This window comes from Lepus europaeus, chromosome 17 (genome assembly GCF_033115175.1).
Source record: "Lepus europaeus isolate LE1 chromosome 17, mLepTim1.pri, whole genome shotgun sequence".
Taxonomy (NCBI): domain Eukaryota; kingdom Metazoa; phylum Chordata; class Mammalia; order Lagomorpha; family Leporidae; genus Lepus; species Lepus europaeus.
Window position 1 is genome coordinate 77,825,454 of NC_084843.1, and position 140,752 is coordinate 77,966,205.

Genomic DNA, 140,752 nt, shown 5'->3' on the forward strand with positions numbered 1-140,752 from the left:
GTGGCTAGCACCACAGCTCACTAGGCTAATCCTCCACCTGCGGCGCCAGCACTCTGGGTTCTAGTCCCGGTCGGGGTGCTGGATTCTGTCCTGATTGCTCCTCTTCTAGTCCAGCTCCCTGCTGTGGCCCGGGAGTGCAGTGGAGGATGGCCCAGGTCCTTGGGCCTTGTACCCACATGGGAGACTAGGAGAAGTACCTGCCTCCTGGTTTTGGATCGGCGCAGTATGCCGGCCGTAGCAGCTGTTGGGGGGTGAACCAATGGAAAAGGAAGACCTTTCTCTCTGTCTCTCTCTCTCACTGTCCACTCTGCCTGTCAAAAACAAAACAAAACAAAACTAACACCACGCAGAGTCACCAGGCCTGAGCGTGGGTCATCGCTTCAATAATGATGATTAAATCTGGGAACACTTCCTATTGAAAGAGACCTATAATGATAAGCTCCATAGATCGTAGGGAAACCTGTCATCAGAAATAAGCTCACACCTGTCTGGTAGGTGACTTCTCACAGGGTTTCAGGATCACTCAATGGAGGAAAGAACAATCTTTTCAGCAAACGGTGCTGGCACAATTGGATGCCTGCACTGAAATGAGAGCCCTGGCATCTCCTCCGCACACGGTATATAAAAATGAACTCAAATAGAAAAGATCTAAAGCCAGGAGCCCAAACTATAAAACTCCTGGAGGAAGTACCGGTGCAAATTCCGAGAGTTGAAGACACCTGTCCGTCTAAAAACTCGTCCCATGAGTATTCGCAGAAACACAATAATACAAAAGCAACCTTCATGTTGATGAATGGCTGAACGGAGTATGGTCTGCTCCTACCATGGAATATTATTTAACCATAAAAGGACTGAGGCTCTGTTCCAAGTCGCTCAAGGATAAACCTTGGACATTTTAGGTGACGTGAAAGAAGCCAGACACCAAAGGCTACATAATGTGTGCGGTATCCAAACAGGCGACTGTAGGGAGACGGGGAGGGGCTTGCAGGGAGGGCAGGAAGGGGGTGAATGCGAGGGGAAGGGGTTTCTCCTTGGGATGGCAAAGCCATTCTGGAATTCCATAGTAGGGTTTGTTATGCAACTTGCTGAATATATTACAAAGCACTGAACTACATACTTTAAAGGCTGAAGTTTATGGTATATAAATTATGTCTTAATTTAAATAATATTTAAGGAACAATTTTTTAAAAGATTGATTTATTTATTTGAGAGTCAGAGTTAGAGAGAGAAGGAGAGGCAGAGAGAGAGGTCTTCCATTCACTGATTTACTCTCCAATTGGCCGCAAATAGTCAGGAGCCAGGAGCTTCCTCCAGCTCTCCCACACAGGTGCAGGGGCCCAAGGACTTGGGCCAGCTTCCACTGCTTTCCCAGGCCCTATCAAAGAGCTGGGAGCTGGATTGGAAGTGGAGCAACCGGGACTCGAACTGGTGCCCACATGGGATGCCGGCACTGTAGGCAGCAGCTTTATCCGCTACACAATGCCAGCCCCAGGAACAATAATATGATAACCGAATTTATAAATGCCTTAGAAATGAACAAAGAAGTGATATGAAATATTTGCCCCCAAACAAACAGCAAACAATCCACAGGTGTTCTTATTTAAATCAGTCAAAAAGGTCACATATTTGCAATTCTGACTTGACATTGTTTTGGAAGTTACAACAAATGCGTGAGACATAAATCAAATGTTATCCACAATGGATGGAAAATTATAGATTTCAGGAAAAGACAACACATTTAACTTTGAAAGCTTGAGTGAGTTAACTAAAATTATTGAAAACTAAGTCATCCAGGTACTGAGATCTAAGACAGAGATCAAAATTTTCTCGTGTATTAGACATGACTGGTTAGGAAATAGCATAGAAAATAATCCACCTACTAGTTAAAAAAATGTTACTGGAAACATTGCAAGAACAGTGAAATATCCAGGTAACTCTTTCAAGGTTGATGATTGTTGAACACTGTTTTGCAGTAGCTTGCCCTGTGTTATCAGTTTTTCAATTGAGGAAATATAGCTTGCAGCCTCGAAAGGCAATAAGGTATTCAATCCAGCACCGGCTCAGTTTGGAGAAACACTGGGTGCCTGCCTCATTCTCTCCTGGGGACCAAGGTCCACTCGGACAGAACCCCTGCTAGTAATTCACTTTTTAATGGTCAGGGACTCAGCTGATTGATGCAAGGCAGTTTAAGTACAAAGCTATCTTGCAGGCGAGTCTCCATGTCTTAAAGACACCAGAAGATGTAAGACGGAGATCCAGAGAGAGAAAACCAGGGCGGGAACTCAGCAGCGAGAAAAGGGGCGGATGACAAACGCAGGACAGAGACCAGGAAGGCGTAGACAGGGCCATCCCAGGAGAGGATGGGGAGGGAGTGAAGGAAGCGGAGGCAAGATGAGGCTTTGGACAAGGGTGAAGCAGAGAGGCAGAGCTGATAAGGTGAACACATCATACATCAGAGCCAGCCTGGGTAGGGAGGGAGGGGGCCCATCGAAGACAGTGGAATCCTGACAGCCTGCCGGCGGGGTACACCAGTCTCCGAGCTGCTCAGAAGTGGATGCTGTATGGGCTGAACTGTGTCCTTTCCAAGCTCGTGCACTTCTAAACGTGACCGTATGTGGAGACAAGGTCTTCTACGAGGTGACACGGCAGGTGTGCGCATGCACGTGGCGGGGGTCCTTGTTCCAATAGAACTGATGTCCTTATAGGAAGAGATTAGGACACACACACACACACACACTTGCACTATGGCAAGGGGCTGAGCCGTAGGAAAGATGGCCAAAGAGGTTCACAACAGTGCACAACGTCTAGACTGCCAAGCCTTGGTAGCAGGAGCCAGAGCCTGTGTGTGTGTGTGTGTGTGCATACACATACGTGTGATCCTTGCTGCTGTGCCCTGGGCCCTGCTGATACCCAGCTTGGGACAGAGCAAAAGTACCCCATGAGAAGGTTCACAAAAGACGCACCAGCCCCAGGAGCTGGCTTGTGTTCTGCTTGGCCCTCCCAAGCACACACCCAGGAACTGGTGTCTTCCATCGTGAGAGGGGAGGGGGAGACGTTGCCACGGTGGTGTTTGGCACACTGGGTCCAGGAGAGTCCCAGAGGAGCCTGTGTTGACTTCAGCCATTGCTGCTGAAACCATTTTAACAACACAGACACAAATATCCAAGTGGGTAGTTTGCTTTACAACTGTAAAACAAAAACACGGTTATAAATTAAATACACAGTCACGACAGCAATGACATGCAAACTAAACGTGTTAATTTTTATGTGTCGGTTGGGTGCAATGTTTGTGAATCCAGGTAGCTTCTTATATGTGTTGGGGAGGAGGGGCCTCAGCCGGTTCTGGGAGGGCTGGGGCCTCCGCAGCATGGGTGGAGAAGTGAGCCAGGGGCTCCAGCAGCGGCAGGGCGCAGGGCTGGAGTCCCCACCCCCACGGGCGGCAAAGTGCCCACCTCGCAGCTCTGACTCAGAGCCCGTTGCTTCTGTAGCAGCCTCAGTACAGACCTGCTCCACGCTGAGCGCCTTCTTGTCTCATTCCCTTCAATGTCCTATTCCCTGATTTCCAAATGATTAGGATCCACAGTGGGAGTGTCCCTATGCCCGAGTCTCCTGCTTAGATTCACGGAAGAGCAGAACTTGATTTCACTGGACCGTCTCCGAGACTGGGAAGAAGCCTCTTCTAATCACTAGCAGCCTGTAGTAGATGAAAATAGAAATTTTTTTTAAAAAAATTTATTGATTTATTTGAGAGGCAGAGTTACAGACACAGAGAGGGAGAGACACAGAGGGAGGTCTTCCATCTGCTGGTTCACTTCCCAAATGGCTGCAACAGCTGGCGCTGAGCCAATCTGAAGCCAGGCGCTTCTTCCGGGTCTCCCACATGGGTGCAGGAGCCCAAGGACTTGGGCCATCCTCTACTGCTTTTCCAGGCGCATCAGCAGGGAGCTGGATCAGAAATGGAGCAGCTGGGACATGAACTGGTGCCCACATGGGATGCCAGCACCACAGGTGGAGGCTTAGCCCACAATACCTTAGTGCCAGCCCAGAAAGATAAAACTTTGTATTAGTACTTACCTGACGCTTGTGACCTAAGTATAAATCAAAGAAAGATCATGCCTTAAAATAATATTTGGAAAACAAACTCTTGTTTTTAAAGCAAACACTTAACAGAAGTTGCAATGTATTTTAACACATTCCCTAGCTCTTGACTTAGCTCCATTGATCCTTCTCATTTTGCTTCTCTCTCTCTCTCCCTGGATCTATGCCTTTTTTTCCCACACCCGTTATATATCAGAGCTGCACTTGTCACTGTTTTTTTCTGAGCCGTTTAAGAGTAATTCGCCACTGGTTCGAGTCCCGGCTGCTCTACTTCCGATCCAGCTTTCTGCTATGGCCTGGGAAAGCAGTGGAAGATGGCCCATAGTCCTTGGGCCCCTGCATCCACATGGGAGACCTGGAGGAAGCTCCTGACTTTGGTCTGGCCCAGCCCTGGCCATTGTGGCCATTTGGGAACTGAACCAGTAGATGGAAGACCTCTCTCTCTGTCTCTCTCTTTCTACCTCTCTCTCTCCATAACTCTACCTTTCAAATAAAAAATAAATATTTTAAAAAAATTCTATGTTAGGTGGCTCCAGGTGCTCCCTCCATTTTTTTCCTTGTTTATTTTATTTTTTAAATGTATTTAAGTTATACAAGTTTCATGTATGTCATATGTACAGATTTTAGGAATATAGTGACACTTCTTCCTATACCATCTCTCTTACTCAAGCTCCAATCCTTCCTCCTCCTCTTTCTCCCATCCTTGCTCTTAATTTTTACAAAAGATCTATTTTCAGTTTACTTAAGGATCGAATCATTAACCCTACAAATAGTATGGAGAAAAAAAAATCACTGGTCCCTAACGAAAGAGACAAGGGCTGTAAACAACCATCAGATCTCAAAATGCCTCTTTCTGATCGCACGGCTGCTGCACCATCTGCAAACAGAACCTCTTCTCCCTCATCCTCTGCCCCAGGAATCACAGCTCAAGGCCCCTCTTATCCGGTGAATCAGGTGACCTCTCTTGATCTCTCCCTTTCGGTGGCAATTCAAGCATGCGGTGACCTGTCTCTAGCCGTAAAATGCCAGTGCACAACACGGAGGAGGAGAGCCTCCAGATCACTCGTGCACGTCCAGGCTGAGCGAAACCCGCTGCTCGCCTTCCAAGGGTGGCGCTGTTCCCTTGCTCTGGGTGCTCCTAGCCTGGGGCTGCATTTGCGGTACGCAAAACCACACCATCCGCTTCCATCTCACACCCAGATTCCAACAGGCAATGCACCGCACCGGGAGAGAGGAAAGCCCCCGTCTTCCAGGGGACCCCAGCAGCTGGGTTTCTGAGGTTCTTTCAGTGCTAACTGGGAGAATCTGGGATGGGCTGAGCACGGGCTCCACGTGGCTTATTGCCCACAACGGCGAGATGGATCAAGCTTGTTCATTTGTTAAAAACAATGTTCACTTGCTCATTTTTATGTGTTTGAAAAGGAGGGAGAGAGAGATGAGAGAGAGAGAGAGAGAGAGAGAGAGAGAGACGTCTCATCTGTTGGCTCACGACTCAAAAGGCTTGCAGGGGTCTGCGAGGCTGTCTGGAGACCCCGCGAGGGGCTTCTCAGAGGGAGCAGAGCTTCCTTTGCAAAGATAATTAGGTCTCATTCTTGTACTTCCATTCCCTGATAGAGCCAGGAGGTGGAGGAAAAAGTCAGCGGGGGATTTCCAAATCCCCTAAATGGATGAAGGGATGGGTTGGCAGCAGGCAGAAGGAAAGATCTGGAAGTTGCCTGCCTGCCGATGTAGCTCAGGACAACTGAAAGACTGGGTCTCACCCAGGTGGTGCTAGCCCCTCGCTCACTGCTGTGGCCGTGCACCTGAGGAGGGGTGAGATACAAACAAAAGAGGCTGACGCAGCCCCCAGTTCTGGAAGTTCAAAGGCATGGTGCCAGCATCTGCTCAGCTCTGGTGCCAGCCTCATGGTTGACAGTGTCACAGCTGGCGTGGGGCTGGGGGCGGGGGCATGCACAGGAAGCCTGAGAGTGGGGGAGGGACCAGGCTTGCTCGCTCGCTCGCTCTCTCTTTCTTTTTTAATAAAGATCCTCTTGGGACCACTCGCCAGAATTCCAGGAGGACTACACGAATCCCTTCTGAGAGCAGTGTCAAGGACCTCCCACCAGCCCACACCTCTGGAAGGTTCCACACCACCTCTCACCAAACCACACTGGGCCACTCAAACCGTGGCCGAATCAGCAGGGGTCCTTGGCTGTGCGCACTCCCCCACCCCACCATGGGGCCAGGTGCAGCTCCCATTCCTTTGTCAACAAGTGAAAGTCTTATCAAGGTGATTGCTGGATTCTCTGGGAAGGGCTGGCAGAGCACACAGCGGGACCCAGCAGAATGACCGTCACACACTGCTGAGTGGCCAGAAACTCCCTCCAGACCCACGTGCCCAGCCAGCGCTGGCTTCGGCACCAAGGAGAACCAGGTCAAGACCAGAGACTGGTGTTTAGGAAGTGGCGATGGGCAGAGCAAGAACCGGTCCCTCCAAGTCAGGGTTTAGCTGGCCACCCCTCACCTGCCACTTCCCAGGCAGGCCCCGGTCCGTGGGCGCCAGGAAACCACCGGAGCCACCAAGCGCTCGCCTGTCAGACCCTCAGTGCTCTCATCTGAGAAATGGGGACGGTGCACGGAGACACCCACAGGATGTGGAGCGCGCGCATGGCGAGGCCCAGGGACCCAGAAGCCCTGGCCCCGGCAGTGGCAGGCGGCCCGAGGGGCGGGCCGGGCCGGCAGGGGGCGGGCGGGGCGGGCTGGTGGCGGCCAGGCCCAGCGGCGAGGCTGCGACGGCGGCGGCGGCTCCCGCGTCACAGCGCCGGGCGGCGGCGGGGAGATGCGGCTGCTGGCGCTGGCGGCCGTGCTGCTGGCGCGGGCTCCGGCCCCGGGTAAGCGCGGCGGGGCGGGGGCGCGGGCGGGACGCTGGGGCCGCGGGCCCTGCGGGGAGGCCCTTACCGCCTCGGGGCGCCGCGTCCCCGCCGGGCGGCCGGGGCCCGGGCTGCACCTTCTCTGTCGCCGGCGCGCACCCGGACCCCGGGCGCCCTCCAGGGAGCGCCGTCCCCCTGCCCCGGGGCTCGGGCGCTACCGCGGGCGCCCGCGTCTCGCCTCAGCCCCGGTCCCTTCCAAGAGCAGGCCGCGGCGGCGAGGATGGGAGCAGGAGTGGCCGCTGTGCCCGGGGCGGGGGCGCCGGTTGGGGACCCCTGGGTGAGCGGGCCGGGGTCCGGGGCTGGATGAAGAAGGCCCGGGTCCCACAAGCCCACTGCCCCAGCCCCTCTGCCCACACCGCCGGCTGCGCCCACCTGTAAGTTGTTGAATGTCCTGTCTCCAGCGCCCTGTGACTGCCTGGGGGCAGCGAGGGCCCAGCTGGTGCCACAGTGAGAATGGGTGCCTCGTTTAGGGCCAACTACGACTTAATCCCACACTCCTTGAGTCAGGAGGACAGGAGCAGCTGTTTGTCCATCCCAGTGTCATCTTGCCAGTCACCTCTCGGGGAGGTGCTACCATCGTACCCATTTTATGGGTGTGGAAACTTGAGGCCCAGGCCCGTGAACGCACTCAACTGATGTCCCCAGGCTTGGAAGCCATGAAGCCGGCATTACAGCTGCTGTAGATCAGACGGAGTCTCAGGAGGCGGGAAGACGTGCAGCCCTGGACACAGCCCCTCAGAGCAGCCCCTGTTCCCACGGAGCAGGACATCAGCTCTGTGGGACATCCCCCACTTCCGTGGTCACTGTCATAGCTGGGAATGAGAGGTTTGTTGATTTGTTTAGAAGATTTTAATGATTGAGGTCGGCGCTGTGGCGAACTGGGTTAAGCCGCTGCCTGCAGTGCCTGCAGTGCCTGCAGCCCATATGGGCGCCGGGTCAAGTCCCGACTGCATCACTTCCCATCCAGCTCCCTGCTGATGCACCTGGGAAAGCAGGGGAAGATGGCCCAAGTGCTTGGGCCCCTGCACTCACGTGGGAGTCCTGGAAGAAGCTCCTGGCTCCTGACTTCACCCTGGCCCACTCCCAAGTTTGTGGCCATTTGGGGAGTGGACCAGTGGATAAAAGATCCCTCAATCTCTGTAACTCTGCCTTTGAAATAAATAAAATAAATCTTTAAAAAATTTAATTATTAATTTATCTGAAAGGCAGAGGGACACAGAGACAGAAAGAGGGAGAGAGCAAGCTTCCATCCCCTGGGTTATCTCCTAAGCGCAGTCAGGAGCCAGAAACTCCATCCACATGAGTGGCAGGGACTCGGGCCACCTTCTGCTGCCTTCCCAGGTGCATTACCAGGAAGCTGGATCAGAAGCGGAGCAGCTGGGACTCTGCACGGTGCTCTGATGTGGTATGCTAGCGTTGTGGGCGGCGGCTTAGTCCACTGCACCACAGTGCCAGTCCCTGCTGGGAGGCCTGGCTAGGATGGTGTCCAGGCCAGTTCTTGTGGCTTGCAGCCTGGGGGGACGCAAGGGGACCTCGGTGCACTTCCTCCCTCAATCTCCATGGTTCCCTTCCTTTGGTGGTGGTGGTGGGGGGTCAGGTCATTTTCCTTTGTCCAGGCACCTTGGGGAGGCTTGAGAGCTGGAGTTCCCTGTCTTTTATTCCACCCTGGCTGTGCCTAGGGCTATCCCTCGGATAATGCTAACAGCTCCTGCTGGGGGGACATAGTCACATGCCTGCCACCGGCCTTTGTCACTGCCTCACACAGGTTTGGGGCTGGCTATTCTATACGGAAGGCCACACTCCCAACCGCCACAGTGCTCTAGCTCTCCACGTTGGGGTGGAGCGGGACCCTGGGGGCCACCCAGTCCTGCCCCTCATTTTAAGGGATGGAAATCCGACAGGCAGAGAGGATTGCCAAAAAGCCCACCCACCTGTAGTCCAGAGCAGCAGCTTGGAGTTGCGGAAGCTGGGATTCCAGCTCTGCCGGGTGCTGTGTGGGCTTGAACAAGTTGCTCAGCCTCTCTGTACCTCGTGTCTGTAGTATGAGGTTAAATGGAGGCAGTGCATTCGGAATGCTTAGGCCAGGGCTTGGCATCAGAGTTCTCCCGCTGATGTTAGCGTCTGCACTGGGCACCGTGGAACCTGTGCCCTGGGTGTGTCAGGAACGAGTTTCCCCGTGGGCACCTCTGTTTAGTGCTTGGTGAATACTGGCTCCTTTTGAGTCCAGGGGCTCCTGGCTCCCTGATGTGAGTGGGAACAGTTCCTCCAGGCAGACAGCAAGTGGAAGGTGGGCACCAGCTCATCTCTGGCCAGGTCATACCCAGGGGGACCCTGGCCATGCCTTCCCAGCCCTTCACTGCCCCTGCACCTGCGCACTGCCAGCCCCAGCCCTCTGCTGCTTCTTGGAGAATAGGTTGTATTCTGCCTGCCTACATGGTGCCCCTGGAGTTTAACATCCATGTATAGGCATATCCAGCTACTTAATTTCTGGGATCCAGTGCAGGATGACAATCTGGGACCCCTTGTTTTAAAAATATATTAAAATTTTCAGAAAGTGACAGCAGAGCTTAAACCCAGCAGGAGCCCTGCCGGCTGGAGTTATGAACCTGCAGGCCAGGTGCCCACGAAGCCCACGCAGTGGTGTTGTGCTATGGCTCCCGTCTCCCAAGCACTCAGCACGTGCACACCTACACCCGTGCTTTCTCATTGGAGCCTTAGCCTCACTGGGAATAGCAGCAGGTGCCCATTTTCCAGATAAGGAAACTGAGGACACAGTGGATGCCAGCCCCTGCTCCCTCCTGGCCCCTTCAAGCCACCGCCTGCGTGTCTCATTGTCTCTCCCCAGCCAGCTGGGAAGGCCTGAGACCAACAAGATTCCTGGTACTCAACCCACGTGGGGTACCCAGGGACCTCAGTAATGGAACACACACGTGTCGAAGGCACGGGATTCACGGTAGCGGGAATCCTTCCTCCTGTTTGGTTAACACTGATGGGGTTGGAAAAGCCCCTCCCGAGGCTCATGTGCAGTCACAGGTGGCTGTCTGGGCCACAGTGGGGTGCAGTTCACCGGGGACACTGATTTCCCATGCCTAGCATGCCTGGGTTCCCGTGGCCTCAGGGCCTTTGCACAGGAAATGTTCTTTGCCATATGAACACCCATTCAGCCTCCACCTCCTGGTTCCTTCCCAGCGTCTGATCGGAATCTGACCATGGCTTTTCTTTGCCCCTGCACTTCTTCTCTGTAGCACGTGCCACTGTGGTTACCTTCTGTGTCTCTCCCGATGCATGGCTGCCTTAGCATGAGACAGGCATGAGTGTGGGCGGCTGCGTTACACAGTGCCCGGCACGTGGGGGCAGAGCTGGAGGAAGCATGGAGTCTGTGTGGGGCCGTGCGATTGGGTGGGGCAATCTGCCGCCCACCTCGGTTCCCCGGATGCAGGGTCACAAAGCAAAGGCCTCCAGTGCCTGCCATAGTTGTCCTTCCTGGGCCAGCAGTGGAGAGACCTGTCCCGCCTGGCTGCCCCATTGCCTTACCTGAGCCTCTGCCGGCTGGGGGCTGCCGTGTGCCTGGTGTGCTCCGTCTGCCCTGTGCGTGCACATGTTCTGGGGTTCAGGCTGAGATCCAGTGGGGAATGGGGCCGGGCTGTCTTGGTGCTGCACGCTCGCTGGCCTGCCTCTGGGTGCAGGCGGTCCCAGCTTTTCATCCTGCCTCCCATGGGTGTTGCACCCCACCCTCTATTGTTACCAGAGAATCACAGGGTTCACACAAGAAAGAATTCAGGGGTGAGACAGAGAGTAGTGGGAGGTAAAATAGCAAGATTTATTAGGGAAGGGACATCCGTAAGGACGGATGGGCACCTCTCCAGACAGAGCCTGAGACTGAGAGAGTGCCCAGTCGCTCGGACAAGGTGGGGGGGAAGGAGCGAGGTTACATGGTTGAGTGGAGAGATTACACCTGGCCAGGCCAGGCGGGCGGCTCAGCAGAGAGGCAGACAGCTGGGCTGAGCGCGCAGTCCGGTTTGGAGGAGGGGGATGTTAAGGAGATGGGTCTTTGTCTTCACACATCTCCTGAAACAAAGGATTTTATGGCTGTAAATATTAAGAAGCTCCTATCTGAGTTTTCCCTTGAAGGTATCAGACAGGAGGAAGCCTAGGTGGCGCCATCCTGGCGCCATCCAAAGGAAGGGTGAGCAGGACCCCCTAGAGAATGGGGATCCGGAGGAGCAGGGTGTTTGAAATGCAGATACTGGGCTGCACCTGGGAGATTGTGGAAGATTTGTCAGGCAGAAGGGGCGGGGACCCCACCTGGCAGGATGCGAAGGCCAGGCTGCCCCTGAAATATTATCGGGATGACTTTGAGATGCAGATGCATATGCTGGACATAGACGTCTTCCCTTTAGGCCTTTGTCACACACACATAAGCTCATAACTGACTTCCTACCTAACACTATGACCTGGTATGGAAAAGAGCACCTCGTGGGTCGTCTTTGCCAGGCCTGTATCCTCCCTGCTGCATACGTACGGGCCCGGCTCCAGGCCGCTGTCTCCATCGCTGGTGCTTCGGGGTGTTATCCGGGCACCTGGCTTTGCTGAGAAGCTCACCACAGCCCGAGCCCTTCAGCAAAGGTTGCACAGCTAGGGGTGCCCTTGCCCTTCCTCATAGTTTCGATCCCACCCTCCATCTCTTTGGGATGAACATCTGGGCAGGTGGAGGGCGGAGGGACCTGTGGACAGGGCTGTGTCAGTCTGCGGGGAGCTGTCCTAGTAAGCTCGGATGATTGGGCGACTGGAGTCACAGGGGCCCCTGGGAGGCTGCAAGTTCAAGATCAGGTGTAGTTGCATTGGTTTTCTCTGAGGCTTGCAGGGGGCCGTCTCCTCCCCGCGGTGCCCACTGTCTTTGCTCTGTGCCTGTCTGTGCCCTGTCTCTTCTAAGGGTACCTGTTGTATGGAGTTTGGGTCCCTCCCAAAGACTTGACTCCAACTCATCTGATTAAAGACCTCACCTTCAGCCAGCGCTGTGGCTCAATAGGCTAATCCTCCGCCTGCGGTGCCGGCACACCGGGTTCGAGTCCCAGTCAGGGCGCCGGATTCTGTCCTGGTTGCCCCTCTTCCAGTCCAGCTCTCTTCTATGGCCCGGGAGTGCAGTGGAGGATGGCCCAAGTGCTTGGGCCCTGCACCCCATGGGAGACCAGGATAAGCACCTGGCTCCTGGCTTCGGATCAGCGCGGTGCACTGGCCGCAGTGTGCCAGCCGCAGCGGCCATTGGAGGGTGAACCAATGGCAAAGGAAGACCTTTGTCTCTGTCTCTCTCCCTCTCTCACTGTCCACTCTGCCTGTCAAGAAAAAAAAAAAAAAAGACCTCACCTTCAAATACGATCACGTTCTGCGGTTTAGGACTTGAACCTGGGAAGTTGGGGGACAGGGGGCGCGACGCCCCCCATGACCATGGTCCTTGCACTTTAGGTGGGAGAAACAGGTGCTTGGCAAACCGGAAGCAGGTGCACCGCTGAAGAGAAAAACAAGGCTCGCCTTGGAAAGCCGGCTCCGGCTGCCGCTCCTTTTCCTGGGAGTCACTGATCCTGCCCGAGCTGCAGCAGGGGAAGGGTTACTCCAAGCTCTGCCTCCACGGTGGAATCTGGCGGGGGTGGGGGGGTGGGGGGGTGTTGGCACCTTCTCCTGCTTTCTGTCACCATAAATAACCCCTCCTTCATGCTGTGTTAACAGGAGCAGCCCTGGCAGGCAGGCGTGGGGTCCCTGCTGCCTGCGCTCATCCCACCCATATTGTTCCCATTTCCTGCCTTCCTGGGGTTCTCCTGGGGCGGGGAGGGGAGGGGAAGAGGAGGACGTGGGGGCGGGGAGTGGGTGACCAGTTCTGCAAGCAGCTGCTGCCTGGCCGCCTCTCCCCGCCTGCCTACCCTGGTTGGAGCTGGGTCAGCTGCCTGGGCTGCTCATCACAAGGGTGGGGGGCCTAGCCAACCCCAGGAAGTTTTTAACTCATTTAACAGGGCAGCTGCCAGGTGGGCGAGTTGCAGGGGAGACGTGGGGCTACTTTCTCTTCTATCCCATGAGTGACTTCCAGCCACTATGGGGACTGCTAGTGACCCACCCGTGGTTACCTCTTGACCTGTAGGAGGGGACTTCAAAAAAGTTTGTGGAAAATGGAATGAAAAGATGAGTTTATTTTGGTGCATTTTTTTGAAATCTGTGTAAGTGAGGGAGCTTTAAAAAAATTCATGAATTTCAAAATATTTTTGCACCAAAATAAACATCTTTTAATCTCATTTTTTACCCCCTTGAACTCAAATTTTCCAAGTGTCCCCTTGGCTTTGTCTCTTGTCGCTCACTGTAGACCGGATACTTAATGGCTGTGTGTAAGGGGCACAGGATCCGACTCAGCATTTCCCCTGTTCTTCTAACTTCCATTTTTTTAAAAGATTCATTTATTTATTTGAAAATCAGAGTTACACAGAGAGAGAAGGCGAGGCAGAGAGAGAGAGAAAGGGAGTGAGGGGGAGAGAGAAAGAGAGAGGTTTTCATCTGCTGGTTCATTCCCCAGTTGGCTGCAACAGCCGGAGCTGTGCCGATCCAAAGCCAGGAGCCAGGAGCTTCTTCCAGGTCTCCCACACAGGTGCAGGGGCCCAAGCACTTGAGCCATTTTCTACTGCTTTCCAAGGTCATAGCAGAGAGCTGGATGGGAAGTGGAGCAGCCAGGACTCGAACTGGTGCCCATATGGGATGCCGGCACTGCAGGCAGCGGCTTTACATGCTACGCTGCAGCGCTGGGCCCCCCATCTTTTTTTTTTAAAGGTAATTAAAGACTATTATGGGATGGAATAGTAACCAGGGTCCCAAATGTGCCCCTGTACCTTAACCCCTGGGAACTCGTGAGTGTTGCCTCTCTTGGATCGGGAAAAAGACATTTTTGTGGATGTGATTAAGATACGGCTCTTGGATGGTTCTGGAATATTCTTGGGCAGGTGCCCAGCTTCTAAGAGAAAGAAAATGAAAGGGAATTGACCCTCAACTCATCTCTGTCTTCGTGTCCAGTTTATGGAATCTGCAGTGGGCCCTTCAGAAAGTTCTTGGGAAAAATGAGTTGAAAAGGATGAGCTTATTTTGGTGGAAATATATATATATATATATATTTTCATCCTAGGTGGAAAATGTATACTGCAGAAAGCAATGCATATTTCAGAAATGACTTTGCATCAAAATAAGTCAAAGTGTGTAGTCTCATCTCCCGCGACCTTTCTGGAGCATCCCCACGGAAGACAACGGCTTGTTCCCTGGGCCCGTCGAGGGGAGCAGATTGCTTATGGGACATCTGACAACTGGGGCTCCCAGCCTCCCTGTCCAGTGTCCAGCTCTCTCTTGGCTCCTTTCTCCTCCTGGCTTTCCTGCTGGCATGGAAGTCTGAAGCTGTGGCTTTGCGTTGGTCCGGGGCACACCTGCTAGCGTTGGGATTGCCAGTGATGGAGCTTCCTGGGCTTCTGGAGGCAGGGCGGGGCTGGGTGGATGGGGCTCTCATCTCTCCCTGTCTCGGGGGCTCCTTCATTCTTTGTTCTTGCAACTCCGCCGTGAGACTGTGGGTCCCTAGTTCAGAGAAGAAACCGAGCAACCTCCAGCATTGCTGCTCTGCCCGGTGGTACTGAGCCGCGGCCTCGGTTGCCATGGAAACCACAGAAGCAGGGCACACAGCCTTGTGGTGGACAGACCCTCAGCTGCCCCGGGGCAGCTCCTGACCCACAGCAGTGCACACATCGGGCTGGTGATAGAACTGAGCCAGCCTTGGGTGGATGGGCGATGTGTGTGTGTGTGTGTGTGTACGCAGGGGAGGTGTAGCCTGGAAAAGTACAAGCGATCCCCAAAACCCTGCATTTTGTGTGCAACCTCTTCCCTGTTACATGCCAGCTGCTGATTAAGCAATGCTGAAAAACTGCCTCTGGGCCAGGTGGCTGGTGTTTGGCACCTCGTGTGGACAGGATTGCACTGTAGATGAGAAAGTAGAGCCCACAGAAGCCCATGCTCGGAGAAACGGCAGCCAGTGAGCGTGGCTGGGCACAGGGGCTGCCCGCCTCACTGGCCACATGGCATTGCCCTGTCCACACGGCCACAGCTTCCTCACCTTCTCTTTTGCTTCTCTGCAGAGGTGTGTGGGGCCCTCAATGTCACCGTGTCCCCTGGGCCTGTGGTCGACTACCTGGAAGGAGAGAATGCCACCCTGCTCTGCCACGTATCACAGAAGAGGCGCAAGGACAGCTTGCTGGCCGTGCGCTGGTTCTTTGGCCGCGCCAACGCCAAGGAGGCCTTGATGGTGAAGATGACCAAGCTGCGGATAGTGCAGTACTATGGCAACTTCAGCCGCAGCGCCAACCGGCAGAGGCTGCACCTGCTGGAGGAGAAGCGTGGGGCGCTCTACAGCCTGTCTGTCCTCACCCTGCGGCCGGCTGATCAAGGCCACTATGTGTGCAAAGTGCAGGAAATCAGCAAACACAGGAATAAGTGGACGGCCTGGTCCAATGGCTCGTCGGCGACGGAGATGAGAGGTGAGGGGGTATCCGTGTGTCTAGGGAGGGCGTTGGGGGACAGCTCTGTGGTTCTTCCTCCAGGCTCTATGCAGGTGCCCCTGGGCAGAGCCTGCTGGGCTGTAGCGCATGTTGTTGGCCTCTGTGCACCACAGTCATAGGACTCAAACCATCAGCATGAGGACAGAGCTGCCCCTGGATGCTGGAGCTCATGTGTGCGTGTGTTGTAGATACGGAAGCAAAGACAGAAAGCAGCAAGTGGCTGTCCCCCAGGCCCCCCAGCCCATCCTAAGAGCAAGACCTTTTGTTGGAGGGGTGTGTGTCTGAAAGATTGGACTGGCTGGATGCTAAAGATAAGCACAGGGAAGGCGTTTGGCCTCGGGGTGAAGTTGCCAGCTGGGGCCTCGTGAGTCCTGGCTCCATTCCTCATTCCAGGTTCCTGCTAATGCTGACCCCGAGAGGCAGCCATGATGGCTCAAGGAGTTGGGTCCCTGCCGCCAGTATGGAAGCCTTGGATTGGGTTCCCAGCTTCCATTTTTGGCCCAGCCCAGCCCCAGCTGTTGTGGGCGTTCAGGAGTGGAGCAGTGAATTAGAGCTCACTCTGGAGAGAGAGAGAGAGAGAGAGAGAGAGAGAGAGAGAGAAACAAAGCCAAGCCCTAGTTAACACGGTTGGGGCAGGTTCTGTTCAGTCGTAACTACTGCAACAGAGTGCAATGTGAACTGAACTTGACTTTGGTTTGTGCAGAAGTGGAGAGTAAGGTGGGCTGAGTGGCACAAAGGAAGTGCAAAACCCACGGAAAGCAGCAGGCAGGGGAAGGGGCCTTGGGTCCACGTGGCGCCCACCTGACTTGGCTGAGTTAGGCTCCTGCCCCCCCACGGAGGCCGGGACACCCAGGTCTGTTTCTAGCTGTTGCAGGAGCCATCAGCAAATCCCTTAGCTAGCTTGAGCTTCCACAGGCGGGCACTGGGAGGAGGGTAGGCGCCCGTGAGGCACACAGCCGGGAGCTGGGAGAAGCCCTGGGAGTGTTGGCTGCACTCGGGATGGCCCGAGGTAGAGGCCTTCCCGGGACAGAGCTCAGAGTTGCCGGCGTGGGTCAAGGAAGCCTCCTGGTTGGGGCCTGGCCTTCAACTCTCCATGGCTTTGGAGGGTGGGGCTCGCGTGGGGAGGCCCTGCTGGGTGTTGCCAGGCTGGGAGCAGGACAGCTCGCGGCTCTGATCTGTTGCCCGGAACTGATCCAAGCCCAGGCAACGGCCCCTGAGAAATTCATCAGGAAGTGCGCAAAGGCTCAGAGGTAACCGTCCCTTCCGGGACACAGATAGGTGGCGTGGGCTGTGTCTCTGGGACCTCTCAGCTACCCCGTGCCATACTGAATCGTTAGTTTTTATCACCAGCGCCCTGTGCAGGAAGACATCTCTCTCAGTCTGAGCAAGACTTTCTGCTGTGCACGGAAAACTGTATCTTTGGCTGCCTGGAGCTTGGCTGTAGGCTGGCTCCCTCTTAAAGCTGATAATATCCCCCTAGGAGACAGAACCGACTTTTATTATGTGTATCTACTTTGATTAGGGACACATTGTTGTGTGTGCAATGACCTCGTGTTGATAAGCTCTTTCCAAGGGATGAAGCCCAGCTGTGAGCCCTGGGGGCGAAGGTGAACTCATTGACAAGGAAACACCTAAAGCAGTCCCACCTGCCTTGTGTTTAGAACTTTCGAAGGCCCAGCATGTTGTGGTAACCAGAATGTGGCTCACTTTTTCTCTGTAAGCAAGTTAACTCAAGGAAACAAATGAGTATCAGTATAAAGATAAAGTTTGGCCCAGGAAACACCAACCCCCCCAAAAAACCCATCATATAACCAGAGCCTGGGCAGGGGCTCCGTGCCGGGTACCAGGAGGCTCTGAATCGTGAATCCCATGTTCATATGTTGCTGTCTCTGTGTCGCACACGCTGCGCGCTGGAGGCCAGCGCCAGGCCTCTGCTGGTTAGAACAACTAAGACGCCCACTGCCTTCGAGTAAGCACACTCCGTTATCTTGTTTGTCATTTACTGGGAATCTGCTTACAGCAAGTGGGTCTGGATTCCTTTTAGAACACTGGTTTGGGAAGTTGCTTTAGAAATCAGAGGTCATTTAGATGAGAGATGAGAATCTCTCTCCCAACTCCTTCTCCTCTCCTGTTTCTCCTTTCTGCCCCTCGCCCCTCCCGTTGCCCCGTCTCCCCCTCCTCATCTCTTGTCACCTTCTCTCTCCCATCTGATGACCTCCTTCCTCCCCCACCCCCCAACCTCTTACCCAGAAACGGAAGTGGGGCGAACTGCACAGCACAGCTGCCTCCCTCCCTGGGTCAGCTCCGCCTCAGTTTGCTGATGGGCAGACTCAAAACCTTGGGAAGCCCATGGCCATACCTTCTAGAATGTTCCACCTCGGCTTTCATGGGACTTTGCCCTTAAGGAGGTTAGGGAGGGCAGATCCTTAGTAAATGGCTGAAGCCAGATCAGAATGTGCAGACGCTTGGAGCGTGCACGCCCTGGGAGTGGGAAGCCCATTGCTTGTACTTCCTGGGCAGTGCTGGGGACGGGCCTGGGACTCTGGCCTCCCAGGGTACCTGCGCTGGGTCCTTTGCCTGCTCATCTCCAGGGTTCTTGTTTTTCTGAATCTCCATCTCGGCTAATAGTTGTTACCTGGAGACCCAAAGCAGATGCCAGCAAAGAGAGGCTCCAGGTGCCGACATCTCTGCGTTGGAATGTTAAATGGGGACACTCAGAGGTGTCTTAGAGAGATGTTTCCCCCTGAGGCCCCCACAGTGACTCTTCTTATTGTTCTTTTTATTGTTTTTAAGTTTTGTTGCTCTGAGGGGCAGTGACAGAGAAAGAGAGAGCAGGAATCAGAGAGAGAGAGAGAGAGAGAGAGAGAGAGAGAAGAAAGGTCTTCCATCTGCTGGTTCACTCCTCAAATGGCTGCAACAGCCAGGGTTGGGCCAAGCCAAAGCCAGGACACAGGAACTCCATGCACGTCTCCCACGTGGGTACCAGGGACCCAAGTACTCGGATCATCACCTGCTGCCTCCCAAGATGCACATTAGCAGGGAGCTGGACCAGAAGCAGAGGTGGGGCTGTGATACACAAGTGTCCCCAGGAGCTAGCTCAACCCTCTGAGCCACAGCCCTGTTCCCCTCCCTCCTGCTCCCCTCCTGCTCGCCTCTCAAGCCATCCCTGGGAGACGGCATTTTCTGGGGATTTCGTTCCCGACACCATGGGCTGAAGCTAATGCTTCCTCCTGCAATGTGGTTGGTATGACACGGGATCACCTGTCTCTCCCTGAACTCGCGTGGGGAAGCCTGGGGTGTGGGCTCATCTCTGGCTCTTGCAAAGGAACACTGGCTCATGCTAAGTGTACGAGGAATGGCTTCTGGGGTGGGATCTGCCATGGCCTGCTGGATCTCCTTGTTTGTGCTGGTTTCCATGTGTTGGCTGTTTTCTATTGCAAAAAAAAAAAAAAAATATGATTCCATTGTGGAAAACATGGAAATATACTGAGAAGCTTTAAAGAAGAAAATAAAAATAACTTTGTCTCTACCCAGGCACAGCTTTAACATTTCAGAGTAAAGCCGCCTACTCATGTTATGCCAATAAAAATTTAAAGCCTAATTTCAATTTTATCATAAATACCATTCTCTGGCCGGCTTCCCTGGTATTGCTAAATAGCGCGCTCATTTCCCTGTTGTTCAGTGTGAATCTGTAGCATAATTTCAGATGCCATGGGGAATATTAGCAATCTGTGATGTGTACCTACCACTGCTTAGCTTCCTGGTTACTGTTGTTGGACATTTGAGATGCTCTAAATCCCTGTCCGTAAACCTCCATGGATGTCTCTGTCCTTAGCATAAAGTCCTAGAAATAAGATTGCTGGCTCCTGTGTAAAGATCGGCACCATTTAGAGATGGGAAGTGATCTCTAGAACAGTCAATAAGTGTGCGTTCCTACCAGCGTTGACAGCACCTTTTCCCATGGGCTGCTTCACACAACGTGGATGGTCTGTGTTCGTGTTAATGTGACTGGGCTACGGGTTGTCCAGATAGCTGGGAAAACACGTGTTGGTTCTGTGTCTCTGGAGGAGCCTGACTGTGCACCCGTATGCTATCCCCCAGAATGATGATGGTGATGGTGGTGGTGGTGGTGATGGTGATGATGGTGGTGGTGGTGATGGTGATGGTGGTGGTGGTGGTGATGAGGAGTGCCTGGCACACTGCTGGCCTTTAGTTGACACTTGAGGACTAGGGGTTGGTGCTGTAGCATAGTAGTCTAAGCCTCCACCTGCAGTGCCAGCATCCCATATGGGCACTGGTTCATGTCCTGGCTGCTCTACTTCCCATCCAGCTCTCTGCTGTGGCCTGGGAAAGCAGTAGAAGATGGCCTAAGTGCTTGGACCCCTGCACTCATGTGGGAGACCTGGAAGAAGCTCCTGGCTCCTGGCTTCAGGTCAGCCCAGCTGATTGCGGCCATTTAGGGAGTAAACCAGTGGATGGAAGACCTTTCTCTCTGTCTTTCCCTTTCTCTGTCTGTGACTCTACTTCTTAAATAAAATAAATAAAATAAAATCTTTTTTAAAAAATACCTTGGGACTGGATGACATGTGTTTATCAGGTAGTGTTTTTTTTTTTTTTCTTTTTATTTTGAGACACAATTACTAAGTTTTTTGGATATTGCTACTTAACAAGTAGAAGAAACATTAGGAATTTCTTCTGTCTTAGGGATTCTATGAAAAATTCGCTGAGATGCTAAGGGGTGCTAAGGGTGCTTGGTCCCTGTCCCTGTGGCCAAATCGAAACAAGATTTTGGGGTGAAGAAAAGAGAACATTTAATCTGTTGACAGATGAGAGGGTGGCAACCCCAGGGTCTCCAGGACTGCACTCTGCTGGATGGGGGTGCACCGGGGCTGATGAAGGGGCCGTGAGGAAGGGGATGCTGGTCTGGCGAGATCACGGTGCAGTCGCAGGGCTCGGGCCGGAGGCCGGGGCATGTCACTGGATTGGTGGTGGTGCCTTCCTCTGTGCTCCATCGTGGTGACCCGTGAGTCCAGCAGTGTCAACGCTGAGCCTAGCCTGACCAGTCCTCTGCCTAGACGAGGGCTCGGCAGCCTAGCACCTCTTGCTGTGAATGCCCCAGGACAGGCATGGTGTGGTGGCCTGGGAAGGCAGTGGCCTGGCTTATTGCCATCACGTGTTGTATTCTAGGTCCCGCACCCACCTTGCCTCTTCATCCCGCCTGCTTTGAGAGGGCTGCCCTGTGGAGAGCCCCCCCCCCCCCCCCGCCACGGCATCTACAGATTCTGTTTCTGTTAACACTGCATCATCACTCTGCTGTGTTTGTAAGCCATGGTGGCTTACACAGATGGGGAAAAAATGTGATGTGCAAAAGAGCCAAGTAACTCAACAGCTGAAATGTGAAAGTCTGTCTTTCCCCCCATCCAGTATCCTCGGCCTCACTCCCACCCTCAGAGGTAGTACCTGCATTGCTGTCTGGTGATTGTTGGCAATAGGATCTGTATTTTGTATTTGTTTATTTGAAAGTCAGAGTTAGAGAGAAGAAAGAGAGAGAGAGAGGTCTTCCATCCACTGGTTCACTCCCCAGTTGGCTGCAATGGCCAGAGATGCACCAATCCGAAGCCAGGAGCCAGGAGCTTCTTTCTGGGTCTCCCACACGGGTGCAGGGGTCCAAGGACTTGGGCCATCTTCTGCTGCTTTCCCAGGCCACAGCAGAGAGCTGGATGGGAAGTGGGGCAGCCAGGACTCAAACCGGCACCCATATGGGATGCTGGCACTGCAGCCAGCGGTTTTACCCTCTAAGCCACAGTGCCGGTCTCTATAATTGATTTTGTGTAGTGACCCAAGGCCAAGCTTCATTTAGTCATTATCCATTGATGGACACTTAGGGGACATCCAGGTTTTTTTTTTTGACAGACAGAGTTAGAGAGAGAGAGAGAGAGAGAGAGAGAGAGAGGTCTTCCTTCCACTGGTTCAGCCCCAAATGGCCACTATGGCCAGCGCGCTGTACCGATCCGATCTGAAGCCAGGAGCCAGGTGCTTCCTCTTGGTCTCCCATGCGGGTGCAGGGCCCAAGCACTTGGGCCATCCTCCACTGCACTCCCGGGGCCATAGCAGAGAGCTGGACTGGAAAAGGAGCAACTGAGACAGAATCCGGCGCCCCACCCGGGACTAGAACTTGGGTGCCAGCGCCGCAGGTGGAGGATTAGCCTAGTGAGCCGCAGCACTGGCCCAAGGGACATCCAGGTTTTCATACACACAAGCCGTGTCCCATGAACTTCCTTCTACACGTATTTAAGGGTTTTCTCTTGGTTGGATCCCTGCAATGCAATTGAAGGGCCTGAGTCCTTTTTAATGGACACTGCCGTAGGCTGTTGCTGGAGACATTATAGACTTATACTCTGAGCAGCATCGCAAAATGGGGTCTGTTTCCCTGAAATCTCATTGATTATCAATATTAGCCATCTTTCCCGTTATTTGTCATATTGATGGTAAAAATATTTCCTTAGTGTTTTAATTTTGGTTATTATATTCAATACAATAGGAGACAATTTAATTTCTGTTGTTGAATTCAATTATTAGTGAAGTTGAGCATCCTTGGATGTGTCTATCGACTTAAAAAAATTTCTTTTGTGGACTGCCTGGGCATAATTGTTCATAACTGAGCTACTGCCTTTATATGTACATAGGTGTGTGTATTTCCAATCATTAGTTCTTTTTTAAAAATAGTTTTATTTATTTATTTGAAAGCCAGAGTTACAGAGAGAAGGAGAGACAGACAAGGAGATAGAGAGAGAGAGAGAGGGAGGGGCCAGCACTGTGGTGTAGTGAGTTAAAGAGAGTGAGAGATTGGGAGCTGGAGCTGTGGCGCAGTGGGTTAATGCCCTGGCCTGAAGTGCCAGTATCCCATATGGGCACTGGTTTGAGACCCAGCTGTTCCACTTCCTATCCAGTTCTCTGCTATGGCCTGGGAAAGCAGTGGAAGATGGCCCAAGTCCTTGGGCCCCTGCACCTGCATGGGAGACCTGGTTGAAGCTCCTGTTTCCTGGCTTCGGATCGGTGCAGCTCTGGCCATTGCAGCCAATTGGGGAGTGAACCAGCGGATGGAAGACCTCTCTCTCTCTGCCTCTCCTCTCTCTGTGTAACTCTGACTTTCAAATAAATAAATGAATCTTTAAAGAGAGAGAGAGAGAGATTCCATTTACTGGTTTACTCTCCAATGACTGCAATGACTGGGACTGGGCCAGGCTGAAGCCAGGAGCCTGGAGCTCCATCCAGGTCTCCCACATGGGTGGCAGGAGCCCAATTACTTGGGCCATCTTCTGCTGCTTTCCCACGTGCATCAGCATGGAGCTGGATGGGAAGTGGAGCAGCCAGGACTTGAACTGGCACCCATATGGGATGCCGGTGTTGTAGGCAGTGGCTTATCCTGCTGTGCCACAACACCTGCCCCCCATCATTCTTTAGCTGTAATATATGTTGCAAAAATTTCTTCCTGTTTGTTACTTGCCTTTCCATTTTGTTTGTGCTTTCTTTCTTTCTTTTCTTTTCTTTTTATTTTTTGACAGGCAGAGTGGACAGTGAGAGAGAGACAGAGAGAAAGGTCTTCCTTTTGCCGTTGGTTCACCCTCCAATGGCCGCCGCGGTAGGGCGCTGCGGCCGGCGCACCACGCTGATCCGATGGCAGGAGCCAGGTGCTTCTCCTGGTCTCCCATGGGGTGCAGGGCCCAAGCACTTGGGCCATCCTCCACTGCACTCCCTGGCCACAGCAGAGAGCTGGCCTGGAAGAGGGGCAACCAGGACAGGATCGGTGCCCCGATCGGGACTAGAAACCGGTGTGCCGGCGCCGCAAGGCGGAGGATTAGCCTAGTGAGCCACGGCGCCGGCTGTGCTTTCTTTGAGTGTAGAGATATTTCCCGTTTTCAGGATATATCTGTAGTCAAATGTGTCAGTTTTTTCCTTTAAGATATTTCTTTTTCCAGTGGTTATTTTTACACTGAGATGTAATTTACATTCAGTCAATTGCACATGGTACCTTTTTTTTTTTAAGATTATTTATTTATTTATTTATTTGAGAGGTAGAGTTACAGACAGTGAGAGGGAGAGATAGAGAGAGAGGTCTTCCATCTGCTGGTTCACTCCCCAGATGGCCGCAATGGCCAGAGCTGCGCCGATCTGAAGCCAGGAGCCAGGTGCTTCCTCCGGGTCTCCCACGTGGGTGCAGGGGCCCAAGGACTTGGGCCATCTTCTACTGCTTTCCCAGGCCAAAGCAGAGAGCTGGATTGGAAGAGGAGCAGTAAGGACTAGAACCGCCATCCATGTGGGATGCTGGTGCTGCAGGTGGAGGATTAACCTACTGCGCCACAGAGTCAGCCCCAGAACCTTGGTTTTGTATTTAAATCTTGGAAAGTATTTCTTATCTGTGCTATAAAAGTGGTTTTCAAATTTTTCTCTAATATTTCTTCTTTTTAAAAATGTTAATATACTTTTTTTATTTTTAAGAAGACATTTATTTATTTGAAAGGGGAAGTGACAGAGAGAGAGAAAGAGACACAGAGAGGGGTATTCCATTCCCTTGTTCCTGCCCTAAATGACCACAATGACCAGGGCTAGGCCAGTCCCAAACCAGGAACCTGGAATTCCATCTGTGTCTCCCACCTGGGTGGGGTGGCAGGGCCCCAAATCCCAGGGCCATCTGCTGTTCTCCCAGGCTGTTAACTGAGAGCTGGCTTGGAAGTGGAATAGCTGAGACTCGAGGCAGTGCTCTGATACAGACGCCAGAATTGTAGGCGGAGACTTAACTGACTGCACCGCAGTGCTGGGCCCTCCCAACTTGACCTTTGATCTGCTTTACCGTGGTGCTGTCCCTGGTTGTAAGGTACCCTGTGGTCATGCAGTGCATGTATGCAGTGTGGGTTGATACGGTCATGGCAACCAGCAGTTCCATGTCTTTGAACATTCATCACTTGTTTGTGTTGGGAAACTCTGAATGCCTCTCTTCTGGTTCTTTCCCAAAATGTAACATAACTGGTCACAGTCACCCTACTGTACTCTAGAACCGATTTCTCCTGACCTTCTTCTCGCTCCCCTATGCCGCCCCCTTCCTTACCTCTAATGGTCACTATGTCTATGAAATTACATGCATTTGTCTCTCTGTGTCTGCCTTCTTTCATACAGCGTCCATCCATGTTGCCACAAATGAAGATATTCCATTATTTTCCATGGCTGAGTAATAGTTAGTCCATGTACTATTTTTTTTTTAATTTTTTTTTTTTGACAGGCAGAGTGGACAGTGAGAGAGAGAGACAGAGAGAAAGGTCTTCCTTTTGCCGTTGGTTCACCCTCCAATGGCCGCTGCGGCCGGCGCACTGCGCTGATCCGAAGCCAGGAGCCAGGTGCTTCTCCTGGTCTCCCATGGGGTGCAGGGCCCAAGCACTTGGGCCATCCTTCACTGCACTCCCTGGCCACAGCAGAGAGCTGGCCTGGAAGAGGGGCAACCAGGACAGGATCGGTGCCCTGACCGGGACTAGAACCCGGTGTGCGGGCGCCACAGGCAGAGGAGTATCCTATTGAGCTGCGGCCCTGGCCGCATGTACTATTTTTAAAAAAGGATTTATTTGTTTGTTTATTTATTTGAAAGGCAGAGTTAAAGAGAGATTGGGGGAGGGGAGAGTGAGAGACAGGAAGAGAGAGATAGAAAGAGAGATCTTGCAATCTACTGGTTCACTGCTTAAGTGGCCACATTAGCCAAAGCTGGGCCAGGCTAAAGCCAGGAGCCGAGAACTCCATCTGGGTCTCTCACGTGGGTGCAAAGGGCCCAAGAACTGGGATTTGAATCTCGTATTTCTAAATGGAAGGAAGTTGTGCTTCTTGACCTCTTTGGAATCCCTGTTTATATAAAGTACACGGTAGCTAATTCACTTTTTGTTTCCAAATGGTTAACTTGTTTTCCCTACATGATCATTGGACCCACAGTATCATCTGTTGAAGAGTTACTGTTTCCCTGTCTTGAAATGTTACATTTTTTTTTATCAGCTGAATTATTATGTTTAAATATTTAAAATATTTTTATTTATTTATTTGAGAGGTAGAGTTATAGACAGTGAGAGGGAGAGACAGAGAGAAAGGTCTTCCTTCCATTGGTTCACTCCCCAGATGGCCACAATGGCCGGAGCTGCACTGATCCGAAGCCAGGAAATAGGAGCTTCTTCCTGGTCTCCCATGTGGGTACAGGGGCCCAAGCAATTGGGCCATCCTCCACTGCCTTCCCAGGCCATAGCAGAGAGCTGGATTGGAAGAGCAGCAGCTGGGACTAGAACCAGCTCCCATATAGGATGCCAGTACCACAGGCAAAGGATTAACCTACTGCGCCACGGCGCCAGCCCCTGTGTTTAAATTTAAAATGTGTGTACTTTACCAGCATAGCACTATTTAAGTTATTCCAGAACAACAAGACAGCTCTCATTATTCTTTGAATTGTCTTGGCTATTCTTAGATATTTCCTTTTGCTCCAAGATGATTGTGAGGGTCAACCTACATAGTTCTGTAAAGATGATGTAGGGGGCCGGCGCCGCGGCTCACTAGGCTAATCCTCAGCCTGTGGCGCCGGCACCCCAGGTTCTAGTCCTGGTTGGGGTGCTAGTTCTGTACCGGTTGCTCCTCTTCCAGGCCAGCTCTCTGCTGTGGCCCGGGAAGGCAATGGAGGATGGTCCAAATGCTTGGGCCCTGCACCCGCATGGGAGACCAGGAGGAAGCACCTGACTCGGCCATTTGCGGGGTGAACCAACAGAAGGAAGACCTTTCTCTCTCTCTTTCTCTTACTGTCTAACTCTGCCTGTCAAAAAAAAAAAAAAAAAAAAAAAAAGATGATGTAGGGGTTTTACTGGGAGTTCATGGGATGGGAGTTCCTTGGATGGGAGATAGGTCTTGGATGGCCACGGGACTTGGGATGTTCCTCCATAGAAACCTGGGGAGTGCTTCTGTGTTCTCAGGTTCTTTCTGTCTGTCAGTAAGCATTTATCCACCTGGTTCTGGAAGGCTTTCCATAGTGTTTAGCCCTAGGTGGTTCATAGTTACTTGTAGGCTCCACCTCCCTCCCTACCTGGAGCTTTTACATTGCTATTTGCTGGTGTGCCAGGACATGTTACAAACTTCATGGAAAATGGAGGCAGATGCTTATGTTGTGCAAACTGAAGATTTCCTCAGCATGTGCAGCTTTTCACGAGCTGGGTGACGACTTTCATACAAAGCATTTGACTTTCTGTTTTGAGTCCCCTTTGTCATTTTGGAGGTCGTCTTTTTCGGTGGATTCTCAGGGACGTCTGTGAATGTGTGTCTCATCACTTTTCCTAACCATGTAGCAACAGCGAGTTATCTACCGTTACTTTCTGTATGATGCCACTGTGCTATGAACTTGAACTTGGCTCTGGGTTTACATTTCCATCTACCACATAGGCTGTCAGTGGGACTGCTTTACTAAAAAGCTAGCTTTGAGGTTACCCCCTTTGGCAAACCAACTGGAAAATCCACTGGCATAGTCCTGACAACTTCTCTTCCTAATTTACCTTTCCTTTTCTTAATTATTTAAAAAAAAGATGTATGGGGCTAGTATTGTGGCACAGTAGGTTAAGCCACCTTGTGTGGTGCCAGCATCCCATAGGATCACTGTTTTGAATCCTGGCTGCTCCACTTCCAATCCAGCTCCCTGCTAATGTGCCCCGGGGAAAGCAGCAGAAGATGGCTCAAGTTCCTGAGCCCCTGCCACCCACATGGGAGACGCAGAAGAAGGTCCTGGCCCCTGACTTTGGCCTGGCCCAGCACTGGCGGTTGCAGCCATTTGGGGAGTGAACCAGCAGATGGAAGCTCTCTCTCCATCTCTCTCTCTCTAACTCTGCCTTTCAATTAAATAAATCTTTTTTTTTTAAAGATTGATTAGTTTATTTGAAAAGCAGATTGATAGAGAGGAAAGGAGGTGGCAGAGTTAGAAAGAGAGACAGAGAGAAGGAGAAAGAGAGATTTTCCAGCACTTGCTCACTGCCCAAATGGCCACAACAACCAGAGCTGAAGGCAGGAGTCTGGAACTCCATTTGGGTCTTCCACACAGGCGCAAGGAGCCCAAGCAGTTGGGCTGTCCACTGCTGCATTAACAGGAAGCTTGATTGAAAGTGGAGCAGCCTGGACTGGAACCAGCGTCCATATGGGATGCCAGTGTTGCCAACGACAGCTTAACCCACTTTGCCACAGGGCTGGCCACACCCATATTTGATTTGCTCTTCTGAGTGGGAGAGAAAGCGATGGAGTTATAAGGGTGTTCAGAGACTTGCACGGAACACACGGCTGTGTTTCCATCACTGTGGCCTTGGACAGAGCCATGTGCCTCACAGATGCCTTACAGAAGTAAACAGCAGAACCCAAACCCCAAGGCGGCAGCAGCAAACCAAACCACTCCAACACCTGTGCTATTTGCTGCGCTCTGTCCTTGAGCGTGTGTGTGAAAAACCAAGAAGTCACAAGCCGTAGAAACAAGATCTGCCCTAATCAATGAATTCTTGGCGACTCCCCTGAATCCGCTTGGCAGTGTGAAATTGGGGCACAGCAGCCCAAGTTGTCATTTTCTGTTTTTCTCTGTGCAAGTTATTGAGCTGTGGTAGAGAATGGTGGATTTTGAAGGCAAAGATTATTCAACTGGGGTTCATCTGCAAGCCATGTAGATTTGGAATTTTTTTTTTTTGGGAGGGGGATGCTCCTGGGTGCACCAAAGGTGTGGCAGGAGACAACACAACAGAAATGAAGTCATGCTGGGATCACTTTATTTTGTTTTTAAAGATTTTATTTATTTATTTGAGAGGTAGCGTTATAGACAGTGAGAAGGAGAGACAGAGAGAAAGGTCTTCCTTCTGTTGGTTCACTCCCCAAATGGCTGCAACAGCTGGAACTGCGCCGGCGCCGATCCAAAGCCAGGAGCCAAGAGCTTCTTCTGGTCTCCCATGCGGATGCAGGGGCTCAAGGACTTGGGCCATCTTCTACTGCTTTCCCAGGGCCACAGCAGAGAGCTGGATTGGAAGAGGAGCAGCTGGGACTAGAACCAGCTCCCATATGGGATGCCGGCACTGCAGGCAGAGGCTTAACCTGCTGCGCCACAGCGCTGGCCCCATCTGGGCTCACTTTAGAGGATCAATCACGGCACAGAAACTTGACACAAAGGGAACAGCAAAGGCAAAGATGGAGAAGCAGGTTCTTGAATGGCTGGGCCACGGGACTTTGCTGCTGGACCCGAAACCCTGTTGGAGGCAAAGCGGAAAGAGGGATCTTTGAGTGACGCCTGGCGCTGCAACCCCACCCCGGAGAGGTTTGCAGCGGAAGCCGCGAGGGTCCCTGTTTCCTTTGATTTCATTGAATCGCTTCTGGCAATGACATCGAGAAAGCAGCCCGCATCACCCTAACGACCTTCACAGAAAAATGCAAAACTGGGAAATGTTCTGAACGCCAGCGAGGAGTGAAACTTAATCAAAATGATTCCGGAGAGGTAGGAGATACGGGCAGGAAATAAGAAAATGAGATTCAGTTTGGAGGAAGGCAGAGTTAATCCACTGGGGCAGGGGGAGGAACGGATCTCAGGCGCTGTTGGATCAGGGCAGGGAGGCTAGGGAGACAGTGGCCTCAAGTTAGATGCGCCTCTGCCTTGGGCCACTGCAGCTCAAACGGCCTGTGGTCTTTCCAGCTGTGGGCAAATTGGCGTTCCTGGGAAAGACGATGGTCATGGCATGTGGACCGCCCTGGTGAGAGTGGAATGGGCACGACACAGTCAACTTTGGGACGCACGTTTGCAAACTAGAGAAGAGTGGCTAATGCCATAAGGAAATGAGCTGCAGCCTTCGGGGACTGGATCTGATGCTCAAAGAAGCTTTGCTCGGCTCAGCAAAGCGGTTGCATTGTGGAATAGCGTCGGCCAGGATGCTTGGCGGTGCGGGGCGCATCCATTTATCCTTGGGCTTGTGTCTGCACCTGCTTTCTGTTGCTGTGATGAAACCCCCAGACCGGGGCATCTCTAGAGACCAGGGACATCCAAGATCATGGCACTGGCATCTGGCAAGGGCATCTTGCTGCGTTGTACACCGAGGAGGGCATCACGTGACCAGACAGAACACAGGTCGAGCACCCCTAACCTGAAATCCTGGGAACAGCAGCGTTTCCTTATGCAAAAATCTGAAACCTGAGGGTTCCCCCAAATCCAGAATTTTTTTAGTGGGTTTCAGGTTTCTGAAGGAATTCCCTTTACATGGCTGCTGGAGATGCAAGGCGACCCTCTGTGTGTCCTCCCCACGGATGCATCAGGCATTCGGTTTATACACTGAGCCCTATGTCCTCCTGTTCCCAGCAGGCCAGGCTCCCCTCTGCCCCTGTCCCTGTCTCCAGGCCATTGCGTGGGGTCCTGTCTCCTGCTCTCTAGGGGAACTCTCTCCCCTCCCTTTGCAGCCTGCGTCTTCCCCAAGCTTTGGGAGCCTCCACTCTGTGCCTTCTCCATGCTGCTTAATGGGCACCTCTGGCCTGGTGCCACCAGGCAATGAGGGTGCTCTGCTGAGGTGCTCAGCCAGAGCTCTGCCCCTGGTGGGCATGGCAGGGCTGGCCCAGCCCATCAGTCTGGGCAGAGGGTTGACCCCTCAAATGCAGACAGCAGTGTTTTGCAAGGAGAGCCCGCGGGGCTCCAAGTCAAGGTTGGTCCCCAGCCCATATATCCTGAGGTCACTGGTGGCCTTGAGAGGGACCAGGGTGCAGAGGCTCAGCTTCCCAGCCGGGAGCGTAGAACAATCATGTCTGTTCTTCCAGCTGCAATATCTTCCCTTCGCTCCCAGGAAGCGACTCGCAGGGCTTTTTCTACCCCATTCTGCAAAGCACGGTGTTGGAAGCGATCTGTCACTCTGAGCTCAGACGCATCCCCAGACTGTCAGACGGATCCGTCTCCATCACCAGTGAGGATGCTAATAATGGAAGCCGTGTGCAAAGGCCTTTCCCTGGGACCCGCCCAGGTAGTGTTTTACCAAGCCAATTGGTACTTAAGATTGCACGGATCAGGTTTATAAGGGGTGAGTGGACAAAGCGCGTGGTTGAAACTCTCTGTCAGCCTGAAAGGGTGTAGGGGCAAAGCTGAGATTGTAATTTATCATCTGGCTACTTTCCCCCCAAAATGGGAGGGGAATTGCATCATTAGACCCGGAGTTGCTACCACAGGGAATGGATACTTCAAGTTTCAGCGGAAGAAATTAACTAAGTAATTCCTTTTTCTCTGGAGACGTGGAACAGATAATTAGGAATGAGATTTACTGAACATTTAGTGCTGCTGCTTAATTAAGCAGGCACACATCTCGGTGTTTAAAGTGTCAACAGGTCCAGACACTCAAAGGGAACAAATTGACAACCAGAGTGTAGTTTAAACCTAGCTGAAAACCGTTTCTCATTGTGCCAGTCCTCATGCCAACCGCCATGCTCTTGGAAGAATGTAGCAGATTAAATACTTGAACTTGAAAACATGTATGTAGCCCAGTTTTTTTTTTTTAATTTATTGATTTATTTGAAAGAGTTCTGGGGTGGGGGTGGGGCTTCCACCTGCTGGTTCACTCCCCAAACGGCCGCTACAGCTGGGGCTGAGCCAGGCTAAAGCCTGGTGTCTGGAACTTCATCTGAGTCTCCCACGTGGATAGCAGGAGTCCCAGCCCTTGGCCATCTTCTGCTGCTTTCTCAGGTGCATTAGCAGGGACCTGGATGGGAAGCTGGAGCAGCCGGGACTGCGTGTGGGGATGCCAGTGTCACAGATGTGACATAGGTTGTGCCCCAATACCAGCCCCGAGGTCCCAGTCCATGCACAAAGAGAGGCCAAGGTGGAAGAGGTTTGATCTCTGCCCTCACAGTTTGGAGGAGGAGCTGTGTGTAGACGTGGGTGTAGACACAACAGACACTATCCAGATAGCAAGTAGGAGTGTGGAAGGGACACTGATTCAAGCACAAGGACGCAGTCCTGGGGACATAGGCCAAGGTCGCATGGACGTTGTGGGGCTTTGCTTGGGGCACAGGATGGCTTCAATAGACAGCCATGGGCCCTGCCATGTCGGGAGGGAAAGACAGCCTGGGAAAAAGCATGCAAGAGGCAGTACAGGGGTTCACGAACAACTCAATGGAGCTGGATGCACAATAGCTGATGGCAGAAGCCGGGGTGAGCAGTGAGTGACAAGAGGCCAGCTTGGCCAGGTGGACCTGGCCAGGAACTTGGCGCCAGGTATGCCCTGCCAGATTCTTTGTCAAGGCACCCTCCTCTGCGACACAGTTCCCAATACACAAGGGCTTCTTGGGTGAAGGAGTGACGGCGTGATCCAGAAACACCCCATGAAAACCCCCACAGGGAGTGGAGGGTGGGTGCTGCGTGCCCCTCCACTGTGGTGTTTCCTAGCCAGGGTCTGGGGACATGAAGCCGGGCCCTGTGCTCAGCAGCTACTTCCTATGACATCACGGGGAGTCTGTCCCATGTGTCCTTTAGTTTGCTCTTTTGTTTCATGGGCTTTGATTTCTAGCATCTGTCCAGACTGAAGGCAGCAGGAGAGAGTGGGGTAGACAAAGGAGGGGCCTTGCTGCACCCCAGTGGCTGGTGGGTGCAGGTCCCATGGCTCTTTGGGGTCGAAGCTGGCTCCTCTCTGAGCACCCTGTTTCCGCTACAGAGGGGACTCACAGCTGCATGTTCAACTTTTGCTCACTGGGCGAGGGCAATAAACTTCAGCTTCGGAATTTGGAGCCCAGGTATGCACTCGGCCGTATTTATTTCAGTATCTTTCCTTGGGCTCACCTCATGCCCACACCCTCTTCTGATCCCTATGCACGCTTCTCTCCTGTTGCTCTGTGCCCAAGGAAACAGAGGCACAGGAGTCTGCTTCCTCCTCCAGCCACAAGGAATCAGGTCCTCCCGCCGGGGGCCGGGACCCCCGACTCGTCTGCCCCTCCCCTTTCAACATCAGAGCTCAGATCAGAACCGCTTTCTGTGCAAGGAGCTCCTGCTTTCATTCTGACGGGAGCAATACACTCAGAGGCCATGCAGTAAATCCCGACACAGAGCATGCGGCGCCAGGGCCAGGGCATCTGGGGAGAAGTCGGCCTCCCTGGCCTGGCTGGCAGGTGCAAACCACTGGCCTCTGAGGCTCTGGGTGAAGGAAGCTGGCTGCACAGCGTGGGCCCCTGCCCCCCGGGCCTCTCTTCCCAACCTTATAGGAGGTGACGATGTCACAGTCCCAGCATCACCTTCCCTGTAGGAGGCTTTGACCCACACGTTTGTGATGAGCTTATGTGTTGTTGTTATGTGTGTTTGCCTTGGGTGGAATGGAAGAGGTCTTGGTGCAGTTTTCAGTTCTGGGTGCTTCTGTGGACTGGACGGGAGCCGGAGGCTCCGGGTCTGGTTCTCCCACCAAGTGAATCTCCCCCCACTCTCCTGCTTGGTCTTGGTCCCCGTCTGTCCTCTCGGGAGGGTCCACGGCAGTGGGTGGTGGTCACACAGTCTCAGGATCCCCAGAGAGGAGCTGATTCTCCCACAGTCCACAGTCTTCCAGATCTTGGCTGGAGGATGCTACAAGGAGGGCAGCACCCTCTAGGATCCAGAGCTGTAGACTGCGAGAAGCTCTGAGCCCGGCCCGAGCAGCAGGCAGGTCAAAGTGCAAATCCTAGTTTCTCCTGTGTTTTGCTGCTTTTCCCCGCCTTCTAGACTATCCCGGCAGCCTCTCGGGGCAGGAAAAGTTCATTGCATTTGGGATACAACCAAGGTTGTAATTGGAGCTGCTTTAATCCTGGGAGTCTTTGTTAAATAATAGGGGGTGGGAGGCGCAGGTGAACAGGGGAGAGAGGATTTCGGGGGCGGAGTGTGTGCAGTCTTCCCAGGCTCTTTCCTGTGTGGATGATGGTGGGTGGGTCATGGACCACCAGCACCCCTGGCAAAGGGGACATGGAGGAGGAACCTCAGCCCTGCCTCTGCCCTCCGGGCATCAACACAGGGTCTTGGTGTGAAGTCACAGCCGTGAAATGCACCCTCCCCGGGGACTTCATCTGGGGACTCTGTGTGCTGATCAAGGCTCTCGGTTTCTACCCCTCGCAGAGGGATGGTTTCCATGGCTCCATCAAAGAGGCCCTGACAGAGCCTCTTTCTTTCCAGCCTGTTTCCTCCAGACTGGGGCCTGATACCATCGGTTTGTCTGGGTCGCCTTGGGCTGCGCCCTTCCTGGCTGTTGGATCCGGCGGCAGTGACGTGCGGACCTCACAGCTTGTCGCTTAGTGGGGAGCACCCAATGCTGCCCTCCTGGGGCCCAGGGGCACCTCACCGGAAGGGCAGGCTGTTTCTGCCCAGGGGGTGTTGGAGAGCTTCTGAATACTTTTGCTTTCTCTTCTCCGTGTGAGCCATGGAGAACAGCTATACTGAGAAAGGTGCTTTGGCATAGAGGTCAAATTGGGCTTCTCTCTGCCTTTGCAATCACGTGACTTGCATGTCCCCTGTCCCACCCCCAGGCCCTGCAGAGGGACCAGAGGCCCCGTATCCCATGCGGGGAGGAGGTGAGGGTCCCGGCACTGGCACTGCCCTCCCTCCTGGTTGCTGTGCATGCAGGAAGGGTGGAAGGGAGGGGGTGTACGAGGGGCCACAGGTGGGGCTCGCTGGGCAGCAGAGTCAGCAGGGCTCCCAGCAGCTGGGGTGCCCAGGTCTTCCCAAGGGGGTGCATAGCATCTGCCCCCCTTGCAGCTGTTTGCTAGGAGGCCAGTCTCAAAGCACAAGGCAAGACAGAAGCCACACTGATGTCACCCAGCAGGGAGCTGTGGTCGGAGGCTCAGCCGGATCAGGGTGGTGAGAAGAGGTGGGAGCCTGGTGGTGGGGCTAGGTGGGGGGAGCCAGCTGAAGGCATGGAAACCTCCAACGCCTTCACGACACATGGGGTCAAGGTTGACTGGACTCATCTGTCTCGGCTGGGCTGCCATCGGGGGGCGGGACCTGCAGCTCCCCAAGCATGTGCTGTTTGGGTGGGAAAGGCTCCCCGTTTCTGGGGAGTCCGGGTGTACCACAAGGCATGGCCAGCCCAGTTGAAAGTGGAACAATTTAGCGATTTTTGCTTAAAAGGCTGCAGCCAGCTGGTGGCTCAGCTCATAGAAAACTGTCATAAATGCTTCCCATGAAGAGATTTGCATTTTATTCCAGGAAGTCTTTGACCAATGTAGGTTGTCCGTACCCCTCTTTACTTGGGCTGGCAGAATGTTTTCTCCCCGTGTTCCATCCTGCGGGGACCTCTTGGCTGCCTTGTCTATAGGGTGACCAGTGCAAACGGAGAGCAGCCATGTGCAGGAGGAAATGCATTAATGAAGGGCAACAGTGATGTCACCAGAGCCACTGATGGTCCGGTACAAAGCCCTTGTTGTTGGCCTGGCTTTATCCGACAGCTCCATTTTTCTGCAGTCTGGGGCCCAGGCAGGTCTTTTGACAACGTATGTCATGTGCTTTGAGATAGCCCAGGATTAGCGACTGAAACAAGATCCTTATGGCAGAACCTTGGGAAGATTTCTGAAACTCTAGCAGGGTCCACATGGGGATTTTTTTTCTTTCTTTCTTGCAAGGACAGATAAGATTATGAATGGGCTTGCTTATCATCAGATGCAGCACTTTCCCATACAGATATCCACACTGGGGGGAAAGAGAACGGCTAGGCTAGCCGGTGAATTCTTTGCTTGGATAACGGACATCAGTCCATCAGTTCTCTCGGGCTGAACATCAGCAAGCAGCAGGAGCTCCAGCCCACCTCCCCTGAGTTTGGAAATCCCCTGAGGCTAGTTCAGGAGGGAGGTGAGCCAGTTTAAGAAGAAGCCACTCACCCACTGAATGCAAGGATGGTAGGCAGTGCAGGAGGCTCCTGGGGCCCCGAGCACCGCCGAGCGCAGTCTCTCACCACCACCTCCTCTGTGCCCTCTCTGTCCCTGTGTCTGTTCCACTCAACTCTGCTCCAGCTTGGGGTCCTCACCTCCGAATCCAACAGCTCTTTCAGACCCCAGGTGTACGCCAACCCTATGCATTCTTTTTCTTTGTTTAAAATTTTCAAAGTGGGGGGGATTTGGTGGGCTGTCAGGGGATCAGCTGGGGCAGAGGAAGCTGGGCATAATGTGTGTGTTGGCTGATGTGTCTTCTGTCACTCAAAGGGGCCAGTGTCTAGCAGAAGTTCGTTTCTGGAGGTCTGTGACACAGTCGCGGGGAATGCATCTCTCATTCGTTTACCAAGCACGGTCACCTGCCAGGCAGTGTCTCCAATAATTGGCAGGCAGAGGCGGATGTGGTTACGGTTTGAAAGGGTCTCTCTTCTATTGGGAATGGCAGGCCGAAGCTCGCCTTCTGAGAACAGCTGGGAAAGCTGAAGAAAAAAAAAATCTATCTGCATTTCTGCTTTCTGAATTAGGTATCTAATTCAGAGCTTCTTGAGTGTCCACACTCAATGTCTGGCATTCAATTAGAAGAACATAAGGACATCAGAAGTTAAAAAAAAACACACAGATAAGACACAAGTCTATGAGCAATGCAGATATGAGCATTATCAGGCATGGAGGTTAAACTACTCATATCAGGGTTGGCGCTGTGGCGTAGAGGGTAAAGCCATTGCCTGCAGTGCCGGCATCCCATATGGGCGCTGGTTCAAGTCCCGGCTGCTCCACTTCTGATCCAGCTCTCTGCCATGGCCTGGGAAAGCAGTAGAAGATGGCCTAAGTGCTTGGGCCCCTGCACCCATGTGGGACACCCAAAAGAAGCTCCTGGCTCCTGGCTTTGGATCAGCCCAGCTCCGGCTGTTGCGACCAATTGGGGAGTGAACCAGTGGATAGAAGACCTCTCTCTCTCTCTCTCTCTCTGCCTCTGCCTCTGCCTCTGCCTCTCTCTCTCTCTGTAACTCTGCCTTTCAGATAAACAAATAAATCTTTTTTTAAAAATACTTTTATCAATATGGTCAACAAATTGGGTGTCAAGTTGGGGAAATTCACTAGAAAATGTTATGAGAAAAATGAGAAAAATTAAATGGGTAATCTAGAACTAAGAAAGGCAATACATGAAAATAAGAACTTAGTAGAGGGGCAGTAGGATGGTGGAAAACTCATTGAAATCCGTGGCAGTAACAACACGAAGGCCATGGGAGGAGCCAGCGATAGAATTAAAGCCCTGGACCACCCTTGCCATATTCCTCACCCCTAGTACTGATTCAATCTCCCAACTTCCTTTTCTTAAAAAAATTTGAGTCCTAGATTCTCTTTGTCTAGAGCTCTTCAGTATGGTAAACACGGAACACATGCGGCTATTTAAATTTAAATGCACTAACAGGAAATAAAGCCACACACTCAGTTTCTTGGTGACTTGAGCCAGGTCTGGCCAGTGGTGGCGCACACGGGCCGTTTGCATTATCTCCGGACGATAATCTCATTCCTTGACACTGTACGTCTTTTGCCAGATTAATTTAGATGTCTATGTTGCTGTTACCGCTGCATGGAAACTTACAGTGGTTCCAGACTCCTCAATGGGATGCTCAAGACTTGACACCGTGTAGCTCAATCCAGTCTCCCTCCCTACCGAAGACAGGCACTGTGGATTTGGTGATAACCACAAACTGAAATAACCTCAAAGCCAGACGCTGGGTGCCTGGTTGCTCTGTGGGACTCTTGCACGGACAATGATGCTCAGAGCACGGATGGGGTCAGTTAGGGCTTCAGACTCCTCCCCTAGGCTTTGCTTTTATTTTGTTTTTAAAATTTCTTTCTTATTTTGAAAGGCAGGGAGACAGGGAGAGAGAGAGAGAGAGAGGGAGAGAGAGAGAGAGAGAGAAATAATCCCATCTGCTATTTCACTCCCAAAATGTCTACAACAGCTGGGGGTAGACCAGGAGCTGGGAACTCCATCAGGGTCCCGCACGTGGGAGGCAGGGACCCGACTCTTTGAGCCATCACCTGCTGCTTTCCAGGCTGTGTGTTAGCAGGAAGCTGGAATCCGGTTCGGAGCCAGGACTGGAAGGCAGGCGCCCTGCTAGGAGAGACGTGGGCATCGCAAGCCATGTCTTAACCACCGTGCCAAACACCTGCCCCGTTTCCTGGCTTTTCCACTTGGGCAACTTACATCACCTCTCCTGTGCCCCTGCTTTCTCAGCTGTGAGGTGCAAGGTGGTGTGACCGTTAAATGGGACTTGGCACATGGGAACATGACCTTGCAAGCTTGCAAACCAGGTGGTGCTCCTCTGGGCTAGAGTGTGGGCCAGGGCCCTGTGCTAACTCCAGCTCATGCTGTGTCATTTCTTTGTCTTACAGTGATCTCCCTCAAAGCTTCTGAAGGTTCATCCTTTGAGGACAAGAAAGAGACCTGGGCATTTTTTGAAGGTAAAGCTTTGTGCATTTCCTGATGATAAGCTACGGCTCACTGTTTCCTAACAGCAGGGGAGTGAAATCGGAAAACAGGACCCTTCCGTCTTGGTTTTGCTGGGACATCAAATTGTTGTCTTGGCCTAAGCTTCTCCAAGAGCGAGACGGGAATGGTGAGTCTTAGTCTGATAGCGCAGAGGGCGAGGGTGGCAGTCTGTGACGTCTGTCTGTTGTTTCCCTCAGAACTCCTGCTCCTGGGCGAGATGTGGGGGAATCTTCGAGTGATACAAAGATGAGACAGACAGCTACTGTGACAACATTTTATTTCTTTTTTTTAAGATTTATTTTATTTATTTGAAAGACAGAGTTACAGAGGTAGAGACAGAGAGAAAGAGGTCTTCCATCCTCTGGTTCACTCCCCAGATGGTCGCAATGGCCGGAGCTGCACCAATCCGAAGCCAGGAGCCAGGAGCTTCTTCTGGGTCTCCCACTTGGGTGCAGGGGCCCAAGGACCTGGGCCATCTTCTGCTGCTTTCCCAAGCCACAGGAGAGAGCTGGATTGGAGGAGGAGTAGCTGGGACTAGAACCTGCACCCATATGGGATGCTGGCGCTTCATGCCAGGGCGTTAACCCTGTGCGCTACAGTGTCCGCCTGGACAACGTTTTATTTCAAATTGCTTAAGGAGTTTGGAGGTTTGGGGAAAACCTTAAGGTGGAGCTTTTCAACCCGTGTTAGAATTGCACGGGGAGTTTTAAGAACACTCATGCCTGGACCACATCTCTAGAGATTCTGCCTTGGTTGGAACTTGTTGAAAGCTCCTTCGGGGATTCCGGGGAGCAGCCAGGCTAAGGCCGCAGTCGTGGTCTGAGATGAGCAGCCGCGGCAGCAGCATTCAGGGGTGCCCGTTACCAATGCCCATTGTCGGGCCTCCCCGTGTCTCGCAGAATCTGCAGCTCTGGGGCTGGCGCCCGGTGACCTGGGCTTTCACAAGACCTCGGGTGATGCTGCTGCACACTCAGGTTCGAGCCTTCGAGCAGGGGTCCTTTCTTTATTTGCTTGAAAGACAGAGGGGCAGAAAGAGAGGGAGAGGGAGAGGGAGGGGGAGGGGGAGGGATCCCATGCATTGGTTTACTCCCCCAATGCCTACAGTGGCCAAACCCGAGCCAGGAGCAGGTAACTCAGCCCATGCCTCCCATGTGGGTGGCAGGGACCCAGTTACTTGACCTGTCACCCGGGAAGGTGCACATTAGCAGGAAGCTGGACTCAGGAGTGGAGCTGGGACTCACACCCGGGCACTGATACGGAATGCATGCAAGTGTCTTAGCCGGCATCTTTGCTGTTTTTCAATTATTATTATTATTTTTTTTGGTATTGAGTGACCCTGTCCTAGTAAAATAACCACCAGTTTCCCCCTTGATGCCTCATTCAATGACTGCCCGGCCGTGGGCCGAGGGTGGAGGTGACTTTGTCCCTTTACAGCGATGGATTAGCAAAAGCAGCTGTAGCTTTCCTTCCTCGTTGCTACTTAGTAAAATTGAGGAAACCTGATTGATTCCTTTTTTTTTTTTTTTTAAAGATCTATTCAGTTATTTAAGAGGCTGAGCCACAGAGGTTTTCCATCCACTGGTTCGTTCCCCAAATGGCTGCATTGGCAGGAGCTGGGCCGATCCGAAGCCAGGAGCCTGGAGCTTCATCCAGGTCTCCCACGTGGGTACAGGGGCCCAAGTACTCGGACCATCCTCCACTGCCCTCCCAGGCCACTAGCAGGGAGCTGCATTGGAAGTGGAGCAGCTGTGCCCACAATGTGATGCCAGCGCCCCAGGCGGAGGCCCACTGTGCCACAACTCTAGTCCCATGGTTGATTCTTATAGCTGGTTTTGGAGCTGTCCTGTGGCCAGGCAATGTAATGCAGTGGGCTGTGGAGGCAAGCTAGGAGTCACTGGGTTGTAAAAACAGGAGCCCTACTTAGTACCAGTCCTCCAAGACCCTCCTGGGGATGCGCCAGGCTACACCCCGAGATTCTGATGATCCAATAGGAAGGGACCAGGGAGTTTGCCGTTTCTCGGGCTGTCACCTGCTGCTGCCACAAGTGGGCTGTATTCCAGAAACACCTCCAGCTGCGACTTGGGTGGGCTCTGAGTGTGTCCCCCGAGGATCCATGTGCTGGGAGCTTGGTCTCTGTGTGGGGATGCGGGAGGGGATGGGCCCCAGTGAGAGGTCCTTAGGTCCCTTAGGGCACTGCCCTCAGACAGGACTAAGGCAGTTCTCGTGGGGCCCTGTGAGTTCTCACGAGAGGGGTTTCAGTGAAGAGCAGGCCCAACCACTGCCCACCCTCGCCACTGTGATGCCACCTGCCACGAGACCCTTGCCTAGGGCCAGACTGATACTGGCACCATGCCCTTGAACCTGCAAGAGCAAAATAGACCTCTTTTTTATATAAAGAAAAAGTGGCCCAGCCTGGGGTGTTTCCTTGCAGTGAACAATATCAGGGAGCAACGCACTGTGGCGATCTGTTTGGAAGGAGGGTGGCGCTCAGTCTGAGCCCCCCAAACACCTTGTGTTTGTGAGTCACGCCCAGCTGAGAAGATCAGGCTCCGACCTGTCCACACAACATGTCCATCCAGCCCAACTGCGGTCTCGTCTTAATGGAGAGTCAGCTCGCACCCGAAGAGCGCAGCTGACTTCCGGCTCTGTAATGCCTGCTCCAGGCTAGCTGGGGTTTCCCAGTGGCTCTTTTTGCTTGCATGTTTTGTTTTGTTTTTTTAATTTTTGACAAGCAGAGTGGGTAGTGAGAGAGAGAGACAGAGAGAAAGGTCTTCCTTTGCCATTGGTTCACCCTCCAATGGCCGCCGCGGTAGCGTGCTGCGGCCGGTGCACTGCACTGATCCGATGGCAGGAGCCAGGTGCTTCTCCTGGTCTCCCATGGGGTGCAGGACCCAAGGACTTGGGCCATCCTCCACTGCACTCCCTGGCCACAGCAGAGAGCTGGCCTGGAAGAGGGGCAACCGGGACAGGATCGGTGCCCCGACTGGGACTAGAACCTGGTGTGCCAGTGCCGCAAGGCGGAGGATTAGCCTAGTGAGCCGCGGCGCTGGCTGTTTTGTTTTGTTTTTAACCCAGCTGCAGCTTGGGTGAGGTCAAGGGTGCACTGTCCCTGGCCTTTTGCCCTTTTGTCCCTGGCTCAGAGAGCTACAGTAGGGACTGCAGACCATGTCCATCCGCTTGGGGCTCAGCTTAGCCTGGCTGTGTGCTGCGTGTGCACACACACACACACAGCCATTGATTGTCAGACCTCTTGATGAGATGCTGCAGTGAGTTAAACTCCCTCAGGGCTATCGCTTAAGTATTTGGCCTCAAGCAAGATAGCTTTGCAGGCTGCATTAAAAAAATATAGTAGATGGAGGCAGTTTTTTTTTGTTTGTTTGTTTGTTTGTTGTTTTTTGCCAGAACTGAGACCTCCTGGACTTTTGTATTTTCCCTGGAAATGTAGAAACTGATGTTGGTGGTTCTGAATCAGTGGTGTGGGGAGACAGGGGTTCCTTGATGGCTGGCGCTGGGGATCACTGGGGTTGCTGTGTGTCAAGGCATTCCTGAATACCCTCGCTGGGTTGCCAGGACAGAGGTGCTGTTTCCCTCTCACACACTGGAACGGCGAGAGCTGGCACCCCAACTCTGTCCCTGCTTGTCCTGGCCTCACCGTGGTGTGGGTAACCACTGTGGCTTCCTGCCCACCACCTGCACGGCAGTCTGAACGTTCTGTTGGTGACTTGGGGATGCCAGTGGCTAAAGATCAGACGGCATGCAGGTGAGGGGCCGGCGTGGTGGTGCAGCAGGTTCAGCTGCAGTGGGCGACTCCGGCATCCGATATCAATGCGCTGGTTTGAGTCCTGGCTGCTTCACTTCCGATCCAGCTCCCTGCTAATGCACCTGGGAAGGCAACGCAAGACGGCCCAGGTACTTGGGCCCCTGCCACTCATGTAGGAGAACAGGGTGGAGTTCCAGGCTCCTGGCTTCCACCAGGCCCAGTCCCCAGTCATGGTGACCATTTGGGGAGTGAAGCAGCAGATGGGAGATCTCTCTCTCTCTCTCTCTCTCTGTGTGTGTGTGTGTGTGTTCTTCTCTCTGTCACTCTGCCTTTCAAATAAATAAAATAAAATCTTTTTAAAAAAGAAGAAAGAAAAAACCCTGTAAATACATTCAGAGAATACAGCATGGTTTTCATAGTTCTTGTGAGTGTGCAGGTGCACTTGGTGTATCAAAAGCGAATTCCAGCATTTGCTGAATTCAGGCCACGTCGGGCCCCTGCCTTCAGACAAGTGTTACTTGACCTGGTCTGAGCTTCGAAACCTTGGGGCCAGCATTTAGAATTTGGAGAGGTGTTTACACGGACAGTTAGAGAATCAGTCAGCCGACAGGGCATCACTGGACCTCATTCCGGCTCGGGAGCAGTCCCCCCGTTGCTGAGGCATGGCCCAGCTTTGCCGCCTGTGACATCGGCATCCCACATGGGTACCGATTCCAGACCCGGCTGCTCCACTTCCGTTCCAGGTCCTTGGCTAATGCGCCACCCACACGTGCACACTCACAAGTCCTTGGGCCCCTGCACCCTCATGGAAGCCCCCAAGGGAAGCTTCTGGATCCTGGTTTCGGATCGTACCAGCTTCGGCTGTTGCAGTCATTTGGGGAGTGAACCAGCAGATGGCAAACCACTCTCTTCTTCCCTCTGTAGCTCTACCTTTCAGATAAATAAAAAATAAATCTTAAATAAAAATAAATAAATAGATTTTTTAAGATGTCTTTTTATTTATTTGAGAGCCAGAGTTACAGAGAGACAGAGAGAGAGATTGAGATTGAGATCTTCCATCAGTGGGTTCACTCCCCAAGTGGCCATAACAGCCAGGGCTGGTTCAGGAAGAATCCATAGCCTGGCACTCCATCCACATGGGTGGCAGGGGCCCACGTACTTGGGCCATCATCTGCTGCTTTCCCAGAGCAGGGGCGAGCTGAGCCGTGGACCAGGCTGCTCTGCGCCCCTGCCCTGGGGTGCAGTTAAGAGGACAAGTGCCTCGCCATGCCAAGGAGGCCTCCGAAGACAAGTGGCCCTGCCTGTTGGCCCTCAAGGGGCCCACGGCTCCGGAATCCCCTTGTGTCCACTGGCCACATGTGCTGCCGAGTGGCTCCACAGTCCTGTCCCCGCAGTGCTCGCCACAGCAGCATGTGGATCCGGGACTGGCCACGTGTTCACCACATTCCCCGGCTCGTCCCACGTCCTGGCATCCGGCGGTGAACCCTGCCTGTGACTCCGCTCGGTGGTGTCCTGCCCAGAATCCATGAGTCCTGCGGCTGAGTTTCACGCCTGTCCTGCCTCTGATCAGTCACGGGCTTCTCCGTGCTGTTGCCCCACCAAGCCCGCCCCTCGGTGGGGCAGGCGATCCCACAGAAGTCCCCTGTTGCCTCCACGCCTCTGCGTCCCTGAACTGGCTTCTGTCTCATCCACCTGTGCCAGAGGGCTTTGTCCTGGGACCTTGTGAGGAGCATCCCAGGGTGTGGTTTGCAGCAGTACCTGGTCTGTTGAGGAATCCTCCTTATGGTGTTTCACTCTTGGCTTCTAGCACCTTCTCTCCGTTCTTCCTCTGGCTGCCCTTGTAGGAGGCCCCCGCCCCTGAAATGTGGGTGCAGGGGTTCCCTTTCCCTACCACCTTGGCTACAGCTGTCCCTCGGTATGCCTCGGGAATGGTTCCAGGACCCTCCCCGTGGGCACCTACATCTGAGATGCTCCGGTCTCTTATAGACAGTGGCGTAGTATTTGCCTGCAACCTCCACAACCCTCCTGTATATTTCGGATCTTCTCTAGACAGCTTATCGTGCAGACTGCCACGTGAGCGCTGTGTAGTTGCTACGCTGCATTGTTTAGGGAGTGCTGACAATGAAGTCTGTACATGTTCAGCACAGATGCTGTTTTCTTCTAGGATTTCTGAATCGGGATGGGTTTGATCAGTGCATGTGAGAGGGGCAAGGGTGTTTGATTTTCAGTTCAGACTTCGAGTTGCCCTGAACGGAAACTTACTCAAGCAAATGTAGGCAGCCATAGTGACTGGTTCCAGGGGCACAGGAGGATCTCGTGAACCCGGGGATAGAGGCTACGCCGGGCCCAGGATTCCGGGCAGGGGGCGGGAGGGGTGGCAGTGGAAGACCCCAGATGTCTGACTCTGCCCTGCTCCTTCCCTCTCATCGATCACAAGCCAGTGCCGCTTCCTCAGGCTCCCGGTGGAGGGCAGCTGCCCCCACCCCTGCAGCCTTGCCTTCTCAGCTAAAGCACTCAGCTAACTGCTTCTGCACCCCCCAAGGGCTTTGCCGAGCGAGGTGCGCTCTTGCTGACCCAGCAATCCGACTCCCAGGAGCTTGAACTTAGGACCACCCTGCGAGAGATGCAGTAAGGAGCAAGTTTCCAAGGGCTTGTCCTAGAATCACTCGTCCTGGGGCACAGGCAGGACGCCGGGGTCGGCCAGCAGTAAGAGCTCGTCAGTGACTGGTGCTGGATTAACGTGGGATCCTCTTTTTCAAAGCGAGTCAGACTCATCCATTGCAAAGTGCTTACTGCGGGAATGCAGTAACGAAAGAGCGAGATGGAACCCATGCGATCTCAAGGTGGACACATCCGTGTCTTAGCCTACCTCCTCTCGCCAATGCCTGGGACTGGGGTATTCAGGAAGGAAAGAAAGTTGGTTCAGTTCACGGCTGTAGAGAGTGGAGGCCCAGTTGCCTCATCACATGGCAGCAAAGTTCAGGGCAAGTGGACCCCTGCAGAAGCGGCTAAGCACAAGAGGCTGGCCGTTGTGACGCTGTGGTGACCGGTCCAGTTCCATGAGAGCAAGACACGGCCCTTCGAGAAAAGCACCCATCTGGCTTATCCATCTCGCCACGTTTTAAGGCCCCCACCTCCCAACAACCCCCGCGATGACAGTCACAGGTCGACCCTATTCAAGCCACAGCAGCGGGCCTGCGGACAAACGGACTTCCCAGAGCTCACGGGAAGATAAAATTCCGATGTGCGTTTGTGATGTTTGAAATCCACACATCGTTTTTCTCGTAGTAGACGTTGTCCGTGAACTTCTTGAAGGCCTTTCGTGTCACAGACTGCAGCAAACGTTAGCAGGAGGATGGGGTGGCTGATGGCCGGTGGCTTCCTCCGCTAGGCGCGGTTGTCTTTTGTGCTATTTTACATCAGCGCGGCGTCCTGGCACTCGCAGAAGCCCCATCCACGCCTCCCCACCCTGGGCTGAGTCCCCGGCATGGCCTGCCTGTGTGTTCCTGGTTTGGGGCATCCGTTCCTCCTGCTGCAGTTTCTATGTGGTCCTTGCAGAGGAGACCTCTGTGCGCTCGCCTATTTCTTTTTTTTTTTTTTAAAGATTTATTTATTTTATTTGAAAATTAGAGGTACACACAGAGAGAAGGAGAGGCAGAAAGAGAGAGAGAGAGGTCTTCCATCCACTGGTTCACTCCCCAATTGGCCGCAACGGCTGGAGCTGCGCCAATCCGAAGCCAAGAGCCAGGAGCTTCCTCCAGGTCTCCCACATGGGTGTAGAAGCCCAAGCACTTGGGCCATCTTCTACTGCTTTTCCAGGCCATAGCAGAGAGCTGGATCTGAAGTGGAGCAGCCGGGATTCAAACCGGCGCCCACATGGGATGCTGGCACTGCAGGTGGCGGCTTTACCTGCTACGCCACAACACCAGCCCCCATCCGTCTATTTCGTACAAGAGGAGTGAACTGAACCTGATTCATAATAAATGTTGGCTGGCTGAAGAAATTGCGTTGTTTTGGATGAGTTCAAGCATTTGCTAAGTTCAGACATCTGCAGCGTTTTGCTTCATAGGAGTGAAAATAATGTTTTGGCTTCCCTCTCCCACTTCTGGCCTCTCCTGGATCAGATGGACGGGAATTTAAGAAACACAAAGAGAGGAAGCTGATCTAACTCTTGAGACGTAAAAACTCCTTAAGGTTATTTGTAGATTAACATTGATTTCTAGGCAATCATACACAGGGGCCCACTGTAATCGTTTGTACAATTTCTCCCAATGACAGCAGCTTGCGCAACTGCCAGGCAGTCACAGATGGGGTGCAGACGTGGGCACAGCCAACGAGCAGAACTTCCCAGCCCCACAAGGAGCCTCTCTGGCCGCACCCCCATATCTCTTCCCCCTCCCACCGCAGCCTCCAGCGGCCACTAATCTGGTCTCCATTTCTAGAACTTTTTCCTTCCAAAAAAAAAAAAAAAAAAGTCACACACATGCTATTATGCTAGCAGTATGTATTTTTTTTTTTCACTCAACATAGTTCCTAGGAGATTCTTCCAGGTTGTGGCTTGTGTCGGTTGCCTGCTGTCTTTACGGCTGAGGGGGCAGCCCGTGGTGTGGATGCACCAGGCTTTGTTAAGCCTTCACCCATTGTATGACATGTCACAGATACAATGCTGTAAACATACACGTGTCTGGGCATGAGCCTACGTTGCCGTAGCTTTGGAACAAACGCCGTAAGTGCTGGGTTGAACAGTAATCTCAAGTGATCTTGTAAGAAATTGCCAACCTGTTTTCTGTAGTGGCTGTGCCATCAGCCGTATCTGAGTGACGGCAGCGCTTGGTGTTACCACGACTTCCCATTTTCAACATCCTGATTGGTGTGTGGGTACGAGGGCGCATCTCGCTGTGGTCACGTTTCAGGTTTCTTTAACGGCTGCGGAAGTCGGGCTTTTTCTCCTGGGCTCACTTGGCACCTGGGTCTTGTCTTTGATGTGATGTCTTTGTATATGTTGCCCGTGTTCCTCGTTGCGTGGTGTGCTTGCTTTTTTGCTGTTGCATTTTGAAAGTTCTTTATGCTCGACCCGCTGGCGTTCTCTGGGGTAAGTGGCTGCAGATATGTTCTCCTGGTCTACAGCTTGACTTTTTCATTCTCTACACAGGGTCACCAGCTGCTTTTGCTTTTGGTGAAATCGCATTTACCAAGGATGATTCTAGGGTCGCCTCACAAACCCTTGCCTCCTCTTGGATCCCGAAGCTTGCTCTCTCATCTCTTTTCTAAAAATTATCTAGTTTACATTTTACATTCAGGCTTCCGGTTCACTTGGTGTTGATTTTTATAGCAAATGTCAGATCTGATTCAAAGTTTCGTTTTTATTTTTTGCCAGTGGAAATCCAGTGACTCCAGGACTATGTATTAATTTTTTATTGTTATTTATAAATATTGTTTTATTGTTATTTATAAATTTATTTGCAAGGCTGAGTGAGAGCGAGAGCGGCTCAGAGAGAGGAGAGAGTGCTCAGATCCACTGGTTCACTCCCCATATGCCCACAATGGCTGGGATGGGTTGGTCACAGCCAGAAGCTCCTTCTGGGTCTCCCCCTGCACTGGCAGGAACCCCGTCCCTTGAGCCTGGGTCTGTCTGCATTAGCAGGGAGCTGGAGTCAGGCGCAGAGCTGGGGACTGAACCCGTGCACTGCCACGCGGGACGCAGGCACCTGAACCGCGCAGGCCAAACGCCCAGGGCAGGATCGCGGTCACTGGGGTGTCCGTGTCTCGGCTGCTGGGTGGTGACGACCCCCCCCCCCCCCCCGGTGTGTCTGCCTTCCAGATCTGTACATGTACGCCGTCCTCGTGTGCTGTGTGGGCATCCTCAGCGTCCTGCTCTTCACCGTGGTCATCCTCTGCCAATCCGTGTTCAGCAAGAGGAGATCCAGAGGTAAGAAGACACTGGGGTCCCAGAGCACAGGGCAGCCGCCGGGTGGGGGCGGCAGCCGCAGGGCCACGTGCCCGCCCTGCGGCAGGAGGTGAGTTTCCACCAGGCGCTGCTGAAATAAGCTGTGACGTCATGCAGGCTCCCCTCCCTCCACCCAACCTTTCCTGCCTTGGTTTTGGGGGCGCCTTCTGCTCTCGTTCTCACCGGGCTGTGCCATCGCGTGAGCCTGCGCGTGGGTTTGGGCTATGCATCACGGGAGGCTGGATTTGGGGAGCAGGTCCTGGACCCTTCTGAACTGGGGGCTCGGCACCCCCTCCCTTAGAAGGCTCGTGCTGTGACGGCCACCTGTCCCGGCCTTCCCTTCTTCTCCCAGCCTGAGTGTCCATTTTTGTCCCCTTTCCTGTCGATGTCTGTGTCTCCCTTGATTCTGTTCTCGCCTTGAGCCAGCGCTGCTCTTGGGAATTCCAGTGCTCATGATCTCACCTCCCCGTGACTGGATCCCGCCTCCTGCTTCCTCCCGAGTCCCCGTCTCTCCCGGAGCCCTGATTTCCCACGTCCAGCAGCTCCTCAACAGACAAGGATGCTGTCACTCCCAGGGGTGACCGGGCTACGAGCTGGAATCTGCCCAACCCCACAGTTCCAATGGCCGCTCCCCTTCGCTGACCGGCTGCTGCCTGCCCGCTGGGCTGCCCTGGCCTCGTCCAAGACACAGGGGAGGCAGAGTGTGCGTCTCCTCGGATTGATGGGAGGATTCAGGAAAGACGGGAAAAAGAGATATTCAACCCTCTTAGCACATTGGGCCCCCAATAAGGACCCTGCAATGCTGATGACAGGTGGTTATAATTAGCCAGTGTAACAGTCAGTGTTAGCCCAAGGTTGTAAGGCTGAGAAGTGTTGGATTGCGTCCTTGTGGCTTGTGGGGACCCTCAGACAGGGAACCGTGTCAGCGCTCTTTCCGGAGGGGACTGTCCCCGGAAGTGGGGGCGCAGTGGAAGGAACCGGAGACACCCACGGGAAGCTGTCTGATCTCACACCCCAGGGGCCTCGGGCAGGAGGAGTCCCTGGAGCTTCTGAGAGCTGTTGGGACATGGCCCTTCCTGGAGGGACTCGGCCAGTGACAAAACCAGGAGGCAGCTGGGAGGGAGCCGGGAGCCCGCAGTCCTTGGCCTTTCTCCTCCCACTCTGGGTCCACAGCTGCCCGGAAGCCAGAATGCAGGACAGACGAAGGTGCAGAGGCCAGCCCCAGGCACCCCTGCAGTGTAGACAAGGGTGGATCGGGATCAGCGGGGAGCAACTGAGGACCCAGCTCCTTGGCGGGGGCATTCGGGCTGCAGTTCTTCTTTCCGCCAGCCTTGTATGTGTGCGCGCGTGTGTGTGTGCATGTGTGCACCCGTATGTGTGTGAGTGTGTGTGTGCCTGTGTGTGCGGGAGTGTGGCTGTGTGTCTATGTCTGTGTCCCTCCAGTGCTAGCTCTGGGTCAGCTGGCCTCACCAGCAGCGCCTGGCCTTTCCTGCTGGTCTCCACCTGGACTTCGGCTCCGAGCTCCCGCTGCAGGTTGCACAGGTACCGGGCACTGTCGCCTGTCCCCAGAGGCTGCGGTGGAAGGCAGGGACAAGAGCTGGTGATTCACTCTCCTAAGCGCTTGGCTCACAGCAAATGCACAGCAAATGGTGAGCACAGGTTTCTCAGCGCTTTTGCTTTGCTCCCCACTGTGGGCGTCTGGGAGCTGCAGGGTTTCTGAGCGGTCTGTGTTCAGGGCCAGGGCAGAGGTTCTGGTAGGAACAGGTGGCCCGAGGGCAGGCCAGGGAAACAAAGCAAGGCCAGGAAGAACAGGCTGGGTCACACAGGGGCACCCGTGTCCTTCCCCCTAGAACCCTCAGAGAGCCACAGCCAAGGGGCTCCCAGCTGCCGTGTCCCCGCTGGCATGGGCCCCGCTCGCTCAGCTGTTGAGAGGTCCACTGAGCACCTGCTATGGCTCTGGCACCTCACTGTCCGCCTCCCTCCCCGACACAGTCTTGTGATTTGGGGTGACCATAGGCCCTGTGTCTGATGTGATGGAGGGCACAGCTGAGGAACTCGATACAAGTCCCAAGACAGGCAGGCATGGTGGGAGGGAAAGCAGGGAGGCTCGGCTTCTGTTCTAGAAAAATCTCAGCCGCCCGGAGGCTGACCTTGCCACGGCAACTTTCCTCTTCCCATTCCATGGCGGCTGTGGCTGCAATTCTTCCCAGACAGCTCTGCCCAGCTCTCACAGCTCTGGGCAGCTTGGCTTTGGGTTGCTGTAGACTCGGGCTGTGCTCTGGTATCCCTGGTGGGGCAGCTCCTGCAACATGTTGTGCTGGGAGCCAGGCACCTGCAGCCGTGCCATGGACACCAGTGCCAGAGGGCTGGGTGTGGGGTGTGCCTGCGAGTCCCCCTCAGCCAGAGCCGCACGGTCCACACCTTTAGGACCAGCCCACTCACCTGGCCCCTGCTCCGCCCCGGAATGTCTGGGCCAGGCCTGAGAGCCTGGGTCTCCAAGGAGCTCCTGGCGACACCACTGCTGCTGCTGGGAGGTCACCCTTGCAGTGACACGGCCTTAGAGCCGCTCTGCCCAACTCGGAGGCATAGAGTTTGTAAGGATAGACAGAACTGCTGTATTTTGAAGTGAGTCCATAGGTAAGATTTATACATGAGATAAGCCACTTGGACCCACCAAATCAATCTAACACTTTAACAGTTACAGGGGAGATCAAATGCAAGGAACACGTGGGAATTACAGCCCTTGGTGGGATGTCTGAGCTTCAGGGGTCCTTTGTAGCTGACATTTGGAATCAAGGCTAAATGTGTTTGTGTACACACGTGTGTATGCATGTGTGCATGTGTGAGTGTGTGCAGTGTGAGTGTGGGTTATGTGTGTGTGTGGTGTGTGTATATGTATGTGTGTGTGCATGGTGTGTGGTGTGTAGGTGTGTGTGTGGTATGCCTGTGTGTGTGTGCATGATGTGTTTGGAGTGTATGTGGGTGTGGGTGTGGTATGTGCGGGTGTGAGTATGGTGTGTGCCTGTGCATGAGTGTGTGTGGTAGGTATGCTGTGTTTGGTGTGTTTGTATGTGTGTGTGGTATGAGTGTGTGCTTGTGTGTGTGGTGTGTTATGTGTATGTGTGCATGTGTGGTGTGTGTGCAGCGTGTGGTGTGTGTATGGTATGTGTATATGGTGTGCGTGCACACGCATGTGTATGATGTGTGTGGTGTGTTATGTGTATGTGTGCATGTGTGGTGTGTGTGCAGTGTGTGTTTTATGTATGGTATGTGTATATGGTGTGCGTGCACACTCATGTGTATGATGTGTGTGGTGTGTTATGTGTATGTGTATTTGTGTGTGTGTGCAGTGTTTGGTGTGTGTATGGTATGTGTATATGGTGTGTGTGCACACGCATGTGTATGGTGTGTGGTGTGTTATGTGTATGTGTGCATGTGTGGTGTGTGTGCATGCGTGTTCATGGCGTGTAGTGTATGTGGGTGTGTTTGCGTGTGTGTGTGTGGAGACAAGTGCATAGGACCGGGTCAAGTGCAGACTAAGGCGGTTATGCCTAAAACCCAGGAGTGTCGCTGCTTGTGCGGCTGGGGACAGTAAAACCCCAACTGCTGGTGAGGCTTCAGATGGAAACACCCACTCCTGCCCTGGTCTTAGACCCTTGAGCGGCAGTGTTAAAAAGGAGCAAAGGTTAACCTTACGTCTATATGGCAGGTGGACGTAGCCTTCCGCAAACAGCATATCATCTGCTCTACCTGGCTCCCAGGGGATCCTTCACATTCCTGGGGGATAAATCTTTATTTGCGGACTCGACTGTCCATCGCTGGGCATTGCCATTGGATGTCCCATGCCTGCCACAGGCTGGCTATTGTCCCTAGGCCAAGGGATAATCAGAAATGTCCCCTGAGGATTCCCAGCTGCCCCAGCGGTGGGACCATCCCCACGGAAGAGCTCCGCCTTTGAGCTGACTAACCCCTGACACGCTCTGTCTGCTGAGCTAGAGGACGCAAGCCTGGGCCAGGCCAAGCAGAGGGACGCTGGGCCTGCGTGCGCCTGCTGCTGTCCCCACGCTCTCTCTGGGTGTGGGTCATTTCACAGAGCCACTGTGTGCTGGTGGAGGAAGCAGAGCCTGCCTCAGTGCTGGGCACGCCCATCCCGACAGGAACCAGCCCTGTGCCTCCCAAGCCCTGCCACACTGCAGCAGGGGTGGGGGTGGGGGGTGTGCCCCGGCTCCTTTACCGCGTGCAGGCCGGCAGCCTGGGGCTCCGAACGGCGCCGTCCAGAATCAGGCCGGGAAGCCTCCCGTCGCCAACGAGGTCTGGGGTGCAGCCCTCTGCCCGCTGACACAGTGCAGTAACAGAGATGTTGTCCCGGACGAAGGAGGAGCTGATAAAGACAAGGGGACTTCAAAGCACTCGAGGACAACATGAGATTAAAAGATCATTTGGGTGCAGGAAAATTGAACTCTGTGCATGGTTTCTTCGTCAGCTGCATTTTCTTTTTAGTTCTTTAAGACTCCCATCTGGCCTAGTTTTCAGCTGGTCAAAGACCTCTGTCCTGGTTCTGAAGCTGTGAGTCAGCATCGGTGCCTTTCCTGGGTTTATGTTGGCTCTCCGGGGGGGGGGGGGGGGGGGGAGGGGAGAGAGAGAGGGGAAGGGAGGGATCGTTTGCTAATCCCCAGATGATCCAGGTATCTATGGCTGCATGACAAATCACCCCAAAAGGAGTGGCTGTCAGCATTTCTTTGCTCAAGATCCCACAGTCTGGGCTGGGCTGGGCTGGATGGTCTTTTGGGGTCATCCATGTGGCTTCCGTCCCCCAGAGTTGCCAGGAACCGAGGCTCCAGGGTGGTGCCACTCAGCCCTGGAGATGGACTGGACAGCAGAGACAGTGACATCCCTCTCTCCCTGTGGGCCACCAACAACATAGCCAGGCCTTGCTCCTTGGTGGCTCCACAGCTGGACATTGGCACAGGGTCGTTCCTACATCCTACTGGCTAAGGCACGTTGGGAATTTGTGGTCATACTCCAAGAAAGCTTCATTGTCGTGTTTCCCCATTGCCAGCCCCAATGGGGAGCCAGAGAGGTCCCCAGATTGAAGAATGAGGGGCACAGCCCGAGCACCCCAGGTGGCTGGGATAAGTCAAGCATTTGTACCCAAGCCACTCGTGTCCATATCACCCAGAAATTGCACTGCCAAAAACCGACCACCCTGGGGTGGGCCTTTGGTGCATCAGTTAGCTTCTGCTGGGGACCCCAGCATCCCATGTTAGAATGCTCCTGTTCCCCTCCCAATTCCAGCTCCCTGCTGATGTGCACCCTGGGAGGCAGCAGGTGATGGCTCAAGTACTCGGGTCCTTGACACCCACACGGGAGACCTGCGTGGGGTTCCCGGGTCCTGGCCCAGCCCCAGCGGCTTGCAGGCATTTGGGGGAGTGAACCAAATGATGAGCAGTTTCTCTCCCCCTCCCCTCTTCCACCTGTCAAATTAAATAATGAATATATAAATATATAAATACTGACACTCTTCTAACTCATATATAGTGTATTCTTGCATTCAGCATGCTACACTATAACAAACTTATGTCATCTTGATTAAAACCAGCAATGCAAATAAAGCATTGAAAACAGTGCATGGTGGGAAGAGGGCAGGGCCTTCCATGGGACCTCATCCCCCCCCCCCCCCAGGATGGTTTCAAGTTTTCCTGTGCAGATGCGTGCCTGTTGGGCCTCTCGCATCCTGGACACATGGTGGGGAACTGGCCCTGCCCTGCCCTTCCGCTCACCCTCGCCGCACAGTGGGGCTGAGCCCAGTGCCTGCTGTCCAGCGGCATAGCACATCTGTCTGGAAAGCAGAGATCAGAGGAGCAGCCCTGCTCCTCGAGATGAACAGAGCCCATCCGGGAAGCCAGCCAGCCACAGGCCAGCCCCTCCCATTCCCAGGGTTCCTGCGGTTCCGTGTTTGCACGAGCCGGAGTTAATTGCACCCATGTGTGGCTGGCTGGGCTCAACTTGGTCTCTGTGTCCCTGCTCTGTGTTGGGACCAGCAGTGCCTGGAACCCTGTCCCAGGCTCTCATAGCCCTGAGTCACCCTGGAAACACCCACAGTTGGTGGCTCAGGGCTGAGCACAGCGCTGTCCTAGGGGTTCCTCAATCTGGTTTCGACAGCCTTGGCTCCAGCACTCCTCCCCTGCCCCCAGCCTCTGTATCTGAGCTTTGAAATGACAGTCTGTTGAAAAGGGTATTTATATTTATTTGAAAGGCAGAGTGACAGGCAGAGACTTTTCATCCTCTGATTCACTCCCCGAAATGTGGACAATAGCCAGATGTGAGCCATGCCTAAAAGAGGAGCCAGGACTCCATCTGAGTCTTCGCATGGGGGTGGCAGGGGCCAAATACTGGGGGCATCATCTGTGTTGTGGTGGTGCAGCAGGGTAAGCCACTGCCCATGATGCCAGCATCCCATACAGGAGCTGGTTCAAGTCCTGGCTGCTCCACTTCAGATCCAGCTCCCTGCTAACGCGGCGGGGGAAAGCAACGGAAGGTGCTCTCTATGTCTGGGACCCTGCCACCCACGTGGGAGACACTGATGAGGCCCAGCCTCAGCCATGGCAACCATTTGGGGGGGAGTGAATCAGCAGATAGAAGACCTCTCTCTCTCCCTTCCTCTCTGTAACTCTGTCTTTCAAATAAATAAATAAATAAATAAATAAATCTTGTTTTAAAAGATTGTAAGAGAGATACCTGCCATCCCTTTTCTTGCACTATGGCTTGGATGTGTGGCACGAGTTGACACTTCCAGCACCTGCTTTTGTGGACTTGTCACATTTCAAGAGCTTGGGGGTGACCAGGAGCTCTCCAGACCGTAGGAGACATGACATACACCTGCGCCTGCTGGGGCTCTTTGTTGAGTGAATGAGGCTACCAACTGGCTCTCTGTGCCAAAAGAGACCTTGGTTCTCCTGCTCAGCCTCCCACCTGGGCACTGCGAGGAGTGGATCCCGCCTGGTAACTGCCCAGGCCTGGAGAGGTTGTCCAGGCTGGACTGCTTCCTCGGACCTGGCGTGGGGGAGCACAGGGCTGTGTTTAGGAAGGGGTGCAGGGCCTCTGTCCCTGCTGGGGCCATAGGAGGCAGGAGAGCAGTGACTCGTCCGCTCTGCAGGAAGCACACAGACCCAGTGCCGGTGCGACCGCAGTCCTCACCAGGACGGCAGCTGGCTTAGCAAATAGAGCAGCAGCATCCCCAGGTCCTACCAGGAAGCCGTGCAAGGTATGGGGTTCAGAGAGGTGCAGGGGAATAGGGGTGGGCGGGGTGGCAGCAAGGTCAGTCACTCCCTGGGGGTCCTGACACAGCCCCAGTCCCTCTTCGCCAGTGGGGTGAACGCACGCATCAGGCTGAGACATCAGGATGTCTGTGAGTGCGGGCAGCCGCTTCGTCCTCTGTCCCCGGCACGGCACTGCCTGCCCTCATCCAGCCTTCTTAGCCTCCCTGCTCCACTGCCCTGGGCGCCCCTGGCATCCCTTCTGTCCATTTTATTTCTGCTTCCCTCCCTGCCCCGGGCTGCACTTTTCCCAAGCATAGGTCAGCTCATGCCATTGTCTTGGGTTCGTGCCAGCTCTGCCTTGTGAGCCTCAGTTTCCCCATCTGCAGGGACCCTGACTCCAGTGTTGCTGAAAGTGGTGCCGGGTCACTGCCAGAGAGCCCTGGGGTCCCCAGCGTGGCTGCTCCCAGGGTGAGGTGCTCCGATTGCCATAGCAAGGCAGCATAACAACAGAGACTCCAAGTGCAAGATCAAGGTGCCTGCAGGGCTGGTTTCTCTTAAGGATTCTCTCCTCCCTGTGTCCCCACCACAGTCGCCCCTCTGTGTGTGTGTGTGTGTCTGTGTCCTGATCTCCTGTTCTTGCAAGGACACCGTTCACCTTGGATTAGGGCTGCCCACATGGCCTCGTATTGCGTCTTTAAAGGCGCTTTATCCCAATGCAGCCACATCCTGAGGTGCTGGGGGCTGGGGGCTGGACACGGGGATTTGGGAGAGGGCACAGTTTGCGAAGCAGGAGTGGTGATGAGGTCGTTGTGGAGATAGGAGTGCCATGTTCTGCAGGTCCTCAAACATCTGGGCCCGCACACCTCTAAAGTCAAAACTGCATTGTTCAGCCGGCGCCGTGGCTTAACAGGCTAATCCTCCGCCTAGCGGCGCCGGCACACCGGGTTCTAGTCCCGGTTGGGGCGCCGGATTCTATCCCGGTTGCCCCTCTTCCAGGCTAGCTCTCTGCTATGGCCCGGGAAGCCAGTGGAGGATGGCCCAAGTCCTTGGGCCCTGCACCTGCATGGGAGACCAGGAGAAGCACCTGGCTCCTGGCTTCGGATCAGTGAGATGCGCCGGCCACAGCGGCCATTGGAGGGTGAACCAACAGCAAAAAGGAAGACCTTTCTCTCTGTCTCTCTCTCTCTCACTATCCACTCTGCCTGTCAAAAAAACACAAAAAACAAAAAACTGCATTGTTGACTGTTTACTGGTTGGCAACTAAACTTTTCCAATCCAAATGTCAGTTGTTGCAAAGAATGTAGTTTCTGGAGTATTATACTTTGAGATCTTAAAATGAAATGGTAACTTCGGTCTCCCTTTTACCTCTAAGGGTCTTGGACTTAATTACTGTGCCCAGTGGTTTAAAGATTTCCTGAGTGGGGCCAGTGCTGGGTGCAGTGGGTTAAGCTGCCGTCTACAAGGCCAGCGTCCCATATGGGAGCCCTGATTTGAGCCACAGCCACTTTGCTTTTGATTTGGCTTCCCGCTGGTGCACCTGGGAAAGCAGTGGAAGATGACCTGGGTGCTTTGGCTACTGCCACCCACGGGGGAGGCCTGGATGGAGTTGTGGGCTCCCAGCTTTGGCTTGGACCAGACCCAGCTCTTGCAGCCATTTGGGAAGTGAACCAGAGGATGGAAGATCTCTCTCTCTCTCTCTCTGTCACTTTGCATTTCAAATAAATGAAGAAATAAATCTTTAAAAAAATAAAGACTTGTAAGAGACAAAATCAAAGACCTTCAAACAAACTTTAGCTGTTAGAAATCTTATATTGGTCTGTTTTCTCTGTGAACTTTTATCTTTAATTCACAGTTATCACACTTTAATATATTTTGAAAGTATGTTATTGATTATTCTATTACACTCATCTGTAAAATAACAAATACATAGAAATTTAAATTAATAACTTTTTCATTACTGTATTCCATGAATCTCTAGGTGTTAAAATATTTTTTGAGATTGAGTTATCAATATTGCACAATTAGTGCTATTTTGAAAATTAGTATAAAATTAATCAAAATGAAATCATGATATCAATGCAGATAAATAATTAATCATTGTGAGTACAATGTTATTGACATGCTCTTCCCTTGAAATGGATTTTTGTTTTTACTTCAGGTACCTCGGTATGAATTGGCTTGGGGAGAGAATTCACCATCCATTCTATTCCTGTTTTGTTAATAGATGTCAGCCCCGAAGTACCTCCTTCAATATAGAAAAGTTTTCATATGCCGGTCTAGTCTGTAACCCGCCTCTGAGTTGTATGTCAAAGGCACGTAGGGATCCGTGGTCAGAAATGGTTTTTACTTGCTCTGCTAGCTAGGATGGGTTACGTCATTATCCAGTCCTCATTTAATGTGACATGCAGGAGGTCCGGCTGTGCAGCCATGGGTCATTCCCCTTCTCGCCCCAACAGCAGTGACCCACCCATGTCACTTCCTGTTTGATGTCCCAGCGGCACTCCCCTGCCCCGCCCCTGCCATGGCTGTGTCTCCATAGTGCAAAGCACAGAGAGAGGTCTGCCTCGATTTTGTGAATGGAAAAGGGTGATGTGAATAGTGGGGAGGGGAAGGAAGACAGCCACAGCCACGGGCATGTTCCAAGAGAATGGAATCTGGGGAAAGAACACACGAGGAAGAGGACCTAGAACCATTGCTAAGTTCTGAACTGATGTGACAGAGCAAGTGGTGGTAACTCAAATCAGAGCAGAGAGGAGGAGAGAGGGCGAGAGACTGGGGTCCCACAATCTGCTGTTGAGGGTACAATGCCAGTGACCCAAGAACCTCCAGCTGGGCCCTATGTCTTAAAGATCCACAGCACCCCCTCCCCAGTAGCACCACCTGGGAATCTCACCTTCACACACAGAACTCTGGGAGACACCCAAACTCACATCCAAACCATAGCATCCTTCTTCCTGCAGAACGAGGTCTTGTTCTAAGACTGTTTCCCCAAGGGCCTCTCTCGGGTCTGGGAATAGCTTTAACCAGAAAATGCGAACCCATTTTACAGTGAGCATCCTCTAAGTAGGGATGGGTTGTTGTCATGTGATCTTGAGAGGTTTTTTTTTGTTTTGTTTTGTTTTGTTTTTGTTTTTGTTTTGTGGACAGTGAGAGAGACAGAGAGAAAAGTCTTCCGTTTTGCCATTGGTTCACCCTCCAATGGCCGCTGTGGCCGGCGCATCTCACTGATCCGAAGCCAGGAGCCAGGTGCTTCTCCTGGTCTCCCATGCAGGTGCAGGGCCCAAGGACTTGGGCCATCCTCCACTGCCTTCCCGGGCCATAGCAGAGAGCTGGCCTGGAAGAGGAGCAACCGGGACAGAACCCAGTGCCCCGACTGGGACTAGAATCCGGTGTGCTGGTGCCGCTAGGCAGAGGATTAGCCTGTTGAGCCACAGCGCCGGCCGAGAGGGTTTTTTTTTTTTTATAAACTAAAACCAAGCTCCTGGTCAGGGAACTCAGCGATTGCAGGATCCTACACAGCAGAACCCAACTTAACTTGCCTTGGATCAAAATGAGTATCTTGGGCTTTGGAACTGGGAGGCCTGGGGTTTATGGCTTCCTGCCTGCCTGGATTCAGGGAGGAAGCAGTAGCAGGTCCCGGTGGTGTCTGAGTGATGGCTGACCTGGCCTCCCTCCTCCATCAGAAAGAGAACCCTGATGCAGGCCCTCGAATTGGGAGAACAGCACCAGCACCCACCCTCATGCGGGTCCTTGCGTTTCTTGGTAAATTCCTGCAGCATCTTGGATCTCAAGTGGCATCGATTAACCATCTTCTATTCTCTTTCTTTTTGCAGTGAGACATTATTTGGTGAAATGCCCTCAGAACAGGTACGAATGTCTTCTTCATTATTTTCTTTTGAGATTATGAAGAAATTGAGTAAATTCATGTTTTCACCTGAGGGCTGCATATTCGGCCATGCATCAGCCTTTTAAATGTGTGTTCTGCATGCATTTGCATAACTAACAGAGGAACGTGGCTGACCCTCAAGTACGCACTAAGTGGAGGAAGCCAGGGGTAAAAGACATTATTGTAGTGTATGCCTGCATTGTTATGAAATGCCAAGGGAAGGGAAATTGGCAGACTTGAGAGGAGACCAGTATTTGCTTAGGCCTGATGGAGGAAGTGGGGATTACATGGGCTGGAGGCAAGGTTTTGCGGATGATAGACATTTCTAACCTTGGAGTGACGGTCGCACGACTTTGTAGACACACCGAGAACTGTTGAATCATGCATGTGTGATGGGTGCATTCTGTGGTGTCACTCGGGCCTCAGTAGCGCTCCTGAGTGCTCCCATGTCCTCGTAAGGTCCCAGGCACTTGGGCGTTCTGGCCTTGGGAGCAGGTGATGCTGGGGTGATGACTGGGCCCCCGCTTTCTTCCTCCCTAGGCCTTCCGTAACAATTCCCGCGTGCTCAGCTGGTGCTGGAGGTACAGCAAGGAGTGGCGGTGGGCACCAGTGTTTGGCCTCCTGGCACCTGGCCTACCTGAGGCTTAGGGGATAACCTGTTCAAATAGTGCTGCCCCTGCTTCTCACCAGCTATGCGGGGTGCTGTCAGTGAGGGTAGCGAGGTGCCGCCGTTGCAGCTCTTCCCAGGGCAGGCTCCCATTGGGCAACCCATAGATTTGCATCTGAGAACCCTGTCTGTTCTACCCTGCCGGGGTGAGGCTTCAACGCCCTCTAAGCCAGGCAGTAAGCACTGAGCCAACTTTGCTCCAGGTCCTGCTGCCCTGCTGTCAGCCTGCCCTGTGTCCCTGAGTCTCTGGGGTCTCAAGCTATAATCCAGACAGTGTCCTTCTCCTCTGGCCTCTGGCCACTTCCCTTGGCAGGAAGCACAGGGCCAGGCAAAAGGCCAGGGACAGAAACCCTCAGGCAGGGGAGGGACCCTCAGCAGGCGGCCACGTGCTAGCGCTGAGGCCGCGGTCACTGAGACAGGGCAGGGTCTGGAAGCTCCAGGGGCCTGTGTGACCCGCTGAGAGAAGTTCAAGCAGAAGGCACACAAAGCTCATCTCTACTGTGTGTTATCCCGAACGTCGGACGTTCTGTCTTCTGGGAGGGGTGGCTGTGACCCTCAGGGCTGGGAGACTGCTTCCGTTCCCATGGCTGAGAGTTCTGGGGACGCAGATGTCCCTGGGCAGGGAGCGAGGCCCCGAATGTCTGCAAGATTTGAAATGTGCCCACCCCAGGCAGCACAGCCCTGGGTGGGGCTCAGCTGGGTACATGTGAGACTGCTCCCCTAGGTCCCAGAAAATCAGATTTAAAATGAAATCCCACCCAACGCGTGGAGCTGTGACACTGTCTCAGTAGATCCAGGAGCAGGACGAGTTGACCAGAGGAAAGATGGTGGGGGCGGGGCATGCATGGGAAAGGCAGGCCCCAGGCAGTCCATCTCCTGGCTGTGAGACCACGCAGCGCTCGCACAGGGGAGAAGTTAGAGTGGACGCGCTCTGACCTTGCCCCTAGCAGCGGCAGCTGCTGCACTTGGCCGTGCTGTTCATTTCCTGGTGCTCAGACTCTGTGTTGGGATAATCACAGGCGCGGTTTATGCTGTGGTGTGTGAGCTTGGTGTTAGCATCATCAGGTCTTTTCGGAACATTTAAAAAGGTACCTTGCGGGTGAGAGTGCGGGATGGAGTGAGTGAGTGATTTGTTCAGGATCTCAGAGCCAAGGTGCGGATGTGATTTCAAAGGCAACCTCCAGGAGTATGCTGCCAGCTCAGAGCTGCGACTGCTGGCTTCGTTTTTCTAAAAATCGACCAGCAGCAGTGTTTGAAACATTCACTGCTTGTATGAAAGCCGAGCTCTGGGGCCGGACTATATGGATTCAAATTCGGGCTCTAGCACTGACGGCTGTGTGTCCTTGACCAGTTTTTTCAACCTCTGCGAAATGAAACAGTGCTAGACCTCGCACGTGGCCTTGTTGGGGAGATCAGTGAGTTAGTCCGTGCAGAATGCGCCCTGCAAGAAGTGAGCTCCATGCACAAGTTTCTACTGTTATTCTGCCAGGACTCATACGCTAACTCTTTTCTACTGGACAGTGGTGCAGGCCGTAGAGCAAGGGTGAAATAACACACGGCCCATGGCCTTGGGGTCCCTGTCTAGTGGGAGACCCAGAGAGAAGTCCACCCGTGGCCGTTCCCAAGCTGTGGATGTCCACACAGCTGGCGCTGGCTCCCCTAATGCTCCCCTAATGCCAAGACAGGGCTCTGTGGGTGGAAAGGGAAGCTCCTTGGAGGTGATGGGTGAAGGAGCAGTCAGGATTCCAGGGCTGGGGGGTGGGGTGGGCAGGGGATGGGCGGAGGTGGGGGGACATAGCAGATTGGGTGAAAGGCCTGGGGGCTGGAGGAACTTGGTCCGTGGGGTGAGAGGCCCTGCAGGTGCAGCAGGAGGGCCAGACAGGGCCTGAGCCACACCGAGGGTGGCACTCATTCTGTTGATAGCAGCAGCCAGCCTTCACATTATTAACGGCCACATCCTGAGCGCAGGGCTAAGTGTGGAACGCAACCCGTTGTCTTCAGCTCAACTGGTGGGGAACGCTGCCTTGCCAAGCTCCCAAATCATCAAGGATTCAGAGAGGAGACTCCATACTAATAATGATGACGGGAGTCACCCGACAGGTGACACTCACTAAGCACAATTCTGCCTGCTTGGCCTGTGGCACTCACTTAATGGGAGGAGTCACTTCAGGAGAGTCACTGAGAGGGGTGGCACCACCCGTCCATCCTGCAAGTGGAGTTAAGCGGCCTCTCGCGTGTGGCGTCATTATTGCCTTGTGTCTTGTAGCCGCAGGCGGCGCCCTGGAGCAGGTGCGAAAAGCTTAGTGTGGGATGCTGGGAAATTTGCCCTGTTTGCCTAAGTCCTTGGCCTTTGTCAGTGGCCATTGACCTTGGAGGAGGAAGACTACCTGTTACTGTTACTATTCTTTATCAGAATTTTAAAGTGACAGTGACTTGCCACCTTGGGTATAGAGAGTGGCATTCTTCCTTATGGATGCTGGTTCGAGGGTTGTGGGGTGACAAGAGTACCGAGTGGCTTGGAGAGGACTTGATGGATGTCCTCCTTTGTCACACTGAGATGTGCAGGCAGGGAGAAAGACAGGGCACAGACGTGACTGGGTGTGGACTGGGTCGACCAAAGTGACACGGTTGAATGACTATGGAACAAGAAGGGCAGGGAAGGGCCTGGAAGGGTTCCAGGGGACCAGAGCCAGCCCGGCTTCCTAGTGCCAGCTGCTGAGGGCTTTTTCTGGACCAGTCTGACAAAAGCCTTTGCCGTCCTCTGCTGCCCCAGTTCAGGGCACGATGAAAGTCTTTGGGGCAGGCAGCAGGCGGCTTGGAGAGCCGGGAGTGGAGGAAGAACGACTTCTATTCCCACGGGAGTGCGCGACTGCACAGGGCTGTGTCGGCCACAGGTGCAGGCACCAGGGCTGCCCAGGACCACAGGAAACATCCGGTGTCCAGTGCATGGTTGATGCACGGTCAGCCGTAGCCAGCGTGTCCCAGGAAGAGGCTGCCGTCGCAACAGCCGAGGGGCGTCAGGGGAAGGGTGAGGCTGGCCCTGAGTGTGGTTCGACCCCACATTTAGTTGTGGAACAGTATTTTGTGGCAGGCTGTCGGGGCCTGGTTGTGATGACAGTGGTGTTCCTAGGTGGCATCAGCTCTGTGTAGGTGCCGCTGCTTCCTGCCTCCTTCTGCTTCCACATGCTGCCGGCTCTGAAGTGGAGACACAGAACTCCCGCGCTGGCCAGCACAGCGCTCCGTCCAGGCTGTGTCCCGGAGCATGCTCCCCCTCCTCTGCCTGCTGTCAGCCAGGATGGGCCACAGCTCCAGGCCCCAAGACCCCAGCATTTGGAGTGGTTCCCGCCCTGCTCCCACCAGGGCAGGGGTTGGAGCAGCTGTGCAGGGGGATGTCCCTGTCACCGTCCGGGGCCTTCTCTGTAGGCAGTTGGCTTGCGCTCACAGCAGCCATTGTGAATCGAGTTGGGCTCACCTCCTTCCTGCCCCAGTTTTCTTTTTTCTCTGTTTATTCACATTGGGCCCAGAGTCCTGGCTTCAAGTCCAAGGAGGCAGGCTGACCTGGATCCAGTCCCATGTCTCTATCCATCCAGCTGGTGACCTTGGGGAGAACCTTGACCTCTGGGAGGTCTTCGTTTCTTCTCTGGGAAGGGCAGAGGTGATTGACACCCATCGCTTCCCACAGAGCCTTGCACAAGACACACACAGACGTAGCTGTTGCTGTTGATAACTTTGCTTTCTGCAGAACACAGGGGCCAAGAATTTGTTGAGAGTTGTGCAAGATCCAGGTTGCTTGCTTGGCCCGGTGGCCTGGGGCGGCTGTCCTGGGTGCAGCCTCTCCACGGTGCTCACTGCCTGCCTGGTCTGCCCACCCTGGTAGCTGCGGAATGACCTCCAGGGGAGGACATACCCTACAAGTGCGTGGGCAGAACTGAAACACGGGGCACCATGAGAGTCCCACGCAGCAGCCTCAAACTCCATGAAATGTCCACACAGTATGCACCTGTTGCAGCCCAAGCTCAGTTGCTATTTAGCCATCCCGTGCCCTAATTTGGTGTCTCATTGGAGCCTCATACTAGCCATGTGACATAGACAGCAAGAGTGGGTCTCCCACTTGATACAGTGGAGGGCAGAGGCCAAGCAACCTGTTCAGGGTCCCTTCCACCGCGAGTCAGAGCGCGGGTCTTCTTCCTTGTCCACTCACTCCATTCAGCTGCACTTCTGGGAGGCAGCCGGGCCGGAGCCTCGTAGCTCTCACCAGAGCCCAGCACGCGCTGCCTCCTGCCGCGCCCTCGTTGGAGCCAGAAAAACAGCGCGGCTCGCCACAACTAGAGCTTGCCCCAGCCCACACAGTTCTGTCATTCAGAGAGAGTTTCCGGGCCTTGCTTTCCATCTTTCCTGATTTGTCAGCACCAGCAACACTCACTCTTGTGTCAGAGACAGAACGCAACCCCAAAGCGTAGAGTGACTTCGCTCCTGAGTTAATCATAGGTGAGCTTTCTGAGCCTACTGTTCCTTCCAGCCCTGCTGGCTCAGTGGGAGAAGCAGGATTCAGTGGGGGAGGGGAGGCATTTCCATCATATGTCACGGCGGTGACTCATTGTCTAATGAGGACTCATTGTTGAACCATGAATTAGGACTAAATTTAGTTGAGTGCAGTTTTGCTGTTTTGCAGGGAAATGGTGATGACAGCGCGGATCTTTTCTGCTTAATGAAAGCCTTGACCTTGGTGGCAGAAGTTCATATACATGATATTCCAGAAACATCTACTTTATATCAAAGAGCTAAAGCATTCAGTCCAAGAGCTGAGACAAGAAAGTAGAAATGGGATTGGGGGCCAGCGCCATGGCTCACTAGACTAATTCTCCACCTGTGGTGCCGGCACCCGGGATTCTAGTCCTGGTTGGGGCGCCGGATTCTGTCCCAGTTGCTCCTCTTCCAGGCCAGCTCTCTACTGTGGCCTGGGAGTGCAGTGGAGGATGGCCCAAGTGCTTGGGCCCTGCACTTGGGGGGGGTGAACCAACGGAGGGAAGGCCTTTATCTCTGTCTCTCTCCCTCTAACTCTGCCTGTCCAAATAAATAAATAAATAAATGGGATTGGGGTCCACAGTGAATAGGGTGCAGTTAGGCAGGCTGTCCAAGTTCAAGGACGACAGAAGGAAGGATAAATGTTGACAGATGGCCACAGAGCACCTAAGGCGCTGCTTGGGGCACCCACAGCCCATGTCAGAGGACCCGGGTTTGATTCCCGGCTCCGCTCCTGACTCCCACTTCCTGTTCATACAGACCCTGGGAGGCAGTGGTGTTGGCTCAAGTACCTGGATTTCTGCCACCTACCTACCTGGGAGACTTGGATGGAGCTCCTGGTTCCTGGCTTCAGCCCCAGGCCAGGGGTCATTACAAGCATTTGGGAGTATGAACTTGTAGATGGGAACTTTCTCTCTCTCTCTCTCTTTCTCTCCCTCTCTCTGCCTCACAAATAAATAAGACAAAGTAACCAACAAAACAACTAAAACATGATAAAAAAAAAAAAAGATTGCAGTAAAAACAAAGCAAAATTGTACATTTAACAAAAAGCCAGAATTCAAAGGGAACTGGAAGCAGTGTTCGCAGCGAGTATGTCAAAATGCTGTAAAAGCCGCATGTGGGTCTCTGAGAGTAACTTCCGGTCCTAAATAAGGGATAGTGGATGATGTCATCAGCGAAGAAACTCACGAGACAGACACAGGGCCTGCTGGCCCTCGGCAGCAACCTGAGAAACGCTAGTGGAAAGGTGATTGCATTTGTTTTTGTGGTTCTTAACCAGATTGCTTTGTAAACCAGTGAGCGTGGTGTTGAAGAGGTGACGTCAGAGCGATGGCTCGTTCATTGGTTGGAGGGCTGCGCAGTAGCAGCCATCCTGACGGTGGGAATTAAATTGCCTTCAAAATAGCTCTCCTCTGTGAAGTGATCACCCCAGCTCCAAGAATCCAGCTGAGGGGCAGTGTTTAGTCTAGAGGGTAAGATGCCTGTGTCTCGTAGTGGAGGACCCGAGTTCGAGTCCCGGCTCCTCTCCTGGCTCCAGCCCTGATGCAGCAGGTGGTAGTTACGGCTCAAGGAGTCCCTGCCAGCCATGCGGGAGACCCAGACTGAGTTCTGGGAAAGCAGCAGAGGATGGCCCAAGTTCCTGGGCCCTACAACCCATGTAGGAGATCTGGAAGAAGCTCCTGGCTTCAGCCTGGCCCTGTCTTGGCCATTGTAGCCAAGTGAACCAGCAGACAGAAGATCTCAGTCTCTCTCTCTTTCTCTCTTTTCTCTGTAACTCTGCCTTTCAGATAAATAAAATACATATTTTTTTTAAGAGTGAAGCTCAGGGGAAACTCTGGACTTGGGGAGATAATGATGTACCCCCGTGTGGAAATGTGGATTCCAGGGTAGACTGTGCTTGTGAGGGGTTTGGGAAGTTTCTTCTATTTTAAAGATTTTATTTATTTATTCGAGAGGTAGAGTTACAGACAGGGAGAGGGAGAGACAGAGAGAAAGGCCTTCCACCCACTGGTTCTCTCCCCAGCTGGTTGCAACGTGCGAAGCTGTGTCGATCCAAAGCCAGGAGCCAGGAGCTTCTTCTGGGTCTCCCATGCGGGTGCTGAGGCCCAAAGCCTTGGGCCATCTTCTACTGCTTTCCCAGGCCACAGCGGAGAGCTGGATAGGAAGTGGAACAGCCGAGACTCAAACTGTTCCCGGTATGGGATGCTGGCACTGCAGGTGGAGACTTAACCTACTGCGTCACAGCGCCAGCCCCAGGAACTCTCTCTACTTCTGTTCGATTACCCTGTGCCCCTAAAACTGCTCTATAAAAAAAATGAAATCTATTAAAAAATAAGTAAGAGGATACAGTGTGGAAATGTTTGCCAGGTTTGTGTTTTGGGCTGTAACAGGCTTATTTCCTCTCTTTGCCATGCCTGTAAGGACCGTTTTGAAACACGAAGCTGCGTTATTTTATAACGAACAGAAAAACGACAACAAACAGTTCAAGAGTCTGGCAGCCGGCCCCGCGTGGCCTGAGTGTTGCTAAGCCTCTCTCGCTCTCCGTGGTCAGCGTTTTGTAAACTCAAATTCCTTTGGTGGTTAGTGAACTTGCACAGTTGGCCGTGTCCGCCAAACCTGGGACCGGCTAGAATTTCTGTTCCCAATAAAAATAAACTCTCTTTGGGGGATCTCGGTGGGAACTGGATTCTTGGAAATTATCCCACTGAGTGTGATTCAGTCTTTATGGATGCATTTTTTAAATCCCCAAAACGATGACTAGAGTAGCCTACCTCTTATTAAATATGTGTATGTATTTATTTGCATTTCATTGTAAACATTTCCAGTAATGATTTTCCCTGTCCTATTTCTATGTTTAGTTTCTCAGCAACCCTCCCCCCATTTTATAGGGGATCACTATTTTGACTTCTTTTTTTAAGATGTATTTATTTGAAAGGCACAATGACACACACACACACAGAGGGAGAGAGACAGAGAGAGACAGAGAGAGAGATTGATTTTATCCATTGATTCAGTGCCTAAGTTGCCTCATTGGCCAGGGCTGGTCCAGACCAAAGCTCAGAGCCTGGGACTGCATCCGGGTCTCCGGCACAAGTGGCAAGGACCCAAGTATTTGGAGCATATTTTTCTGCCTTCCCAGATGTGTTATCAGGGAGCTGGATCAGAAATGGAGCAGCCAGGACTTGACTGGTGCTCTGGTGTGGGAGTGCAGCAGCTTAACCCATTGTGCCGTAATACCAGTTCTTACTTAAAATAATTTAAAAAGCACTTATTAATGTATTTGAAATGCAGAGAGAGAGAGAGATCTTCCATCCCCTGGTTCACTCTTCAAATGGCCACATGGCCAGAGCTGGGCCAGGCCAAAGCCAGGAGCCAGGAGCTCCATCCACATTCTCGTACGTGGGTGGCAGAGCCCAAGGACAGAGGCCACCTCCGGCTGGTTTCTCAGGCACATTAACAGGGAGCTGGAATGGAAGCCGAGCAGTCGGAACTTAGCCAGCGCTTGGGTGTGGGATGCTGGCACTGCAGGCAGCAGCTTAGCTCACTGTGCCACTACACCAACCCCAAGATTTTTAAGTTCTTATAAACATTTTCTTTAGGAATATGCAAATAAGTATTAATATTTGCTAATGCTCATACTAGATAATAATTCATCTGTCTTCACCAGGACATAGCAGAATACTACAAAAATTGGGGGAAAGTGGAATTAAAATATAATAAAATATAATATAATAAAACATATAATAACATATAAATTTATGTTGAAGCCAAAGCAAGTGAAATCCAGGCATATATGAGGGGCTTTCAAAAAGTTCATGTATATTATGAAAAAAACTATGCAACAATTTCAAAAACTTTTTAGCATCCAGATAAAGTTATATTTTAATTTCGTTTTCCATGAACCTTCACGGACAGCTTCTTCATTCCTGTTTGCAGAGACAGACGTTCCCATGTGTGGTCCACTGCAGTCCACTCAACCCATCACTGCTGATGGACAGTGGGGTTGTCTGGATCAGTTCTTGTTACCAGTAGCAGGTGCCAACCCATGCAAGGATCGCCACAGCACGAATTTCCCAGCTGTGAAATCGCTGAGTCCCAATGTTCAAGATCATCATTTTTAAAAAAGATGTATTTATTTATTTGAAAGGCAGAGTTACAGAGAGACAGAGGCAGAGAGAGAGAAAGAGAGAGAGGAGTTCTTCCATCCGCTGGTTCACTCCTCAGATGGCCGAAACAGCTGGAGCTGCGACGATCCAAATCCAGGAGCCAGGAGCTTCTTCCGGGTCTCCCACAAAGGTGCAGAGGCCCAAGGACTTGGGCCATCTTCGACTGCTTTCCCAGGCCATAGCAGAGAGCTAGATTGGAAGAGGAGTAGCCAGGACTCTCACTGGTGCCCATATGGGATGCCGGCACTGCAGGGAGCAGCCTTACCCACTGCGCCACAGCGCCGGCTCCTCACTGTTATTTTTAAAAGTTGTATTTTTTAGTTATTTGAGAAGAAGGAGAGCAAGAGAGACTGAAAGAGAGCGCCATCTGCTGGTTCACTCCCTCAATGCCCACACCATCAGGGGCAGGGCTAGGCTGAGGATGGGGGCTGGGGACACAATCCAGGTCTCCCACGTGGGTGGCAGGAACCCAGTGACTTGAGCCAGCACTGCTGCCTCTCAGGGTCTGTGTTAGCAGGAAGCTGGAATCGGAGCTGGAGCCAGGTTTAGAACCCAGATCCCCAGCATGGGAGGCGGGGCATCTTAACCAGCATGGCGACCACCAAGCCAGTGCCCTCCGCAAGGCTGCAGTGTTGACAGCTGTAGCCTGGTCGTTTTCCATCAGGAGAGGCTCGCCTGCATGCGGGCAGCACTCCTGAGCAGAGAGCGCTTAGAAGCGCCGTCTCTCCAGGAGGGACTTCCCAAGCTTTTGCGTGCCAGTGAGCCTTTCCTTTGGTGTGAAAGCTGCCTGTTTACCAGCTTTGTTCATCTGATGATTGGGCCACTCATCATGTCCTTAGAGGCTTCCAGAAACCCTCTCTTGGTAGCTGCACCTGCTGGGCTGGAACCAGTGCTGAAAGACAAGGTATTCTGTAAGGGGCTTCGCCGTGGGCTGCCGGAGCCAGCAGGAAGCCTTGGAGCAGGTTGACGGTTGTTCAAGGAAGTTTGTGGAGGGCCAAGAATGGGCTTAGCTCTCATGTCTGCAGTCACTTAGAACCTTAAGCGTTGACTTTCTTTTTGAAGATTTACTTATTTGGAAGTCAGAGAGAGAGGAAGAGAGAGAGCAAGAGCGAAAGCAAAAGTGAGAGAGGGAGGGAGAGAGAGAGATGCTGGGGTGGGCCAGATCAAAACCAGGAGCCCGGAATTCCATCCTTGTCTCCCACGTGGGTGGCAGGGGCCACGCCCTTGGGACCTCTTCTGCAGTTTTCCCAAGTGCATTAGCAGGCAGCTGGATGGGAAGCGGAGCAGCTGGTGCTATAATGCCATCACAAGCGGCATTAGCCCGCCATACCACCCTCAGCCCTGACTTCCTTGCCTGTGATACAAGGCTTATCATCTTGGTCACATCTCGCATTGCCCTGGACAACACGGCAGAAGAACCTGATCCTGCAGCAGTTACGCAAGTCAGCTCGTTGGAGACACCGCCCTCCCCGGTGCACAGAGTAAAAATCACAGCAGGCAGGGAAGCCCCAGCAATCTTGGGGGGACCCGGGCACCTTCCAGGTGCTGCTCTCCAGGGTCCTTTCTCCGTGGCTCAGGAGCTGCTTTCTTGTGGGGGATGGGCTTTGGGAAGATGGACAAAAACATGGACAAGGATTCTTGGTTTTAGGAGAGCTCAAGGAAAAGCTGCTGGTGCTATCTCCAAGTACTCCATTGATAACGCCGACCAGCCAAGCATAAACCATCAGCCCATGCATCCCTAAGCAATATAGACAAGCATAGGGCAACCCCAGGCCAGCTACAAGACAGCCCTTCCTCCCACGGCTACCTGGGAACACACACACACACACACACATGATGGGTCCATTTGCCTTTTCTTTTTGCAGCTACAAATCTACTTCGGGCCTCACCGGGAACTTTTTCTTTGGCAGCTCCGGGGAGACAGTCACCAGCGTGACCAGTCTGGCGCCACTGCAGCCCAAGAAGGGCAAGAGGCGGAAGGAGAAGGTTGACGTTCCTCCCGCAGTCCCTGCCAAAGGTAGGAAGCTGGCCTGCAGGTTCCCGCCTGGGAGCCATCAAGACCGAGGCTGGGGTGGGCCTGGGGTGTGATGGGGCAGATGGAGCCCAAGACAGTCTGAAGACCCCCAGCTGGTGCTGGACCACCTCCCCCTCACCGCTCAGTCCCTAGGGCGGGGTAGGGTTGGTGCCCATGGGCCCAGCATAGCTGTAGCAGGAGGGTGGGCCAGAATTCACAGAGGATTTCACACTGTGTTTCCCCTTGGACTTAAAACTTCCATGCATGGCGAGGTGGAGCGGGGGTGGGGGTGGGGGCTGTCGGTATCTCCGTGGTCCCATCAAGGGAAAGAGGACTCTGATGTCTCTGCAGATGGCAGCCAGGTATCAGTAGTGCTTTTTGGTGTGTGGCAGTAAGATGAGTTATTCTGGGATCCCAGTTCTGGTTTTGAGTGACAGGAGACCCTAGAGTTCCCAAAGTAGCTGGTCAATTTAGGAGATGTTTGGACTTCAACCAATTTGAAATGGATTTGGCAATATGAGGTAAACAATGTCATCACATGTCTTGTCTCTCCATTGGGACATCACAGGTGTCCCCTAGGGACACGTTGAGCCCTGGAGAGAAAGCTGGTGGTGATAAGGCTGACCATGCTAAGAAGGGCTGCACAGCCGCCCGGGGAAGGCAGGGAGAGGAGGAGGCACCTGTTCTGGGCCAGACATCCCACTGCTAGATCATCCCGTCCACTCTGGAGCTGATTTGGCCCTATCCCGTGGAAGATGGAAGTAAGCCTTACAGAGCACAGTGGCAGAGCCTGGATGTCCATGCCGAGTCCAAATCTCAAATCATTCACAGACTAGCTACACGACGCTGGGCGAGGGTGTCCTTCTCCGTGAAACCAGGACAGTGAGACCCTCCCTTGTAAACCATACAGCAGCCGTGGGGCTCAAAGGCCACTGCTGTCAGAGCCAGTGCCCTCCAGGGTGGCGACTCCCAGGGAAGGTCCCGGCCTCAGGCTGTGCCAGGTGCACCTGCTTCTCACCTGCACATTTGACCTCTTTGTAGAGCTGGTTTGTTGACCTTGCTGGGGGGGTTAGAAAGAGAGAGGGAGAGATGATGGTATGTCCAAAAGCTAGGGGAAGGTCGCCCCCTCCTGGGGGCACCTGGGCATTCTTCCACGGTCCAGAAGTTTGCACCAAGCACCTGTGAACCCTTGACCTTCCTCCACAGCTCCGATGGCCACCACCTTCCACAAACCGAAGCTGCTAAAACCACAGAGGAAAGTCGCGCTGGTGAGTACTGGGCTCTCCGTGCTCTGTCTGTCTCTCTCTTTCTCTCTCTCTCTCTCTCTCTCACACACACACACACACACACACACACACGGACGCTCCAACAGGACCTCGAGGGACCCCAGGCATGCAGAAAATGCCTGGTATCTTTGTGCCACCCAAAGACGAGCAAAGGCGCCGTCTCTTCCTGGGTCGGATTCTGAGTCTGCTCTTCTCCATGCTCGGTCCCCAGTTACGGAAACTTGTTTTCACAAGCAAGGGGGGGAGCCACACTCAGAAACGTCTAAAACAAAAAGTGGGCCTGTTAGCGTGAGCCTACCTTATGAACACCCTGAAGAACCTTCCAGAAAACATGCCACGGCTGTGTGCTTTGAAATATTTCTAGGTTTACAAGGGTTGTAAAGACCATATGGAGAGACTGCCCCGCGCCCTCCACATGACATCTCTTAATGTCGACACGTTGCATAGCATGGTGCATTTGTTGAGACTAAGAAAGCAACTCGTGTGCATTGCTGTTAACCACACTCTGGACGTCGGTGAGGTCTCGGCACTTTTCCACCGATGTTTCCTTCCTGTTCCAGGAGCCACTCCCGGATGCTACTTTGCCCTCCCTTCCTTAAGCTGTGACAGATCCTGTTTCTTTGAAGACTAGTGGCCAGTCACTGTTTGACATGTGCCCTCACTGGGGTTTCTCCAGGCAGGGCTATGGGGGTGGGTGTTGTGGCACAGCAAGTCCATGACGCTGCTTGGGAACGCCTGCATCCCGTTATTGGGAGCCTGGGTTGAGTGCCAGCTACTCCACTTCTGACCCCACCACCTGCTCATGCGCACTGGGGAGGCAGCAGGTGATGGCTCATGGGCTTGTGTCTCTTCCACCCATGTGGGAGACCTAGAAGGCACTCTTGCTACAGCCTTGACCCAGCCCTAGCTGTTCCAGGGATTTGGGGAGTGAATTAGCAGACGGAAGATCTGCGTGTGTGTGTGTGTGTGTGTATGTCTGTGTATGTGTATCTCCATCACCTCCCTTTCAAATAAATGAAAATCAATAGTAAATAAAAAATAGTAAATTAAAAAACAAACAAACGGGGTTATAGGTTTTGGGGAAGAACAACCCACAGGTACAGTTTCCTTCTCGGGAATCAAGCTGGGGACACATGGTGTCATTGTGTCTTTTTTTGTTTTAGATTTATTTATATATTTGAAAGTCAGAGTTGCACAGAGAGGCAGAGAGAGAGAGGGAGGTCTTCCATCTGCTGGTTCACTCCCCAGTTGGCCACAATGGCTGGAACTGTGCCAATCCGAAGCCAGGAGCCAGGAGATTCCTCCAGGTCTCCCATGTGGGTGCAGGGCTCCAAGGACTTGAGCCATCTTCTGCTGCTTTCCTGGGCCATAGCAGGGAGCTGGATCAGAAGTGGAGCAGCTGGAACTTGAACCAGCGCCCACATGGGATGCCGGCACAGCGCCGGCCCCATCATCGGGTCTTAGTAGTAGTGTTGTCCATCTCAGTTGCATGGGGAAGGCCCTGTCCTGGCTGTAGGCTTCCTTACTGTAAACTTACTCTTCTCTTTCTTTCCTTGCCCTGCTGGTTAGAAGCCAGTCTCCTAAGCCCATTTCACCCTCAAGGTAAGGGGAGTTAGCCTCCACCCTTCTGGAGGGAGCAGCGACCGTGTTAAACCCACACGGTGACACAGCCTGTAGGGGAAGTGTGCTACGGCCATGAGAACTCTGCTTCTCCTTGGGTCTCGGCCCATCAGTCTGGCATTCATCAGTAGCTCACTAACGGGCATCTTCTATCTTTTTTCATCTTGCTACATTTACTGTTTGGAATTCTAAAGTAAGTCAAGGTGTTCCGGTTTTCTCATTTATTCATTGATGTCTTAGTGTACGAGTGTAGATGCATGGAGATTTGGGTCATTTTAAATCATAGTGTTATTTATTTTGTTGCTAGTGTTTTTCAGCAGGTGTGTGTGTGCAGAGAGAGAGAGAGAGAGACTGTCATTGCTATGCTACGGTGTGTGTGCACTACGGTGTGTGTGTGTGTGTGTGTGCAGAGAGAGAGCCTGTCATTGCTATGCTACAGTGTGTGTGTGTGTGTGCAGAGAGAGAGAGCCTGTCATTTCTATGCTACGGTGAGTGTGCACTATGGTGTGTGTGTGTGTGTGCAGAGAGAGAGAGCCTGTCATTGCTATGCTACGGTGTGTGTGCACTACGGTGTGTGTGTGTGTGCAGAGAGAGAGCCTGTCATTGCTATGCTACGATGTGTGTGCACTATGGTGTGTGTGTGTGTGCAGAGAGAGCCTGTCATTGCTATGCTATGGTGTGTGTGCACTACGGTGTGTGTGTGTGCAGAGAGAGAGCCTGTTATTGCTATGCTACAGTGTGTGTGCACTACGGTGTGTGTGTGTGTGTGTGTGCAGAGAGAGCCTGTCATTGCTATGCTACAGTGTGTGTGCACTACGGTGTGTGTGTGTGTGTGCGCAGAGAGAGCCTGTCATTGCTATGCTACGGTGTGTGTGCACTACGGTGTGTGTGTGTGTGTGCAGAGAGAGAGCCTGTCATTGCTATGCTACGGTGTGTGTGTGCACTATGGTGCGTGTGTGTGCAGAGAGAGAGCCTGTCATTGCTATGCTACGGTGTGTGTGCACTATGGTGTGTGTGTGTGTGCAGAGGGAGAGCCTGTCATTGCTATGCTATGGTGTGTGTGCACTATGGTGTGTATGTGTGTGCAGAGAGAGCCTGTAATTGCTATGCTACAGTGTGTGCACTATGGTGTGTGTGTGTGTGCAGAGAGAGCCTGTCATTGCTATGCTACGGTGTGTGTGCACTACGGTGTGTGTGTGTGTGTGCAGAGAGAGAGCCTGTCATTGCTATGCTACAGTGTGTGCACTATGGTGTGTGTGTGTGCAGAGAGAGCCTGTCATTGCTATGCTACCGTGAGTGTGCACTACGGTGTGTGTGTGTGCACTACGGTGTGTGTGTGTGCAGAGAGAGAGCCTGTCATTGCTATGCTACGGTGTGTGTGCACTACGGTGTGTGTGTGTGTGTGTGCAGAGAGAGAGCCTGTTATTGCTATGCTACGATGTGTGTGCACTATGGTGTGTGTGTGTGCAGAGAGAGCCTGTCATTGCTCTGCTATGGTGTGTGTGCACTATGGTGTGTATGTGTGTGTGTGCAGAGAGAGCCTATCATTGCTATGCTACCGTGAGTGCGCACTGAAGTGCCTTTGACATCTGCTGGGAGTGTGTCCTTGAGTGCTTTTGCATGTCGTCGGATTTCATTTTCACAAGCTTCCTGCCTCCACCCCAAGTTGGAGAGGACACACAAGCTCTCAGTTGTCACGAGAAGTGACCCAGTTCCTACCACCCACAGGGGATGGCGTCCAGTCTTGAACCAACAGCTTCCCCTGGTTCTCAGTCTGATGGACCGCCACCTCTCCGTTCTCCATTAAACATGAACAAAACTCAGCCACGCCCCCTCTTGGGTCCAAAATGCCACCCTCAGCAGTTTTTTGCCACTTAGGAGAAGGTTGCATTCAAGAGGTTTTTCAAAAGTAGCCGCCCTCCTGGTTGTACGCTTTTGCTGTTGACTTCTTTGTTGGTGTTTGTTTGGGCTGGCTGGCCTCTCTGGCTGGAGACCCCGCTTAGGAAGTTCTTAATTTCTCCCTGGGCAAGCAGATCAGGGTGGTTATGTGCATTGCAAAAAGGATTTGTGGCCTCATGGAAGTGTTCCCAAGAACAGTTATTTGACTGCTAAATGATCCCTCAATCACTGAAGGAATGAAGACTTTAAAAAGTTTATAGCAGAATTTCCAGAACCAAGTCGATTTGGATACCGGTTTACACCTGGATCAGTTCACAACCACGCAAAGCGCTGAGCTCAGCTGGGCCCCTGCAGCACCCGCAGAGCAGACAAAAATATGCGGCCCGGCATCGGTGGATTTGGTGAATATTAAGATTTATTTTCCCAGAAGGCCATCATTGACCCTCAGTCTCCATCCGGTCAATATTTCTCTCTCCAATCAATAAGTCTTGATGGGAGCTGAAGGTGGGGTCGATAGCTACCTGTTGACTCAGCCAGGCCTCGGTGAGGAGTAGAGAAGACAGCTCGGAGGTGTGTAGTTTTAGGGGGCAGCTGGTACCGGCTTAGGGTTTGGTTCTGTCAAACTTGCTTCTTTTGCCACCATTACCATAACACGGTGCTTCCTGGAAGGGATCCAGGGCCGCAAAGCTCCCAGCCCCTCTTTCTTTTTTTTTTTTTTGGACAGGCAGAGTGGACAGTGAGAGAGAGAGACAGAGAGAAAGGTCTTCCTTTTGCCGTTGGTTCACCCTCCAATGGCCGCTGCGGTTGGCGCGCTGCGGCCGGCGCACCGCGCTGATCCGATGGCAGGAGCCAGGTGCTTCTCCTGGTCTCCCATGGGGTGCAGGGCCCAAGCACTTGGGCCATCCTCCACTGCACTCCCGGGCCATAGCAGAGAGCTGGCCTGGAAGAGGGGCAACCGGGACAGGATCGGTGCCCCGATCGGGACTAGAACCCAGTGTGCCGGCACCGCAAGGCGGAGGATTAGCCTAGTGAGCCGCGGCGCCGGCCCAGCCCCTCTTTCTTTTTTTTTTTTTTCTTTTTTTTTTTAACTTTTATTTAATGAATATAAATTTCCAGTGTACAGCTTATGGATTACAATGGCTTCCCCCTCCCATAACTTCCCTCCCACCCACAACCCTCCCCTCTCCCACTCCCTCTCCCCTTCCATTTGCATCAAGATTCATTTTCAATTCTCTTTATATACAGAACATCAATTTAGTATAAAGATTTCAACAGTTTGCACCCACATAGAAACACAAAGTGAAACATACTGTTTGAGTACTAGTTATAGCATTAAATCAAAATGTACAGTACATTAAGGACAGAGATCCCACATGAGGAGCAAGTGCACAGTGGCTCCTGTTGTTGACCCAACAAATTGACACTCTAGTTTATGGTGCCAGTAACCATCCTAGGCTGTCATCATGAGTTGCCAAGGCTATGGAAGCCTTCCAAGTTTGCCGACTCTGATCATATTTAGACAAGGTCATAAAAGACAGAGTGAGGATAGTAACCAATGATCCTAAGAGTGGCATTTACCAGGTTTGAACAATTATACAGCATTAAGTGGGGAAGAGGACCATCAGTACACACAGGTTGGGAGTAGAGCCATTGGTGGTAGAGTAGAGGTTATGATTACAAAGGAATGAGGCCCAAGTGTGCTAGACAGGGTCTAGAACAAAGGACAGAGTCATTATTAGAGGAGCTAAGAAAGGTGCTGTCTAAGCTACAATTAAGTTTTCTGATTGAGAGGCAAATAGAACCTGATAGAAGGGGCTTGATCTGTTGGGCTTTACGCCTTGTAAGTTAAGAGGCCCAGGCCTATCTCTCTCTTCACATGGGGTATATCCTAAGGGAGGTGTGAACCTCCTAGGGGAAGGCACTCTGTTGACTTTCATTACTTGGCTGGCCTGGGAGGAGAGCTGGCCAGGTAAAGGCAGGTGGCATCTCTAACAAGAAATTTACAGTTCTGCCTGCAATGTTGCTGACCCTACTTGACCATCCCCTCAGCTGCAGTGGTCACTTTGGAAGTTGGGCTGAGTGAAGGGCTTTTCAGCTTAGAGCCAATAAGATCTGTGGCTCTGACCTGGGCATCCTTCGACTCCAGGGCAGGTCCATTTCCAATGATCCAACTCTTGGCAGAGCTGCCAGGGCTCTTCACAAGCTGACTTCTGCTGAAGCCCATGCTTACCACATTGAAAGCCACTGCAGTGGACTGGCCTGTTGGGTCTCCTTGAGGGCAGATCACTGTACAGATCAGCCATTAATAGGCCTGCCACCCATTGCTTCTGATGCCGAGCTTTCCTTTCCTCCTGGTTTGTGTTAAAGCAGACCAGAGGATGCAAGTCAAGGGAGTGCCCGTATCCCATCTCTAATCTTCGGTGGCCTGAACTACAAGTCTATAGTCACAGGCATGTTCTGTAGTAGTTTTTCTAAGGTAGACAATGCCCATGAGGAAAATTATATTCTCACTTTAAAACTTTCTTTCCCTTTGGTCTGAAAGGGAGGTTTTTTCTACTTACTGTATACTTCGCTGATGGCGAAGTGAATCTAGCTATGAGATTATTATTTAAGCTCTTATTTTGGCTATGCTAATACAGAAAAATGTTAGCCATCTCTTTTATAAGGTCTAAAGATTAAATTGTGCATCCTACAGATTCCTTCATAATAGAATTAGTTTCCTACCTTGAAGAGAATAGAGAAATGAAAGAATAAGTTGGGCTTAGAATAGAGAAATGAGGGAGCAAGTCCTAGATCGCTTGCTGACAATAGCAATATTACATGAATACTTAGCAAACCGTTTCAGCCATTAGATATCAACTTAAGAAAACATTTACCAGAGGGTCCAATGCCTTCTATAAATTTTAAGAATCATGTATTTGAAAACACCTCTTAAGTATCTAACATGGTGTAGTTTGTTTAACCAGTAAACTTAAGCACAACCATATAAAATGTTTTTAGTTTCTTTCTACCAACAAGTTTAAAACATATGATACACAGATTCAGGTCACACAAATTAAAATGTATCTTTGATTGATTTTAGCAGCTTAAATTTATGGACAATCTTATCTATAAGCCATTTAAAATAAAACTCTTAATAAAATTTCCTATGTGGATATACAATATGTACACACATATAACATAGCATAATAGACCAATATAGCAATTTTAATAATAGCTTTTAAAATCTTTAACTCTTTTTGTAGATTGCCAATTGATTTGAATTGCTTTTTGTTTTTAGATTATTTTAACACATTGCTTTAACAGAGCATCAGAGTTTAATTCTATGTCAAAGAGAAATTGAGCTTCCTGTGATCTTTTGCTGTGAGGTTTCCTTCCTTTACCTTCTTTCATATTGGTGACCATGTTTCTGTGTTTCTGTGTGTAACACATCTTTAAGCATCTTTTGCAGGGCAGGATGAGTGGCAACAAATTCTTTCAGTTTCTGTTTGCTATGAAAAGTCTTAATTTCACCTTCATTCACAAATGAGAGCTTTGCAGGATATAATATTCTGGGCTGGCAGTTTTTCTCTCTTAGTACCTGGGCTATATCTCGCCATTCCCTTCTAGCTTGCAGGGTTTCTGATGAGAAGTCTGCTGTGAGTCTAATTGGAGATCCTCTAAGAGTAATCTGACGTTTCTCTCTTGCACATTTTAGGATCTTTTCTTTATGTTTCACTGTGGTGAGTTTGATTACAATGTGTCGTGGTGAGGATCTCTTTTGGTCATGTTTATTAGGGGTTCTATAAGCTTCCTGTACTAAGATGCCTCTGTCCTTCTCCAAACCTGGGAAATTTTCTGCTAGTATCTCACTGAAAATGCCTTCTAATCCTTTATTCCTCTCCATGCCTTCAGGAACTCCTAGAACCCGAATGTTGGGTTTTTTAATAGTATCCTGTAGGTTCCCGACAATATTTTTTAGATTTCTAATTTCTTCTTCTTTTCTTTGGTTTGCCTGTTTCCTTTCCTGTTCTCTGTCTTCTAAGTCTGATATTCTCTCTTCTGCTTTGCCCATTCTGTTTTTAAGGCTCTCTAATGTGTTTGTCATTTGATCTATTGAATTCTTCATTTCATTATGATTTCTCGTCACTATCACAGTTTCATGTTCTACTAGTTGTTTCATTTCATTTTGATTCCTCCTTAATATTTCATTTTCACGAGAGAGATTTTCTATCTTGTCCACTAAGGATTTCTGTAGTTCAAGAATTTGTTTTTGAGAACTTCTTAATGTTCTTATCAATTTTTTGAAATCCGCTTCTTGCATTTCCTCTATCTCTTCATCTTCATAATCTTGAATTGGGGTGTCTTTTTCATTTGGGGTCATCATAGTGTCTTCCTTGTTCTTGTTACCTCGGTTTTTGCATTTGTTGTTTGGCATGTTGCAGATATTTGGTTTCTTCACTGTGGTGTTTTTTCTTGTTACGCTATGGCTCTATATTAAGTGGACTGTCTGCTTTCGGTGGAGCCTTAGAGGCTTGAGATAAGTGTGGACTGAGAGCTGTGTTTGGTTCCTCAGGGTTGAGGGTGTGTCAAAGATGACACTCCCAGGTTAGGTGTGGTAAATCTCTCTCTCTTTTTTTGATTCAAAAGGGAAGTAATTCCGCACAGCTGAACGTAATTGGAGGTAGTTAGCAGGCAAATGATATACCCACAGGAGCCAGAGATCAGAAGCTCTTTCCCAAGGACCACACAGGGAATCTCTGCTGCCCTCAGTGTGGGCTCCAATTCTCCTGCAGTCTCCCACTGGGTTGCCAAGTTAGATGCTAATCTCCTGTTATTTCACCCCTCCCCCCAGAGTCAGGTGTTTCTGCTAGGCTCAGGGCCGGTGCGGACCTGAGGTCGCCCTGCTTATGACGTATGTCCAAAATGGCGCCTGCTCTTAGTCTTGCTCGCCTTTGAGAGGTGAGTGGAGAGAGAGAAACTCGTGTCCGTATCGGTCACTTTTTTTCTTTTTTTTTCCTCTCTCTCTTCTAGTTAGCCTGGTGAACTTTTCCCCACGGAGTTTCAAGCCTCGTTCCCTCTAGTCTCCTCTTTCTGCTTGCCCGCTGGTGTCTCGGGCTATGGAGGTTCGGCTCACCTCGCGTTCCAGCGCTGGTGCGTTGAGTCTGCCGCTGGTTCCCGAACTTGGGCTTCCACGCTCTCCACGCAGGTCCACTGTGAATCACTAGTTCCGGAAGAGTTTCTGCTGCTGTTTCTTCCCCTACTCTTCCTTGACCCTGCAGTATCTCCACTTTTATTAACCTGTGTGTCTTGCTGAACTATCGATGTGCTCCCTGCCTATTCCGCCATCTTGCCGCCCCCAGCCCCTCTTTCTAAAGTCGGCCTGTCTGCCCATGCTGCCCACGGACCAGAAGGAAGAACGCTGATAGGAAGAATCTTACTGCTGAGTGCCAACAGTGTGCCGGCGCCTCTGCTAGGTGCTGGTTCACTCATTGAAACCACAACAGCAGCAACGGTTAAGCACTCATGTTTGCACACACACACACACACACCCTTAGTCTTCACTTACTGAGTGCCCACTGTGTGCCGGTGCCTCTGCTAGGTGCTTTATGGATTCCGGTTCACTCATTGGAACCACAGCACCAGCAACGGTCAAGCACTCACGTTTGCACACACGCCCACACCCTTGGGCATTAACTAGCAAGTAGGAATCTTTTCCCCTTGTTTTTTTTTTTTTTTTTTTTGTCATTTGCTGGACATATGTCTGCTATAGATTAACAGCGGTCAGAAAACTCAAGGAAAAATGAGGAGGCGATTGGCCCAGTGGTTGAGATGCCCATGTCCCACCCCCAAGTGCTCGAGTTCGATTCCTAGCTCCGGCTCCTGATTCCTAACGCAGACCCTGGGAGGTGGCACTAATGGCCCCGGTCACTGGGTTCCAGCCACCCATGGTGGGAGACCAGGATCGAGTTCCCAGCTTCCCGTTATGGCCTTGGCTCATCCTGGGTCATGTGGGCATCTGAGGAGTGAACCAGTGGATAAAAGGTTATTTTGTCTGGCTCTCTCTCTCTCTGTATTGTCTCTCTACCTCTCAGATAAATTTTAGAAATATGGATAGATATAGAAGTAGATATAAAGAACACAATAAAAAAAGAGAAAAGCAGTTTAGATATAGTCAATGTATTAAAACTAGTCTCACACCTTTCTCCTTTTTTATTTATTTATCTATTACTTTTTTTTTTAAACAAAACAACCAAACAAGACACGTTCTGTCCCGGTCCTGCTGTTCGGCAACAAGGCTGCGTGGATCGGGCAGGCTCCTTGGGCTCTGCCTGCCAGGCTTCTGTGTCCAGCGTGAGCTGCTCTTTGATGCCTCCGGGGTTCCTCATGCTTTGGAGCCTGCGGAGCCCGTGGAGCTAATTCACACACTGGCAGGAAGAGCTGCCCCTCCTCCTGGCCTCAGGAGAGACAGAGGAAGGCAGAAGTGCACTTGAGATTGGCAGTGCGATGGGTCAGTTACTGATTTGGAGGCCGAGGAGAGGAAGAGAAAACAAATGCAGGAGCAAAACCTCAGCGTTTAGAGGAAAAACACAGCAGGCAACGTGGGAGCTGGAGGATCCTCCACGTCCCCAAATGAACTGATGGCCACAGAGCCAGGGCTGAGCTTGGCGTTCAGTGAGAACCGGCCCGCCCCAGTGCCCCAGGCCTCCCCGCCGCACCCGAGAGCCCGCCCTCATGCAAACGGTGCTGGGGGAGCCTGAAGGGCCATGGCACCAAGGGCCAGGCTCTTGCCCAAGGAGAAAATGATCTCTCGTGAGAAAGACGCCAAAGACAGAACAATGGATGCCAGCGTGGGCTTCAGTACAGCTCGGATCCCAGAGTGCGGGCTTGTAGCCGCCTCTCCCCCCAAGTCCATCCTCTGTATCGCTGTCCCAGGAATTCTGAAGCACAGCTCCAACCGTGCCATTTCCCCACCTAAAATCCTCAGCCGGCTCCCCACTGTGTCCTGCCTGAAACACGGATTCCTGCAAGTAGCAGATGGATGGCCGTCACCATCCATCTCACTCCCTTGGTCCCACCCAAGCCACTGGAGCTGGGCCAGGAGCTTCATCCTGGTCTCCCACGTGGCTGCAGGGGCCCAAGCAATTGCGCCGTCCTCCACTGCATTCCTAGGTACATCAACAGGGAACTGAATTGGAAGTGGAGCAGGCGGGACTGGAACCTGTGTTCACAGGGGATGCCGACGTCACAGGCAGTGCCCTAACCCACTGCTCCACGATGTGGCCCACATAGCAGCTCTTCTGCCCACCTCCTGGACACTCCCCTGGCAGGCCCACGGGCACCCCAGGTCCTCATCCCTTCCCCTCCACCTGCTCCCCCAGAATATCCTGCCTCGGTCCCATCCAGAACCTGCGTGTGCTGTTGTCCCTCACCCCCTGTGCACGAGCCCGTGAGCCCGTTGGTGACTGCTCAGTACGTCCAGACCTGTCCCTTCCTCCCACCTTGATGCCCTGGCTGACTCATAGGACCTCCTCCTTCCAGCTCCGGGGGCTCCGTGGCCTCTCCGCAGGCCTCCTGCCGCACCTCATCGCCCTGGATTCTTGCACTTCGTGTTCTGCACCTGAGTCTTGTTTACCTGCCTCACATGACTTTGCTTCCTCTTCCCAAAGTGACCCCTAGTTTGCTTTTTAACAACGTTTTTTCTTAAAGACTTATTTATTTATGTGAGAGGCAGAATTATAGAGAGAGGGAGAGAGAGAAAAAGAGAGAGATCATCCATCTGCTGGGTTATTCCCTAGATGGCCGGAATGGTTGGGGCTGAGCCAGGCTGAAGCCAGGAGCCAGGAGCTTCTTCTGGGTCTCCCATGCGGGTGCAGGGGCCCAAGGACTTGGGCCATGCTTCACTGCTTTCCTGGGCCTTTAGCAGGAAGCTGGATGGGAAGTGGAGCAGCTGAGACTCCAGTTGGTGCCCATAGAGGATGCTGGCATCACAAGCAGTGGCTTACCCCACTACGCCACAGCACCGGCCCCTGGGGTTTCTTATACTATAAAAGTCAGACCTTGTACACACTTCACTTATGCAAACCTTGGGAACTGTGCTTTTCTTTTTTACTGTGGTGAGCTACATGTAACATAAGACGTGTTGTCCCAACCATTTATTTTGTTTAAAAAAGAATTGTATTATTTCTTTGAAAGACAGTTAGAAAAGAGAGACAAAGATCTTCCATTCGCTGGTTCACTCCCCAAATGATTGCAAAGACTGAAACTGAGCTGATCGGGAGCCAGGAGCTTCTTCCGGGTCTCCCACACGGGTGCAGGGGTCCAACCACTCGGGCCATCTTCTGCTGCTTTCCCAGGCCATAGCAGAGAGCTGGATCGGAAGTGCAGCAGCCGGGTCCTGAACCAGTGCCCATATGGGATGCCGGCAGTGCAGGTCAGGGCTTTAACCCATTGTGCCACAGCGCCGGCCCAACGGTTTCTAAGCGCACTCATGAGCAGTGTTGGGTGCCTTTGCGTTGCTGTGCAGCCAGTCTCCATCACTCCTCTCACCTTGGCAAGCTGCATCCCTGCTCCCATTAACCAGCTTCCTAATGTCCACACCTCCAGTGCAAGACCATCATTCTCCTTAAATATTTTTTTCTTTAATTTATTTGAGAGGGAGATAGAGAGAGAGAGAGAGCAAGGTAGCCCATCTGCCGGTTTACTTCCCAAATTCCCACAGTGGCCAGGACTGGGCCAGGCTGAAGGCAGGAGCTGGGAGGTCACTCTGGGTCTCTCGTATGGGTGGCAGGAACCCAACTACTTGAGCCCACACTGCTGCCTCCCAGGGTCTGCACCAGCAGGAAGCTGGACTTGGGAGTGGAGCTGGCATTGAACCTGGGTTCTCTCATGGGGGATGTTGATGTCCCTGTTGGAGTCTCAACCGCCAGGCCAATGCCCTCCCCTGTTCTACTTTCTGTGGTGTGAGTCTGACTGCTCATGAAGCCTCATCGAAGGAGAATCCCAGTTTTATCCTTTGGTGACTGGCTTACCTTACTTGGCATCCTGTGCCCAAGATCCGTCCGTGTTGTAGCAATGGGTCAGAATTTCCTTCCTTGGTGAGGCTGAGCAGTGTGGCCCTGGGTGTGTGCACCACGTTTTGTTCATCCATTCACTGCTGGAGGAAAACATCCACTTTTTGGCTACAGTGAACATGGATGTGCAGCTCTCCGTGCTTGAGTCCCTGCCTTAGTTCTTTCGGGCAAACACCCAGAAGTGGGATTACTGGATCATAGGCTAATGCTATATTTAATGTTTTGAGTAACCACCATAGTATTTTCCAAAGCAGGTGCACCAGGGGACAGTTCCATCAATAGCATAGAAGGGCTCAGATTTCTCTACATCCTGACCCATGTGTCATCTCTTTCCTCCCCTCCTCTCCTCTCCTCCCCTTCCTCCCCTCCCCTCACCCTTTTTTCCCCTTCCTTTCCTTTTGTTGAAAGTAGCCACCCCAATGGGTGTGATGCGGTATTTCATTGTGGTTTTCATTTGCACCATTTCCGTGATGATTAGTGATAGGCATTTCTTTCATGTTCTCATTGGTCATCTGTGTATCGTTTTTGAAGAAATGTCTGTTTAAGTCCTTTTTTTTTTGCCCATTTTAAAGCCAAGCTGCTTGTTTGCTGTGAGGTTGTAGAATTTCTTTATATCTTTTGGATATTAACTCCTTATCAGATAGATAATTTGCCAATATTTTCACCCATTCTGTAAGTTGCCTTTTTACCCTGTTGACTGTGTGATTTGATGCTCAGAAGTTTTAAGTTTTCTTGGGAACTGGTTTTTTAAAAAATTTATTTATTTTAGTTGAAAAGCAGAGTGAGAGAGAGAGATTTCCATGCACTGGTTCACTCCACAAAAGGCAATGGCTGGGGCTGGGCCAGGCCAAAGCCAGGAGCCTGGAACTCCATCCGGGTCTCCTATGTGGGTGCAGGGGCCCAAGGACTTGGGCCATCTCCTGCTCCTTTCCCAGGCACATTAGTAGGGACCTGGATAGGAAGTGGAGCAGCCGGGACTGGAACCTGTGCTCCGATATGGGACGCATATGTCACATCCACTGCACACAACAGCCGTCCCTGTCCCCGCACTGTGACAAGAGAGCTAAGCCCATCCAGGAGAAAGGCGGCTTGTCTCATGTGTCAACAAAGAGAAAATTCACCGGAGACATCCACGTGGCTGTGTGTCTCCCTGCACACCTTCCCAGGAGAGCTCCGCCTCCCACAGCCAGCTACACAGCCTTGCCCTGTGATCTCCCAGAGCCGATCACCGCTACAGAGTTCAGACAGGTGGGAACAGGTGCCTGCGACCTGGAGTCCTGGGAGCCTCTGGGGTTTAAATTCCACTGGAAGTCTCCCTTCCTCTCGTGGAAAGTCAGCGATCGAAGCACACGAACGGGACCTTGCCTTAGCAGCTCGTGTCTCTGCTGCTTAACTGGGAACCAGAGTGGTCAGCCCTGGCTGGACCCCTGTGCCCAGTGGCAGACACAGAGTCCCTTCTCTTGGCTCCATCATCACCATGGAGAAGGCACCGCCAGGACCAGAGTTTTTCTCTGGCCGGTGGCGGGGATGGGCTAGGCACCAGCGATAGAATTCTGAGAGGAATTTAATAATAACCCAAATCCCCACAAAATTATTTCCAGAGGACATGCATTTTAGGTTTCTTGAAGGATGTTTATAATAAGCCGGAGAATTTCTCTTGTTGTCGTTAATGTGCTAGAACTAGATTCAGTTAAATTTTACATGAAAAGGATATATTAACCTGCATAAAATATGTTCATAATCTCGATTTAAAATTAAAAAGAAGGGGGAAAAAAACCCCACAACCACATGTACGATATATTGCCCCCAAGTAAAAGCCTTGGGAAAAACATGAAAACTTTGCTTGTACCACACTAGTGCCATTTTTACAGAGATAAAAATTCTATGCCCCCCTCGGTACACATGTACATCTCATTATTGTCACGGGGAGTTATGTATGTTGGCTGGAGGGAAGAAGAGGCGAAGCTTCCGAAGAGCTGAGAGAAAGGGAAACAGCAGTCATTTGGTTTCCAGGCTCCTCTGGTCCGGGGAGAGCCGGGGCCTGAGCCCCCGGGCAGCCCACTGTGGCCAGGATCACGCCTCCCTGCACCGAAGTGAGACTGCTCTGAACCTGACGGTCCCTTAACCCTGAAGCCGCTGCCATCTCCACAAGGCCGCGCAGCCTGTGCCGAGACCCCTTGGCTACTCTGCTGGTGCCAGAGGCCAGCAGAGGTCGGCGGCGACTCTGATTTTTGCCGATGGTGGGCTGAGCGCCGTGCGGGAGGCTGAGACGATAGCGCACTGAGCATGCGTGACGGAGCCCCTGTGGGGATGTGGGCCTCCCGGCGGCAGGTGCGGCTGCCCTGCCCTTGTCCAGGAGCATCGTGCGGCTCTGTGCTGAGAGACGGATGGTGACCGTGGACGTGGCCCCTCGGGGCGGAAGTGTGCTTCTCCTTCCTGTCCTGCGTCGTCCATCTGCTCCCGCTGCTTTCCCACCCTTCTGTCTATTCGTTCTCCCCTCCCCCACCTTTGAGCCCCCGCAGGTGCAGTAGCTCTGGGTTCCCTTGATGAAGGTGAACCGGTGTGGAGAGATGGATGGGGCCCGGGCAGGGGGCGCAGCCCTGTGAGTGAGCCCTCCTGGTGGTACAGCGCCTCCTGCACACAGGGGTCCTGGAGGGCCCCCACTCCGGGGCAGGCCCGTCCCCCTGTGCCTGCAGGAGTGAGTGCCCCCTGCCCCCGTCCCCCCTCAGAGTGCGAGCTTGTTTTCCGGCTCAGCTCGGCTGATTTGCTGCCTTTATTGGGCATTTCGTTTCCGGGATCATTGCACTTCAGGGAAATTTTTTTTTTTTAACTTTGTACTCTATTTTATTTTTTGTAATACATCTCATCTCATGAAACAATCTCATTTTATTTTTTTAAGCCTCCTTCATTTTAAACCTCAGTTTTGAGCACAGAGTACTTCGGAGTTGTTATTAAAAGACTTTTTCAATCTCAAATGGAGAATACTGGAAATGAAGTGCCATTTTTGGAAGGAAACAAAAATCATCAGCCTATCTGTATGGCGAGCTAGGCACACTAAATAGCAGGCAGATACAAAGAAACATCTCTGTGTGTAATTCTGACAGTATGCGTAAGGGGACATTCTTCCCCCTGGCCAGATTCAGTTCTGATTTACCGTTATAGCTTCCTAAAGGTAAGTCAGCAACAAGCTTATGGGATGAGCAAAGGGGCCAAGCCATGGCGTGGTGAATTAGAGAGAGTGCATGGAGGGTGAAGAAGTCTCGAGCTCAGCCATAAGTGCCCATTGTGTGTGCCGTGGGTTTAACAAACGGTCAGGCCGTCTACCACAGCCTTCGATTTGGTCTTAATGCCTGGTTTGGGTCCCGTATGCCATGTCTATGATCTGACACTACTGTGATGATGATGATGTTGATGGTGGTGATGGTGGGTAATGATGGTGGTGATGACAATGGTGATGGTGATGATGAGGGTAGTGGTGGTGGTGATGGTGATGATGGTAATGTGATGGTGGTGATGCGTTTTGATGGTAATGATGGTGATGGTAGATTATGATGTGGATGATGGTGATATGATTATAATGATGGTGGTGACGATGGTGATGGTTATGGTAGATTTCTGATAATAATGATTGTGACAGTGAAGGTGATGGTGATGAAGGTAGCGACATTGGTGATGATGAAGATATGACGGTGATGGTGGGTGATGACAATGACAATGGGTATAATGATGGTGATGAGGGTGGTGTTGGTGATATGATGTTGATGATGATGGTGATGATAACGATACAGTGATGGTGATGGTGGGTGATGACAATGACAATGGGTATAATGATGGTGATGAGGGTGGTGTTGGTGATATGATGTTGATGATGATGGTGATGATAACGATACAGTGATGGTGATGGTGGGTGATGACAATGACAATGGGTATAATGATGGTGATGAGGGTGGTGTTGGTGATATGATGGTGGTGATAGAATGGTGGATTATGATGTTGATGATGATGGTGATGATAATGATACAGTGATGGTGATGATGGGTTATGACGATCACAATGACAATAGTTAGGATGGTGATGAGAGCAGTAGTGGTGGTGGTGATGATATGATGGTGATGGTGATAACGATGGTGGATTATGATGATAATGGCGGTGACAGTGAAGGTGATGGTGATGAGGGTAGTAGTGGTGTTGATATGATGGTAATGGTGATGGTGGATTATGGTGAATTGATGGTGGTGGTGGATGACAATGACAATGGTTATGATGACGGCGAAGAGGGTGGTGGTGGTGGTGGTGATGACGATGGTGATGATGATGGTGATGAAGGTAGTAGTGGTGGTGGTGGCGATGACGATGGTTATGATGACGGTGATGAAGGTAGTAGTGGTGGTGGTGGCGATGACGATGGTTATGATGATGGTGATGAAGGTAGTAGTGGTGGTGGTGGTGATGACAATGGTTATGATGACGGTGATGAAGGTAGTAGTGGTGGTGGTGGTGGTGATGACGATGGTTATGATGGTGATGAAGGTGGTGGTGGTGGTGGTGACGATGGTTATGATGATGGTGATGAAGGTAGTGGTGGTGGTGGTGATGACGATGGTTATGATGATGGTGATGAAGGTAGTAGTGGTGGTAGTGATGCTGCTATGATGGTGGTGGTGATGGTGATGGTGGATTATGGTGAACATGATGATGGTGGTGGTGGTGATACTGATGATGTGCACATCCCACATGTAGGCACATGGGACAGCCTTTGTGGTCCACATCTCACAGATGAGGGAGAGGAGCCACAGGATGGGAAATAGCAGCACAAGTTACTCCCCATCCCGGGTGTGGTAAAATTCACCCTTGTAAACAAGTCACCTGGCCCCAGGTCCCTGTTCTTCCCCACCATGCTCTGAGCTCATTGCCTTTGGTCAGAAGCACTCAGTGTACTGGTTCTCAGCGTGTGTCCTGTCCTGACCTCGCGGCACAGGTGAAACCATGATGAAAGTAGCAAAGGCGACTGGGGTGTGGGGTCGGGTATAGGAGTAGCTGGCAATTGGATATTTGCATCTGCAGTGGAATTTCTTCCTTGGGCTCTTATTTCTCTGAGGTGGTCTCTGTTAGGAATTTGGCTTATCACATCCTCAACATTTTTCTATATAAAAATATATACCCACACCTATTCCCAAAGTCCACATACAACTGACCCACTCACTGTAGCTCATGGCTATAGATTATGATGAATCCGTTTCTGTGTGTCAAGTTCCTTGAAAATATTGGAGTGGCTCTTTATGCAGCATGAACGTATTGAGTTGTTTTCTCCTTGGCAATGTATCGGGCGCGTCCTCCTGCAGCAGTGTGTGTAGACGTAGATCTGCCGATTCTTGTAATGAAGGCAGAGTGTTACGGTGACGTCATTACTTTAATCAGCTGCCAACTCGTGGCCATTTCACGTGCTCTTGTTCTTAGGATGGATGTTCTAGGGGGTATTAAGGTCTTGCTGGAGGGGAGAATTTTAGGAGTGAGGTTACTATGCAAAAGCGTATCCTCATTTCTGATTTGATAGAGTCTACCCAATCACCTTCTGGAAGGGTTTCCCCATCTTATTCTCCCACAAACAAAGAATGAAGGTGACCATTTCCTCATTCCCTCCCCAATATAGGATATTATTTACCTATCACCTATATCTGTTTGTCATCCATCTCTATCTGCCATCCGTCTGTCACCTATCATCTGTGTCTATCACCTGTATCTATCATCTTTATCAACAATCTCTGTCATCCATCATCCAGAACTGTCTGTCTGCCTATCTATCTATCATCTATATCTGTCTATCACCTGTATCTATCATCTCTGTCATCTATGTCTATCTATCATCCATCGCGCTCTCTCTCTCTCTCTCTCTCACTCTCTCACTCTCACTCTCACTCTCTCATCTACCTATCTGTCTACCTCTCCTGTATGTACTGATGGGTCATCTGTTTATATTTAAACTAGGAAGTTGAAAACCCCCTGCAGATTCTGTCCAACTCCAAGCAGTAGAACCCAGGTGTCCTAGTTCTCAGTGGAGCATCTTCCTGGAACCCATAGAGAAACTGAGGGACAATAAAGAGTGTCTCATGCTGGGGAGATGGAGCGTCTCCTCCACCCCACACTCCTGCGGCCAGGAGTGCCTTAGGAGGGTGACTTTCTTTCATCTTGTCTTGTTTGGCGTAGTGTATCTCCCACGTGCCAGGTCCAGCTCATACCTGAATCAGGCATCTTTCTAGGGGCTGAGGGTTCAGTCGGTAGCATCCAGAGAGAAGACATCTCATGGTCGGCTGGGAGTCAGCGTGGGGACAGTATGTAGCATGTGAATGAGCAGCCACTACACATCGTGGCTTTGTTTCCTGGAGAGCTTGATGATCCACAACTTACCCGCACACCTGGCTGCTGCAGCCAGTGAGATGGGCACAGTCACAGCTTTTGGTTGGAGGACAGGCGCAGGCACTGGCTCTCCTTACTGCATATTGACCTGGTGCGCACACCGTGTCTTTGCCTTCGTTTCTGCATGTGTAAAATGAGGCTAATAGTTTCTGCATAGAGTTGTTGTTGCACTAAGAGGTATTGGGTACTATTGCCACAGTCTAGCGGAGGAAGACAGACGGTAACCAGTGGACGATGCCTTAGAAGGCCAGGGAGTGATGCATGCTCTGAGAGCAGTAGGAGCCGAGGAAGGATGGGGCATGCTGCATGGGAGCAGAGGCCTGGTTAAGTGAGGGAGCCAGGCACGCTGCGACGTGGGGGAAGAACAGTCCAGACAGAGGGCACAAGTGCGGGCAAAGGCCCTGAAAATGGAGAGCTCCTAACGTGCATCCAAGAAAATACACTGACACCAGGGTGCCTGGGGGCCCAGGCAGCCAGCGGTGGAGCAGGCTGAGGGGGAAGGGGATCTCGGATGAGATCAGGAAGGGTAGGATCCTTATCCGTCCTGAGCCCTGGAGAAGGACTGCGGGTTTTACTCTAAGTGTGGTGAGAAACCACTGGGGAGCTTTGTGCAAGACAGTGGGGCAGAGGCTTTGCCCATTTAGAAGGATTATCCTTCCTGCTACATGAGCGCTGGATTTATCTGACACTGGCCTGAGACCCCGTAGCATGGAGCAGGCGATGGTTCCCAAAAAGGCTTTGCAGCTTTTTTTTTTTTTTTTTTTTTTTTTTTTTTTTTTTTTTTTTGACAGGCAGAGTGGACAGCGAGAGAGAGAGACAGAGAGAAAGGTCTTCCTTTTGCCGTTTGTTCACCCTCCAATGGCCCCGTGGCTGGTGCGCTGAGGCCGGTGCACCATGCTGATCCGAAGGCAGGAGCCAGGTGCTTATCCTGGTCTCTCATGGGGTGCAGGGCCCAAGCACTTGGGCCATCCTCCACTGCACTCCCGGGCCACAGCAGAGAGCTGGCCTGGAAGAGGGGCAACCGGGACAGAATCCGGCGCCCCGACTGGGACTAGAACCTGGTGTGCCGGCGCCGCAGGCGGAGGATTAGCCTATTGAGCCACGGTGCTGGCCCCCAAAAAGGCTTTGAGTGTCTCCTCTCTGCTCTGTGCATTGCAGAGCAGCCGGCCGTTCAAACAAGTCTCGCCGACACCTTTAATCAGTTAAAATAATTAGACCTATAAAATAATAATGGGAATAATAAAATAATAAAGATCATAGCAAGAGGCGGGCACCTGTGTAGCACTTACCATGTCCAGGTCCCAGGTGTCTGTGGACTCCAGCTCAGATTTGCCAAGACATGCCTTAGTCATAGTTGCCTGTAGGATCTGGGAGCACAGCTGAGTTCCAGCCTCACCTGTGAGTGGGGATTGTGCTTTGAGTTATACCCCTAGAGCCGGAGTCCCCAGTGGAGCAGTGGCCTCCGACCAAGGCACTGTCGAGAGACCCCAGTGGACCTCTCCATTCTACCCGATCCGGCACTCATGTTTCCACCTGTCTAGCAGCCATGCCCAACCAGGGACCTGCGGCTGCCAGGCACACAGCCTGGCCAGAGCACTTCCACTCAGCGCCAGTCAGAACTGCACCTGCTCCTGTGTTGGAAGTGCGGAATCTTGGTGGTGGCTGAGGCTGTAGAGAAAGGTTCAGGGCCACGTGAAAACACCCTTCCCCTTCCCCTCCATCACCCTCCCCGTCAGTGGCAGCTCCATATGTCTGGGTTCTGTAGCTTCGAGGTCTCTGTCCCTCCATACTGAGCCAAGCCCCATATCCTCGAGTGGTGTAGACCGGCTAGAAACCCTCATGTGCTTTTTGTGCCAATGACCCTGCACTCTGTGCCCCATTAGGATCTACAGCCTGCTTATCTGAAGCCAAGAGCCAGGAGCTTCTTCCAGGTCTCCCATATGTGTTCAGGGGCCCAAGCACTTGGGGCATCTTCTGCTGCTTTCCCAGATGCCTTAGAAGGGAGTTGGATCAGAAGTGGAGAAGCCGGGACTTGAACCAGCACCTATATAGGATGCTAGTGTCGCAGGAGGCAACTTAACCCATTACACTACAATGCCAGCCCCTGTTTTCATTTTTATTTAGCATGAACACCAGAGAACTGTACACTCTTTCTTCATAATAAGCTCAAATATAAATAGGAATGCCAGTTGGCCAACCCAATATTAAGTCAATATTAAGTCAAGTTCATATGCAAGGCATGTTGCTTGTCAACAGCACCAGCAAGGGCCATGGCATGCTTCTCATTCCTGGGTTGGGACTTTACAGAGACTCCTTGAGGATGCTGTATTGAACAGTGCATACTGAACGCACAGCCCAGCCTCCTCGGTGGCCGCGGCTCCACGTGCAGTGGCTGTTGTGAGGGGAAGAGTTTGCTTTACCAGTTAGTCCTCTGTTGAATAAAAATGAGCACTTATCTTGAAGGGAGAGGAGTGAGTCTGCCCCTGGGAATTTGCAATTCCCCCTTGGGCAAGTCGATTCTTGACAGTGTAGCTCTGGAGAACTGCAGTCAGGTTGTGTTTTGTTTTTAACGCTAAGGCGTTGTAGTCTGAATGTCCCATGTCCCAACTCATTGATCTGTTGCTATGCTGATGGTTGGACCCAACTGAACTTTCAGCTGGAGAACTTGCAGTGACTGCAAGTGCATTTTTCTTTCATTGCTGCCACTTCTTGTGACTTGTGCGTCCACCTGCTATCCCCGTGTGAGATCTTGTTGCTTTGCAGGCATCTGCGGAATGGAGTGTGAAATCTCTCTCTTCCAGCAGGAGCATGAGCGTTCAGCTTGAATCCTGGCAGCACACCCACAAAATGTAGCACGCAAAACGACCCGCGGGGCGCTCAGCAGTCTGTGGTGTGTTCCAAAGAGACGCACAATTTCCCACTTCCTTGGGGCTGGCTTCCCTAGTCACTCTGGTTTCCATGATCATCCCTCTCAAAGCAGGCGTTCTCGGCGGGAGACCCAGCGTGGAGGCGTCTGGGTGGAAGAGAGGGACCAGGGATGGCGGGCAGGCCGACTCCAGCTCTAAACCCTCGCACGTTCACTTCCTACACCGGGAGTCCGCATGCGCATCACGGATCTGTGATGGTTCTCTCCTGATTTTGCTCTCAGGAGAAGTGGTGCTTATGTGAGAATCTAATCTGGCTCAGCAGTCACCCACCAGTGCTCAAGTTTGAGCCCAGGGGGCGAATGTTTGGCCTAGCACAGAGATGGGGAGAATGCAGCCCACGGGCCATTCAAGGGCCCATAAAATTATCTGATCTGGTCCCATGCCAACGCAGCTACAGGCAGGACTCAAAATTCAAAAAATCTACAGCAGGCTGATTTTTAAGTTGATATTTTTGCATGGCCTGCGAGTGATGCAATAAATCTCCACATGGTCCTTGGCAGAGAAAAAAGATGCCCCTCCCCCCACCCCAGGCCAGCAGTTAAGCTGCCTGAGTCCCATGTCCCGCTGCCTGGGTTCGATTCCCAGCCTTGGATCCTACTGCAATTTCCCACCAGTGCAGACCCTGGGAGGCCGTGGTCCTGGCTCAGGTGGTTGGGTCCCTGTCACTCACACAGGAAATCCAGATTGAGTTCCTGCTTCTGTATTTAGCTCAGCCCAGTCCTGCCCGTTGTGGGCATTTGAGGAGTGACCCCAGCAGATGGGGCCTCTCCACGGGTCTGTCTCTCAAGTGAGTATAAAAATAAAAAGTTCGAGTCTAGGATTGGGGAGTTCCTGAAGGTCGAAGTGCCACTGACACCTGCTAGAACGGCTAAAAGAGAAACCAAGCGCCGACAAGAATGCTGAACAATGGAAACTTTCACACTTTGTGAGTGGGAGGCCAAAGGACACACTCGTACCATAGTTTGGCAGTTTCTTTTTTAAAGTTTTATTTATTTATTTGAAAGGCAGAGATAAAAAGAGAGAGAGAGGGAGAGAGGAGAGAAAGAGAGAGAGAGAGAGAGAGAGAGAGAGAGAGAGAGAGAGAAAACGTTCATCACTGGTTCACTCCCCAGAGGGCTGCAACAGCCTGGACTGGGCCAGGCTAAAGCCAGGAACCAGGAGCTGCTTCCTGGTCTCCCACTTGGGTGCAGGACCCATGTACTGGGACCATCTTCCACTGCTTTTCCAGGCTATAGCAGAGAGCTGGACCTCCAACTGGCCCCCAATATGGGATGCCGGCCTTACCCAGTAATGTCACAACACTGGCTCCTTCTCCTGCGTGAGGGCACCAGGCAGTGCTGGGAGCCACCCAGAGCCCAGGTGCAGCACCTGCCACCAGGTGGCCACTTCCATTCAGCCCCAGGAGTGCAAATGCCCACATCTCCCCACCCCCGCCCTGGCCTATTCCACTTCACCCTGAAACAGATTTGCATCTGGAGTTAAGATGTGTGGGCACAAGACAGGGCCAATGCCAGTACCTGTGGCATCTTTATGTAGGTTACCAAAAAAGTGCCCTTTGTGTGGGAGTTTGGCCTGGAGGTTAAGATGGCGCTCCCCTCTCAGAGCACCGGACTCAGCCGCTTCTCCCAACACGAGAACGCTCTGTGACTTCCTAAGGGACCTGCTGGGACATCCCAGCAGTGGGTGCAGTGAATACAACCCCATGTGGCCGTGAAGCTGAAGCGGAGAATCAGGGCTGGAAATCTGCTGTCGCAGCCCCCTCCCTGTGCCCACTGGAGCCGTGCCGTGGGTGTTCATTATTGGAGTCTGTGCTCTGAGCGCTGATGCCCTGTAGGTCTTTGGTTTCCTAGGGTGTGGGTTCCAGGACCCCTGGAGACACCCAAAATCCACAGATGCTCCTGTGCCTTATATAAAACAGTGCAGGGGGCGGCGCTGTGGCGCAGTGTAAAGCCGCAGCCTGCAGTGTCGGCATCCCATATAGGCACCGGTTCAAGTCCTGATTCCTCCACTTCTGATCCAGCTCTTTGTTATGGCCTGGGAAAGCAGTAGAAGAAGGCCCACGTTCTTGGGCCCCTGCACCCACGTGAGAGACCTGGAAGAAGCTCCTGGCTCCTGGCTTCGGATTGGCACAGCTCCAGCTGTTGCGGCCAGTTGGGGAGTTAACTGACTCTCCTTCTCTCTCTGTGTAACTTTGACTTTCAAATAAATAAATAAATCTCAACAAAAAACGGTGCAGTATTTGCCTATGTACTCACCCTCCTGTATAAATCAAACTACAGATCATCTCTAGAGGACTTAGAATACCTAATGCAATGTAAGTGCTGTGTGTTGTTCAAGGAATGATGACAGGTAAAATGTCTAATTGTTCAGCACAGATGCGGCTTCTTTTTTGAAAGGTTCCAATCCCCCACTGGTTGAATCTGCGGATGCAAAGGTGTAGACGTTGGGGGCTGTCTTGACTTCAGCCGACCTAGCTAGCCTTCCATCACTCTTAAGAGTAGGATGGGAGAGCCTGTGCTGTGGCACAGCTGGTTAAGCCCCTACCTGCACTGCCATGCCGGCATCCTGTATGAGCACTGGTTCGAATCCTGGTTGCTCCACTTCTGATCCAACTCCCCACTAATGCACCTGGGGAAGCAGAAGAAGATGGCCTAAGTGCTTGGGCCCCTGCCACCCATGTAGAAGACCTGGATGAAATTCCAGGCTCTTGGCTTTGGCCTGACCCAGTCCTAACTATTGTGGCCATTAAGGGAGTGAACCAGGGAACGAAAGATCTCTTTCTCTCTGTTTCTCCCTCTCTGTCTGTCACCCTGCCTTTCAAGTAAACAAATAAATCTGTAAAAAGAAAGAGTAGGCTGGGGACTTGGTGAGGGTCATTTTGGCATTGGAAACTAACAGGTGCTCCCTGAGTCATCTGCAGGGCCCACCTGCCACACTCTCAAGTGCTGAATTGCCACAGGCACCAGTAGTGACTTTTTTAAGCTAAATCCTAAGCTGGGTTTGTCCAGCCAGGATTGCAATGAAGTTGCAGCACCCGAATAAAAGGTGGCACCCTGCAGAGGGTCCCTTTGTCCCACTGCACTCAACCTGGCTCTGTCACTTTACAATCAGCTCCTTTAACCAGCAAGTTTTCCTTCTGTCTCTGGTTTCCTACCAGTGCCCCAGCCCTGCCTAGTCCTACTGATAACGCCAGCACGTGTGCAAAGCCGCTCCTCCTCCTCCGACGCACCCAAGCCTTCTAGCGAAATGCCAGTGCAAAGAAGATAGCTCGGAGAGCTGGATGGAGTAGACCCTTGCCCCCTTTCATGGGCCATTAGGAATTTTATTTCCAGTTAAACAAGCTGGAGACTGTAATTAAACACATGGCTGACGGTGCTGGCCAAGCGCGCCTGCCAGGAAAACAATGGGTTTTTTAAAGATGCCAAGGACTGCAGCTCCGTGTCTCCTCTTGGAAACTGTATACACTTCACAACCGTGGGCCTCCCTCCTGTGGGCCGCCTCCTATCTTCAATCGAATTATTATATTCCAGAAATATGCATAAGGGAAATGATTCTACACATTTTATTGTGGGCTGTTGCTTGGAGCAGTAATTGAAGTACCTTTCCCACTTATGAAAGTACTAATTTTATTTGTTTTTATTGCTTTCCTAGATGCAATTATTTATTTAGTGTGTTTGGGCTTTATTCAATTATGTTTACCATAGGAACATCATAAAAATGTATGAAAACAACACATCAGCCACGCCAGCCTGGTGACCTGTGTTGAGAAAGCTGGTGTTATTTTTCATATCCAAACATAATGAAATAACTTAAGAATAAACAGATAATCTACAGTAGAAAACAATGCAATTGCAAGATAACGTAATAAAACACCTGGACAATACGATTTCATAAATCCGGGTTCTAAAATTTACATGAGTTGGGTTTTGAGTGTTTCTTTGAGGACACATGGCATTTCTAAATGGAATCATTATAATGCGAAATGTCATTAAACCTAAAGGCAAGAATGCAAACGGGGTTGTTGTTGGTGGCTAGGACGTGGCCAACCAGGAAGCCATGTAGAGACGTTGGGTGTGAAGGCACAAACAGAGGCACTCATCCCCGCAGAGTTGCTTAGCTCTGTGATTGAGAAAGGGCCGGGAGTCGGGGCAGGTCGCCCGCCCATCACCTCCTGCAGGAAGGTGCTGGAGTGGAGGACTTTTCCATGCGCTCCACTCACCTCCTGCCTCCCAGCCTTATTAAGCTTCTTCCTCTTGAAAGAAAACAGGTGTTTTGCTTTCGCATTCTTTTTAAGAGATTTTCATCAAATGGGAGTGGTTTACTTGTCCGCAGTTTCCATGAGAGTTTCCATGAGATGACCGAGATGTAGGCACAACATTAAAAGAAGAGAAGCAAAAATCAACAACAACAAAACCTACCACCAACAATCACTCAAAAACCCTAACGTTAACCTACGGCTTTATCGAGAGTAGAGCTGCTTATAAATGAGTGGGAGGCTGCGACTGTGAGTTAATGACCAACTTTTGGTTTTTAAATTAAAAATTAAAATTAATAAGTGGAGCCAGTGCTGTGGCATGGTGGAGTAAAGCCGCTGCCTGCAGTGCCGACATCCCATATGGGCACCAGTTCAAGTCCCAGCTGTTCCACTTCTGATCCAGCTCTCTGCTATGGTTTGGGAAAGCAGTAGAAGATGGCCCTGGTCCTTGGGCCCCTGCACCCATGTGGGAGACCTGGAAGAAGCTCTTGGCTCCTAGCTTTGGATGCCACAGCTCCAGCTGTTGTGGCCAACTGGGGAGTGAACCAGTGGCTGGAAGACCTCTCTCTCTCTCTCTCTCTCTCTGCCTCTCCTTCTCTCTCTGTGTAACTCTGACTTTCAAATAAAGAAATAAATCTTTTTAAAAAGTTAATAATCGCATTGTAGAAATACACATGTCTGCTACAAAATCCAAGAGGCGCCGACACAGCAACACCATAGTGAGTGTCTCTCCAGCCAGCCCGTTTGCTTCCCTAGACGGTGCTGTGGTTAATCCATTATCTGTTCTAGATGGGATCCCAGGGTCCCCAGGAGTTTCTCCGTATGTAAAGCACCTGTCCACATGTCCACTCACATGCGTGGACACATCCATGTCAACACAAGGACGGTACATCACACAGGGTACACAGAGGTTGCCCCAGGGACTCCATGGTGAAGACCTGGTCTCCTTCCAGTGTCCACTTGAGCATTTCCGGTGTTGTGTTTATCCCAAGAAATATGCCCACCGTGAATATGTAAGGGAACCTGTTTTGGCAACCTTTGAAACATTAACTGAATTAACTATTTTATCTACCTATTCGTTGTGAAAATGCTTTGTTGAGCACTCCTCCCAGTAGGCGTTGGCCATGATGCTAAATAGCACTTCACTGAAAGGCGGTCTGGGTGGTGCGTGACAGAGAGGAGCTAAGGGACTGGGAAGACAGATGTGGGAGCTGGGAACTTGATCTAGGTCTCCCACATGGCTGGCTTGTTTTCTTGCTGTCTCTGTTTTTTTTTTTTTTTTTTCTTTTCTTTTCTTGGTTGTAAAAGTGCTTTCTGATTTCCTGAAGTTAATGTTTATAATTTATATTTTTCCGGGACACTACCATTTCTAAAAGTTCTCAACAAAGTCAAGAAAATCATCTTATTTTAACTTCTTTCATTTGCACTGTATCTACTTTCCTACTTCCTATATAATTTATTTGTGCATTGCCCCTTTTTATCGTAATGTATTTTTCAGTTATTTGTGTTGGTGGCTTTTTCCAAGCACCGACTTTTAGATACTTTACTTTTTCTGTCTTCTGAGTTATGCAATCTGGTTTTGTTTTTATTGGTTCCTTGCTTGGGATTTCCTTACATCGATTTTGCTCTTGTTCTCACTTGTGTTGGATGCTCAGCCTATTTCATCCTGGTTTTTTTTTTTTTAATATTTTTCTTTATTTATTTGAGAGGTAGAGTTACAGACAGTGAAAGGGAGAGAGAGAGGTCTTCCATCTGCTGGTTCACTCTCCAAATGGCTGCAATAGCCGGACCTGTGCTAATCTGAAGCCAAGAGCCAGGAGCTTTTTCCAGGTCTCCCACATGGGAACAGGGGCCCAAGCTCTTTGAGTATTAATTTTTAGAGTTTTTTTTTTTTTGTGTGTGTGTGTCTGTCTTCACATCTATGTTTTCCTTTTGGTTGGAGACTGTTTTCAGTGGTCTCACATTTAATCACTCGTGTTAATGTTCCTCATCAACATGCAAGACAAGTTGTGTGCTGGAGCTGGTGTGGTGGTGCAGATGGTTAAGCCACCACCTGCAATGCTGGCATCCCATATCAGGGTGCTGGTTGGAGTACCGGCTGTTCTGTTTCCAATTCAGCTCCCTACTAATGCACCTGGGAAAGTTCTTGGGTCCCTGCCACCCAAATGGGAGACCAGGATGGAGTTCCTGGCTCCTGGCTTGAGCCTGGCCCTGCCCTAGCTGTTGCCAGCCCTTTGGGGAGTGAACCAGAAGACTGAAGAAGTGAAACATGGTTTCTCTTTGCAGGGCAGTGTTCTGTATAAGACAAGAGATGGCTCTTAGTAGTTACATTACTGGGTGTTATATATCCCTGAAATTGTTTTAATCCACCTGTTCCTCTGCAAGTCTCCCAAATGCCATGAAAATGTGTGCATGCTGAGGGGGTGGGTTAAGCCACAGGGTAGAGATGCCCACATCCCTCATCAGAGTGCCTGGGTCCGAGTCTTAGCTCCACTTCGCATTCCAGCTTCCTGCTAATGATGTCCCTAGGAGGCAGCAGTGATGACTCACATAATGGGGTCCCTGCCACCCTCTTGGGAGACTCGGATTGAGTCCTGGGCTCTTGGCTTTAGCCTGGCCTCAACCAGCTCTTCTAGGCATTTGGGGAGTGAACTGGTGGCTGGAAGCTCTCTCCTCTCCTCTCCTCTCCCTTCCCCTCTCTTCCCCTCCTCTTCCCTCCCTTCCCCTCCCCTCCTCTTCCCTCCTCTTCCCTCCCTCCTCTCCTTTCCCCTCCCCTCCCCTCTCCTCTCCTCTCCTCCCTCTCCCTCTCTCTCTGAGACAGAGAGACAATGCATGGTGGATGAATGAGCGTGCGACACAGAACTCCGCGGGGTCACGTAGAACTCTGCTTTGTCCTTTCACAGCCCAAGATCGCCGAGGAGAGCTTGACCTACGCCGAGCTGGAGCTTTCCAAGCCCCACCAGGCTGCCAAAGGCGTCCCCAGCAGCACCGTCTATGCGCAGATCCTCTTCGAGGAGAACAGGCTGTAACGCCGCCGTCTCTTCCGCGGTTGTCGTCCTGCACCTGCCGCCCAGTTATTTATGAGACCTTGGACACAGAGTCCTTATTTTTGTATTTTCACTTGTGCCTTCTGAGTGTGGCGGGAACCCCCCCCCCCATTCCAGCGGCCCTTGCTGGTGCCTTCAAAGAGGTACGGGGCTGCCCTCCCCAGAAGGACAGGGGCCGCAGCCCGTGGACGAATCCCGCAGGGCCAGCAGCTCCCGGGCCTCAGCCTGAGGAACCAGGACTCCAGCCCTGCGGGCCTCCCACGAGATTTTCTGCTGAGCCAAACCCTGTCCTCTCTCTTTCCTCCTCTTTCCTGGGTTTCCGTGTTTAAAAATGTTTGTAAGACGTCAGTGTTAACCTGCCAGTCGTCCTGGCCCAGTGCTGTGAAGCTCCGAGTACATAGCTAGAGGCTATTACAGGCCAAAGGGTAAGAGATGGAGAGAGAGGGAGTCCTTGGTTTCCGAAGGTCAGGCCCACGAGAGCCCACTGTTACCCGCCTCTCCACCCATGATTCCCTAAGGCCACAGGCCAGGAACAGCAACATTCTACAGGGCTCAGCTCCTTCAGCCGGGTGCACCTGCCCTGATAGATAAACTCCTCTTAGGGGGTCTTGCTCCCCCCTTCTCTAGAGGGGCAGAGAGCTTTGCCCCCAGTGGACACCCTGGAGCAAGCGGCCACTCCCCAATGTCCCAGTGTCCCAAGCTCCATCCACACTCTTTGGAAGCCCACGCCTGGGAAGGCAGGGGCTTTGGCTAGGTTCCCCTTGGGGGCGGGGCATGGCAAGGGCAAGGTCACCCTGGAGACCCTCCTCTGGCCACATGCCTTGCCCATCTTGATGTGTGAATGCAGGTGAGTTAGGGTGACAGACAGGAGCCACAAGCTGTGCACCTGTGCGACATACTGGCAGCTGGGGCCCGCTGAAGGCAGATCCATTCAGGAGGAGGTACTGGGTCAGCTGTTTGTTACGGACATTCCTGGATGTATGGTATACTCTGGGTGGCTTTTTTACTGCACACTATAGAAATTGTTTGGCTATGTAATGGACCATGTATATACGATAAATTATCTATTTTAAACACAGCTAAGGTGTGCGTTGTACCCCTCTCTGTAGCCATGCGACCCTGAGTTTCTGGTCCCCTGACAGCCTCCGTGTTGTGTGAAGATGACTCCATCTCTCCCATGGTTCTTGGGGATAATGACTATGGCCAGATTCGCTGCACATGTGCTTGGTGTTGGCATGCGTGCTCAGGCCACACTGCATTTTCCAAATGCAACGTCGGATACTGTCGAAAGCTCTCGGTACAGTATGAAGGGACTTCGAAAAGTCTGTGGGAGGGGAAAAACGGGAGGAAAAGCTAAGTTGAAATGGGGGCACAGATGTTTGAAATCCTTGCAGTTTTTCCATGGTGTACACTTTCCACTTTCAAGTGCGAATATTCGTCCACGAAGACTCAGTCCTACGGGAACACTCCCAGGCACCCACGGCAGCTTCTGAGCCCCACCTGGGGGCCATTGAGAATGGTCCAAATGGCAAGCACCTGAGGACTTCTCAGAAGCAGGAATGGGCTGCCCTTACAAAGCTGAAGTCCACACTGTCCCGCCCACACCTGTGTCTTCCACCCTCCCTCCCTCCCTTCCTCTGCCAGGCCTCAAAGGTGGTGAACACACCTTGCAGCTTTACAGCAAGAAAGACCAAGTGGGGAGAAGCCACTGGACTTCCCCTTTGGGCGGGGAGCCTGTCTGTCCTGTCATCATGTATGTTCATCTTCTCGTGGCAATGTTCCAGCAGGTGGTTTTATGGCATCTTGAGGCTGGATGGGGGACGGTGACTTCCTAATTTGCATAAGGGGCTAAATGGGCTGGGGCTGCCCTGGGGGTACTAAGAGAGGAGGAGGGAGGGACACACAAAGTGGGCGTGATGGGAAGGAAGCATGGGGTAGGAGGTGGTGGAGGGGCACACAGATCCCCAAACCCACCCTCTTCAATTCAGGGACCGTGCAGAGTCATCCTGTACGGCATTGACCTCATCCTCTGAACAGTGCTCCTGCACTTAAGCGCTGCTGGCTGTCGGAGTCCACCCAATCAATCGTCGCTACAGATTCAGCTCAGCCTCTATGTTCTGGTCGCAGCTGCAGAAATCCACAGCAAGCGGGGGACCTGCCGAAGAGGCTCCCCAGAGGTGCGGGTGCCAGGGACACCATCTTCACATTGTCCCCCTGGTGCCTCCCAGAGAAAACTGCCCGAGCTGTTCTCAATTGGAAGTGACGCGTGATTCATGCCAGGTGCTTGCGCCTGTCTGTGATGGCTTGACATTCTTGCCAGAGTGAGTTTAAAAAAATGGGTCTACCCATCCATTCTGCTTCACACACATCACGAACCATGAACTGATTTGTCCAGAGGTAGACAGAGGAACACAGTGCTGGCGTAGAAACTAGGAAAGTGTCAATTTGTTTTTACTAGAAGGCAACTCTATAGGAGTGATTTTCAAAATGGGCAATCGCTTGTGTGTTTCAGTGACATTGAACAAATACGAGTGTGACCGTGCTGCTCAGAGGCCGGTGGCTTCTCCCCGGCACAGGGGAGTTATGCTCAATTGGGAGTGGAATTTTGGCCGGGGCCACAGGTTGGATGGCCAAGGAAGCAGCAGGTGCACAGGCGTGGACGATGTCCGGAGGGGACTCCTCCTGTCCATGCAGCCCCAAACTAAAGCAGCCATGATGGAGGAGAGGGCTGGGCCTCCGTCAGACCACCGGAACTCTTAAGCTTACAGGGAGAAGGAGAAAAAGCCATGCCTGTCAGCTGCTGATTCTTACGGGAGAGAAAATGCCACCGGGCACCTTCCAGTTTTTCGGGCCTCATTGCATGTGTTGCCCACACGTTGAGGAGCCCAGTAACTCATGGGCTTTTCAGGACTGTTCTCAGCCTTGCTCATCACCCAGCCTCTGTAAGCATGTGTATGACCTAGGCTGGGCCAAGAATGCAGCTCACAGCCAAGCCACAAAAACGGTCCATAGCACGCATGTGGACGGGACAGCCGTGCACAGTGAGGCTGGCATGGGGTGCTCTGATCCCCCTTCACCCACACCTCCTGTCAGGGGAGAAGGCTTGGGGAGTCAGGAGACAGAGCTAGGAGGAGAAAGTTCTGGAAGCACAGGTTTGTAGCCCTGGGGCCCCACGATGCTCCAGACCTTTCTTCATATAAACGACTTCATTGTCCCACAGTATATATCCTGGATTTGCTCAAGTAAGTTGGGTTGCAAAACAGGAAGAATTCCAATACATTCCACATCAAAGTTGCTCTCTGGCCCAGGAAGCAGAATTAACACAATTTAAACATTAAAATTAGGGGCCAGCATTGTGATGGGGTGGCTGAAGCTGCCCTCTGTGACTCCGACATCACATATGGGCACTTATTCGAGTCCCAGCTGCTCCGCTTCAGATCCAGCTCCCTGCTAATGCACCTGGGAAAGCAGCGGAAGGTGGCCCAAGTGCTTGGGTCCTTGCCACCCACATGGGAGACCCGGCTGAAGTTCCTGGCTCCTGGCTTCAGTCTGGCCCAGCCCTGGCTTTTGTGGTCATGTGGGAAGTGAACCAACAGATGGAAGATTCCCTCTCTCTCTCTCTCTCTCTCTCCCTCCCTCCCTCCCTCCCTTCTTCTCTCCCTCCCTCAGTATTTCTTTGTAACTTTGCCTTTCAAACACAATAAGCAAAATTTGTAAACATATTGTTGAATTTATTAAAAGTACTTATTTTGGCAGAGAAAGATAAATATTGAGAGATACCCCATCTCCTGGTTCACTCCTCCAACGTCCCCAGTGGTTGGGGTTGGGCTTGGGCCAAAGCCGGGAGCTAGGGGCTCAATCCAGGTCTCCCATATGGGTGGCAGCGTCTCATTACCTGAACCACTATCACTGCCTCCCAGGCTCTTCATTAGCAGGAAGCTGGAGCTCGGAGCTGGAACTGGGACTCGAACCCCGGCACTCTTAACTGGGACATGGGCGTCTTAACCACCAGGCCAAATGCCCACCTCCTGGAACTTTAGGGCAAGGATAGATTACCTGGGGCCTGTTAAGTGGTTCAGCAGGCTGAGACAGGACCTGGGTTTCTGACTTTCTCACAGGCTTCTGGGGGACATTCGGGCTCCTGGCCCTGCCTGCAGCACCCTGGGTGCAGCAGAGATGTAAGCTGTCAGGAGTGAGGATCCGGAGGCGAAATGTCCTCCGAGGAGGTCTGACTGCAAAATCCCCAGGGACAAAGGCCCCAGGAAGCTCCCCTGCTTCCCACCCTTACCCTGGCTGGCAAGGTGGGCCCTGGCCCCTTGCGGGGCTGCCCGTCAGCCCAGTTAAAGGTGGGGCTGCCCTGTCTTCCTCTCGGAGGACCCTCCCTTGCTTTCCCAGCATTCCACGGTGGCACCCCGGTTCTGCGTGCCTTGAGTCTGTACCCCAGCCCAACTCGTGGTCAACTTGGCTCCACTCGGGGGGGGGAAATGCAGGCAAGTCTTGGGGGTCAGGGGGCACCCAGGCCGCCAGGGCCAGAGCAATGATGCACTCAGAGGAGAGCAAGTGATCGGGGCTGGGGGTGGGGGCAGGTGTCTGGGAGAATCTGCGTGTGGAAGCTTCTCGAAGGAGGAAGGCCTCAGCAGGGTGAGCTCTGCAGAGGTCAAGCGGAATACGATCGGATCTTCGCTCCTTCCGACTTAATCGGACGTGCTCACTCGGAAACATGGTTTGTTTTTCTGGTGGAAGAAAAAAAAAAAAAAAAAAAACAGTCCCCAATGCACCAGGCTAACAGACTCTGGCCCCGGGCCTGCGTCGGCTCTCATCAGCATATTTGCTTTTCGCCTGTCTCCATAGGGGGGCAATCTGGCCAAGACTCAGTGACCGTGAGGCGAGCGCTGGGAGGGGCGGCCAGGACCGTGTCCAGAACTTTCCACCGTCCCCTCCTTCTGGTAAACCTGCCTTGTTGCCTGCTCTCTCGTAGACACAGCTCCGTTAGCTCGATCCACGCCCAGTTAGGGATGGTTACACGGTAAGGTGGTGCACCCTATAGTTTTACATAGAATTAGAGGCGTCCCGTCCACAGCTTCGGTTAAGTGCACCTTGTTCTTCCAAATTAAGCTTACAAGTGTCTGCTCATTAGGAACTGGTCTGGGGAGAGGGTGGGGGCGGCTGCTGCTGCTGCTTCGAGAAACCACACTCAGTTTTCCTTTATTACAGCTCTCTGGCTGCCGAGGGAAGCTGGGTGGGATGACTTCCTGTTTGTGGGTCTGATTAGAACATCAGCGTCTACAGATGAATCTGACGGTGGCTGCTGACGCCAGGGAGTTACCATGCAGAAGTCTGTGCCGTGTGTGTGCAGGTCCCATACGCTGGTCGGTTTTCTACAGGGCTCTGAGAGCCGCGGGAGATGCCCCAGAAGACATCTTGGTGAGGCTGGAGAAACTTAGAGTTGGAAAGAACCTGCCAATCGGAGCTCAGGCTGTGAACTCCCCCACCACGCCCCTGGCTCCTCCACGTGTGTTAACCCTCAACTCCTCACCTGGGTCCCGGAAGCCCTCCTGCCCCCAACCTTTCCTCCGGCTAGTTGGGTGGACCCTGGCCTCTTGCAGGGCTGGCCATCAGCCCAGTTAAAGGTTGGGGCTGCCCCGTCTTCCCCTTTGAAGATCCTGGGTCCTGGCCTCCGCTTCCATCTCCAGCCTGCTCTGTCTTGGGAAACAGGGCATTTGGTGGCTGGCTTTAGTCTCCTCTAGGGGACAGGTGAGCCTGGGGCTGAGGGCAGACCACCTCCTTCTGCATTGTCAGCACGGGCCACAGAGCCTGCTGCCCTCAGTAGCTTCACAAGCCTTAGAAATGCGACAATCAGGGGCTAGCGCTGTGGTGCAGTGGATTAAAGCCCCAGCCCGCAGCACCACCATCCTATACGGGCACCGGTTCTAGTCCCGGCTGCTCCTCTTCCAATCCAGCTCTCTGCGATGGCCTGGGAAAGCAGTAGAAGATGGCCCAAGTGCTTGGGTCCCTGCACCCGCATGGGAGACCTGGTGCTCCTGGCTTCTGATCAGCTCAGCTCTGGCCGTTGCGGTCATTTGGGGAGTGAACCAGCGGAATGGAAGACCTCTCTCTCTGTCTCTATCTGTCTCTGTAACTCTTTCAAATAAATAAAATAATTCTTTAAAAAAAAAATAAAGAAATGGCTGGCGCCGCGGCTCACTAGGCTAATCCTCCGCCTTGCGGCGCCGGCACACCGGGTTCTAGTCCCAGTCGGGGCACCGGATTCTGTCCCGGTTGCCCCTCTTCCAGGCCAGCTCTCTGCTATGGCCCAGGAGTGCAGTGGAGGATGGCCCAAGTGCTTGGGCCCTGCACCCCATGGGAGACCAGGAGAAGCACCTGGCTCCTGCCATCGGATCAGCGCGGTGCGCCGGCCGCAGCGCGCCTACCGCGGCGGCCATTGGAGGGTGAACCAATGGCAAAAGGAAGACCTTTCTCTCTGTCTCTCTCTCTCACTGTCCACTCTGCCTGTCAAAAATTAAAAAATAAATAAATAAATAAATAAAATTAAAAAAAAATAAAGAAATGCGACAAACAGTGCAGAAGTCCTGTGCAGCTGCTTTGAAGACTTGACAAACACATCCCCATGGAAGGATGGGAGGGAGGCTTTTTTTTTTTAATATCCTATGGCTTGTTTCTCCTTAAAGGCTCCCGAATCCTCTGCCCAAAGCCACAACATCCAGAGCTTCCGCAACTCAGCACAAAGACGCTGCTATTTTTAGCCCGCCAGCAGCCCCTCTGCCAGTTTCCATCAGCCCAACCAAAAATAACCCGCTTGTCCTGGGGTGGTGGCACGGCTGTGGTGGCCGCCGCGCCGTCAGCTGATGGGAATCCTGGGGGGCTGCAGAAGCCCCTCCCCTGTGGCGTGAGGAGGAACTGGTGTCTTTCCAGGCCTTGCTGGGCTGTTAGGGGACAGGGGGCAGCGCTATGGACTCCAAGCTTGCCCAACAGCCCCTGGAGAGCCACAGCCAAGGTCCCTGGTCCCCGGGGAAAATCATCCTCGGTTTCCTTGGAAGACACTGGGTCTGGGTGTCCCCACGGCTCCAGGCTCGCTCAGGCTTGGGCGGCATTCAGACTGTTCATAGAAAATGCACATTATGAAAAAGCCAAGCACAGGCATCAACATTTTTTTTGGCACCAAAAAGAATATCTTAAAGTTTTTTTATTTGAATGAGATTTACATTTTTAAATAAATGTCTTAATTAAGGAAAAAAAATGGACGTAAAAATCACACGTATCCACGGGGTACTACGTGATGTTCAGTTTCATGAATGCATTGTGTGACATCCAATCAGGGTAGATCTATTTATCCTTACAGAGAGAGAGAGAGAGAGAGAGAGAGAGAGGAGAGACCCCTCCCACACACTCACATACACACACACATACACACACGTTCACTCCCCAAGTGGTTGCAATGGCCGGGGCTGGGCCAAGCTGAAGCCAGCAGCCAGGAGCTCCATGTGGGTCTCCCCCATGGGTGGCAGGGGCTGGTTTCCCAGGATCTGTTTTCCCAGGTGCATTAGCAGAGAGCTGGATGGGAAGTGGAGTGGCTGGGACTTGAACCAGCACCCATAGAGGGTGCCGGCATTGCAGGCTGGGGTTTAACCCACTACGCCACAGCGCTGGCCCCCATACGCCCTATTTTAAGCGCTCTCTCTGAGGAAGGGCTGGGGGTTCATCTCATCTCAGCCCCTAGAGCCAGCCCTGTCCACATCCATGTCAAGGGGCCTTGGACGCTCCGGTGATGCCCTGTTGCCGTCGGCCCTGCCGTGTGGCACGTCCAGCCAGGGCTGGTGCTTCTGCTGAGTACCACGGGGCTGATAGCTGGAGACCACAGAGCCCAGGAGGACAAACGTGCCATGGTTACTCTGTCTCCCTTGTCGGAGCTCAAGCCACTCCATGTCACCTGCAGTACCATCCCCACTAGAATGCACTTTTTTTACAATTTGTTTTAGAGTAGTAAAACACGCACAACATAAAATTTTCTGTTCGGGGGACCGGCATCGTGACACAGTGGGTTAAGCCACCACTGACAACACCAGCATCCCATGTCAGAGTGTTGGTTCGAATCCTGACTGCTCCACTTCCAGTCCAGCTCCCTGCTAATGTGCCAGAGAAAGCAGCAGGGGATGTCCAGGTGTTTGGGGCCCTGTGCCCAGGGGAGACCCAGATAGAGTTCTTGGCTCCTGGCTTTGGAGTGGCCACTGAGGCCATTTGGGAAGTAACTCAAAAGATGGAAGCACTCTTGTATCACTGTGCCTTTCAATAAATAAATCCTTTTTGTCTTTTAAAAAAGATTTCATTTATTTATTGAGAGGGAGCTACAGAGAGGAAGAGAGAGGTCTTCCACCCACTGGTTCATTCCCCCAATGGCTGCAACAACCAGAGTCAGGCCAGGCCAAAGCCAGAAGCCACAAGCTTCATCTGGATCTCCCATGTGGGTGCAGGGGCCCAAGGACTTGGTCCATCTTCCACTGCTTTCCCAGGTGCATTAGCAGGGAGCTGGATTGGAAGCAGAGCAGCCGGGACTCAAACCGGCACCCACATGGGATGCCAGCGCCATGGGCCATGGCTTAACCCGCTGTGCTACAGCACTAGGCTTCCACATCTTCACGACGGTGGCATTGTGAGGCTGGGTGAGACCAAGCTGTCCAGCAAGGCAACCACGCAGGGCCTGGGGCAGGGGCAGGGGCAGGGGCAGGGACGGCGGCCGTCTCCGGGTGGCTGTGATCCTGCCTGCACCGCGCGTGTGTCTTAGCGGCTACCTAAGGGGGCTGCCGGGTGGGAGTCTCCCCAGCAGGCCTTTGCTGAAGCGATGCTAATTGTGCCAAGGGGAACAGCTCACTAGAGTGGAAAATAGTCCTCGTCTATCTCGCTCAAGACGATAATGATCTTTTAAATAACAGAAGCAATTTTATTCCAATACCTCAATGACTCCGAGCTCTCAAATGTCAAAGAGCTCAGCACTTTGGAAATCGCTTAACATGGACGTTTATAGCTCTTAGACACAGCTAGTTTCTTATCTAACCCAATTACGCGTGTACAGGAGATGGCGGAACTCACCTGCCGTCTGCATTATTGTGCGCAGGGACCCTTGCTCACTGGCCTCACAGTCTGTGCCCCAGCTGGACACCCTCCCCCCAACCCCGGCCATGGACAGAAGTGGCACGGGTGGGTGCCCGCCAGGGGCCTGACCACAGGGACCAACTGGCAAGTGTGGCAGGGTGGGCTGCGCCTCGTTGGGCTGAGTCGGGGTTAACTTCCCCGATGAGGCTGGGGTCCTGCAGCTCGGCTGGCTGGTACCTCCTGTGACTGCTTCCTGCCAGCTCCGGGGTCTTCACCACGGCCGCGGCCTGTCTCTGATGCCCCCATTTGCCCCACAACCCTACCCTGCCTGTTGTCCACTCCTCGGAGCAGCCCGTGCCTGCCCTGGGAGCTGCAGCCAGCTCACTCTGAGCCTGAATTTCTGTGCCCCTGACACCCCCATGGATCTCAGCTCCCCCATGTTCCCAGCTGCCACCCCCTCACGTGTTGCTCCTCCCCAGTGTTCTCTGGTCCCTTCCTTAGAATGGCACCTTGCATACTAGGTACAAGGGTGCTTACAAAAACTCATGGAAAGTGACTTCAAAGCTAAGTTGACATGGGTGCAAAAAACATGACATCCATGCATACGAGTCTTCAAAAACCTTGTAGAGAGGCTGGCACTGTGGCGCAGCAGGTTAAAGCCCTGGTCTAAAGTGCTGGCATCTCATATGGGCGCTGGTTCGAGACCCAGCTGCTCCACTTCCAATCCAGCTCTCTGCTATAGCCTGGGAAAGCAGTAGAAGATGGCCCATGTCCTTGGGTCTTTGCACCCATGTGGGAGACCTGGAAGAAGCTACTGGCTCTTGGCTTTGGATCAGCTCAGCTCTGGCCATTGCGGCCATCTGGGGGAGTGAACCAGTGGATAAAAGACCTCTCTCTCTCTCTGTCTCTACCTCTCTCTGTAACTCTGTCTTTCAAATAAATGAAAATAAATCTTTTTAAAAAACCTTGTAGAAAATGTGTATTATGAAATAATTATATGTGCCTTTAAAATATTTTGGATCAGAATAAACTTATCTGGGGCTGGTTTCAGTGGATAAAGCCACTGGCTGCAGTGCCATATGGACGCTGGTTCACGTCTGGGCTGCTCCACTTCCATTCCAGTTCCCTGCTAATGGCCTGGGAAAGCAGTAGAAGATGGCCCAAGTGTTTGGGCCCCTGCACCTGTGTGGGAGACTGGGAAGAAGCTCCTGGCTCCTGGTTTCAGCCTGGCTAAGCCCCGGCTGTTGTGGCCATCTGAGGAGTGAAGCAGCAAATGGAAGACCCCCCCCCCCTCTCTCTCTCTGACTTTTCAACCAAATAAATAAACCTTCATAAGTAAATAAAATTGTCTTTGAATTTCATTTTTCTGTGAGTTTCTGAAGTCCCCTCCTACTATCATTTGTATTTATTGTCCCAAAGGTGACTGCAAGTCTGTTTGCTCTGTCTCCAGTGCTTCGGTCCATGCCAAGGCACAGTGGTCACTTAGCAAATACTTGTGGACTGCGTGGCTCTGAGAGCAGAGGACCAGGTGCGGCCCCAGGCTGGGAGGCCCGTGTTGAGGTGAACATCCCTCAGCTCTAGGTCGCTACAGTGGGTGGCAGGTTCACACACGGGCTCTGAATGGGCAGCTTGGCTACCTTAACAGCGAGACGCGGTACCTGGCCAGGGGGATGAGAGCATCGCACACCACACACTCCATCTGCCAGCAGGACTGGGTACGGCTATTGCTGTATCACAGATTTAGAAACTGAGGTTCAGCGTGCATATGTGTGGTCCCATGAGTCCCCCGGCTGGTGCGGGGCAGAGCTGAGACCTGAGCCGGTCTGTCCTTCTCCAAGGCTGCCTCTGACACCCAGGGCTCGGTGCCCCTGGCTAGTGGTGGCTGTGCTGAGGCTGAGAGGGTGCACCTGTGCTTTGGCCCTGCCCCAAGAGGGTCCCCACCTGGGGGCTGATCTGCAGTCCCCTACTCCTATCCCATTGCTGCTTTGTATTTCTTGGTTCCTGATTGGCTGCTGTCTGGTTTCATTTTCTACAGTGTCGTTAGGTTGACAAAAAAATCTCAAATCAAACCAGATCTTTCCCAGTGCTAGCTCTATGCGGTACAATGCTTTCAGACGCTGTGGGTCACGAAGATGGGGTTGTCATCCAGTTTGGCGGTGATGGATGGCAGATCCAGGCGATAAGAGTCAGCAGGCACAACCAAACTCGGGCTTCTGTGGCCAGCTTTTTGCAAGAACCACCAAAAACAATCTGACACGCACTACGGAGGGCGTATCCCCCAAGACGGAAGGACCTTCCAGAACACACACCTCCCACTGGCGTGAGTATCTCTCAACAGCGCCCCCTGGGGGACTAAGCCACTAGTGCATAGACTTTCAGGAGACACTCAACATTCAAGTGTAGCAGAAGCGTTCCAATGCTACTGGACACGAGGGCTGTCTTTCCTGGGCTGTGTGATTGTTGTATGCTGCTATGTGTTAGAGATGTTTGTCGCCCTTGTCAAAATCAATGACTGACATGCAGGTCTATTTCTGGAATTGACCCGTGTGTCCTCCTCATGTCAACAGCTCATTCTTGATTACTGTAACTCTAACAAGTTTTGAAATCAAATGTAATTGTTAAGTCCTCCAACTTTGTTCAAAATTTTGAGGTCCTGGATTATTCCAGGTCTTGGCATTTCCATTATTATGGATTTCAGATTGAATTTTTCTGTTTCCATTTGAAAAAAAAAAAAAAGGCTTGCTATAATTTTGATTGGGGATGGGTTGTGTAGCTCGATTTTGGAAGAATTAGTATCTTAACAACATAGAGGGGTTGGCAGGCGCTGTGGTATAGCCAGTAAAGCCACTGCCCACAGTGCCGGCATCCAATATGGATGCTGGTTCGAGTCCCAGCTGCTCCACTTCCGATCCGGCTCTCTGTTATGGCCTGGGAAAGCAGTAGAAGATGGCCCAAGTCCTTGGGCCCTTGCACCCATGTGGGAGACCCAGAAGAAGCTCCTGGCTCCTGGCTTCGTATCGGCACAGCACCAGCTGTTGCGGCCAATTGGGGAATGAACCAGCTGATGGAAGACCTCTTTCTCTCTGCCTCTGCCTTTGCCTCTCTATAACTCTGACTTTCAAATAAATAAATAAATAAATCTTTTAAAAAATGTATGGGATCTTTTATGCTGTGGCTACCGTCTATCTCTCCACTAGTTTAGGCCTTTGATTTCCTTCTGCGAGGTATTTGCGATTTTTAGTAGAGATTGCAGATCCTGTGTATCTTCTGTCACATGTATGAGTGAGTAGTTTATATGTCTGTTGTGATTCAAGTGGTATTAAAAGTTTAGCTTCAGGCCGGCGCTGGGCTCAGTAGGCTAATCCTCCACCTGTGGCGCCGGCACCCCAGGTTCTAGTCCCTGTCAGGGCACCGGTCCTGTCCCGGTTGCTCCTCTTCCAGTCCAGCTCTCTGCTGTGGCCAGGGAGTGCAGTGGAGGATGGCCCAGGTCCTTGGGCCCTGCACTTGCATGGGAGACCAGGAGAGGCACCTGGCTCCTGGCTTCAGATCGGCGCAGCGCCAGCTGTGGCAGCCATTTGGGGGGGGTGAACCAACAGAAGGAAGACCTTTCTCTCTGTCTCTCTCTCTCACTGTTTAACTCTGCCTGTCAAAAAATAAAAATAAAAAAAAGATTAGCTTCAAAGTCTGGGCGTTGTCGGAGCTCAGGAGAGGGCCTGGGAGGTTGGATGAGGGGCGCAGGGGGAGTTTACTCAAAGCTGTTACAGACCCGTCCATGTTGCTGCAGATGTCAGGATTGCATTCTTTATGGCTCTGCCGTGGTGTGTGTTTGCTGCACTCTTCATCCCCTCTCTTCATCGCCAGAGACCTCGGGTGACTGTGTACGTCGGCTGCTGTGAACAGTGCTGGGTACTCCCGGGAGTGCAAGGCTCTCTTTGCTACAATGGTCTCACTTCCTTGGCTGTGTACCCGGCAGTGGGATGGCTGGATCGAACAGTAGTTCCGTCGTCAGTTTTTCAAGGAAACACCATGCTCCCCTTCCCTTCTCCAAGGCCTCATTTCTCCGTATATAAAGTGTGGTGACACAGAGTGTGGGTGACCCTGGTAACCACAGACGCTCAGGCCCCTGTGCCTGGGCTCGGCTTCTCTCAGGGTGTCAGCCTGGCATGGGACAGGCCTCAGCGGGTCCTTGGTGAATGGATGAAGGAAGGAAACAGGAGCAAGTGCTGTGACGGATGGAGAGCTGAGTGACGTCATCACACCGATGTCAGCGAGAGCCCAGCAGATCCTTAGTCTGGGCGAAGGTGACGAGGTGGCAAAGAGCTCACACGAGGCGGGCCACTTGCACACCGTTGCACAGTTGCATATTGTGCGTGTGTGTGTGTGGGGCAAACGGCAGTAAAGGGTCTTTTTTTTAAAAAGATTTTTATTTATTTATTTGAAAGTCAGAGTTACACAGAGAGAGGAGAGGCAGAGAGAACGAGAGAGAGAGAGAGAGAGAGAGAGAGAGGTCTTCTATCCGATGGTTCACTCCCCAATTGGCCGCAACGGCCGGAGCTGTGCCGATCCAAAACCAGGAGCCAGGAGCTTCTTCTGGGTCTCCCCCATGGGTGCAGGGGCCCAAGTATATGGGCCACCTTCTACTGCTTTCCTAGTCATAGCAGAGAGCTGGATCGGAAGTGGAGCAGCCTGGACTTGAACCGGTGCTCATATGGGATGCCGGTGCTTCAGGCCAGGGTGTTAACCCACTGTGCCACAGCGCAGGCCCCAGTAAAGGGTCTTGACACAGTGGTGCCCCTTTAGGAACCAGATTGGGAGTGGACAGAGCTCTCGGCTCAGCGCACCGGGGTCCTGAGCACTTAGGGCCTCGGGGAAAGGAGACTTTGGAAGTCTTGCTGTTTGCTAAGCGTGCCATGGGGCACTTGTGCACAGCCCACGCTGCAAACCTCGCCTTCCCATGCACTCAGGCCCATTGGCCGCGTGCACCCTCACACCCTGCGCTCGGCATACAACGTGCACCCCAGCACTTCCTAAGGCAAAACTGATTTGGCTGAGAGAGATTTGATTTTATGCTAAACAAATCTCATCAGAATTTTCACATAGAAGAGCCCATTGCTCCCCGCATGTGCCCTGCCCGGCTGCCTTGCAATGTGGCCAAATCCAATCTCTGTAGGTCCCGGCACTGGGCTCCCGGGACCTGGCTCCTGCCTGCTGGTTGAGCTCGGGGGAGGCAGTTGCTGTTAGAATTGGCTTCCAGGGGCCTAAGCTGCACTCTCTGGAGCCCACTGCACAGAGGAACAGAAGGAGAGGGTCACGTGGGGCAGGGCTGTGGCCTCTCGCACCTGCTTGCGGGCACAAAGAAAGGGCCTTGACCCCAGAGGTGGGGAGGGGGCCCCTGTGCCTCCTGCCACCCTGAGACAGAGCTCCTCCCCCAGTGCTGTGGCTCGGGCACTGGCTCAGCAGGAAGAAACACCCGCCAACCCGTGGGTGGTGGAAGCCGAAAGCTTGCATCCGGGAGCGGTCAGCTGTCTGTGGTCTGCTCCTTCCTCCATCTATTTCACTCTGTTGCAAAATAAGCAGCAGGGGAGGGTGTTGGGTGTTGAGGTTAAACCACCACTTGGGAGATCTGCATCTGAGATCAGAGTGCCCGGGGTCTGAGTCCAGCTCCGCTCAGGCCCGACTCCAACTTCCTGGTAATGCGCACCCTGGACGCAGCAGGTGATGGCTCAGGTAGCCGGGTCACTGCCACCCACCTGGGAGACCTGGACTAAGTTCCCTGGCTCCTGACTAAAACCTGGTCCAATCCTGGCTGTTGTGGGCATCTGTGGAGTGAATGAGCAGACGGGAGCTAGCTCCCCGCCCGTCTTTACCTTGCAAAGAAATAATAAATAGGGGCCGGCGCTGCAGCTTGGTGGGTAAAGTCGCCGCCTGTGGTGCCGGCATCCCATATAGGCGTGGGTTCGAGTCCCGGCTGCTCCATTTCCTATCCAGCTCTCTGATATGGCCTGGGAAAGCAGTAGAAGATGGCCCAAGTCCTTGGGCCCCTGCACCTGCATGGGAGACCCGGAAGAAACTCCTAGCTCCTGGCTTTGGATCTGCCCAGTTCTGGTCATTTCAGTCATTTGGGGAGTGAACCGGAAGATGGAAGACCTCTCTCTCTCTCTCTCTCTCTGCCTCTCTGTAACTCTGCCTTTCAAATAAAAATAAATATTTTTAAAAAATGAAAAATTTTAAAATTACGCAAATTATGCTTTTCATTGCACACCGAGCCCCCTGGTAGGCACGGAGGTCCATGTGGGCAGGAAGAGGGGGATGCTGGGTATGGCATCCATGCATTCATGCCCATACTTGCCCTGGCACCTCAGTGTGGAGACATCCAGCGGTGCACAAACATCCAGGTCCCCTCTCCCCCGTGGCCTGGGTGTGCTAGCAGGTCCCGTGTCTGTGGCCCAGGCACCACAGCACAGGCAGGAGGTGCACCTGCCCTGCCCTGGTCTTCCCAGGGGCCCCGGCCCCAGCTCCAGCAGGAGCCTCCTGACCCTCAGCTGCCCCGGGGGCTGCCCTCCTGCCCTGTTCATCCCCGGCCAGGCCGCAGCTGTGAGGGCTCCCTTCTGGGACTGGGTACAGGGTGGCCCTGGTCCTGCAGGTGGTAGGAGCCAGCCTGGGGTGCTGCCGGGAGGCGGCTGTGAGCAGGTGGTCGCCGAGCGGCCACATCTGTGTGAGTGTGTGCACATACACACACGTGCACACGTGAGCACACACTCTAAACACTGTGGTGGCCCAGCCTTCCCTCGGGTCCTCCCCGGTCGCCCCTCCACGGGGCTCGCTCTGTCCTCTCTCCCCTCCCCGATGTTGCAGGGGCTTCCTCTTCCTCCCGTGGATGGTGGAGAGCATTGATTTTTTTAAAAAAAATTATTTATTTATTTGAAAGTCAGAGTTACACAGAGAGAGAAGGAGACGGGGAGAGAGAGAGAGAAAGAGAAAGAGAGAGAGGTCTTCCATCCGGTGGTTCACTCCCCTGTTGGCCACAACAGCTGGAGCTGCGCAGATCCGAAGCCAGGAGCCAGGAGCTTCTTCCAGGTCTCCCATGCAGGTGCAGGGGCCCAAGGACTTGGGCCATCTTCCAGTGTTTCCCAGGCCATAGCAGAGAGCTGGATTGGAAGTGGAGCAGCCAGGACTCGAACCAGTGCCCATATAGGATGCCAGCACTGCAGGCAGTGGCTTTACTGGCTACGCCACAGCACTGGCCCCCGGCATTGATTTTCACCACAAACTGTTGGCAGTGTCCCCAGCCACATCCCGGCCCAGGCCCAGGACACTGCACGCAGTCTCCTTCTAATTTCTTCACCTCTCCTGCGGATGTGCCAACCGAAGTGTCCCTCACTCACGCACACCTCCGTCTCTCAACTTGCGGGGTACCTTTTAATAGACCTGGCACTGGGGCTCAGCTCCCTGGCTTCTGGCTCCTGCTCAGCCCCACGGCCCCAGCACAAGCTTCCTGCCTCCTCTCTGCCTCCCCTGCGCCTGCGCCCTGCCCCGTGCTCTTCCTCCTGTGCCTCTGTAGAGCCCTGTCCCCTGCCCATCACACCCTCCTCTCCATCCCAGGGAGGCCCCGAGTTGAACCTGTCCGTCCAGGTCTTGTTCTCGGGGCCACCCGCATCAGCTAGGGTCAGGGAGTGAGCGGGGACCCCAGACCCTGATGGAGGACCCGGATGATGGGGGATGAACCTCCTGTGCCTCTGTAGAGCCCTGTCCCCTGCCCATCACACCCTCCTCTCCATCCCAGGGAGGCCCCAAGTTGAACCTGTCTATCCAGGTCTCGTTTTCGGGGCCACCCGCATCATCTAGGGTCAGGGAGTGAGCGGGGACCCCAGACCCTGATGGAGGACCCGGATGACGAGGGATGAAGAGATCAGGTCACAGACACACGGGCAGAGCAGGGACAGTGGGAAGACGTGGTCCTGGGAGAGAGCCTTTGAGAAAGCCACTGTGCCCCTGAGCCTTGGGCTCCCCCTCTTGGCAGCTGCAGGGAAATGCGTGTGCAGGTCCAGCCGGGGACTGTGCTGCTCAGCTATGGCACCAGCCTGGGGCGGCAGGGGGCTCGCTTGGCACTGCCCCCTTCTCCAGTTGCACGGGCTTGAATGGTCCTCCTTGAGCCCCAGCCTCAAGCCCCAGACCCGTCACAGCCTCAAGCCCCAGACCCGTCTCCCCACTTCCCTGTTGCTATAGGAAGGAAACAAAATGGAAACAAACCTCCTATGTGCAAGCATTGGAGGAAGGAGGTGTAGCCAGCCAGCCAGCCTCGGGGCCAGGACACCTCCCAGTCCTGGCTCAACTCGTGAATTGTTTTGAAAAATGACAGCAGGCCCAGCCTCGGTATTTACGGCACTGCTTCCCAGGCCTCCTGGGGGAGGGTGCGCTCTGCTCTTGAATTTACGGTCGAGCAGTGCAGTCCCAGACCCTGCAGGAGCTCGCACAGGGGCCCTGTGCTAACAGTGCCTGGGGCGGCGCCAGGGGCTGGCGCGATCCTCAGCCTGGGGTCGGGGTCTCCTCCTCCTTCCTCCCCTTTGCCAAGACCTCCTGGCTGGCCGCCAGTGTGTCCCACATCCCTCACTGGCTGCATGTGCCTCTGCCTTCTCTGCACTTATCTTTAGATGGACCCTCACACACCAAGTGTTCCATTTTCCTGCCATCCCCTGGCCTGGGCTGAACTGGGGGGCGGGGCTTCTGCAGGGCCTGGAGAAAGCTGGGGGAGGATCAGTGCCCTCTGTGGCCCCTAGGAGGGAGATCACCAAGGTGCACCCACCTGAGTTTTTTTCTTTTATTTTTAAGGCTTATTTTATTTATTTGAAAGGCAAAGAGAGAGAGAGAGAGAGAGAAACTTCCATCCACTGGTTTACTCCCCAAATGGCTGCAACAGCTGGGGCTGGACCAGGCTACAACCAGGAGAACTAGGATCTCCCTTCAGGTCTCCCAGGTGGGCGGCGGGGGCCCAGGTACTTGGCGCATTAGCTGGGAGCTGGATCAGAAGCAGAGCAGCTGCCGGTGCCGTGGCTCAACAGGCTAATCTTCCGCCTTGTGGCGCAGGCACACCGGGTTCTAGTCCCGGCCGGGGCGCCGGATTCTGTCCTGGTTGCCCCTCTTCCAGGGCAGCTCTCTGCTGTGGCCAGGGAGTGCAGTGGAGGATGGCCCAAGTGCTTGGGCCCTGCACCCCATGGGAGACCAGGAGAAGCACCTGGCTCCTGCCTTGGGATCAGCGCGGTGCACCGGCCACAGCGCGCCGGCCGCGGCGACCATTGGAGGGTGAACCAATGGCAAAGGAAGACCTTTCTCTCTGTCTCTCTCTCACTGTCTACTCTGCCTGTCAAAAATAAATAAATAAATAAAATAAAAAATAAATAAAAAAGAAGCGGAGCAGCTGTGACCCCTAAGGGATGCCGGCTTCGCAGGTGGCGGCTTAAGCCGCTGCACACAACGCAGGCCCTTGAGCTTGGTTTTAGGAAAGCAGCAGGTGGCTTCCCTCTCCAGGAGTTCTGAAAGCAGTGGGGCGAGGAGGAGGCGCCCGGGGAGGACGGTAGCCTCGGTGTGTGATGATTCAGCTGAGAGTGACCCAGCACTGGGATTTCTCCGAGGGCACCAGTAACTCCCCTGCCTGCTGGTTCTGTCTTTGCAGGAGAATAAAAGTTACTTAAGTGTCCAGATTGCTCCCGGGATGCGCTACCCTCAGAACGGAGCACGTGGAGTTCCGTCCTTGGTTTCCATGTAAGGATAAGCCCTGGAGAGCGCGGGCCAAGCCAGAGCCTGGCCGGGCCCCAGCCCCACCCCCTATCGCTGTGGCAGTGGACGTGGGGCAAGCTAGCCCAGGGCAGGGTGCCTTGTCCCAGGCCAACTTCCTGCACCTGCAGCAGCCACAGCCCCCAAGACTGGGCTCCTAAGCAGCGGCCACTCCCCCCTGCACCAGGAAGAGCCAGTTTCCATGGAGGACATCAAGGAGGGGACTGAGAAATGCCATGGAGGTGGACCCTGTGTCCCCCGCTCCCTCACCCTAAACAGGTGCGAGTTTTGCATTGGGAGTGCTTGTGAGGGCCGGCGCCATGGCGCACTAGGTTAATCCTCCACCTGCAGTGCCGGCATCCCATATGGGCGCTGGTTCTAGTCCCCGGTTGCTCCTCTTCCAGTCCAGCTCTCTGCTGTGGCCCAGGAGGGAAGTGGAGGATGGCCCAAGTGCTTGGGTCCTGTACCCACATGGGAGATCAGGAGGAAGCTCCTGGCTCCTGGCTTTGGATCAGTGCAGTGTGCCGGCCGTAGTGGCCATTTGGGGGGTGAACCAACAGAAGGAAGACCTTTCTCTCTGTCTCTCCCTCTCACTATCTGTAACTCTACCTCTCAAATAAATAAATAAATAAATCTTAAAAAAAAAGAGTTCTTGTGCACATGGACGGTCATTGCTTTAATAAAATAAAGACAGTACAGTATTTACCATTGGTTCCCAGTAAGCAGCCCCCCATCCCTGCCCCCCACCCCGTCCCCAGTGCGATGAGCCTTTGGTCAGGGGAGTCACGTGCAATTTCACGCACAGCTTGGTGCCAGCAAGTCACAGTTCCCAGATGCCTGAACGTGCACTCGTTCCCTCTCTAGAGAATTCCCCGGGGGGCTGCACATCTCTGACTGTCCCAAGCCCTTTCCTGGAGAGCCATGGGGAGGGGGTCACAGCGGGAGTGGCTTCCTTGGGAGGTGGCGCCCAGGTCCTACCCCGCCTCGCTGCCCCACGGGGCGCACAGCAGCCGTGCCGGAGCCTCCACTGCCTCTCTCTTCCTACCCGTCTGCAGACCAGCAAAATATCCTGCCCTTCTCGTCGCCGACCAGGAGCTTGGCCTGGTTTCTTGGGAAGAGAGAGAAAGAGAAGCAGGTTAGAGGCCAGCTCATGAGAACCCCGCACCCCAGCCAGAGCACAGGGGACTGAACTGTGGGAACACAGGCTGGGGCTCCGTGGTCTTTGCCCCCGGCCTCAGCACCCCTGAAACAGAGGCAGGGAGTGGGAGCCAGGCTTGGAACCATGGGGGGTTGGGGGACTTTTTAGCCCTGTGAGTTCTGGTTCCGGGAGTCCCCAGGGAAGCTGGTGATCACACGTGCTCCAGGGAGCACGAAGGGAGCCTGCCCCTGCCTCTCCAGCATCTCGGGGGGAATCTCCTGCCCATGAGACCCACAGCCAGGACCTGGGCAGAACTGGCTCTACCCCAGCATCACCATGCAGCCCTCAGCCTGCCATCCAGAACAGGACCGTTCCTACCACCGGGAGCATGGACACCGCCCCCTGGTGGCCAGGCAGGGCAGAAGGCAGATGGCCCCTGCCCAAGGTCTGTAGGCTCCGATGGCTGCAGTTTCTAGGGTGAATAGTGGGGCCAATGACCTGGTCGTCCTCCACTGGGTCTGCATGAGGACTCCAGTTATGGGCGTCAAGTGTCAGAGCTGACACTTGGCTCTCTGACACAGGCTTAGAGCCCTCTACGGGCAGCTTCCGCCGCGCAGGGGAAGCATCGTACCCGCTGGGACTGTCAGCAGTGCTATTCAGGGAAGAGATGGTTTTCCCGGTAAAATGAAAAAGGCACACGCTGCATTTTGCATTCTCTAGGACTTCATGGGCATTCCGGAGCCATGAAACAAGGGCACGCATGAGTTAAAGACAGACCGACAACAACATCACCAGGGATTTCCTAATGTCCTGCATGACCAAGTCGCCTTGTCCTGGCATGCTGGCCCCACCTTGGGTGTCCACAGTGAGGTGGCCACCAAGGGCCAGGCAACCAGAGCCCAGAGCACACCGGGGGTGTGCACAGCGCCCTCTGCTGGAGGCTGGGAAAAACCAGGCCATGCTTACCTGGACACGGCCAGGGCTGTCACCGCAGGGCTGTTCTTACTGGGTTTCCCTGTTAGGGCAACACTCACATCCAGCTCTCGACTCAGGGCCAGGTTCTTCTCCCACTTGTGACCTGTGGGGAGCGTGCAAGACAGCCATCAACGCAGCTGCATGGCGACACACACACACACACAGAGACACACATGTGTGCATCTGCCCGCCGGGCTGCAGACACATATGTATATGTTTATATTTGTGGTCAGCAACTTGTTAAATTGAGGGGGAAATATATTTAATCCTGGCCTGTGCTGTTGCAAAAAGGGCCGTCCCAATTTAATTTGCAGGCTGTGATAGCTACATGTGCTGACGTGCCGCGGTATCCATTGTGTACCAAATTGGATTTGTGTATTATTGCTTTCTAAATTGCATGCCTAGTTCAGCAAAATTGTTCATCAGTGTTTACTGGGCTTAATAAGCTGCCCCCACAATACCTTGCTGCCAGGACGTAGTGCAGCCCATAATTGCCTAGTAAAAAATAAATTGCATAAAGTCGGCATTATCAACTTATCCAAATCCTCTCACGCCACAACCAATAATTAAATGCCGAGAATGTTTTTTTTTTTTTTTCAAAAAATATAACTCAATGATGGTTACTTCGCTCACTCTAACAGCTGTGTTTGGAGACAAACAGGCATTCCTTGCGTGGGAAGGGAGAGGTGGAAAGAACCCAGCGAGCTAAGTCCCTATGAGGCCAGGCTGTGGGACTTGGGACAGCAGTGATGCTGCAGCGCTGGCTGTCCCCAGGTGGCCACCAACAGTGCACACAGGCCTGTGTGCGCCAGGAAGACATCGGAGAAGGGTGGGGAGCCGCCCTGAGACACACCCAGACCCAGCAGCCTTCATCCCATCGGCGACCTCCTCCTGACACTCAAAGGCTGCAGTGACACACACGTGCAAACGTGCACGCGTCCAGTCCGATGCTGGTCCCTTCCAGCAAACACTTCCGAGCCATAGGACGACGACGCGGTTCCTTCTCGGAGGCCACCTGGGGGTTGTTCGTAGCTGGATTCGTTAACCACCCTCAACGGTGGCTCAACTTTTTTGTCTCATTTCCTCCACGGTAATTGCAGCCCTGGCTGGCCATTCGGCAATGCCGTGCTGGAGAGACAGCAGGGGAAAGACACAAAGGGTAGGCCCCCGCTGGCCTGAGCCCATCTTGCTAAAGTCCCCGAATGCCATCAGCTGCTGTGGCAGAGAGAAGACACTCAGGAAGGTGGAGATGACCTGCATTTTGGGTGATGATTCCAATCTATTGCTGTTGCTTTCTGTCCTTTTGAAAAGGATGTATGTGTTTATTTATCTGAAGGGCAGAGTGACAGAGAGAGAAAAGGAGAGATAAAAAGAGAGAGAGGAGAGAGAGAGAGATCTTCCATCTGTGGGTTGACTCCCCAAATGGTTGCAATAGCCAGGGCTGAGCCAGGCTGAAGCCAGGAGCCTGGAACTCCATCCGGGTCTCCTACGTGGATGGCAGGGGCCCAGGCCCTGGGGCCTTCCTCCACTGCTGTCTCAGGTGCATTAGCGGGGAGTGGACGGGAGGTGGAGCAGCCAGGACTTGAACTGGCGCTCCCATGGGGATGCTGGCCCTGCAGGCCATGACTTAACCCCCTGCACTGCAGCGCTGGCCCCTCTGTGATTTTTTTTTTTCTTCCTGACATCCGCACTCCTCAGGTTCAGTCATCCAGGAAGTACTTGCCCTGGACAGAGGAGAGGTTGCTGGGACAGCATCAGGTCTAGCACTTGTCTGCTTTCTCCCTCAATTCTGGGTCACCAGGCCCTGTGAGTAATGGCACAGCCTGCTCACTACTGCTGACGCCGAGAGAAACCCGTGGGCACGCGGGCAGGGACAGAAGTGGCTGAGACGCCTTCGGTTAAAGTGTCCCTCTGGGGGTCACCCACCCATCCGTCTGGCGTTCTTTCTCACACGTCCACTACTCAGCCAAGGAGGCCTGGAGCTGGCTGGGCTCCCTGGCTCCGGCAGTGGACAGGTGAACCCCTGGCTACAATGCCGTGCAGTCTCAGCAGGTGCACCCCAGCACCCCCGTGGGCTGGGGATCAGAGCCTGTGCCAGCCAGCTTTCTTCCAAGGCAAGCAAGGAGGAGAGTCTGGCTCCTGCTCTCCTAAGAAGTTCCTCGGCCTGCACAGCCCCCGCACGCCTTCCTTTCTCGGGAGATGGGTGGATTCCCTATAGAACCCAGAGCAGTGGCCTCCGGCGGTTCTCGGTCTTTGGGATGTTATCACTCTGGGTCTGTTGATAACGATCCCCTGATCTGCCAAGAAGGGAATTCCTAATACAGAGGCCAGGACGTAGCAAGTCTGCACAGATGCCGTGCGCTTGCCTGTCACAGGGCTCCGCGATTGGATGACTCAGTGACACAAGGGACCACATTCTAGAAACGAACTCACTGGAAATGGCTACGCCTCAGAACTCAGGGCATGTCTCGCCGGTGGGAGAAGCAGGTTCTGGGAAGCAGGGGCGAATTCCCACCCCGCTCCTTGCTCACGGGACTCAAGACCGACACCTGCGCTCTGGCCCAGACCTGGCTGAGACAGAAGGCTGGCGGGGGTGGGTGGTGGACAGCTATGATGGGAGTGAAGGGGTGAGGGCTTTGTTGGCCCGTGGTCACCATGGGGGGGTTGGTGGCAGTGATGACGTGGCTACACCCATGGTTAAGGTTGCCCTGCAGGGGTCTTGTGGCTGAGCAACTCCGGGCAAGTTACTGTGACTCTCTGTGTCTCAGAGTTCTCCTTATCCTTAGCAGCGTCTGCTGCATCAGGCGGCCGCGAGGAACAGGGGATGCATGTGGTCTCCTCCTGGCCAGCCTTCTTCCCTCACAACAACAGTGGCCGTGGCAACGGTGGCCATGGCAACAGCAGGCAGAACAGGTTTCCCTACTTCAGCTTCATCGGCCACAACCCCCAGGGCTTTGCAGAGAACAGGGGTTCTGGTCCTCCAGTGCACCTGGGGGCTCGGGAGACAGGTAACTCGTGGCTGACAGATGGGTGATGCCCCGCCTTCCCAGCTACCGGTGTGCACATCTGTAACCAGTCCCTGGGCAGTGCCTGCTGTATGCAAGCCCCACTTGGAGGCACCTGCCGTGGGGAGTTGGATGAGTTGAGCCAGGGTCCACGGGGCAGTCTGGGACATGATGGGACCATGTTGTTGCCTGCGGGAGGTGGTCTTGCCTTGCTTTTGTCTGTGGTCTGCTGTTCAGGCCAGTATGCAGCTGGATCTATACCCAAATGGAGAGCTGAACCAAGCCCAGCCAGGTGCGTGCCCCTCCCTGAAATCCAGAGTCCCCCCACCCCCTAAACGCCACGCCACGCATGTGTGCCCCAGGCTTGCAGGGTTGAAGCCAGGATTCAAGAGGGCTCCTCCACGCCACTTCACTCTCCACCAGCAGGGGGCAGTACACCGTCTCTGTGGCCCCCAAGCAGGACCGCAACCCCCAGAGCTTCCCCTAGTCCTTGCAGACAAAGGCTGGAGCTGTAGCCGTGGGGGCAGGCGGAGAGAGGGGAGCGGGAAAGGGCATCTCAAGGCGCGACCAGTGCCTCCCGGCGGAGGCTGAGCAGGTACCTCTGGGGCTTGCGGGCTGAGCGGAGGGCTCCTCGGCCGCCGGCCGTCCGGGAAGAGACATCTTCACCTCCTCCGTCTTCCAGATCTGTCCAGAAAAACGGAACACTGTCACGGGCTGGCCCTTTGCATTCTCAGACCTGGGGGCTCTTCCTTCCACTTCTGATGTGGATTTAGCATCAGGGAAGAGGCGACGGGGGCTCCAGACCCCCGTATGGAGAATTTGCATCTTGGGTGGGTTCTCTCCCACCGCTGTCTTTCTCAGTACCTCCCCTGGTGGGACAGACGATCATCACAGCCCCGAGCGAATGCCCTCCTGTCCCTAAGGCCACCATGGCTGGGGACCTCTAGTACTACTCAGCAGCTGGGCCCCCCAGTCGCCGTGTCCCAAGTTGGGGTGCGTGTCCTCAGGCTGGCCATGCTGTCCCTAAAGGGGGAGGCCCTGTGTGCACTCAAGTGCTTCTGTGAGCTCCAGGCCAGGCCTGGCACAGCACTGGGCCAGCCAGCAGCTCAATGTCCACGGAGAATCAGTGCCTACAGAGCACACAGAAGGCTCCTACCTATGCCTCGGGCAGGCCAGGAAAGACATGCACCTGCGGTTCAGCCACGCCGGGCTCCTGTGGCTGGCCCCAGGGTACAGATCCTACCCCAGCAGGCCTGGGACTGCATGACCTCCCCACACGCCGGCCGTTGCAGGCCACAGGTGGGGCCTTGTGAGCGGGCTTCCCTCCCGAGGGTTCCCCTTCAGCCTCCTGTCTCCTGTCCTCTCTCATTGGCCACTTCACCCACCGGCCTTCTCTGCATGCTGTCTGGCATCTCTCCGTTGGAAATAAACCCTGCCCACTTAGCCTGCCCACCCCAGGCCAACACACTGCAGCCCCTCCATGTCCGTTCTGAGACCTGGAGCGCGCACGGCCTCGGGGGAGCAGGCTAAGTTTCAGCTCTCCTAAGCTTCTGTGGGCTTTGATGGGCGTTTTCCCTCTTCGTGGCATTCAACTGCCATTTGCCTCTGTAAATCGCCAACTGCAGTGGACAGAGCCTTGAGGAAGCCTCCAGATCACCCCTTGTGTTCACACACGCTTTCATTGCCCCGGTCAGTCTCGGAAAAACGACCCTGCCTTGTTCTCCCATCTGACCCCGCAGCCCCAGTGTCTCCTCCTCTTCCCGGCTTCCTGGAGCCCCCCCCAACCCCCCAGCTCACTCTTCAGAGAGCCCACAGCATGCTCTGATTATCTCAGCCGTGGCACACACCACCCGCGTACCATCTGCTGTGTACTACGTCTTCTAGGAAATGAGGGTCATGGTCATGGTTAAAAAAAATAGTCTTTTTCTCATTCATCTCTTTCTCCATGATGGGTTTATAAGCGCTTGGCATGGAGTTGGAGTTCAGTGAATGTTGGACCCGTGGGTAGATTGATGCTGCAAGGGTAGGTGGGTGGTGAGAGCATGGTGGGTGGTGAGAGCGTGGGTGGGTGGGTGAGCATGGGTGGGTGGTGAGAGCGTGGGTGGGTGGTGAGAGCATGGTGGGTGGTGAGAGCGTGGGTGGGTGGTGAGAGCATGGTGGGTGGCGAGAGCATGGGTGGGTGGGTGGGTGAGCATGAGTGGGTGGGTGGGTGAGCGTGGGTGGATGGTGAGAACGTGGGTGGGTGGTGAGAGCATGGTGGGTGGTGAGGCATGGGTGGATGGGGACGAAGACCCTGCATTGGGCCCCAGACACACCTACCCGGACCATGCCATCTTGGCTCCCGGTGATGACGACGTGGCTCGCGTCCCAGGCAGGCCCCTCCATCAAGCAGCAGCAGGTGATGGTCCCCTCAGGGCCCCAGGCCGTGGTGATGCTGGCCAGGGGCTGGCCGTTGACGTTCCACAGGGACAAGTGGGCTCCGGCACAGGAGACAATGGTACCCTGCATGGTGAGAGCGGCCTCCCTCTAAGCTGGGGCCCCTGCCTGCCCATCCGCCATCTGCTCAGCCCCCAACCTTCCATGGAGGTGGCCCAAGACCCCCTAAGATACCCGCTTCTTTCCTGGTCACTCATAGGTCTGCTGTATTTCTCACAGAACTGCGCATTCTTGGTTTTTTTTCAGACTGATGGTGTTGGGATCCTGCTTCTCCTGGAAGACCCCAAGCTCACCCTTGGGTTCCTCCCAGGTCCCTTACTCCAGGGTCCTATACTGGCTGCCCCTGGAGACTCAGCCTGAAGCCCACCGCTGGATCTGGACCCAGGGCCTGCACCTGTCTCCCAAAAGGTCTGGGTGTCACTGGGTCGAAGGTGGTACCATGACAGCAGCTGGTTCAGAAACTCGTGCAATGTCTCTCCCCTGCTTCTACTGTCTGAGGACTTGGATCCCCGGGTCATTTCTATTCTGCACGCGGTGGAGTTGTGGCTACCACGCAGGCTCACAGACACACCCCAGACACGGATCCTGAGTTATTACACTGCCTTACCGAGACGTCACTGATGGCGATGGCCGAGATGCCCTCCCGGTGTGCGGGCAGGTGGGCTACGTGGGTGAGGTGGTCCAGGTCCCACAGGATGCAGGTGCAGTCCTGGGAGCCACTCACCAGGAGGCTGAAGGTGACGGAGGCTGCCAGGCACATGACAGCCTGCGTGTGTCCGTACAGGGCCTGGGGGACAGAAGATCGGTGGACTATGAGAGACACCCAACCCAGCTACCTGGGGGACCCCCACTTTCCTGAATGCAGACTGATGTAGGGATGCCAAAGGCTCAGTCTGTGCCAGGCGTGTGTGCTGGTGGCCCTGGCTGGCTTCTGGGTTTCGTCCACTTCCAGGGGTTGAGGCCAGCTGGGGAGGATCTGCAGTTCTACCATAGCCCAGCCAGAGCGCAGCAGCCTACCTATGCTTGGAACTCCCCTTATTTGTTCTCAATCCTGAAGCAGCACCCAGCACCGCCACCAGGCAGAGGCAGCAGCTGGCAAAGCACGCCGGATCCGACCAACAGCCTCAGCAGCACCACGAGCTCTGGAGAGAGGCAAATTCTCGGGCCCAACCCTAGACCCACGGAACCAGGAAGTCTAGGGCACGGGCCTGCAATCTGGGTTTGCACGAGCCCTGCCGGGGACTTTAATGCGTGCCCAAGCATGAAAACCATCACGCTAAGGGAAACTCAGAAGCATGCGTGCCCGGCACTCAACAGGGAAGAAGGAAGGGAGGTCACAGCATCGTCAGAAAGACGTGACACCCACATCCCTCATCCGAGTGCCTGGGCTGCATCTTTCCTCTGACTCCTGCTTCCTGCTCGTGCACAGCCTGCTGATGGCTTCAGTACCTGGATCCCAGCCGCCCACGCGGGAGCCCTGGAGCAAGCTCCTGGCTGTGCCTCCAGCCCTGGCTAGAGCAGGCATCTGGGGCAGTGAACCAGGACACAGCAGAGCTCTCTATGTGCGCCTCTCTGCCGCTCAAACACATACACAAGATTGAACAGAAAGATGCTTCGAGCTCTACGGATCTGGGTCATGTCCAGTAGGTGACTTAGGGTGCCTGCGGCCCTCAGGTTTGACCTGAAGGATGGACACTGGCGTGCCCAGTTCCAGCCCAAGGCCATGCTCCCCACAGGCACACTGGCGTCCCCCACCCACCGCTGCGGGCAAAGGTGTGGATGCCAGGGACACCTGATAGAAGGGCCTCTATGCCCAGCTTCTCTCTCCCTCTGGGCTTCCTGGCTCACCATGTCCCGCTCTCCTGCACCTGCTCCTCCGTGCCCAGCCCCGGTAGCCACCGGACCTGATTCTGAACTACAAACTTCCATCTGGACGCCAAAATAAACCTATCCTTTCCCAAGAAGCTCCTCCTGGGTGTTTTCATTAAAGTAATGAAAAGCTAATACACATACCCAACCGAAGTAGCAAAAATAAACAAAATTAAATGAAAATAATTCCCCATGCTGGTTACACTGTTGTGAGATGCTTTTTTTTTAAAAAGATTTATTTATTTATTGAAAGGCAGAATGACAAAGAGAAAGGGACACACACACACACACACACACAAGCACACGTACACATACACAGACCCATCTGCTGGTTCGCTCCCCATATGTCTTCAACAGTCAGGGCTGGGCCAGGCTGAAGCCAGGAGCCGGGAGCTTCTTCCAGGTCTCCCATGTGAGTGCAGAGGCCCAAGCACTTGGACCATCACCTGCTGCCTTCTCAGGCACCTTGACAGGAAGCTGGATTGGAAGTGGAGCTGCTGGTGGCTGGGACTCTAACTGTTAGGGAGCTATGTGTGTGTGAGACAGCACCTGCTTTGGAAGCCCCGGAAGCCCAGCATTGTGCACTCCCAAGTCCTGCTCAGACCCTCCCAGGTGGTCCCAGCCCTTCCCCCAAGGAAAGCCCCCAGGAGAATTCTCTCTCCTCAGGACCAAATGGGTGACCTGACCTGATACCATGGGGCAACAAAACCTTCACAGATGCCCTAAGGGAAGCCCCTCCGCTCTGCCCAGTGCCAGCAAACCTGGGGAGGAATTTGCTAATTTTCACCCAACAAACCCTTTGGCCAGGGCTCCCCATCCTTTGTCCTGGAGGAGAAGGGAGAAGGGATAAAGAGATCCCCTTAAAAACCAGGAGTCTAAACACAGACTGTGATCAGCCCTCTGCTCTCTGCTGAGCCGCCCACCTGGCTTGCCCAGGTGTAGTCTCTCCACTCAACCATGTAGCCTTGCTCCCTCCAAGTCCGAATGTCCGGGCACTCTCTCTCTCTCCCTGTCCCTTCCATTCAGACAGAAACCCTGTCCTCAACAAAACCCTATCACTTCGCTCTCTGTCTCATGCCTGAATTCTTTCTTGCGTGAAGACAAGAACCTACAGTTTTTTCTCCAGTGACATAACCAGTGTTCCGACAGGGGATGCCAGCATCACCCGTGGTGGCTGAGCCCACTGTGCCACCCACTGGCCCCAGAGATGGGCTCTCTTAGTTAACTGTCGGTGGCATTTGGAAAGGCAGTGGAGGATGGCCCAGGTGTTTGGGCCCTGCACCCGCATGGGAGACCAGGAAGAAGCACCTGGCTCCTGGCTTCGGATTGGCGCAGTGTGCCAGCCATGGCGGCCATTTAGGGGGTGAACCAATGGAAAAAGGAAGACCTTTCTCTCTCTCTCTCTCTCTCTCTCTCTCTCTCTCTCTCTATTTCTCTCTCTCTCTCTCACTGTCTAACTCTGCCTGTCCAAAAAAAAAATTGTCAGTGGCATTGCAAAGCCACAGGACCATATTAGAAGGCAGTATGTTTTAGGATTCAGCAATTCTACTCAAAATTCATCCTAAGGAGACAAACACACAGCTCGCAAGCCAAGAGTGCTTTGTATGTTTTCAGAAGCACTATCTAACCACAGTGAAAGCTTGGGAACAGCTTAGTTGGTTTTAGGGGGAGAGGTTTATCAAACTGGGGTGCATAGATATAACAAAGCAATCTGAAGTGGAATGTCATAGAAATAGAATAACAGGGAACCATTGCAATGTGAATCACAGAGACTGTAGAAAACCCCAAACCATTCCATAGGTTGGGAGAAAGCAGAATAAAAATGTCTACACAAAGATCCAGAAGGCATCGGGATGGCAGCCCACAGAAAGCAGAACTTTTGTAGGGTTTGTACAGACTTGTACACAGACTTTGTACACAGCTACTGTGTACAGGAGCTGGCATTGTAGTGCAACAGGTTCAGCTGCCACTCACGACGCTGGTATCCCATAAGGGAGCGCCAGTTTGAGTCCCAGCTGCTCCACTTGGGATCCAGCTCCGGGCTAACACGCCGGGACAGGCAGTGGAAAATGGCCCAAGTGCCTGGGCCCCTGCCAGCCGTGTCGGTGATGCAGATGGAGCTCCTGGTTCCCGCTGTAGGCCTGGCCCAGCCCTGGCTGTGGAGGCCACTTGGAAAGTGAACCAGCAGATGGGCAATCTCTGGATAGATAGATGATAGGTAGTTAGATAGATGATAGATAGATAGATAGATAGATAGATAGATAGATAGATAATAGATAGATCAATCAATCCTGCTTCTGAAGCCACTCCGTGGGGGTCAGGGGCGTCAGGGGTGGAGCCCTTGGCAGATCCACGTGGTTGGGACGACCCCCAAGCCATCATCAGGATTGACAGGTGAAGGAGAAAGCACTTGAGTTTTCCCAGCAAGGCACAGCACACAGGGGCTCCCTGTTCCTTTGTCTCCCGACGTGCATCTCGGACAGGAGGACAAGTTTCATTTCTCTGGTGCCAATACTGGGGCTTTTACAGACACCTGCACTGCCCAGTGGGGATCAGAGCACAGTGGATGGGCCATTGAGCCAGAGTCCCAAGCTGGCTCCCGCATCAGGCTGGGATTGCTCGTGGTCCCCCGGGGGTAAGTCACAAATGGCGTGAGTGACACCTGGGGTGCGGGGTGGGGGAAGGGGCTCTGTCTTGCATTTCCAGTCTCTTCTCTTAGAAACCCAGCCCTCCAATAACAGCAGCTGGTGGGAAGGAACCAGGAAATCTAAGAACCAGGGTGAGCTCTGTTCTCTCCTGCCAGGAGCACCTCCCTTCTGAAATGGTTTTGCATCTTCGGTGTCTGTGACCTTGGCCAAGCCACATGAGCTTGCTCGTACCTCGGGGTGTTTTCCAACATTAAATTGGTGATGACGCTGAGGGTACCCACTTTACAGGGATACCCAGAAGGTGTAAGGAAGCAATCCCTGCTCACAGGCTTGGCACCGTGGCCAGCTCCCGGCAGGTGCTCACGTGGTATTTATTATCTGGGCCAAGACACAGATTTCCCTGGTGGAGGCTGCTGCATGTGCCCTGGCACACTGAGGTCTCCGTGGGGGCACCTGTGCAGCCCCACCCATGGGAATGGAGTGGCGGCCACTCTCTGTGTCTCACTACACCTGCCGGATGCGCTGTCCCTGTGTGACGTTGTGCACTTGCCCGAGGCGTGGAGTGCAGGGGCTCCTACCTGCCTGAGCTGCAGGCCTCTGGGGCGGCCCTTGACCATGCTGAGCTCCCACACACACACCACGGCGCTGGTCCCCGAGGTGACGATCATCGTGGGGGAGGGGCACAGGGCACACAGACAGCGGCCCCAGTCAGCCAGGTTCTCAAAGGTCATCAGGATCTGCAGGACAAAGAGAGGTGGGTGACGGTGTAGGGTAGGCAGGGGCCGGGAGCCCACAGCAGAGCCACAAGGGCTGGGCGCAGGTGTGTCGGGGTGCCTTGGGAACTGAGGACAGCACATGTTCAGAAGCCAGGCCCTGGTGACAAAATCTAGGTCACCCCAGGCTTGTCCCCAAGGAGCAACTTCTACTCTGGCAGGTGGGGAACAGACAGGTGACCAGGCACAGACACAGACCCACGAGCACCAGGAGGCGGTGGCTCAGCCTGGGGCCATCAGGACCGGTTCTCAGGATGGGGGACATCTGGGGTCGGTTTCCATGGCTACACCATGAAGCCTGTGGGGCACGGTGAGGGATGGAGGGGCGGGGTTTGTTGGACAGGGTGGGGTGGGTGAGATGCACAGGTGGAATGAAAAAGGCTGAGACAACTGGATGGGCTGAATGCAGACTGGAGGGCACTGAAGCCGGCAGCTGTGTTCCCTGAGTCCAAACCGTGACTTCCAGAGGCTCCCTCCAAGACTGGGGGGCCCAGGTGGCCACGCCACCAGCCAGACAGGGTGCCCTGCCCCCAGCTGAGAGCTCAGCTCCTTTGAGTGTGGCTTTGCGGTCTGGCCCAGCAGGTGCACAGCCCGAGGGAGGCTGTGGGCATGGGTGGCTGTCCCTGCTCAGGGGCACCCAGGACGCCAGCCTGTGGCCGCTCACCTTATCGGAGCCGTAGCTCCCTAGGTAGCAGCTGAAGTCGTCAAAGCCCCAGCTGAGGGTCCGGTTCCAGAGCGGGGGCAGCAGCACCTTGTTCTTCTCTACGGCCAGGACAGTCTTCTCGGTGGGCACAATGTGGCCGATGGCCCCTTTGGGAGACTCCGAGCCTAGGGAGAAGAGATACATATCTACCCCCCAGGGCGTGGGGCGCAGCTTAGGCAGCCTGGCACTGCACCTGTGCCAGGGGCCGCTGTCTGGGGCCCCTCTCCTCTGACCTGTGTCAGGCGTGCGGCCACATGGAGCTTCAGTGGTGACGCCTGGGAGGAAGGGCCGAGGTGGTCTGTTGGGGCAGATGGCACGCAGCCATCTGGGGGCTCCCTGGGCCATTTGCCAAGGCTCCTGGCTTCACTGTGGTGAGTGACCTTGGCCCCAGCCAGAATATAGCTCGGAGCATGGGACTGGGGCTGACCACAAGGTCCTCCAAACCTGGGTGTCCCGGGCCAGTCGTTGGTGGAGATGATGACCCTCACCTCGGCACATGCTGCCTGGCAGAGTGTGGGGCTGGGAACGCAGCAGCAATGGCTGCCGGGACCGTGCACCCTGCCCGCACGACACTGCCCCAGGCCAGCTGCTCCCTTCCTGTCCTACGCTGGGGCACGTGGCAGAACCACCCCATTTCTGAGCCTGGGCTGTGTGGCCCAGTGCACAAACACTGCACACCCTGCTGCAGGCCTGACTGAGTGCCAAGGACATGGAGACTGCAACCCTCCTTTGGAAAACCCTTATCTCTGCAGGAGTCTGTGTGTGTGTGCAGAGATGTGTCTACACGTGTGTGTATGTGTGTGTGCACAAAGATGTGTCTACACGTGTGTGTGTGCAGAGATGTGTCTACACGTGTGTGTGTGCAGAGATATGTCTACACGTGTGTGTGTGTGCGGAGATGTGTCTACACATGTGTGTGCACGCAGAGATGTGTCTACACGTGTGTGTGTGCAGAGATGTGTCTACACGTGTGTGTGTGTGCACAGAGATGTGTCTGCACGTGTGTGTGTGCAGAGATATGTCTACATGTGTGTGTGTGCGCGCAGAGATGTGTCTACACGTGTGTGTGTGCAGAGATGTGTCTACACGTGTGTGTGTGCACAGAGATGTGTCTACACGTGTGTGTGCAGAGATGTGTCTACACGTGTGTGTGCACAGAGATGTGTCTACACGTGTGTGTGTGCACAGAGATGTGTCTGCACGTGTGTGTGTGTGCAGAGATATGTCTACGTGTGTGTGTGCGCGCAGAGATGTGTCTACACGTGTGTGTGTGCAGAGATGTGTCTACACGTGTGTGTGTGCAGAGATGTGTCTACACGTGTGTGTGTGCACGCAGAGATGTGTCTACACGTGTGTGTGCAGAGATGTGTCTACACGTGTGTGTGCAGAGATGTGTCTACACGTGTGTGTATGTGTGTGCACAGAGATGTGTCTACACGTGTGTGTGTGTGTGCAGACAGATGCATGACAGCTGTGCAGGTCAGAAGCGGTGGGCCTGGACACTTCCAGAATGGAGACCCGCCCCCCCCAGCAGTGTTCACTGTGCCATTCAAAGCCAAGACCCCGAGAGAGTTTTGCCTGCGCCTGCTCCCCTGGGACCCCAGCGTCACTGAAGGACCACCCCCGCCCCCGGGCCAGGACACCCAGCCACGCAGGGCCACTTGCTCACCTTTGACAGTGACCTGGGAAGGCCGCAGTGACTGCAGGTTGTAGAGCAGGGGCTGGGGGTGGCCGGGCAGACTCGCGGGCATGGCCACATCCTTTCCTGGCGAAGCCTTCCCAGAGCTCCTGGCTGGGTGAGGTTTTGTGAAGAGCTGGAGAGGCAAGGGGACAGGCGCATGTCACACAGGTCACCAGGGCACAGCTGCCCGGGGCAGGGGTGCTCCCCACACACGCCATAGTGGCAGCCTCACGGCTGGTCTCGAGAGCTGGGCCCATCAGGAGCCAGGAGCCAGGTGCAGGGCCCAAGCACTTGGGCCATCCTCCACTGCACTTCCGGGCTACAGCAGAGAGCTGGACTGGAAGAGGAGCGACTGGGACTAGAACCCGGTGCCCATATGGGATGCCGGCGCCGCAGGCGGAGGATTAACCAAGTGAACCACGGCACCAGGATCTCTTCTTCCTTCCTTTAAAAGCTTCCCAGAGGCATCAACCCAGAATTGCTCAGTAGCATTCACTCACGTAGCCCGAAGAGCACAGGTGAACCCTGGCAGCGGCTCCTCTTTTTCTTACTTTACCCCCGGCCCTAGATCTCTGCCATCTACATGCCCCCACTGCCAAACGTCATGCAGAATGGGACAGATCACTCAGCCCGAGGCTGAGTCCTGGTTGCCGGGGCCAGAGGGTGCGGCTGTGACCAGCCCCAGCCCTCCAGGCTGCCCCAAACACAGCGGGCAGCTGTGGGGAGCGCTCTCCGGCCTCTGTGCAATGCCAGCGCTTCCACACAGAAACCCCCACTGGGAGCTATGCTGGAGGCAGCCCGGGTGGCAGCTGGCCCTGGCTGGGCACAGGAGCAGAGGGCAGGGCCAGCTCGGGTGTGATGGGCAGCTGGGGGGCGGGCTCAGTTACAGGCCCTGATCAAACGCTAGCCCACCTAGTCAGGCTGGGTGGGTGATCAATCCAAATAGAGATCAGAACCCTGGGTTTTCCACGAGCATGTTTCCTAACGCACGATCTTCCCTGAGGCCTGACAGGGTCCACGGGCTGGGTCCCTGCAGCTCCCCCGGCACAGCTCCTGCAGGGAACCGGGTACCTCTCTGATCACCTTAATGTCGGCTTCAGACTGGCGCCACCTGCCAACTCACACTCTGATGATGACCCAGAAATCATTTTCAAAATCTCACATGACAGGCTGGCGCTGTGGCACAGTGGGCTAAGCCTCTGCCTGCAGTGCCGGCATCCCATACAGACGCCGGTTTGAGTCCCGGCTGCTCCACTTCTGATCCAGCTCTCTGCTATGGCCTGGGAAATCAGTGGAAGATGGCCAAAGTCCTTTGACCCCTGCACCTGAGTGGGAGACCCAGAAGAAGCTCCTGGCTCCTGGCTCCTGACGGGTGCAGCTCCAGCCACTGGAGCCAACTGGGGAGTGAACCAGTGGATGGAAGACCTCTCTCTCTCTCTCCCTCTCTCCCTCTCTCTCTCTGCCTCTCCTTCTCTCTCTGTGTGACTCTTTAAATATATAAAATCTAAAAAAAAAGAAAACAAAAGCACCTGCCTCTCCTGCACCCTTTGCAACAGTCTGCTGACCTGGATGCACAGCCTGGTGCTGACAGAGAAGGGGAGAGGCCCCTGCGATTGGACGAGGGCCCAGCAGGGGCAGGCAGAAGAGCCTGGTGGCAACCCAGCGTAGCCCTCGGACCTACCTGGAGAGAGCTGGGATTCCACCTGTGCTGCCTGCTAATGGTGCAATCCCAGGGTGATGAGAGTGACCACAGCAGTACCGGGCGTGTTGGGTGTTGTCACATTCCAGGCCCTGTCCAACACTTGCTGTGTCTGCACCCATTGCCCAGCACAGCTCCGTGGAGCAGACACACGTGCGTTATCTCGACATCACGGAAGAGTGGAGCCTTCACTGTTGGCATTAATGGATGTCTCCATCTCCACCAACATCGGGTTGCGGGGGTCACTGCAGGTTAATCCCTGATGGGGATGGCACAGGACGATGGCCGGGGCCATCTTGCCCCTCCAGTTCTCTCCCTCGGTGGTGCTGTCCTAGGACAGGGTACCCTCACCGTCTCCCAGGCTCGCGCTTCTGAGAAAGCAAGACACGCGAGCCGGCATGCTGTACCTGTTTGGGCACCTGTCCGAAGTTGCTGACAAAGCCCAGGATGGTGCTCCTGATCAGGGGGTCCCGGATGCTGCCCAGGTCCATCCGGTCACCATAGAAGTAGGGGTGGAAAGTATTCACGGCTTCCACGGCAGCCGGTCCCTGCTGCTTGTACCCGAAAATGAGGTCTATCCAGTGGTGGAGATTGGCGCTGACAAAGTCGCTCTCCAAGGCCTGGAACCGAAACCCGCAAAGCGTGAACGCACAAGTGAGGACCGTGCACCCTCCCCACGGTATGGGCGGTGCTGGCTCCACGCCAGAGAGACAATTATGGCTCCCTGGACCTGCTGAGGACACAGGGGACCGAAGAGTCAGCTCCCCGAGGTGGCAAACTGGACCTGACCCTTCCCAGTCCATGTCTAATCCGCGTCATAAAACAACCAGGCCGGTCAGAGTGTTCACTGGCCAAGATCTGGGAGAGACATCTCAAGAGACAAGACCGGACTGCAAGAAGAGTCTTAATGTCGTGCTGAGACAGGACCCAGGAGACAGGGAGAGCCGATTCCGCCCAGACACGTGGAGAAGCCCCGGAAGTGCCCCGCGGCTGGGACCGGAAGCCTCTGTGGAGGCGGGGAGGATACAGAGCGCGCAGCAGGGTCTTGGGTGACTCACCTGCCTGTGCAGGCTGATGAACTTGCAGGGGTCCCCGTCCGCCCAGGGAGGCAGGTGCACGTCCCCCAGCGCCGTCCCGTCCTGCATGCAGCCTGGGAGGGGGGAGAGGCAGCAGGCAGCAGGGTTAAACGGGAGCCGCTCTGCATGATGTGAAACTGGTGCTGTGCGGGGGTCAGGGCGTGAGCTGGGCCCCAGGCAGCCTCGCTGCTTCCTGCCTCCTCGGTCTGGAATGTCCCCCTTCCTCTTCTTCTCGGCCCCCAAGCCTCATCTCTGGTCTCACACATGTTTGCAGGTGTGTGAGGTTGCCCAGGTGCACACAGTGGCCAGAGGACCTGCCCCCAGGGCCTCCTGAATACTTTCTCTCCCTTTCTCCATAGTGACAAGAAGGCGGGACTCAATCTGGGCTGGGGCTTGGAGCTCAGCAAGGAAGAGGAGCCAGCGCCCAGGAGCCTGCCCCAGAGTCCAGGTTAACCTGACTGCGGGGCGTGGAGAAGGGCAGGGCTCGCCCAAGGCAGGACCTAGTGGGGCAGAGCCAGGCCCGGGCTTCCAGCAAGGCTTCCTGCTTCCCAGCCACCACCTGGCTGCAGGCTGGGGCCCAGCGTCCTTGCCTGGAAGCCATCTTGGCATCCGGGTACTGCCACCCAGTGGCGGCCCCATGCCCACCACACTGGGGCCTCAGCACAGATAGGGATGAGGGCAGGAAAGAGCCCTGGGCTCCCCCATGCCCCCCCACCCTATCCCCCAACCTCCCGGCCTCCCCTCTGCCACCCGGCCCTGCCTGCCTCCACCCACCGAACTCTACCGCGTTGCAGTTGGTTAGGAACTCGGGCAGGTAGAAGAACTCTGGTGTCAGCTCCCTGACGTCACTCATGTTCTCTCTGGAGGCGGACTCCCACGCATTCTTCATGCTGTGGAACATTCTGTCTGCCACGTCGAAGCTTCCGCCCTGCGGGGAGAAGGGGCCGGCGCGGTCAGCCACGTGCACTGGGCCCTCCGGCTGCCCAGGCCCTGTGCGGTTCAGATGTTAGGACTGTGTGCTCCCTCGCTCTCCACACACTCACACATCAGCTTCTTCACGCATTTATTCAACATCCATCACAGAAATCTGAGATCCGACCAGAGTCAGGTCAGTCACGGGACTACAGGGCCAGCTCTAAGCCAGGAGCTTAGCACGCAAGGCAGCAGCTAGAGGGCGCTCAGGGAAGGGCCCCATACAGAATACAAAGAGCCCTGGTAGAGGACCAGGAGGTGGATCACAGGCAGGCCTTCTCCCCGGAAGTCCCCAGAACCTTCCTGGAGAATCTAAGCCCGGAAGTGAGTCGGGAAACGACAGCAGAGCAATCCGAGCAGACAGCAAGAGCAAAGCCTTGGCAAGAAGCCGAGGTGGCAGTCGGGGGAAGAGCTGGTTAGGTCAGGGCCCTGGTGACACCCAACACAGAGCGTGTGGTGTTCAGTGGGCAGGCTGGGGGCCCAGCATGGTGGCCTTGGCCTTGTCTGGACAGAACAGGCCTGAGGCTGGGGGGAACACCAGGTTCAAGGGGTGAGGAGCTGGCACATGCAGGCCAGGATGCCTGCTTTACCTGCCAAGTGCAGCCTGGGTCCCAAGGCCCCTTTGCTGCACGTGGCCTGCTGTAGCCCAAGCTTGACACTTGGGGTCAGGCCAGGAAAGACTCAAGGCAAATTCCTTCCACGAATGCCCTGGTCTTCCTCTTGGCTGCACGGGCAAACCTCCCAGGGGACACCATCCTGCCACTGGGTGGTCTTGGGGCTTAGGAGGGAGCAGAGGGGAGCCTCAGACCAGGTCTTGGTTGGAGGCAGAGGGACTTCAGAAGAGAGCTTCTGAACTTGGGCCTTCGGTCTGTAAAGTTTAGGGTCACCCACGGAACATGCATTGCCGGGGACTCGATCATTCTGGACAGGCATCAAGGCGGGGCCTCGTCTAAGGGAACTTGTCTTCTTTTGGCTGATCTCTGCAGGGCGCACGTGCAGCCTCGGCACGGAAGGGCAGAACCCTCTGCCCCCAGCAGCACCCTGTACTTCTCAGGAGACAGAAGTCTCTTGGCATTGACCTCAGGCTGCTTCGGGGCAGGTGCAGGGGATGAAGGCTGAGGAAGGGCAGGGGCCGTCGCGGCCTGTCTCTTCCATGTCAGGTCTTTACAGAATCACAGGTGACCGCTCAGTCCTCCCAGCGGGTGCTCTGGCCCGGGGATTCCCATTTTGCAGACTGGAAAACAGAGGCTCTCAAAGTGTATTGATTTTCCCCAAGTTAGCAAAGCTGGGGTGAAAGCCGTGGATGCAACTCCAAAGGGTCCACTTCGCTGCTGGCCAGTTTCCTGGGCCGATCCCTAGACCTGGGGCCAACTTGATCTACTGTGCATTGGCCAAGCAGCGGGGGGACTCAGCCCCTCTTGAGAGGCGAGACACTGCCATGCACTGAGGCCGGCCATCCCTGGGCTTTCTGGTGGGCGTGGCTTGGCTGTGAGGCTCCACTGAGACCCCTGGGTTACTCTCTGCCTAGCGATAGGGTCATCCAGAGGCCCAGCTTCCTAAGGGGGTCTCAACCAGACCCAGTACATGGGCTTTCTCCCGGCAGTCACTTTGCTCTCGGCTGAAATGAGGGGTTGACGCCCACCATCAGATTGAAATTGAACTAAAACAGATGGAGAGAGAGAGGGTTCTAAACAGGTCTGCGGGGACCGAGTCACTCATTACGATGCACCCAGAGCCGTGGGTATTTAATCTGCAGCTCCAGGCTTCCATCCCTAGCAGACTGATGTCCTCGGCCTCCCGTTCTCCTTGTGTAGCTTTTATGAATGCTGATGGTAATCTCTTGAGAAGCAATATGATTTGGTAATAAAAAGATTACCTGTATTAAATAAAAATAATATCTACATAGGAAATGCTGTTAGTGCTACAAATCTGGTTAAAGATATTACCACGAAGAAAAATGTTATTTTTTTCACAGCTGTCTAATGCATTTTAGCAAAAGTAATATCTTTAAAACTTAAGCCTGTATTATTTATAAAGGAAGCAATAACTGATTTTCCTATTTCTCATATTAATAAATGTATTTGCATACATTTGTTTCAAAATTAATGGGTTTTCTCACTTCTGCAATTCCAAAGCAAACAACAAATTCCCTAGAAGTGGAGGTGTTCAGT

General features: G+C 53.4%; 2 protein-coding genes across 3 annotated transcripts in view; one reads left to right on the forward strand and one right to left on the reverse strand.

Moving 5' to 3' along the window:
• The first annotated feature begins 6,885 nt into the window (after nucleotides 1–6,885).
• Nucleotides 6,886–101,805, forward strand: VSTM4 (V-set and transmembrane domain containing 4). Of its 2 annotated transcripts, none has more exons than XM_062214362.1 (8): nucleotides 6,886–6,968; nucleotides 15,155–15,553; nucleotides 37,907–37,975; nucleotides 47,585–47,692; nucleotides 58,803–58,836; nucleotides 70,123–70,229; nucleotides 71,433–71,494; nucleotides 100,584–101,805. In XM_062214362.1, the coding sequence occupies exons 1-8, from the start codon at nucleotides 6,917–6,919 to the stop codon at nucleotides 100,707–100,709; spliced, it is 957 nt and encodes a 318-aa protein (XP_062070346.1). In that variant the 5' UTR covers nucleotides 6,886–6,916; the 3' UTR covers nucleotides 100,710–101,805. The 2 variants fall into 2 exon arrangements, with proteins under 2 accessions (XP_062070346.1, XP_062070347.1); XM_062214363.1 differs by lacking the exon at nucleotides 6,886–6,968 and adding an exon at nucleotides 7,769–7,832.
• Nucleotides 101,806–120,505: 18,700 nt separating this feature from the next.
• WDFY4 (WDFY family member 4) overlaps nucleotides 120,506–140,752 on the reverse strand; it is a 243,414-nt gene continuing 223,167 nt past the window's right edge. Inside the window, exons 51-61 of the mRNA XM_062214495.1 lie at nucleotides 138,384–138,537; nucleotides 137,592–137,683; nucleotides 136,941–137,153; nucleotides 134,823–134,967; nucleotides 133,115–133,299; nucleotides 132,256–132,414; nucleotides 127,768–127,947; nucleotides 127,044–127,226; nucleotides 125,324–125,408; nucleotides 121,711–121,822; nucleotides 120,506–120,714 (exon numbers count right to left, since the gene is read on the reverse strand). Of these exons, the coding sequence (XP_062070479.1) occupies nucleotides 120,648–120,714; nucleotides 121,711–121,822; nucleotides 125,324–125,408; nucleotides 127,044–127,226; nucleotides 127,768–127,947; nucleotides 132,256–132,414; nucleotides 133,115–133,299; nucleotides 134,823–134,967; nucleotides 136,941–137,153; nucleotides 137,592–137,683; nucleotides 138,384–138,537 (1,575 nt within the window). The 3' untranslated portion in view covers nucleotides 120,506–120,647. The remainder of the gene's footprint in view (nucleotides 120,715–121,710; nucleotides 121,823–125,323; nucleotides 125,409–127,043; nucleotides 127,227–127,767; nucleotides 127,948–132,255; nucleotides 132,415–133,114; nucleotides 133,300–134,822; nucleotides 134,968–136,940; nucleotides 137,154–137,591; nucleotides 137,684–138,383; nucleotides 138,538–140,752) is intronic.

What these genes read in the sequence shown, in the direction of transcription:
- VSTM4 (XM_062214362.1), top strand. Translation starts at nt 6,917, where the DNA reads ATGCGGCTGCTGGCGCTGGCGGCCGTGCTGCTGGCGCGGGCTCCGGCC. An exon ending in GGCGCGGGCTCCGGCCCCGG is followed by an intron (nt 6,969 to 15,154) that starts GTAAGCGCGGCG and finishes GCTTCTCTGCAG; the next exon opens with AGGTGTGTGGGGCCCTCAAT. An exon ending in GTGAAATGCCCTCAGAACAG is followed by an intron (nt 58,837 to 70,122) that starts GTACGAATGTCT and finishes TTTCTTTGGCAG; the next exon opens with CTCCGGGGAGACAGTCACCA.